This window comes from the organism of the source record quoted next, unplaced genomic scaffold, assembly GCF_019419815.1.
Source record: "Pyrus x bretschneideri cultivar Hongxiangsu unplaced genomic scaffold, Pyrus_bretschneideri_v1 Contig64, whole genome shotgun sequence".
Taxonomy (NCBI): Eukaryota; Viridiplantae; Streptophyta; class Magnoliopsida; order Rosales; family Rosaceae; genus Pyrus; species Pyrus x bretschneideri.
Genome location: NW_025999803.1, coordinates 235,109 through 379,287, shown reverse-complemented (window position 1 = coordinate 379,287; position 144,179 = coordinate 235,109). Strand labels below are relative to the sequence as shown.

The following is a 144,179-nucleotide window of genomic DNA, read 5'->3' as shown; positions in this document are numbered from 1 at the left end:
GAAAAAATTGAGTATTTCGAAAGGCTTTGCTGGGAGTGCGCCCTCAAAAGTGAGGAAGAGTTGGGCATTTTCTTCAGGTTTGCCTTGCCATAAAAGATGAAGGTCGACATATATAGGGATTTCCCAATAGTAAGTGGTGGTATTGTTCTTTTACCCTTGTCGACAAACGTTTTGATCCCGCAAATCCGGCTTTTTGAAATAGTGACGCCTCTTCGATTTCTGAACGACGCCTCTTCGATTTCTGAGCAGGCGCCCCTTCGATTTCTGAGCGACGCCCCTTCGCTTTCTGAACGACACGTAGTAGTGCGGATGCGGCTCTTTTGACAAAGCTGCATGCGTTTTCTGAAAAGTAGAGAAAGCGTCGTCGAACTTTGCGTTTGTCGGCTAAAGATGTGTAGTTGCGATGATGGCCTCCACGTGTTTTCACTTTGTCAGAGATCTTTTGACAAAGTGAACGCGTTTTCTGAAAAGCCGAGAGATCGTCGCCGAACTTTGCGCAGGAAATTCCGGCTTTTTGAATTGGTGGACGCGTCGCCTTGGCTTTTTATAGAGCTACTAATCACCTCAAACATACACACTCTGAAGACTGCCCATTTTTGAAAATTGTCTCCGGCCCTTTGAAATTTAACTCCATCCACCCCTTCTCTTGAACACCTTTGAAAAATGGCAAACCCATCGAACCTTAGCTTGGAATTGAGTCTCAGCAGTGATACGGGCGCGCCGCGTCAAGGTAACGTATGGCGCCCTTCTTTCTTATCTTCTAACGGTCCTCTTACAGGTGAAGACTCCGTGATGCAGGATGCCACAACAGCTACAATAGTAGCTAGGAACCTCCTCACTCCCAAAGATAGTCAGCTGCTTTCAGGACGGTCCGATGAGTTGGCCGTTCAAGAATCCCTCGCACTTAGTGTTCAGTGTGCGAGCTCTGTGTCCAACATGGGCCAACGCCTGCTTGCTCGGTCCCGTCAAGTGGAATCATTAATGGCAGAGGTGGAAAATCTTAAGCAGGAGATCAAACAGCTTAAGTACGAGAATAGAAGTTTGCATGTGCTTGCAAATAACTATTCGTCGGGCATGAAGAGGAAGCTTGATGAGCTGCAAGAATCTCAAGGTCGCGTTCAAAGTGACCGTCAAAGGCTTGCGTCTTTCTTCCAGAGGCACCTCTTTCCTGGGTCATCCAGCGTTCCACCAAGGTTTGGGGCCTTGAATGATCTATCTTCGGTGCCTCCTGCTCCTATGCCTTCTGCTCCGATGCCTCCTGCTCCGATGCCTCCTGCTCCGATGCCTTCCGCTCCGAGAGTTTCGCCACGTAGTGGGTCTTCACGTAAACTACCTTTGTGAAGGCTACATTCTTTTATTTTTCTTTCTTTCTTTTTTTTTTTTTTTTTTTTTTTTTTTTTCTATTTGAATCAAACGGCATGGAATTGATCTTTGAATGGAAGGTGATACTTGAAATGATCCGGTAATGGTTTAAATTCAAGATTGGATGCCTGAATCATTAACAACATGTTAGTATAAAAGAAAATTGAAATTGGAGGAGGTGGCTTACTTATGTGATCCAATAAGAACTCAAGAATAAACACCCCTTCTTTGAACGTTTCAGGGACTTTGCACTTGGTTAGATTTGATGTGAGGATTGGTCCTTGTCTTGTGTCATAAAATTCAACTTCTTTGGGGTTGTTTATCTCAAGAACGTCCTCTTTGATGAATTCATGATATTCCCTACTTTTCACCCTTGGAAGGGCTTCCAAGGTGTCTTTTTCACTTTCTTCTTCCTTGGAATTCATGAACCTGCAAGGAATAGGGATATTAGGTGGAATGGGGTTAGAACTAATTAAATTTGGAACAACCTTACTTGAATTAGATGGCGTAGGAGCAATAGGTGCCTCCGGCAAAGGTGTTTCCACTCTTGCCGTGGGTTGGGTGTATTCCTCTTCCTTGTGATTTGATTTTGATGGTTGAGGGTCCGTTCCAACCTCCTTGCTACTTCTCAAGGCAGTTTCAAATCCTTCCTTCGGATTTGCAATGGTTGAAATAGGGAGTTTGCCTTGGTCTTGAAATTGTCCTACGAACTCCGCGATCTGCCCAATTTGCTTTTCCAAGTAGTCCAACCTTTTGTCTTGATTTTGCCTTGCTTTGTTTAGATCTTCTTGCCCCTGAGACAAATTGGTGAGTAACTTACTAATCGTATCATTATACAAAGACTCACTTGAATTTGTTTGGGCAGGTTGTGGTGGCTGCATAGGTGTTGTGTAGAACTCCTCATATGGTTGCCAATATCCTTCTTGTTGAATATGTTGAGGTTCCCACCACATAGAGTTTGAATGATCACTCCAATCCGAATTGTAAGTATTGGAAAACACGTCGTTCCTTGATTGATTATGATCAAATGTACCAACTCTTTGCGTTTGGTACTCTTCCATAAGCTGTGACAAAAGAGAAGCACTATCAAGTGCCATGTCTTGCTTCTAAAATCAACAAAATAAAACTAAAAATATATACACACAAACGAAAATAAAACAATCCAAGAGATTAGCAAAGTTGCTAATCCCCGGCAACGGCGCCAAAATTTGATGCGAGAATTATACGCACACAAATTAAACCCTCTTTTTGTCAAATTGTAGTATAGAATGTAAGTAGGGATCGTTCTAGACCGGGGATTAGGAGGGCTTGCTAAAACCTCTAAATTGACTCAAAAACATAAAAACAAAGTTAAAAACGTTCACAAAGACTCAAAGGACTCAAAACAGGTTCAAAAGACTCAAAACTGCCTAAAAACACTAACTAGGCAGTTTCTGACCTTAAACACAAATTTGGACGAATTTAAGATTATAGGTTGATTCAAGACACTTTAAAACACAAATTAAGACACTTTAACACTAAACTAGACTCAAAGAATGCAAAACTAAACACTTAAAACACTAAAACAAACCAAAAGACTCAAACAGCACCAAAACACTCAAAACTGCCTTAAAAACACTTTCTGGGCAGTTTTGAGCACTTTGAGTACTTTGGACGAATTTGGGTAATAACTTGAATCAAAACACTTAGAAACACAAACTAAGACACTTTCTAACTATATTGGACACTAAAGTAAAGGGGGATTGAGTTTTTGACGAAATTAACTAAAATGCACAGATTGTAATTAAAAACAGATTGTAAAGATGAATGTGATGGAATTGAATGGATGGGATGGCTAGCTAAGGGGTTCATCTCCACACATGTTACACTTGCATAATAAAACGATTTCCAATTGCTTTTCAATAAACCATGATGCTCAACACCCCGGGTTAATTAGGTCTGCTTAAATTAACCTTCAAATCTTCCTAACGTTATTGAATTGGATGATTGCATACGACAACCTAAAACATTCCCCACAAGTCCCCTACATGATTGCATAATAGAGATACAAGCAAGAATCATTATGCTCTATGAAGATTATAAGTGTTGACGAGGCATTCGTTACTATGATTGCATGAAACTTATGCCAAGAATTCGTTTAACGCGATTGTTTATAAGCAACCTCCACTACTTGTGAATATAAGTTCGTAACTATTAGGTGAAACTCACTTATATTCTAGCGTCATATTCATGCATGAAAATTAAGTGTGCACTCTCAATAAACATACATAAATAAGTTATCAATCAAATAGTTAAACAAATTGAATCCACAACTTATGAAACGCAATTAGAAGTAATCAAATCAAAATGCAAGCATAAACATATATTTCGAATCCCCCCCTAGCTAAGGGGGGGTTTAGTTCCTCATGATACAAAACAAAGAGAATCAAAGAAACACCTAAACATTCCAACAACTCAAACTTGAATTGTATGAACGTTTAGGTCCTCTTCTCTTCCATTCCTCATTCGTACAAAACAAAGATTATTGAAATTAAACATTGAAATCAAAGAAACACCTAAACATTCCAACAACTCAAACTTGAATTGTATGAACGTTTAGGTCCTCTTATCTTCCTCTTCGTTGTAGCACAAGGTCTAAGGATAGGTTTGGAGGGATGGGGAGTTATGGATGGTGTAGAATGATGTGTTTAGGATAGGGATGGATGTAGGGGACCTCAAGGCTTCTTTTTGGGCAGAAAATATGAAGAATGGTGAAGTATGGATGTGTTATAGAGAGGGGATGAATTTCTGGCGTGAATGGTGAATGAATTGTGTATGAATGGGAATGAATTGAATGAATGCAATGCATGGTTTTATAGGGAGAGAAGGGATGGGAGAACATGTGAATGGCAGCTAGGAATGATTAAAGAAGGGAATGCATGTGTAATGACAACTAGATTGGTTGGTGGAAATCTGAAATGGATGGGAGAGGGAACATGACAGCTAGGTAAAGTGAATGTGGCTGCATGTTTGAATGATTAAATGATGCATGTGGGTTGGAAATGCATGTGCAATGATTCTTTGGTGCTGAAAATGCATGTGTAAGCATGTGTTGGCTGAATTAAAGAATGTGAGGGAATGATGAAAGGGGAAACATGACAGCTAGGTTGAATTATGAAAAGTGAATGCATGTGGCTGATTTATGTGAATGATTATGGGTGATTATGATAAGTGATAAGTGGTGATGATAAGTGTATGATATGTGATTATGATAAGTGATAAGTGGTGATGATAAGTAATGATTTATGATAAGTGATAAGTGGTGATGATAAGTAATGATATGTGATTATGATAAGTGATAAGTTGGTGATGATAAGTAATGATATGTGGGAGTGTGGCTGAAATGAAGGAGTGGAATGTTGCAATGTTATGCACGGCTAAGGATATAGGAAAGGTTTAAATGTCCTAAAACTAAAGGGAACAAGGTTCCAACACTTTGGTCTTCAATTAGGTCTTCAATTTCGTCCAACACTTTGGCTCCAAGCATAGGCTATCCATCCTTAGCCCAAAAGTGCTCCAAAAGTCTCCAAAATGCATCTTTTTGCTCCTTTAGCCCTTTGGACCTACAAACACACGAAAATAGCTTAAAGTACTAAAATAACTAAAGAAACATAACGTAAATGCACGAGAACAAGCCATTTAAGTCGCATGAATATGCTCCTATCAGGCACTAAAAAGAAGTGGCGTTCGATGACGACCACTACCCATTGTGATACCTACCAGCAGTTTTATGAGATTCTGCTGAGAATTGAGGATTCAGAAAATATGCCGAGCGAGAGTGAGGAGGAAGAGAAAAACGGTAATCAGATGAAGGATGATAAGGGTAAAGGTCAGGCGTCGCTCGGACCTCGTAGGACACAGAACTTCAAGAGGGGTGGCACTAGTTCTAGCTCTTCTAGCGGTGGTTTTAATGCCACTGGTCAGGGTCGTGGAGGTAGGTTTGCTGGAGGTGCTAGAGGCCAGAGACGGGGTGATGCTGGTAGAGGTAGGGCCCCAGTTTGCCGCAGGTACAATAATCGACATTTTGGTGAGTGTAGGCGAGGCAGCAGTGGTTGCTTTACTTGTGGGCAGGTGGGACATCGGGCTGCAAATTATCCCCAGAGTCAGCATAAGCCTCAACAGACTTTCTTGCCACCACCTGTATCGATTCAGCAGATTCTTGGCCTCGGTAGTTATGGGCAGACAGGTCGAGGTGGTGCCTATTACTATCAGGGCGATGCTGTTCCTTATGCCCCGGGACAGTATCAATATCCCCAGGACCCATATTCTCAGGGTGGTTATCCTCAGCATTCTGGCGGCTATATGCTGTATCCTCCAGTTCCAGCAGGCGGGTCTCAGTGGTTTCAGGGAGGACAGACTCAAGAGGGAGAGATTGCTAAAAGTAGTGTGGGGTCTTCGAGGCAGTCTGGTCAGCCTAGTCAGGGGCGTGGCACTCAGAGTCGTGGTGGCCAGACAAGTAGAGGTCGAGGTGGACAACAGCAAACCTAGGGGCGTATTCATAACATTTCTCTGTAAGACGCTCAAAACAATCCAGATTTGATCATAGGTACGTTAAATATCCTTGGTTATTTTGCTAGAGTATTAATTGATTATGGTGCTACACATTCTGTGATTTCTCATACATTTGCTCAAGTGACGCAACCTCGCCCCACACCTCTAGGGTATGATTTAGAGTTCGCTATGCCTAGAGGGGAGAGATGTATTGTAGATCGTGTGTACCCAGGATGTCCAGTGAAAGTGGAGGATGTGGTTATGCTAGCTGATCTTATCCCGTTGGATATTGTTGACTTTGATGTGATTCTGGGCACAGATTGGTTGCATTTCTATCGTGCCAATATTGATTGTTACGAGAAAATAGTTACGTTCCATCGTCCTGGATTACCTGTGGTTACTTTTGTGGGTGAGCAGAGTGGGGTGAGACATGGCGTTATTTCGGCCGCACGAGCGAAAAGGTTGTTATCTAAAGGTTGCCAGGGGTACTTAGCTCATGTGGTGTTGGATGAGGCTACTCCTAGTAGAGTAGAGGATGTGAGGGTAGTCAGACTTTTTCCTGATGTTTTTCCTGAGGATTTACCTGGTTTGCCGCCAGATCGAGACATGGAGTTCATTATTGAGTTGCTTCCAGGTACTAATCCTATTTCCTTGACTCCTTATCGTATGGCTCCCGCTGAGTTAAGGGAATTGAAAGTTCAGTTGCAGGAGTTAGTGGATAAAGGTTTTATTCAGCCTAGTACTTCACCTTGGGGAGCTCCAGTGTTGTTTGTGAGAAAGAAAGATGAGACTTTAAGGCTGTGTATTTATTACAGGCAATTGAATCGGGTGACGATTAAAAACCGTTATCCATTGCCGCGTATTGATGATTTGTTTGATCAGCTTCGAGGTGCTTGTGTATTCTCCAAGATTGACTTGAGGTCTGGATATTATTAGCTGAAGATTAGTAGGGATGACGTTCCTAAGACGGCGTTCAGGACTCGTTATGGTTATTACGAGTTTCTGGTTATGTCATTTGGTTTGAAGAATGCACCAGCTGCTTTTATGGATTTGACGAACCGGGTGTTCTAGCCATATTTGGATAGATTTGTTATTGTTTTCATCGACGACATTCTGGTGTACTCTAAGTCTAAAGCGGAACACGTTCGAAATCTCACTTTGGTGTTGAAAAGGTTGAGGGAACACCAATTGTATGCTAAGTTTAGCAAGTGCCAGTTTTGGTTAGACCAAGTTGCGTTTTTGGGGCACGTCATTTCAGCTCAAGGTATCTTGGTGGATCCTCAAAAGGTGGCAGCTGTGGATAAATGGGCGCAACCGCGAACCGTCACGGAGGTGAGGAGTTTCCTTGGTTTAGCAGGGTATTATCGACGGTTTGTTAAAGATTTTTCTGTGATTGCTTTACCACTGACGAGATTAATGAGGAAAGACGTTAAATTTGAGTGGGATGATAAGTGTGAGCAGAGTTTCCAGCAGTTGAAGTATTGTCTCACTCATGCACCTGTTTTGGCACTCCCGGATGATAGTGGTGACTTCGAGGTTTATAGTGATGCTTCTTTGAATGGTTTGGGATGCGTGTTGATGCAGCATGGTAGGGTGATTGCTTATGCTTCACGACAATTGAAACCTCATGAGTTGAATTACCTTACACATGATTTAGCGTTAGCCGCTATTATTTTTGCATTGAAGTTGTGGAGACACTACCTTTATGGAAAGAAATGTAAGATCTTTACAGATCACAAGAGTCTTTAGTAACTTTTTACGCAGAAGGATCTTAATCTTCGTCAGCGGAGGTGGATGGAGCTATTCAGTGATTATGACTGCACGATTGATTATCACCCCGGTCGTGTAAACATTGTGGCTGATGCACTTAACAGGAAGTCTCAGGGTCGTATCAATGCATTGTACGCTAGTCGCATTCCTCTTCTGGCAGATTTGAGATCTACGGGAGTGAGTTTAGAGGCAAAAGATCGAAAGGTGGCTTCACTTGCTAATTTTCAAGTTAGGCCAATTTTAGTTGATCGAGTGCTTGAAGCTCAGGTAGCTGATAAGGAAACTCAGAGTTCGTGATTCGGATGGCATGCTGATGCAGGAAGGTAAGATGTTTGTGCCTAATAATTTGGATTTAAAGAAAGCAATTCTCCATGAAGCACATATCTCGGCTTATGCTATGTGATGCGAACTGATGCGAACATTATATGCATACAAATTAAACCCTATTTGTGACAATTGTAGTAATGATGTAAGTAGGGATCGTTTTATCCGGGGATTAACTAGGGGTGCTAAACACTTGACTCAAATAAATAAAACTAATCTTTAAACACTTAATTCACTTAACGAAAACTCAAACTAAGTCCACAAGACTCCAAATACTTAAAAACACAAAATAAGATAGATTAAGACTAAACAAAATATGGGGGGGATTGAGGTTTTGACGAAATTAAACTAAAATGCACAGATTGTAATTAAGGGCAGAATGTAAATATGAATGTGATGAAAATATGGATGAATGCTAGCTAGAAGGTTCTTCTCCACACATGTTACACTTGCATACAAGATGATTTTCGGTTGGTCTTTCGATGAATTATGAAACTCAACACCCCGGGTTAATTAGGTCCGCTTAAATTAACCGTCAAGTTTTCCTTAAGTTAATGAATTGGATGATTGCATACGTGATGCGAGAATTATACGCGCACAAATTAAACCCTCTTTTTGACAATTGTAGTATAAGTATAAGTAGGGATCGTTCTGGACCGGGGATTAGGAGGGATTGTTAATCTCTTGGAAACTGACTGAAAAACGTAAAAACAATATAAAACACTAAACTAGACTCAAAGAATGTGAAACTAAACGTTAAAACACTAAGACAAACCAAAAACTCAAAATGCTTTAAGAACACAAACTAAATTGATTTCTAACTAAATTGAACAATAAAGTAAAGGGGGAATGAGTTTTGGACGGAATTAAACTAAATGGACAAATTGTAATTAAAGGCAAAACGTAAATATGAATGAGATGAAAATATGGATGATGGAATAGCCAAGGGGTTCTTCTCCACACATGTTACACTTGCATACAAGATTGATTCTCAGTTGGTCTTTCGATAAATTATGATTTCTCAACACCCCGGGTTAATTAGGTCCGCTTAAATTAACCGTCAAGTTTTCCTTAAGTTAATGAATTGGATGACATCATACGACAACCCAAAGCATTCTTCAAAAGTTCCTTACATGACATCATAATAAAGATACAATCAAAGATCATTACGTTCAATGAAAACTATAAGTGTTGACGAGGCATTCGTTACTATGATTGCATGAAACTTATGCCAAGAATTTATTTAACGCGATTGTTTATAAGCAACCTCCACTACTTGTGAATATAAGTTCATAACGATTAGGTGAAACTCACTTATATTCTAGCGTCATATTCATGCATGAAAATTAAGCGCGCATTCTCAATAAACATACATAAATAAGTTATCAATCAAACGGTTAAACAAATTGAATCCACAACTTATGAAATTCCAACGAAAGTTAATCAATTCATATTGCAAACATAAACATAGTTTCGAATCACCCCCTAGCTAAAGGGGGTTTAGTTCCTCATAACTTTGAAATCAAAGAAACACCTAAACATTCCAACAACTCAACTTGAATTGTATGAACGTTTAGGCACTCTTTTCTTCCGTACAAAACAAAGAGAATTGAATTTAAACATTGAAATCAAAGAAACACCTAAACATTCCAACAACTCAAACTTGAATTGTATGAACGTTTAGGCCCTCTTATCTTCCTCTTTATTGTAGCATAAGGTCTAGGGATAGTTGGTTGGGGGGATGGAAGTGTGGAATGGAGTGGGGAGTGATGGAAATGGAAGATGGTTTTTGGATTCTAAGGGAGAGAAACTCATGGCTAGAGAGAAAGAATGGATGTGTTTGTGTATGAAATGAGATGCTCCTTGAATGAATGAATGCAAGGGTATTTATAGGAGGAGTGGAGATGTATATGGCTATTTGTTTAAGGTGTTTGTGGTTGCAATGATGAAGAATTGCATGTGGAAATAAAAGGGAAAATGTGGTGAAATGATGAAGGAGGAAGGTGGAAATGCATGTGAGATGTTGGAAGGGAAATGGGAATATGAGTAGGCCATGGCATGGGAGTTGTTTTGTTGGTGTAAATGTGCCATGGTTGCAATGATGAAGAATAAAGGGTGCATGTGGGGTGGAATTGAATGAATGCAAAGTGAATGAATAATGAAATGAGTTAAAGAGGGAGAATGTGGTGAAATGATGAAGTAGGAAGGTGGAAATGCATGTGACTTGTTTGTGGAATAAAGAATGAATGGTGGAATGATGAAGAGTTGCATAAAGAATGCATGTAGGGTTAGCTAGGTTGGCTTTGTTTGGGTGCATGTGTGTTAATGGTGGTTTTGCATGTGAATTGATGGATTGTTTTTGATGGAATGGATGGTTCTTTGCATGGCTTTTGAAGTGATTGTGGGCTTTGGAATTGGAAGGAAATGCATGGCCTTGGGGTTGGTTTAAGAGAGAATGGGCTAGGCCCTTTGTTTTATGTCCAAAATGAATACAAGGCCTTCAAATTCGTCCAACACTTTGGCTCCAATCATATGCTATCCATTCCAAGCCCAATTTTGCTCCAAAATGCTCCAAAATGCATCTTTTTGCTTCCTTAGCCATATGAACCTAAAAACACACGAAAATGGCTTAAACTACTAAAACAACTATGAATTAACAACATAGATGCACGAAAACAAGCTAAGTAAGTCGCCTAAATATGCTCCTATCAATACGACAACCCAAAGCATTCCCCACAAGTTCCCTAAATGAATTGCATAATAGAGATACAAGCAAGAATCATTAAGTTCTTTGAAAACCATAAGTGTTGACGAGGCATTCGTTACTATGATGAGCATGAAACTAGTGCCAAGAATTCATTTAACGCGATTGTTTATAAGCAACCTCCACTACTTGTGAATATAAGTTCATAACAATTAGGTGAAACTCACTTATATTTTAGCGTCATATTCATGCATGAAAATTAAGCGTGCACTCTCAATAAACATACATAAATAAGTTATTAATCAAACAGTTAAACAAATTGAATCCACAACTCATGAAATTCCTACCAAAGGTAATCAATTCATATTGCAAGCATAAACATGGTTTCGAATCACCCCCTAGCTAATGGGGGGTTTAGTTCCTCATACGTACAAAACAAAGATAAGTAAATTTAATCATTGAAATCAAGGAAAAGAAAACACCTAAAAATTCCAACAACTCAAACTTGAATTGTATGAACGTTTAGGCCCTTCTCCTCCTATTTGTTGCGGCACAAGGTCTAAGGATAGGTTTGGGGATGTGTTTGTATGTGGAATGGATTGGGGAATGGTTGGGTATTGTTTTGGAGGGATGGGGAGTGGTGGAAATGGAAGAGAAGATGCTGGAAATGGAAGTGGGGTGCACGGCAATGAAGTTTCAGGATGTGTTTTTGTTGTTGTTGTTGTTGTGGTAATGAGAATGATCCTTTGTGGCTGCAATGGATGTTTATTTATAGGTGGATGAATGATTAAAAGAGGGAATATGACAGCTAGGGAGAGAATGTGGCTGCCATCATGAAGAGTGAATGGATGTGCTGGAATTGAGTGGATGTGTTGCTGCCAGGATGGGGGAAAATATGGAAAATGGAAGTGTGATGCACGGCAAAGCTGGAAGTGTTTGTGTTTGGGGAGAGAATGGGAATGCATGTGAGAGAATGTGAGAGAATGTGAGAGAATGATTAAGGAGGGAATGCATGTGGATTAAAGAGTGAATGGTGGCTGCAATAATGAAATGGAATGCTGGAAAGGCTATGAAATGCACGGCAATGAATTTGTGTTAGGTGATGGGTGCATGTGTTGGCTGAATTATTTGTTGGGAAAGCATGTGAGGGAATGATTATGGTGAATGATGATGAATGCATGTGGAAGCGTGGCTGAAATGAAGGAGTGGAATGCTGGAATGTTATGCACGGCAATGGTGGAAATGGAGGTGCTGGAATTGATGGAATGCACGGCTAAGGATTGAACATGGCTTGGGTGATTAATCAAAGGGAGAGACAGCTAGGGGGGTGGGAATATATGCATGATGGTGGCTGAATTATATAATGAAAAGTGAATGATTAATGCTCTAGTGTTAGGACAAAGGTGCGGCTAGGATATAGGAAAGGTTTAAATGTCCTAAAACTAAAGGGAACAAGGTTCCAACACTTTGGTCTTCAATTAGGTCTTCAATTTCGTCCAACACTTTGGCTCCAAGCATAAGCTATCCATCCTTAGCCCAAAAGTGCTCCAAAAGGCTCCAAAATGCACTTCTTTGCTCCTTTAGCCCTTAGAACCTGAAAACATACGAAAATAACTTAAAAGACTTAAAGAACTAAGAAATAGCAACGTAAATGCACAAGAACAAGCCAACTAAGTTGCCTAAATATGCTCCTATCAAATTCCCCCACACTTAGCTTTTGCTAGTCCTCGAGCAAAACAAAAAAACAAAACAAAACCTATACCTTCCAACAATGGTCTCAGGGATTTTTAATGCACATGACATGTTAAAAATTTATTATCTCCACAGATTTTAGTCATCTTCACACTTAAGTACATTCTTAATCATAGTCACCACATACTAGTTCACAATTAAGCATTTAAAACCATGTTTTGAATGTAGTAACATGCCTTAGAGAATTTGCTCAATTCCTTATAAGATATGCACTCAATTTTCACTCAGATTTTCTAACTACACACCCTAATCTAGTCATATGTGAGAAGATTGATGTAAACATGAAAACGAACACTCACATATATGTATCGCAAAGAAAGCAATTTCTGGAGTTAATAAGCATGTTTAGATATGATCTCATGAATGGAATGCTACTACTTAGACGCGAGAACCAGTGACACCATAAGCTCATACCAAATTCAAACTCTACAAATTGAAATGCACAACACTCAAGATAGAAGTCAAGGGTTGTAATGGGGCTTGGGGTGTTTGGCTAACAAAGAAGGGATATGGAAAACAAAGGTTCTTTAAAGAAATAGTGAGCAAAGCATTCTAATCAACTTAGAATTTACCTTTGAATGAAAACTCAACTTTTGAACAAAAAGGGAAAATTTAGACAATTTAGGGCCAGATTTGGTGTTTTGGACCCCTTCTTCAACATTCAACACTTAATCACTCATTCTTACATCTTTTCAAGCTTTTTTTTCTTTCTTTCTTTTCTTTTCTCTTTTTTTTTTTCTTTTCTTTTGAATCTCAAAACATACATTTAAACTTAAGAACAAACATTCCTTCCCCCACACTCATTTTCTTGCATAATGTAACTCAAAAGGAATTCATTTAAGTCATGCTCACTATCTTTTAAGAACAAGGGTGTGGACTGTCCTAAACTAGGCTAGGTGAGGATAATGTGGGTTATCAAGGAATAAAGGCTTAACAAGGCTCAACGGGTTAACTTAAACAAATAATGAAGTAGGATACACGGCAATTTGGCTTTGGTGGTGGTCACTACACAACTTCTTCTTGAATATGTATTATGCAAGTCAATAACATGCTTTGAATGAAATGGGCATGATTTCTAGCATTTGGAACTATATGATGAAACGCCTTCTAAGTAGTAACCAAGCAAAGAATAATGAGATCATGCAACGACTTTAGAAAACAATAATGCACAGATTTGAACTCTCCAAATAAACGTTTAGGCTCAAGTCTCACAAGGTTGTAGCGTTTGTTTGAGTTCCTTCCTTCAAGTATGTTACAAAAACTAATTTTTCTGCATGTGAAGTCATACATTATAACCATAACCAAGCATATACCAAGAGTATATCAAACTTTTCTCCATGTTTATAACTCTTTCTTAACAGTCATGCAATTAAAAACCAAATCCTCATCATTGTGTTGGAAGGTACCCTAAGACACAAACACACAAAAACGACTCAAAACACTCTTTTTAGGCTTTTCAAAACATGTTTTTCAAATTTTTATGTGATTTTCGGAGTTATAAAACAAAACACACTAAAACACTCCAAATCAGCTTAAAAACATTTTAAAACAGCAAGGAACAACACTTGAAGTTATGGGTGATAAAATCCAACGAATTTGCATCAACAACTTAGTTACCCCCCCACACTTCAATCAAACATTGTCCTCAATGTTTTAAGCCTAAATTCACACCAAACAAAAGTAAACACATAAACAGCAACTAAACATACTAAACATGGCAGAATGTATCTAACAAAGAGGAGTTTAGGGACGCAAATCTGGTTATGGAGTGTAAATTCCTTCTTCTCCTTGGTGATTGCATTGAGGCTTGATCGTGAGTTTTTCCACAGGCTAATCTTGAACTGGGCTGGAGGATTCTGACACATGGCAGGCAAGCACGAGGTGGAGGTGATGACCTGTTTCTTTGTTCAATCTTTCTAATTCTTACTGAAGAGTACGAATTAGTAAGATTGATTTTTCATTGTCACTCGTCTTTCTCCAAGCAGATGTGGTCCCTTCTCTGGAAGTGTATCAACCTTTGAAGATGACTACTCGAGAGCAGCGCTAGGTAAGCAAACAGGGAATAGATTCCAGGTAGTCGGTTCCAGATCGGAAGACTGACTCCAAGTGCCGGCTGATTGCTCACTTCACTTTGCCATGCGAGTAATAACAAGGACAAAGGAAAAGACAGGGAAAGATCATGATATGAGATACCTTTGCTTTCGCCCTTGATGATATGAGATACTTTTGCTTTTGAAGAAGCAGCGAATGAATCAGCACATATATTTGTTGCGCTTGTCTCCACATGCTTCGATCCACCGTTTCCTCTTGCCTCATCTGTACTCCAGGCATCTGGTATCTTCTTTGGGGGATACATCAATGGTTGAATATGTGTTCTCAAGGGAAGAAGAAAACTGAGCATGTTTGAGAGGTTTGATTGCAGCTACATTCTCGGCCGAGAAGGAAAGTCATGCGTTTTTGGGTGTATGCCTTGCCATGAATGTTGATGTATATAGGAATTGTAATGGCAAGTAGTAGTGCGGATGCGGCAATGACCTCCACGCGTCTTCAACTTTGTCAGAGATCTTTTGACAAAGTTGCACGTGTTATCTGAAAAGCCGAGATTGCGGCTTTGTCACCCACGCTTGTCGGCAAAAGTGTGTAGCTGGGATGATGACCTCCACGTGTTTTCAACTTTGTTAGAGAGCTTTTGACAAAGTTGCACGCGTTATTTGAAAAGCCGAGATTGTGTCTGAAGAGTTGGCGAACTTTACGTAGGAAAATCCGGCTTTGAAGAGTGGTGTCTCTTCAATTCTGAATCGGTGATTGTGTCGCCTCTCCTTTTATAGAGGTGATCGATCACCTCTAACATGCACACTTTGAAGATTGCCCATTCGTGAAAATCGTCTCTGGCCCTTTGAGATTTTACTCCATCCAACCCTTCTCTTTTAACTTTTTGAAAATGGCTAACACATCTAACCCATCTAACATTTGCTTAGATTTGAGTCTCAGCAGTGATCCGGTCGCGCCGCGTCAGGGTAAGGTATGGTGCCCGTCTTTCTTATCTTCTAATGGCCCTCTTATAGGTGAAGACTCCGTGATGACGGATGCAACAACAGCTACGATAGTAGCTCGGAACCTCCTAACTCCTAAAGATAGTCAGCTGCTTTCAGGACGGTCCGATGAGTTGGTCGTTCAAGAGTCCCTAGCTCTCAGTGTTCAGTGTGCAGGCTCTGTGTCCAACATGGGTCAACGCCTACTTGCTCGATCCCGTCAAGTTAAATCATTGATGGCAGAGGTGGAAAATCTCAAGCAAGAGATCAAACAGCTTAAGCACGAGAATAGAAGTTTGCACGTGCTTGCAAATAATTATTCGACAGGCATGAAGAGGAAGCTTGATGAGATGCAAGAATCTCAAGGTCGAATTCAAAGTGACCGTCAAAGGCTTGCGGCTTTCTTCTAGAGGTACCTTTTTCCTACGTCATCTAGCGTTCCACCAAGTATTGAGGCCTCGAATGATCTATCTTTGATGCCTCCCGCTCCGATGCCTCTTGCTCCGATGCCTCCTGCTCCGATGCCTCCTGCTCTGATGCCTCCCGCTCCGATGCCTCTTGCTCTGATGCCTCCCAGTCCGATGCCTCTTGCTCCTAGAGTTTTGCCACGTAGTGGGGCTTCACGTAAACAACCTTTGTGAAGGCTCCATCTTTTCATTGTTAGATACATTTTTTTTTTCGCACTTGTAATTTCTCGGAAATCAATGAACATGCTTTGTTTTATTCAGCGTATTGGGTTGCCTCCCAAGTAGCGCTTTCTTTTACGTCTTGCAGCCGGACGAGACCTTCTTTTCTCACTTAGGACCCACAGCATGCAATGGGATCTCCTCCACAACATGCTCAATCAAGTTCTCGTAGTACGACTCAATGAATGGGAGGGGATAGTGATCATCCCTGATTCTGGCATTTGGATTCCTCAAGTCCCTGTAACTGCTCCCACCACCTTGAAATTGATTGGGTACCTGCACCAAAGAAGGTAACAACCTATTAGTTGAAATGGGAATCGGAATTGGGATTGGAGACTTACTAGGATGTTGTGGTACTGCCCCAAGGGCAGCCACCTTCTCGCCAATTTTAGCACACGGCACGGCCATATTGGATGTTTTTCGGGTAGTGGCATGCTCGTTGTGCTCCAATCCAATTCCTTCCTCGGTGGTGATTCTAGATGCTTCCTTCTTGATTTGTGCGGATCCTTTCGGCCCTATGTCCTTATGCACATTTATGACAAAACAAGAATGAACATCATTAGTATTCTTAATAGATTCAGAAACTTTGAAGTTAATCGTATCACCACCAAACTCCATAGTTAAGGCTCCCTTGGCCACATCAATCTTGGTGTGGGCTGTTTTCATGAAAGGTCGTCCAAGTAAGAGTGGCGATGGTGGAGAGTGGGTTGAATCGTCCATGTCAAGCACATAGAAATCTGCAGGAAAAATCAAGTGATCTACCTGCACCAAGACATCTTCCAAAACTCCTCTCGGGTATGCATTAGATCGATCGGCTAATTGTATAATAACCCCATCGTTTTTAAGCTCTCCTAGATTCATAGATGCATAAACAGAGTATGGCATGACATTAATTGATGCACCTAAATCTAGCATAGCATGTTCGAACTTTGTATTACCAATTACACAAGGGATAGTGAAACTACCTGGATCTTTGCATTTAGGTGGCAGCTTTCTTTGCAATATGGCAGAGACATTCTCACTTACATGTACCACCTCTTTTTCCCGAATCCGTTTCCTTGTTGTACAAATCTTCTTCAAAAACTTCGCATACTTCGGAATTTGCTTTATTGCATCAAGGAGCGGGATATTGACATGCACCTTCCTAAATGTCTCCAGAATGTCTTTTTCATCCTCCTCTTTCTTGGCTTGCATAAACCTGCTAGGAAAGGGCACATTTGATGGAATCACATTAGAAACATTTGAGTTTGGACCTACCTTACATTTGTTGGACGGCCTAGGAGCTTGAAGTGGTTGCGGTAAGGGTTACTCCACCCTTGCCGTGGCCTTGCCCTTCCTCTCTTCCTCTTGCAACAGCTTTTCCTCCTCGTCTTGGCTTGATTTTGGTGGTTGTGAGGTGGTTCCAACTTCCTTGCCACTTCTTAAGGTGATTGCATTGGCGGTTTCAAAGCCACCCTTTGGATTTACCATCGTAGTGCTTGGTAACTTGCCATTTTCACGAAATTGTCCCAAAAATTCGGCCATTTGTCCCATTTGCTTCTTTAGCTCATTAACCTCTTTTACTTGGTTCTACATTCCCTGTACCATTGTGGTTAATAATTGATATGTTTTATCATCATTCATAGACGTACCTGAGTTGGTTTGGGATGATTGTGCTTCAGGGGGTGGTTGTGGTGCCATTGGCCTTGGAAAGAAACCCAGGGGTTGTCGGAATCCACTTTGTTGGGCAGGTTGTTGTACATCTCTCCATCTGAAATTTGGGTGGTCACGCCATCCTGGATTGTAAGTATTGGAAAACGGATCACTAGGTGATTGGTATTGGTTGCCATATCCCACGGCATTGAGTGTCTCCCACCCTCCATTCTCGATCAATTGTGGGCACGTGTCCGTAGGGTGTCCTTGCATGGAGCATACGCCACAAGAAGCTACGGTTTTGACTTTTAGACCTTCCACCACCTGAGAAAGCAACGTAGTAAGGTTAGCCATTTGATTTTGAAGTTCGGTTATGGCACTTACCTCATTGACTTGGTGTTGCCGTGGGGTACTCCTCTGTCCAACGCCTTCGTATTGTTGAGCGTTCAATGCTCGATTAGCAATCAAGACCTTTGCAGCCATGGGTGTCTTGTCCACCAATGCTCCACCCGTCGAGGCGTCGAGCATTTGACGTTCCATTGGTAGGAGCCCCTCATAGAAGTATTGCAGAAGCAACTCCTTCTTCATCTGATGCTGTGGACAAGAAGCAACAAGAGATTTAAAACGTTCATAATACGTAGGAAAAGACTCACCTTCATCTTGTTGAATTCCACTTATCCTTTTACGTAAAAGGATGATTCGAGAAGTTTGGAAAAACTTCTCCAGAAATGCCCTCTTCATGCTCTCCCATGATGTGACGGTTTCGGGAGCTAAGTCGTACAACCAATCCTTGGCTTTGTCCATTAAAGAGAATGGAAAAGCCTTCATCTTCAAAATACTTCCGTCGACGTTGACGGGAGTCATGCTCAAACACACTACCTCGAATTCCTTTAAATGCTTATTGGGGTCCTCCATTGATAACCCATGGAACTTGGGTATATGATGTAGCAAATTGGACTTCAACTCAAACTCATCGGTCTTCTCAGGGGCTGCATTGGGGTATTGGATGCAAAGAGGGGCTGCATTGGCCAAACCCGAGGCAGAAAGCTCCTTGATGGTTCGATTGTCCGCTGCCATGGTTGGTACTTGATGCGAGAATTATACGCGCACAAATTAAACCCTCTTTTTGACAATTGTAGTATGGATGTAAGTAGGGATCGTTCTGGACCGGGGATTAGGAGGGATTGTTAACCACTTGGATTTGACTTCAAAAACGTAAAAACAAGATAAAACACTAAACTAGACTCAAAGAATGTGAAACTAAACGTTAAAACACTAAGACAAACCAAAAGACTCAAAATGCTTTAAAAACACAAACTAAATTGATTTCTAACTAAATTGAACAATAAAGTAAAGGGGGATTGGATTTGGACGACTTTAAACTAAAAATGGAAACTTGGAAACAAAACAAATTGTAAATATGGATTTGACGGAAATGAATGGATGGGAAGCTAGCTAAGGGGTTCATCTCCACATATGTTATACTTGCATACAAAACGATGTCTAATTGCTTTTCAATAAACCATGAATTCTCAACGCCCCGGGTTAATTAGGTCCGCTTAAATTAACCGTCAAGTTTTCCTTAAGTTAATGAATTGGATGATTGCATACGACAATCCAAAGCATTCCTCACAAGTTCCCTACATGAATTGCATAATAGAGATACAAGCAAGAATCATTAAGCATCATGAAAACTATAAGTGTTGACGAGGCATTCGTTACTATGATTGCATGAAACTTATGCCAAGAATATGTTTAACACGATTGTTTATAAGCAACCTCCACTACTTGTGAATATAAGTTCATAACTATTACGTGAAACTCACTTATATTCTAGCGTCAAATTCATGCATGAAAATTAAGCGTTCATTCTTAATAAACATACATAAATAGGTTATCAATCAAACAGTTAAACAAATTGAATTCACAACTTATGAAATGTAATTAAAAGTAATCAAATCATATTACAAACATAAACATAGTTTCGAATTACCCCCTAGCTAAAGGGGGTTTAGTTCCTCATAACTTTGAAATCAAAGAAACACCTAAACATTCCAACAACTCAAAACTTTGAATTGTATGAACGTTTAAGCACTCTTTTCTTCCATTTCTCATACGTACAAAACAAAGAGAATTAAAATGAAACTTTGAAATCAAAGAAACACCTAAACATTCCAACAACTCAAAACTTGAATTGTATGAACGTTTAGGCACTCTTCTCTTCCTCGTTGTTGTAGCACAAGGTTTAAGGATAGGTTGGTTGGGGGGATGGAAGTGTTGGGGAATTATGGAAATGGATGAGGATTGGTGGAAATGGAAGATGGTTTTTGGATTCTAAGGGAGAAAGGAATGTGTTTGTGGTGTGTTGTTGTGTTGTGAATGAGATGATTTTTGAATGAATGAATGCAAGGGTATTTATAGGAGGAGTGGAGATGTATATGGCTATTTGTTTAAGGTGTTTGTGGTTGCAATGATGAAGAATTGCATGTGGAAATAAAAGGGAAAATGTGGTGAAATGATGAAGTAGGAAGGTGGAAATGCATGTGAGATGTTGGAAAGGGAATGGGAATATGAGTAGGCCATGGCATGGGAGTTGTTTTGTTGGTGTAAATGTGCCATGGTTGCAATGATGAAGAATAAAGGGTGCATGTGGGGTGGAATTGAATGAATGCAAAGTGAATGAATAATGAAATGAGTTAAAGAGGGAGAATGTGGTGAAATGATGAAGTAGGAAGGTGGAAATGCATGTGACTTGTTTGTGGAATAAAGAATGAATGGTGGAAATGTGAGTGAATGATGTGCATGTGTGTGAATGCATGTGTTGATTTAAAGAATAGGTATGCATGTGAATTAGTTTGGAAAGAGGTGGGTGTGCATGTGAGATGAAATGCATATGTTTGAAATGTGTAGATGATTATGAGTATGATAAGTGATAAATGAATGATATGTGGTGAGTGATAAGTGAATGGAAATGATAAGTGATAAGTGAATGGAAGTGATAAGTGAAAGGTTTGATAAGTGATAAATGAATGATATGTGGTGATAAATGAATGATATGTGGTGAGTGATAAGTGAATGGAAGTGATAAGTGATAAATGGACTAGTTTAAAGGGCTAGGGTTTAAGTACATAGAATGGGCCTAAAATAGGTTGGTTTGCATGGCATAATATGTTTGATTGGGCTAGAGGTTTTCCATGGCTCAAAGGATTTGTTTGATTGGGCTAGGCCCTTTGTTTGATGTCCCCAAAGAGCATACAAGGCTTCAATTTCGTCCATCCTCTTTGCTCCATGATTAAGCTATCCAATCCATGCCCAAAAGTGCCCCAAATAGCCTCAAAATGCACTTTCTTGCTCCCTAAGCCCTTAGAACCTGAAAACACACAAAAGAAGCATAAATGACTAAAATAACTATGAATTACCAACATAGATGCACGAAAACAAGCTAAGTAAGTCGCCTAAATATGCTCCTATCAAACTCCCCCACACTTAACTTTTGCTAGTCCTCGAGCAAAACAGAATAAAAACAAATAAACAAAACGACACTAAACACTTAAAACACAACCTAAACCTTCCAACACCCGTCTTAGGGATTTCCAATGCACATGACATGTTAGAAATCATCATTCTCACAGATTTTAGTCATCTTCACACTTAAGTACATTCTTAATCATAGTCACCATATACTAGTTCACATTTAAGCATTTAAAACCATGTTTTGAATGTAGTAACATGCCTTAGAGAATTTGCTCAATTCCTTACAAGATATGCACTCGATTTTCACTCAGAATTTCTAACTACACACCCTAATCTAGTCATATGTGAGAAGATTGATGTAAACATGAAAACGAACACTCGCATATATGTATCACAAAGAACGCAATTTCTGGAGTTAATAAGCATGTTTAGATATGATCTCATGAATGGAATGCTACTACTTAGACGCGAGAACCAGTGACACCATATGCTCATACCAAATTCAAACTCCACAATTGAAATACATAACACTCAAGATTGAAGTCACGGGTTGTAATGGGGCTTGGGGTGTGTGGATAACAAAGAAGGGATATGGAAAACAAAGGTTCTTAAAGAAATAGTGAGCAAGGCAATTGAATCAACTTAGAATTCACTTTTGAATGAAAACTCAACTTTGGAACAAAAAGGGAGACAATTTAGGGCCAGAATTGGTGTTTTGAGCCCTTACTTCAATCACTCATTCTTTCATTTTTTCAAGCTCTTTTTTCTTTCTTTCTTTTCTTTTCTGTTTTTCTTTTCTTTTGAAACTCAAAACATACTTAAGAACAAGCATTCTTTCTCCCACACTCATTTTCTTGCATAATGTAACTCAAAAGGAATTCATTTAAGTCATGCTCACTATCTTCTAAGAACAAAGGTGTGGATTGTCCTAAACTAGGCTAGGTGAGGATAATGTGGGTTGACAAAGAATAAAGGCTAAGCAAAGCTCAACGGGGGTAAAACTTACAACATATACGAAATATGGGAAGTGAGGTTATTTGGCTATGGTGGCAATTACACAACTTCATCTTGAATATGTTATGTAAATCAATAACATGCTTTGAATGAAATGGGCATGAGTTCTAGCATTTGGAACTATATGATGAAACGCCTTCTAAGTAGTAACCAAGCAAAGAATAATGAGATCATGCAACAACTTTGGAAAACAAGAAATCACAGATTATACTCTCCAAAGAACGTTATAGGCTCAAGTCTCTCAGGGTTGTAGCGTTTGTTTGAGTTCCTTCCTTCAAGCATGTTACAAAAACGAAAATTTTTTATGATTGCATGTGAAGTCATACATTATAACCATAACCAAGCATATACCAAGAGTAAATCAAACTTTTCTCTCTGTTTATAACTCTTTTTAACAGTCATGCAATTAGAAACCAAATCCTTATCATTGTGTTGGAAGGTGACCTACGACACAAAAACGACTCAAAACACTCTTTTTAGGCTTTTCAAAACATGTTTTTCAAATTTTTATGTGATTTTCGAATTTTTAAGTCAAAACACACTAAACACACTTAAAAACAGCAAGAAACAACATTTGAAGTTTATGGTGGATAAAACCCTACGAATTTGCATCAAAACACTTTAGTAACTCCCCCACACTTAAATCAAACATTGTCCTCAATGTTAAAAACCACACTAAACATAAACAAACATATAAACAACAATTAAACATACTAAACATGGCATAATGTATCTAACAAAGAGAAGAGTTTAGAGATGCAAATCTGATTATGGAGTGTTCGTTCCATCTTCTCCTTGGTGATTGCAGTGAGGCTTGGATCTTTGTGATTCCACAGGCTTACTCTTGAACTGCGCTGCTCCCATCGTTGATTTTCCTTTGTGCTACTCTTGAACTGGGCAGCAGGCTTCCTTTGGTCTCCCCCGAAGGTCTGAGCTTCCTCCTCTTATCTGTTTCTTTGTTCAATCTCTCCAATTCGTATTGAAGAGGGTTAGAGGATAGCTCAGCAAAGCTAGGTAAGCAACCAGGGAATAGAGTCCAGATAGACTCCAAGTGCCGGCTGATTGCTTCTTTCACTTTGCCATGCAAGTAATATCAAGGACAAAGGAAAAGACAGGGAAAGAGCATGATATGAGATACCTTTGCTTTTGCCCTTGATGATATGAGATACCTTTGCTTTTGAAGAAGCGGTGAATGAATCAGCACATGTATTTGTGGTGCTGTTTCCTCCTGGGTCATCTGTACTCCAGGCATCTGGTATCATCTTTGGGGAAGAAGAAAGAATGGAGTATTTCGAAAGGCTTTGCTGGGAGTGCGCCCTCAGAGGTGAGGAAGAGTTGGTCATTTTCTTCAGTTCTGTCTTGCCATAAAAGATGAAGGTCGACATATATAGGGAATTCAATAGCAAGTGGTGATACTGTTCTTTTACCTTGTCGACAAACATTTCGATCCCGCAAATCCGGCTTTTTGGAATAGTGACGACTCTTCGATCTTTGAAGACGCCTCTTCGATAAAGCTGCACACGTTTTCTGAAAAGCAGATAAAGCGTCGCCAAACTTTGCGCTTGTCGGCTAAAGACGTGTAGTTGCGATGATGGCCTCCACGTGTTGAACGCGTTTTCTGAAAAGCAGATAAAGCGTCGCCGAACTTTGCGCTTGTCGGCTTTTTGAATCGGTGGACGCGTTGCCTTGGCTTTTTATAGAGCTATCGATCACCGCCAACTTACACACTCTGAAGATTTTCCATTCTTGAAACTTGTCTCCGGCCCTTTGAAAATCTACTCCGTCCACCCCTTCTCTTTTAACTTCGTGAACAATGGCTAGCTCATCCAACCCATCGAACCTTTGCTTAGATTTGAGTCTAAGCAGTGATCCGGTCGCGTCTCGTCAGGGTAAGGTATGGTGCCCGTCTTTCTTATCTTCCCATGGCCCTCTTACAGATGAGGACTCTGTGATGACGGATCCCACAACGGCTACGATAGTGGCTCGGAACCTCCTCACTCCCAAAGACAGTCAGCTACTTTCAGGACGGTCCGATGAGTTGGCCGTTCAAGAATCCCTGGCTCTGAGTGTTCAGTGCGCTGGCTCTGTGTCTAACATGGGCCAACGCCTTCTTGCTCGCTCCCGTCAGGTTGAATCCTTGATGGCGGAGGTGGAGAGTCTTAAGCAGGAGATCAAACAGCTTAAGTACGAGAACCGAAGTTTGCACGTGCTTGCCAACAATTATTCGTCAGGCATGAAGAGGAAACTTGACGAGCTTGATGACCGTCAAAGGCTTGCAGCTTTCTTCCAGAGGCACCTCTTTCCTGGGTCATCCAGCGTTCCACCAAGGTTTGGGGCCTTGAATGATCTATCTTTGGTGCCTCCCGCTCCTATGCCTTCCGCTCCGATGCCTCTTGCTCCAATGCCTTCTGCTCCGAGACCTCCTGTTCCGATGCCTCCTGCTCCGATGCCTCTTGCTCCGAGAGTGTTGCCACGTAGTGGGGCCTCACGTACTCAACCTTTGTAAAGGCTCCATCTTTCTGCCATGTTTAGATACAATTGTAATTTATCGAAAAAAATCAATAAACAAGCAAAAGTTTTATTTACTGTATTGGGTTGCCTCCCAAGTAGCGCTTTCTTTTACGTCTTGCAGCCGGACGAAGAACCCAATCACTCCAGGATATGTTCACGAATCGGATGAGAACTCCGAGTCATGAACTAGTACCTAAAACAAGAAACAAAACAAATTTAAGAATCTGGAAAAATAAAAACAAACGAAAATAAAACAATCCAAGGGATTAGCAAAGTTGCTAATCCCCGGCAACGGCGCCAAAATTTGATGCGAGAATTATACGCGCACAAATTAAACCCTCTTTTTGACAATTGTAGTATGGATGTAAGTAGGGATCGTTCTGGACCGGGGATTAGGAGGGATTGTTAACCACTTGGATTTGACTTCAAAAACGTAAAAACAAGATAAAACACTAAACTAGACTCAAAGAATGTGAAACTAAACGTTAAAACACTAAGACAAACCAAAAGACTCAAAATGCTTTAAAAACACAAACTAAATTGATTTCTAACTAAATTGAACAATAAAGTAAAGGGGGATTGGATTTGGACGACTTTAAACTAAAAATGGAAACTTGGAAACAAAACAAATTGTAAATATGGATTTGACGGAAATGAATGGATGGGAAGCTAGCTAAGGGGTTCATCTCCACATATGTTATACTTGCATACAAAACGATGTCTAATTGCTTTTCAATAAACCATGAATTCTCAACGCCCCGGGTTAATTAGGTCCGCTTAAATTAACCGTCAAGTTTTCCTTAAGTTAATGAATTGGATGATTGCATACGACAATCCAAAGCATTCCTCACAAGTTCCCTACATGAATTGCATAATAGAGATACAAGCAAGAATCATTAAGCATCATGAAAACTATAAGTGTTGACGAGGCATTCGTTACTATGATTGCATGAAACTTATGCCAAGAATATGTTTAACACGATTGTTTATAAGCAACCTCCACTACTTGTGAATATAAGTTCATAACTATTACGTGAAACTCACTTATATTCTAGCGTCAAATTCATGCATGAAAATTAAGCGTTCATTCTTAATAAACATACATAAATAGGTTATCAATCAAACAGTTAAACAAATTGAATTCACAACTTATGAAATGTAATTAAAAGTAATCAAATCATATTACAAACATAAACATAGTTTCGAATTACCCCCTAGCTAAAGGGGGTTTAGTTCCTCATAACTTTGAAATCAAAGAAACACCTAAACATTCCAACAACTCAAAACTTTGAATTGTATGAACGTTTAAGCACTCTTTTCTTCCATTTCTCATACGTACAAAACAAAGAGAATTAAAATGAAACTTTGAAATCAAAGAAACACCTAAACATTCCAACAACTCAAAACTTGAATTGTATGAACGTTTAGGCACTCTTCTCTTCCTCGTTGTTGTAGCACAAGGTTTAAGGATAGGTTGGTTGGGGGGATGGAAGTGTTGGGGAATTATGGAAATGGATGAGGATTGGTGGAAATGGAAGATGGTTTTTGGATTCTAAGGGAGAAAGGAATGTGTTTGTGGTGTGTTGTTGTGTTGTGAATGAGATGATTTTTGAATGAATGAATGCAAGGGTATTTATAGGAGGAGTGGAGATGTATATGGCTATTTGTTTAAGGTGTTTGTGGTTGCAATGATGAAGAATTGCATGTGGAAATAAAAGGGAAAATGTGGTGAAATGATGAAGTAGGAAGGTGGAAATGCATGTGAGATGTTGGAAAGGGAATGGGAATATGAGTAGGCCATGGCATGGGAGTTGTTTTGTTGGTGTAAATGTGCCATGGTTGCAATGATGAAGAATAAAGGGTGCATGTGGGGTGGAATTGAATGAATGCAAAGTGAATGAATAATGAAATGAGTTAAAGAGGGAGAATGTGGTGAAATGATGAAGTAGGAAGGTGGAAATGCATGTGACTTGTTTGTGGAATAAAGAATGAATGGTGGAAATGTGAGTGAATGATGTGCATGTGTGTGAATGCATGTGTTGATTTAAAGAATAGGTATGCATGTGAATTAGTTTGGAAAGAGGTGGGTGTGCATGTGAGATGAAATGCATATGTTTGAAATGTGTAGATGATTATGAGTATGATAAGTGATAAATGAATGATATGTGGTGAGTGATAAGTGAATGGAAATGATAAGTGATAAGTGAATGGAAGTGATAAGTGAAAGGTTTGATAAGTGATAAATGAATGATATGTGGTGATAAATGAATGATATGTGGTGAGTGATAAGTGAATGGAAGTGATAAGTGATAAATGGACTAGTTTAAAGGGCTAGGGTTTAAGTACATAGAATGGGCCTAAAATAGGTTGGTTTGCATGGCATAATATGTTTGATTGGGCTAGAGGTTTTCCATGGCTCAAAGGATTTGTTTGATTGGGCTAGGCCCTTTGTTTGATGTCCCCAAAGAGCATACAAGGCTTCAATTTCGTCCATCCTCTTTGCTCCATGATTAAGCTATCCAATCCATGCCCAAAAGTGCCCCAAATAGCCTCAAAATGCACTTTCTTGCTCCCTAAGCCCTTAGAACCTGAAAACACACAAAAGAAGCATAAAGGACTAAAATAACTATGAATTACCAACATAGATGCACGAAAACAAGCTAAGTAAGTCGCCTAAATATGCTCCTATCAGTACTTTCTCTTCAAACCTTGCCTTGGCCTCCTCTTCAACCTCAACTTCTTGCTCTTCTACTTCAGGTTCGGGACTAGGAGGATTAGACTCTTGGTGCTTCTTCCTTCGTCTCAAAGTCCTCTCAAAATCACTGTCAAAGTCAGAGATATGCCCACGAACAGGTTGTGAGCTACGGGTCATAAACAAAACACATACACACGGTGCAAAAAAATTAAAACAAAATAGAAACCAAACAATTTAAACAAGACTCAAAACAAGGGATTAGCAACTTTGCTAATCCCCGGCAACGGCGCCAAAATTTGATGCGAACATTATATGCACACAAATTAAACCCTATTTGTGACAATTGTAGTAATGATGTAAGTAGGGATCGTTCTATCCGGGGATTAACTAGGGGTGCTAAACACTTGACTCAAATAAATAAAACTAATCTTTAAACACTTAATTCACTTAACGAAAACTCAAAATAAGTCCACAAGACTCCAAATACTTAAAAACACAAAATAAGATAGATTAAGACTAAACAAAATATGGGGGGGATTGAGGTTTTGACGAAATTAAACTAAAATGCACAGATTGTAATTAAGGGTAGAATGTAAATATGAATGTGATGAAAATATGGATGAATGCTAGCTAGAAGGTTCTTCTCCACACATGTTACACTTGCATACAAGATGATTTTCGGTTGGTCTTTCGATGAATTATGAAACTCAACACCCCGGGTTAATTAGGTCCGCTTAAATTAACCGTCAAGTTTTCCTTAAGTTAATGAATTGGATGATTGCATACGACAACCCAAAGCATTCCCCACAAGTTCCTTACATGAATTGCATAATAGAGATACAAGCAAGAATCATTAAGTTCTTTGAAAACCATAAGTGTTGACGAGGCATTCGTTACTATGATGAGCATGAAACTAGTGCCAAGAATTCATTTAACGCGATTGTTTATAAGCAACCTCCACTACTTGTGAATATAAGTTCATAACAATTAGGTGAAACTCACTTATATTTTAGCGTCATATTCATGCATGAAAATTAAGCGTGCACTCTCAATAAACATACATAAATAAGTTATTAATCAAACAGTTAAACAAATTGAATCCACAACTCATGAAATTCCTACCAAAGGTAATCAATTCATATTGCAAGCATAAACATGGTTTCGAATCACCCCCTAGCTAATGGGGGGTTTAGTTCCTCATACGTACAAAACAAAGATAAGTAAATTTAATCATTGAAATCAAGGAAAAGAAAACACCTAAAAATTCCAACAACTCAAACTTGAATTGTATGAACGTTTAGGCCCTTCTCCTCCTCTTTGTTGCGGCACAAGGTCTAAGGATAGGTTTTGGGATGTGTTTGTATGTGGAATGGATTGGGGAATGGTTGGGTATTGTTTTGGAGGGATGGGGAGTGGTGGAAATGGAAGAGAAGATGCTGGAAATGGAAGTGGGGTGCACGGCAATGAAGTTTCAGGATGTGTTTTTGTTGTTGTTGTTGTTGTGGTAATGAGAATGATCCTTTGTGGCTGCAATGGATGTTTATTTATAGGTGGATGAATGATTAAAAGAGGGAATATGACAGCTAGGGAGAGAATGTGGCTGCCATCATGAAGAGTGAATGGATGTGCTGGAATTGAGTGGATGTGTTGCTGCCAGGATGGGGGAAAATATGGAAAATGGAAGTGTGATGCACGGCAAAGCTGGAAGTGTTTGTGTTTGGGGAGAGAATGGGAATGCATGTGAGAGAATGTGAGAGAATGATTAAGGAGGGAATGCATGTGGATTAAAGAGTGAATAGTGGCTGCAATAATGAAATGGAATGCTGGAAAGGCTATGAAATGCACGGCAATGAATTTGTGTTAGGTGATGGGTGCATGTGTTGGCTGAATTATTTGTTGGGAAAGCATGTGAGGGAATGATTATGGTGAATGATGATGAATGCATGTGGAAGCGTGGCTGAAATGAAGGAGTGGAATGCTGGAATGTTATGCACGGCAATGGTGGAAATGGAGGTGCTGGAATTGATGGAATGCACGGCTAAGGATTGAACATGGCTTAGGTGATTAATCAAAGGGAGAGACAGCTAGGGGGGTGGGAATATATGCATGATGGTGGCTGAATTATATAATGAAAAGTGAATGATTAATGCTCTAGTGTTAGGACAAAGGTGCGGCTAGGATATAGGAAAGGTTTAAATGTCCTAAAACTAAAGGGAACAAGGTTCCAACACTTTGGTCTTCAATTAAGTCTTCAATTTCGTCCAACACTTTGGCTCCAAGCATAAGCTATCCATCCTTAGCCCAAAAGTGCTCCAAAAGGCTCCAAAATGCACGTCTTTGCTCCTTTAGCCCTTAGAACCTGAAAACATACGAAAATAACTTAAAAAACTTAAAGAACTAAGAAATAGCAACGTAAATGCACAAGAACAAGCCAACTAAGTTGCCTAAATATGCTCCAATCATGAACTTAGTAAGCACACAAATTAAAACCCTCTTGTGACAGTTGTAGTATATGTATAAGTAGGGATCGTTCTTAACCGGGGATTAGGAGGGATTGCAAAATCACTTGGAAACTGACTCAAAAACGTAAAATAAAGTTTAAAACACTAAACTAGACTCAAAGAATGCAAAACTAAACAATAAAAACACTAAAACAAACGAAAAGACTCAAACAGCACCCAAAACACTCAAAACTGCCTTAAAAACACATTTTGGGCAGTTTTGAGCACGTTGACTACTTTGGACGAATTTGGGTAATAAAATGAATCAAAACACTTAGAAACACAAACTAAGACACTTTCTAACTAAATTGGACACTAAAGTAAAGGGGGATTGAGGTTTTTAAGAAATTAAACTAAATGCACAGATTGTAATTAAGGGCAGAATGTAAATATGAATGTGATGAAAATATGGATGAAATGGTAACTAGAAGGTTCTTCTCCACACATGTTACACTTGCATACAAGATGATTTTCAGTTGGTCTTTCGATAAATTATGAAACTCAACACCCCGGGTTAATTAGGTCCGCTTAAATTAACCGTCAAGTTCTCCTTAAGTTAACGAATTGGATGGGACAGCGCGTACGCAATTCAAAACATTCTCCAAAAGTCCTTTACGTGAAAAGCACAATAAAGATATAATCAAAGATCATTAAGCATCATGAAAACTATAAGTGTTGACGAGGCATTCGTTACTATGATGAGCATGAAACTAGTGCCAAGAATTCATTTAACGCGATTGTTTATAAGCAACCTCCACTACTTGTGAATATAAGTTCATAACTATTAGGTGAAACTCACTTATATTCTAGCGTCATATTCATGCATGAAAATTAAGCGTGCACTCTCAATAAACATACACAAATAAGTTATCAATCAAGTAGCTAAACAAATTGAATCCACAATTCACGAAATTCCAACCAAAGGTAATCAATTCATATTGCAAGCATAAACATGGTTTCGAATCACCCCCTAGCTAACTAGGGATTTAGCCTCTCATGTTCACAGAAAGAGAAATAAAATCGAATTTAAACATAGAGAACAAAGGTTTGATTACACCTAGAACGCCCAACGAATCCACTTGATTTCAGCGCGTCTAAGCTCCTCTTTCTTCTTCTCCTTGCTGCGGTAGAGAGGTTGTATGGATGATTTGGATGTTATTTTGGGTTGGGGATAGATTTAGGGAGGTTTGGTGGTGCGGCAATGTGATGGGAAGGTGTATGGAGGTGTGGATGGTGGCTGCGGCAAGGATGGGGGAAGACTGGAATGGAGGGGGAATGCACGGATTGAATGGTGGGGGAATGCACGGATTGAATGGTTTTGGGTGATGGTGGCTGCGGCAAAAGGGAGAGAATGGGAGAGAATGTGGCTGATGGTAGTGACGGCTTAGGGTGAATGGCTGAAAAATAGAATATATATGAATGAATGAAAAGGCTCTAGGGTTCAATTAAAGGGTACGGCTGAGATTAGAACTAGAAGGCTTAGGGTTTATGGATGATGGATGGGAGATGCGGCTGATATGTTGGTGAATGAATGAAAAGTGTGAATGAATAGAATAGGGTGCGGCTAGAGGTTTAAAACATACATGATTTCAGAAATAAAACCCTAGCTTGTTTTTATTAACTAAAATAAATTCAAAGGCTTCTAGAATTTAGGAAATAAAATCAGAAATTAAAGAGGGAATGATTAAAGGGTGCGGCTAGGGTTAGGTTAGGAGAAAGAAATAGGTTTTAAGTGCACAACATTGGACAAAAGTGCCCCCCCTTGCACGGCAAGGGAAAGGAACTAGGGTTAAGGCACGGCAAGGTTGTGTAATTGGGCTACGGCCTTGGTTTTGTGTCCTAAAGTGCCTACAAGGCCTTCAAAGTGGCTAGAAAATACGGACGTTTAAGTTTAGGAAAGGTTACCAAAACGGGAAACTTAGGGTTAACTTTCCTACTTCAAGTAGGAATCCTTGTTTGAGTAGGAATCCTCGTTTTGGTAGGAATTCATCGTTGGAGTAGGAATTCATCGTTTCTTCAAGTCTTCAACTCATTCATTCCTCTTTCGCTCCAAAAGACTCCAATTTGCATCTTCTTGCACACTTTGGCCTTATAATCTGAAAATACACAAAAGTGGCCTTAAACACTAAAATAACTACGTAAACACAACATAAATGCACGAGAACAAGCTAAGTAAGTCGCATGAATATGCTCCTATCAAATTCCCCCACACTTAGCTTTTGCTAGTCCTCGAGCAAAACAAAACAACTAAAGTAAACAAGACGAAACAAAACAAACAAAACATAACCTAAACCTTCCAACGTTTGCCTCAGGGATTTCCAATGAAACATGACATGTCAAAGATCATTACTCACATAGCTTTTAGTCTTCCTTCCCCTCAAGCACATACTTAATCATAGTCACCATTCACTAGTTCGCATTTAATCAATTAAAACACATTTTGAATGTAGTAACATGCCCTTGAGAATTCCCTCAATTCCTCACTAGTTATGCACTCAATTTTCACTCAGATTATCTGACTACACACCCTACACTAGTACTCACATACGTTATAACAAAGAACGCAATTTTTGGAGTAATTAAACGTGTTTAGATATGATCTCATGAATGGAATGCTACTACTTAGATGCGAGAACCAGTGACACCATATGCTCATACCAAATTCAAACTCCACAATTGAAATGCACAACACTCAAGATAGAAGTCAAGGGTTGTAACGGGGATTGGGGTATTGGCTAACAAGGAAAGGTCGGGATAAACAACAGTTCTTTAAGCAATAGCAAGCAAAGTAATGAAATTGAGACTTAGAATTCACTTAGAATGCAGAAATCAACTTTTAGACAAACAGGGAAGATTCAAACAACTCTTAGGGCCTAATTCATTGTTTTGGGCCCTTTCTTCAACAAACAATACTTTGGAACTTTTTTTTTTCAACTCTTTTTAACTTTTTTTTCACTTTTTTTCTTTTTTTTCTTTTTTTTCTCTTTTTTTTTTCTTTTTTTTTTCTAACCGTGCCTATGGCACATAAACTCACATCAATACTCCTTCCCCCACACTTATTTTCTACAACACATTGATAAAAGGGAAGTCACTTTTAGTCATGCTTACTATGCTTCAAGAACAAGGGTAAGGATGGTCCTATTCTAGGCTAGGTGAGGATGATATGGGTTAACAAAGAACATGGCTAACACGGCTCAATGGGGTTAAACTTAAACACAAAATGAGTTAAGGGCACATGGCTATTTGGCTTTGATGGTGGTCACTACACAACTTCATCTTGAATATGTGATATGCAAATCAATAACATGCGAATGAAATGGGCATGAGTTCTAGCATTTGGAACTAAGTGATGAAACGCCTTCTAAGTAGTAACCAAGCAAAGAATAATGAGATCATGCAACGACTTTAGAAAACAATGATGCACAGATTATTACTCTCTAAATAAACGTTTAGGCTCAAGTCTCATCGGGATGTAGCGTTAGTTTGAGTTCATTCCTTCAAGCATGTTACAAAAACTAATTTTTTCTTTATGATTACATGTGAATTCGTAAACTATAACTACAACTAAACATAAACCAAAGAGTAAATCAAACGTCCATCCATGTTTGTAACTTTCTTTAACCATCATGCAATTAAAAACCAAATCCTCATCATTGTGTTGGAAGGTGACCTACGACACAAACAAACACACAAAAACAACTCTTTTTGGGTTTTTCACAACAATTTTTCAAATTTTTATGGGATTTTCAGATTTTTAAGTCAACACACACTAAAACACTCTAAAATAGTTTAAAAACACTTAAAAACAGCAAGGAACAACATTGGAAGTTATGGGTGATAAAATCCCACGAATTTGCATCAACACATTTAGTTACCCCCCCCACACTTAAATCAAACATTGTCCTCAATGTTTCAAGCTTAAAATCACACTAAACACAAGCAAACACACAAACATGGCAGAATGTAAATAACAAAGAGAAGAGGTTAGGGACGCAAATCTGGTTATGGAGTGTAAATTCCATCTTCTCCTTGTTGAATGCATGGGTTGCCTCCCAAGAAGTGCTTGCTTTAACATCTTGCAGCCAGACGACGTTATGCTCATTCCCCATTGGAGCCCACGGCATGCAATGGGATCTCCTCCACAACATGCTCAACAAAGTTCTCGTAGTAGGGTTTCAACCTATGGCCATTCACCTTGAATTCTTGTCCAGTTTTCAAACTTTGTATTTGGACTGTACCATGCACAAAAACATTAGTGATAACAAATGGACCAACCCACTTAGAACGTAACTTACCGAGGAATAATCGAAGACGGGAATTGAATAACAACACTTTCTGCCCGATTGAGAAGGTTTTGCCTCTAATCATCTTGTCATGGACGGCCTTGGTCTTCTCCTTGTAAATCCGGGCATTCTCATACGCCTCATGCCTAATCTCTTCAAGCTCGCTCAATTGTAGCTTCCTATGGTTTCCAGCCGTGTCCACATCCATATTGAAAGTCTTGACCGCCCAATGTGCCTTATGCTCAAGCTCTACGGGTAGATGGCACGGCTTGCCATAGACTAGCCGAAATGGGGACATACCAATGGGCGTTTTGTAAGCCGTTCGATAGGCCCACAGTGCATCCTCCAAACGCAAGCTCCAATCTTTTCTATTCGGCCCAACGGTCTTTTCCAGGATTTGCTTGATTTCTCGATTTGAAACTTCGGCTTGGCCACTGGTTTGGGGGTGATAAGGTGTGGAAACCTTATGCAACACGTTGTACTTCTTGAGCAACACCGCAATGGTGCGGTTGCAAAAATGTGACCCACCATCGCTTATGAGCACTCGCGGCATCCCAAATCTAGAGAAAATGTTAGATTTTACAAAATCTGCAACAACTCTAGAATCGTTAATTCGGGTGGCTTTAGCTTCCACCCACTTTGACACATAATCAACAGCAATTAAAATGTACGTAAAACCAAAAGACATAGGGAACGGACCCATAAAATCAATACCCCAAACATCAAAGATTTCAACAACAAGGATTGGGGTTTGCGGTATTTGGTCTCTTTGGCCTAAACTTCCGGTCTTTTGACATCTATCACATGTTAAGCAAAAAGCCCTAGCATCTCTAAACAATGTAGGCCAATAAAAACCACTTTCAAGAACCTTAAACGCTGTGCGTTGTGTGCCAAAGTGTCCACCACATGCATATGTATGGCAAAAACTCAAAATGGAATTAAATTCAGATTCATGAACACAACGACGCACAATCTGATCCGGGCATATTTTCCACAAATAAGGGTCGTCCCAAACATAAAAACGTGCATCCTTTTTTAACTTATCACGTTGAGCCTTGCTTAAGGTGTTAGGAACTTGCTTAGACACCAAAAAATTAACCAAATCGGCATACCAAGGAGTACTTACCTCAACGGACAGAAGTTGTTCATCCGGAAACGTTTCTAAAATGGGAAGGTCCTCTTCTTCACGCACCATTCGACTTAGGTGGTCAGCCACCACGTTTTCACATCCCTTCTTGTCCCTAATTTCAATGTCGAATTCTTGAAGTAGGAGCATCCAACGAATGAGCCTTGGTTTGGCCTCCTTTTTGGTGAGAAGATACTTCAAGGCTGCATGGTCAGTGAAAACAATTACTTTAGTACCTATGAGATATGATCTAAACTTATCTAATGCAAATACAACCGCCAAAAGTTCTTTTTCGGTTGTAGAATAATTCAATTGAGCATCATTTAACGTGCGTGAAGCATAATAAATAACATGTGGCTGTTTGTTTTTCCTTTGGCCCAAAACAGCTCCAAGGGCGTAATCCGATGCATCACACATCAACTCAAAGGGAATGGACCAATCCGGCGGAGTGATAATTGGTGCCGTGGTGAGGAGTTCTTTGAGGTGGTTGAATGCTTTCTCACACGCCTCGTTGAACTCGAAAACCACCTCTTTTTGAAGCAATCGGCATAGTGGTTGCGCAATCTTGGAGAAATCCTTTATGAACCGCCTATAAAGACCTGCATGACCAAGAAACGAACGAACCTCTCTAACCGAAGTTGGAGAGGGTAAATGACGAACAAGGTCTACCTTAGATTTATCTACTTCAATTCCTTTTTCAGAAATAATATGTCCTAGAACAATACCTTGCTTAACCATGAAGTGACATTTTTCCCAATTTAACACAAGGTTTGTTTCAACATAACGGTTCAAAATCAAACTAAGATTATTCAGACAACCATCAAATGAATTACCAAAAACACTGAAATCATCCATAAAAACCTCAATAATTTTCTCAACATAATCTGAAAATATGCTCATCATGCATCTTTCAAATGTGGCAGGTGCATTACATAAACCAAATGGCATGCGACGATAAGCAAATGTACCAAAGAGGCATGTAAAAGTAGTCTTTTCTTGATCATCCGGGGCAATAACAATTTGATTATAACCAGAATATCCATCAAGAAAACAATAAAATGAATGACCCGCTAACCTCTCAAGCATTTGATCTAGGAACGGCAATGGGAAGTGGTCCTTCCTCGTGGTGGCGTTTATCTTCCTATAATCAGTGCATATGCGCCAACCGGTTTGGATTCTAGTGGGCACAAGCTCATTCTCCGCATTTTCCACCACCATCACTCCAGATTTCTTGGGAACACATTGGATAGGTGAAACCCAACGGCTATCGGAGATGGGGTAAATCACTCCACAATCAAGGAGCTTGATTATCTCCTTCTTCACTACTTCCATCATCGGAGGGTTAAGACGGCGTTGAGCCTCTCTAGTTGGTTTGGCCCCCTCCTCAAGAAATATGTGATGCATGTATGTGGCAGGACTAATACCTTTGATATCGGCCAAAGTCCAACCTAGGGCAGATTTGAACTCCTTCAAAACACGCACTAGTTTCTCCTCTTCTTGTGCCATGAGTGATGAAAAAATAATGGCCGGTAATGTCTCCTCTTCCCCCAAGAAAATGTACTTCAAATGGCTTGGTAGTGGTTTGAGATCAAGGAGAGGTGCCTGAACTATGGATGGAAGCAACTTATTAGTCGAAATGGGAATTAACTCAAAGTTAGAAAACTTACCCTCATGCCTAGGCAGTGACTCTAGGGCAGCAACCAACTCAAGGCATTCCTCAATAGGAGGCACGGCATGCAATGGAGTGTGTGTGCCGTGGGTTATCAAAAGCTCTCCTCCCTTGGTTTTGAGTTCCATGCTTCGTGTAATGACATTTCCAAGTGCATCGGCGTTCAAATCTTCAAGATATCCCTGCGCTAAAGAGTCAATTATATCAATGGAAGAACATGAATGATCCTCAATAGGATACTTAATAGAATCAGAAAGACTAAAATTAACAACTTCCCCATCAAATTCCATGGACAACGTTCCATTAAACACATCAATCTTTGTCCGAGCCGTCTTCATGAATGGCCGGCCAAGTAGGATTGGCAACGAAGGGGCATGGTCAGATTCATCCATCTCGAGCACATAGAAGTCCGCCGGAAAGATTAAATGATTTACCTGCACTAACACATCTTCCAAAACTCCCTTTGGATAGGCATTAGATCTATCGGCCAATTGTATGATTACACCATCATTTTTCAATACTCCTAGGTTCATAGATGCATAAATTGAATATGGCATAACATTTATAGAAGCACCTAGGTCTAGCATGGCAGATTCAAAACGAGTATTACCTATCACACAAGGAATGGTAAAACTACCCGGATCTTTGCATTTGGGGGGTAGTTTGCGTTGCAAGATGGCGGAGACATTTTCACCTACCTTTACCACTTCCTTGGTCGACATCCTCTTCCTCGTGCTGCAAAGCTCCTTTAAGAACTTGGCGTACCTCGGGACTTGCTTGATTGCATCCAAAAGGGGTATGTTTACTTGAACTTTCCGAAATGTCTCAAGGATGTCCTTCTCAGCTTCTTCTTTCTTCGTTTGCATGAACCTACTAGGAAAAGGCACATTCGAAGGAACAACATTAGTATAAACTGAATTTGACACATTCTTACCCTTTTTGGCCGAATTAGACAATTTGGAGTCATTTGAAGCTTGCGGCAAAGGTGTTTCCACCTTTGCCGTGGGTTGTCTTGAGTCCTCCTCTTCGATCCTTAGTTTTTCGTCCTCGTTAAGACCTGATGTTGATGGTGTAGGACATGCCCCGACTTCTTTTCCACTTCTCAAGAGTATGGCCTTTGCACTTTCGAAGCCTCCCTTGGGGTTTGGAATGGTAGAACTAGGAAGTTGGCCTTGCTCACGAAACTTCCCTACAAAATCTGCAATCTGCCCAATTTGTTTCTCCAATTGCTCCACCCACTTATCTTGGTTTTGCATGGCTTTGGCTTGATTTTCTTGCCCCTGAGACAAATTCGTTAGTAACTTAAGAAGTGTATCATTGTCTAAAGTGTTACCTGAACTTGTTTGGGCAGATTGTGGAGGTGCTTGTGTGGGTGCGTATGGCTTGTTGTAGAAGCCCGGGGGTTGTTGCCTAAAGCCTCCTTGTTGTGGTGGTTGTTGAGGCTCCCTCCACTTGAAGTTCGGGTGGTCTCTCCAACCTGGATTATAAGTGTTAGAATACAAATCGTTCCTTGGTTGGTTTTGGCCCTGAAATTCAATTGCATTTGCGCTTTCCCATCCACCATTCTCTATGAGTTGTGGGCACTTCTCAGAAGCATGCCCTTGGATAGAACACACCCCGCATACAATTGGTCCTTGCATCCTCATGCCTTCGGCCATCTGAGACACAATGGAAGTAAGATTAGCTAATTGTGAATGAATGTCGGGTGTGGAACTTACCTCATGAACTTGCTGCCGCGGGGGTCCTCTTTGGCCTACTCCTTCGTATTGTTGAGCGTTCAACGCTCGGTTAGCGATCAAGACCTTGGCAGCCATGGGCGTCTTGTCCACCAATGCTCCACCTGCCAAGGCATCGAGCATTTGACGTTCAATTGGTAGGAGCCCCTCGTAGAAGTATTGCAGAAGCAACTCCTCCTTCATCTGATGTTGTGGACAAGAAGCAACAAGAGATTTAAAATGTTCATAATACGTAGGAAAAGACTCACCTTCATCTTGCTGAATTCCACTTATCCTTTTACGTAAAAGGATGATTCGAGAAGTTGGGAAAAACTTCTCCAGAAATGCCCTCTTCATACTCTCCCATGATGTGACGATTCCGGGAGCTAAGTCGTACAACCAATCCTTGGCTTTGTCCATTAAAGAGAATGGAAAAGCCTTCATCTTCAAAATGCTTCCGTCGACGTTGACGGGAGTCATGCTTGAACACACCACCTCGAATTCCTTCAAATGCTTGTTCGGATCCTCCATGGACAACCCATGGTATTTCAGAATGTGGTGAAGCAAACTTGACTTCAACTCGAACTCCTCGGTCTTGCCTTCGGCCGGTGGGGGATATTGGATACACAAGGGTGCGGCATTATCCAATCCCGAAGCGGAAAGCTCCTTGAGTGTCCGGGTGTCCACGGCCATGCCTTGTGGTTCTTTAAATACACTTGCCGTGGCTTCTTCAAAGATCCCTGCCGTGGCCTCTTCTTCCTCTTCTAGGCCTTGTTCTTCAAGGTCAGGTTCCGGGCTTGGCGGATTTGATTCGTGTTGCTTCTTCCTTCGTCTCAAAGTCCTCTCAAAATCGTTGTCAAAGTCCAAGATATCCTCACGAATCGGTTGAGAACTCCGAGTCATACACTAGTACCTAAAACAAGAAAAACAAAACAAGGTCAGAAACTTTAACAAAATTAACAAACAGAAAATAACAATCCAAGGGATTAGCAAAGTTGCTAATCCCCGGCAACGGCGGCAAAAATTTGATGCGAACTTAGTAAGCACACAAATTAAAACCCTCCTGTGACAGTTGTAGTATATGTATAAGTAGGGATCGTTCTTAACCGGGGATTATGAGGGATTGCAAAATCACTTGGAAACTGACTCAAAAACGTAAAATAAAGTTTAAAACACTAAACTAGACTCAAAGAATGCAAAACTAAAATATAAAAACACTAAAACAAACCAAAAGACTCAAACAGCACCCAAAACACTTAAAACTGCCTTAAAAACACATTCTGGGCAGTTTTGAGCACGTTGACTACTTTGGACGAATTTGGGTAATAAAATGAATCAAAACACTTAGAAACACAAACTAAGACACTTTCTAACTAAATTGGACACTAAAGTAAAGGGGGATTGAGGTTTTGACGAAATTAAACTAAATGCACAGATTGTAATTAAGGGCAGAATGTAAATATGAATGTGATGAAAATATGAATGAAATACTAACTAGAAGGTTCTTCTCCACACATGTTACACTTGCATACAAGATGATTTTCAGTTGGTCTTTCGATAAATTATGAAACTCAACACCCCGGGTTAATTAGGTCCGCTTAAATTAACCGTCAAGTTCTCCTTAAGTTAACGAATTGGATGGGACAGCGCATACGCAATTCAAAACATTCTCCAAAAGTCCTTTACGTGGAAAGCACAATAAAGATACAATCAAAGATCATTAAGCATCATGAAAACTATAAGTGTTGACGAGGCATTCGTTAGTATGATGAGCACGAAACTAGTGCCAAGAATTCATTTAACGCGATTGTTTATAAGCAACCTCCACTACTTGTGAATATAAGTTCATAACTATTAGGTGAAACTCACTTATATTCTAGCGTCATATTCATGCATGAAAATTAAGCGTGCACTTTCAATAAACATACACAAATAAGTTATCAATCAAGCAGTTAAACAAATTGAATCCACAATTCACGAAATTCCAACCAAAGGTAATCAATTCATATTGCAAGCATAAACATGGTTTCGAATCACCCCCTAGCTAACTAGGGATTTAGCCTCTCATGTTCACAGAAAGAGAAATAAAATCGAATTTAAACATAAAGAACAAAGGTTTGATTACACCTAGAACGCCCAACGAATCCACTTGAATTTCAGCGCGTCTAAGCTCCTCTTTCTTCTTCTCCTTGCTGCGGTAGAGAGGTTGTATGGATGATTTGGATGTTATTTTGGGTTGGGGATAGATTTAGGGAGGTTTGGTGGTGCGGCAATGTGATGGGAAGGTGTATGGAGGTGTGGATGGTGGCTGGAAGGGTTATGGTGGCTGCGGCAAGGATGGGGGAAGGCTGGAATGGAGGGGGAATGTATGGATTGAATGGTTTTGGGTGATGGTGGCTGCGGCAAAAGGGAGAGAATGGGAGAGAATGTGGCTGATGGTAGTGACGGCTTAGGGTGAATGGCTGAAAAATAGAATATATATGAATGAATGAAAAGGCTCTAGGGTTCAATTAAAGGGTATGGCTGAGATTAGAACTAGAAGGCTTAGGGTTTATGGATGATGGATGGGAGATGCGGCTGATATGTTGGTGAATGAATGAAAAGTGTGAATGAATAGAATAGGGTGCGGCTAGAGGTTTAAAACATATATGATTTCAGAAATAAAACCCTAGCTTGTTTTTATTAACTAAAATAAATTCAAAGGCTTCTAGAATTTAGGAAATAAAATCAGAAATTAAAGAGGGAATGATTAAAGGGTGCAGCTAGGGTTAGGTTAGGAGAAAGAAATAGGTTTTAAGTGCACAACATTGGACAAAAGTGCCCCCCCCTTTCACGGCAAGGGAAGGGAACTAGGGTTAAGGCACGGCAAGGTTGTGTAATTGGGCTAGGGCCTTGGTTTTGTGTCCTAAAGTGCCTACAAGGCCTTCAAAGTGGCTAGAAAATACGGACGTTTAAGTTTAGGAAAGGTTACCAAAACGGGAAACTTAGGGTTAACTTTCCTACTTCAAGTAGGAATCCTTGTTTGAGTAGGAATCCTCGTTTTGGTAGGAATTCATCGTTGGAGTAGGAATTTGCATCTTGCGCTCCAAAAGACTCCAATTTGCATCTTCTTGCACACTTTGGCCTTATAATCTGAAAATACACAAAAGTGGCCTTAAAAACTAAAATAACTACGTAAACACAACATAAATGCACAAGAACAAGCTAAGTAAGTCGCATGAATATGCTCCTATCACTATGCATCCAGGAGCTACTAAAATGTATCCTACCATTCGACCGTTTTATCATTGGCCGGGTATGAAGAGGGAGATAGCTGAGTATGTCAGTTGGTGTGTTGTTTGTCAGCAAGTCAAGGCGGAAAGGAAGAAACCGTTTGGGTTGTTGCAGCCGTTTCCCGTTCCAGAGTGGAAATGGGAAAATATTACTATGGATTTTGTGTACAAGCTTCCGCGTACACATAATGGTTTTGACGGCATTTGGGTGTGTTGGAAATGTGCCCTAAAACCAATCATATGATGATACTTTACGGACATTTCAAACTAATGTAGTTTAAATGTAAAGGGCAAAGATTATTGTTTGAGCCGTCTCATATAAATGTTATATGCTTAAACGATAAGTCCAAGGAATATGTGATTGGAAGAATGCGATCTAAAGAAGTTAGATTCATGAGACCATTCTTTCGTTGACACATCCTAAACGTTCCTGATCATAGGATTGTCAATTGGGCATTGACAGTCCGTTAAGATCAGTACGTGCTATGTCTTCTCTCAGGGAGAGTGACTAGTCTCGAGTCATTGGTGTGTGTGACATCAAGACAAGTACGTAGGTGCTCAATAGAGAATGAGTTCACTGAACACGATCAACGAAGAGTTCTCATATTCATGTCACATGAGAACTCATGGTTGGGATAATGCAAATTAGTCTTTTGACCTGAGGCATCACAGTTGTCTTGTGGTTAGGTCCTTAATCTTTGATTATGTCAAAGTCACTCCATCAGGAGGGTGTCCACGGCATCGTTGGGGTTAAGCCACTTAGCCATGGAGGCAAGTGAATGCGCAACAAGGGATCTCTAACCTTCAAACTGTTTGAGGGAGAATACTCTATGATATGATTAAGAATCTTTGGCCAAAGTATGAATGAGATTTAGGAATGTGTTCCAAATCACATTCAAGGTAATCATATAAGCACAAGACTCACATTGGATAGTAGACATGAATAAACTATCAAACCAAACAATGTGGTCAAGAGTATTGTATTAGAGAAAGACCGTATTGCATTTGTAATCCTAAAACTGAATAGGTTCTCCACCTCTTCTGATTAGCTTGGGTAACCATGACATGCTGCTAGGCGTCAACCATGGTTTGTGGAAGCCCTAAAAGTGTATTATCACTAACGGGAGAATTGAAAGTAAGTTTCAATTCACAATCGATTTGAAAGAGTTTGAATCGCCCACTGCCTCGCTAAAAGGAACCTAATGGATCGTACACCGTGTAAGGTAGAGATTGAAGATTCAACGGAGATGAGTAAGACTAATTAAATGGTTTAATTATTTATGGCAAGGATTAATTAATATGATTATTAATCAAACGAATAAGTTCGTTAAAAGACCTCGGGATAGTTTTGGACCTTAAGGCCCAATGGGCTTCGAACGTCAAGTCCATTGACTTAAGTTGTGTGACAACTTAATGAATAATGATTCACAAAGGCCCAAATAGCCCAATGAATACCCTAAGGCCGGCCATTTAGAGAAAGAGTGGGTTTTGGACTTATTTACAAGTTTGCCACTCAAATGAATTAAGGTATAAGTGTGACTTTATAGCCAAAATTCATTTAGGGTTTTTTTTGGGGAAATTGGAGAAACACAAACTCTCCTTTCTCTCTAGAAATGGCCGGCCACCCTTGAGGAAAACATCTAGCAATCTTACTTCCTCAAGGTCACTCATTTCTTCTACAATATGCCTTGGTGTGGAGACTTAGAGGTTCTCAATTTTGGGAACTTGGAGAAACCTTTTCATCCATCCAAATCCATGGATCTAAGATGCAAGGAATGAAGACCCTCTCTTTGGGTGATTAGCCTTTGCTTATGCAAAGAGGAATCTACAAAGGTATTGATTTCTCAACTCACTTTGTTTTGAGTTGAGTCTTGGTTCACCTATCTACTAGGCTTTGAAGTTCATGGGTTAAGTTTTGTTTTTGAGTGCATATAAACATGATTCCGCCTTTTAATTGTTAATTGCATGTTGTTGATGTTGCTCAAATGAACTTGTTTTTCACAAATCTTCCTTCAAGTGGTATCAAGAGCCTAAGTCTAGTAGTTGGTGAATCCTTTTGGGTTTTGTAGTTCATAGTTTGTGATTTGAATGTTGTAATTGTTACAAGCTTTATTCTTGCTTCTTTGAATGTAAATTTTGTTAGAAAATTTGCCATCTCAAATGTTGTAGATGTAGTTCATATGAGCATGAATTTTGGAGCTAAAATTTGGTGCCATGTTTTTGGGGAAATTCGGCCAAATCCAAAGGGTGGATTTTTGGGTTCTTGTTTGACTTGTTAAAAGTGTTTTAAAGTGACTTTTGGAACCCCTATGTACCCTAGTATGGTTGTATGTTATTTCCCTTAAGTTTGAGTGGTTTTGGTATGTTTTTGGGTGAAGAATGTTCATAGAGCTCTTATGGGTTTTCATGGATGTTCTTCATTGTTCTTGATATGTTCTTGCCAAGAACAAAAGGTTTGGTGTTTTGATTCAAAGTTTTGATTTATTTCATAAAGTTTTTGTTTTGAAATATTTCTTATGTTTAAATATCTTAGATATTTGTTTTGAAAAATTAAAGAAATTTTAGTGGGTAGGTGTGTAATGATTTATTCCATTTCACACACCCCACTTACAAAACTTTGAAATTTTTTTATATACTTTGCTTCAATGGCCGGCCACCCTACTCAATTAGGGTCCTTGTGGGGCTTTTATGCAATTACATAAAATTTTGATACTTTTGTGTATTTGTACTTTGACCCAAAAGTTTACGTTTTTACGTAAAGGTCCAAAATCACTAAAAGGACAAATTGTTTTGCTCCTTTAATGAAGTTTTAGCTTTTGTAGAAATTTTTTGGGTTCTAGTTGTAATTACATGAAGTAGTGGACTTTTGTGTTTTTACAAAGTGACCCCAAAAGTTTAAGTTTTGCAAAATGGCCCAAAAGTTGAGGTCATAGCATTTTGGCCCAAATTAGGTAGAACAAAAATTGTTTTGTCTCTTTAAATGAGAATTGGATTTTCATTTCATTTAGCTCCATTTAAATCAATTCTATGGATACAAAAACCAAATGAAAATGTTGCATTCAAGTTTAATTAGTTAAAGCGTTAATTAATTAAAGAAAGGGTGATTATGAACCTTAGCCTACGATAATTGAGCTATGTGAATGGCCGTTTCAAATTTGTTTGAACCATGGGAATGTGTAGATTAAATTTTGGTTGTAATTTGATATGATCAATTGTTGTAAAAGAGCATAGGCTCTTCTTTACTTTAAAGTAATTTGATTTGATCAATTGTTGTAAAAGAGCATAAGCTCTTATTTACTTTGAAGTACTCCTTTCTTGTTTTATTCGATATGCATGAAATTGGAGTAGTTGGGTCCAACGCCCAATAAGACAACACACCTTAATGTGATTAAACGTGTAACTAAAATCAATCACCATCCCTAGACCGAGATTCAACACAAGGCTCGTGTTGGATCTAATCAAAGGTTCATAGTCATCCTAAGGCCCTAAGGCAACTATATAGTCCATCAATGAATGCAAATCTTATGTTAGTAGTAGCATATAGTCTTGCTTTAAAAACCGTTTTAAAAGCATAGTGGGAGTATTATATACTACTAAATCAATTATATGGACCAATAGTTGTAATAGGACCAAAATGTTTTAATTGGATTAAAATGTATGTTTATATGTGATGAGACCTAAAACCCTCAACAAACCATTATTAAGTTGATAAGCGAGAGATGCTTTGAATATCTCTTCGTAGGCCTTCCACCATGGTGGGCTCCAATCGTTTGTGACTCATGCACCGGCTTCACCCTATAATGGGGAAGTACAAAGTATGTGCTTACATCCAGGAGGAGTCCATAAACATATGATGAGGTGAGTGTAGACAACGAGTATGACCAACATGATATAATTCTGAGGTTGTGCTTGAACCTCTACATAAACTAAGCATGGTGGGAATAACTTAACTAAGTGCAATGGTGCCAACATGATATAATTCTGAGGCATTCATTCTCTAGAGGCCAAACTAGATGGGTAATTACAAGAGTTGTAAATGACTAAAGTGTTATTCTCTCATCATTATTTTTGCTAACCAAAATGATATAATTCTGAGGTGGGCTTGGTAATGGTGAGTCTCCCATACCCTGCTAAGAGTTCAACAAAACTCTCGAATTCCGATGAGGGATATGGAATTTGCCAAAAATAGTGGGTGGTGCTATTTGATTTAAAGACCCGAATCAAATGGCTTAAAATCAATCAATTTATATTCGTTATGTATTTGTTTACCAATATATTTGCAAACGCTATCCAAAACTTGACAAAGAAAAACCGAACGCTTTAGTTTCCGAACTTGGTACCACAATCCCATAGATTGTCTTGAATGGATTGTAAAAGTACCTAAGTAGTCTCATCCTCACAATCTTCCTATTGATAATGTATCAATGGAAGAACATGTTAGATAAGTCTACCATGAAGAGGACAATGCAAACTCTAGTGCTTGTCTCTTTGTTACACGAACAAGGAACTTGAGAAGTAAGCACAAGGGCATGGACACTTTATGTGCCATGATTCTTCACTTACAAATTGTTGTATGAAGAAATGAGAGTTGCCTTGAACAACTCTTGAAAGTTTGTTATTATGTTTAGAACATAATGGTTGGTTGACAAAAATAGTCCATTTATATGGACTTATGATGATTTTGAATCATTGAGTGTTGAAGTGTTAAACCACTTAACGAGACGGAAACTAGGCAAGGACTTCACCTTTGTGTCCCTATCCTAATGGTTCACTAAGTTTATTGTAAACTATATAGTGAACAATAACCGCACGCTCTCCAAATCGTTTGATGTGTATAACACATTTGAAATAAGTTTCAAGAGAGATAGTGGGAGTTTAGGGACCATGACTATTGTAGTCAAAAGGGAAGTCAAATGAAGAAGGCAAAATAACTCCAAGGGAGCAAACTTTCTTTATGAAAGGATGGACATTGGAAGGGGTATTTGCAAGAAATGTCTTGCAAGTGTCAAAGAACACACCTTTCGAAGGTGTTGTAAAATGTTCTTGAATAATTCAAAACAGTTGGTTCTTCAACTTGAATACATGATTCTGTATTAGCAACTATGTTTTACAATTGTTGTAAAAGTGTGCTAATAAAAAGTAGAAGATTAATGAGAGAAGAGAAAGTACTTCACATTCGGAAAGTGAATAAAATATAGATCTCTGCAAAAGCGGATTGTACTTACTTCCTCATATGAACTACCAAAGAAATTGGAAAATACTAAAGATTGTCTTTACATTCCAATTTTAAGGAACTTAAATCCGTCACTATAGTAGAGATGGATGAATGTTTTGTTTGACAAAACATTGTTCTTTATTAATCAATAATTAGATTATTGTAATTTAATTGGTTGTCTCTATAGTAGAGATGATGTGGTAGTTTTACTGTTTAAAATACGATGATGCTTAAAACCCAAAAGGTTGCAAGGTAGTGACTAATCCCAACTGAGTTGTGATACCTCTAAAACATAAGTTACGAGTTGGTCATAGATGGATGCTTTGGATCGTTAGATCCGGATCCAATACCTTCTTGTTAAAATTGTATAGAGGCGAAATGTTCGAATCTTTATTCTTTTGGAAAGAAGAAAGAATCACAAAGTTGTTGAGGTTAATTCACTTAGATGTTAGTGGCACTTGTCCACAACATAATACTACTCATGTTGTATGACATTCACCGAAGATCACTCTCGGTTGGACTATAGTTTATTTTGAATAAACACAAGTCCGAATACTTTGCAAAAGGTTTCAAAGAATTCAAGAAATGTAAGTAGATGAGTAAGATGTCTAAAGTATTTACCTCCTTAGATTTGATCCAAGAAAAAAGTAACACTTTAGATTAATTTCCTTGAAAAATATCAAGGAAAGTAGCATCGTAAGATAATGAATTTCTCCATTAGGAGAAGAATGAACATAAATAAGATTTAGTTCGTTGGACATTATCAATTACCCATATATATATGATATATACTTCTAAGACATGTTAGTTGTAGAGATCCATCCATCATGGATCTTAGCAAGCTAGTGGGAGCTATAAGTGTCTTATGAGAAAAGATCAATTGTTTGATTTCTCATAAAGATGTAAATGAATCTTTTGTTTACTAGGTTTACAAAAGATTAGTGGGAGTTGATCATATTCCTAAATTTGAATATATATACATGATATATATTAATTTTGAAAATGAAAGGAATTCTTCATCGTTAAAGTTATGACTTTAAACATTCTATAATGATAGAATGTATATGGGAGACATAGTCTATATACATGGGATGGAAATCTATAATGATAGATTTCAAGATATAATTGGATTATATCAATCCCTAAAATAGACAAGAGATGCTAGGAAGTTTCTCATATGATGATAAACTTCAATTAGAATGACAATTCTAGTGAGACTAGGAAGTTGTTCTTCTCAAAGGGAATGTACCCTTTGACTCCCAAAGAAATAATGCGTGATGCGAACTAAGTAAGCACACAAATTAAAACCCTCTTGTGACAATTGTAGTAAAGATGCAAGTAGGGATCGTTCTAAACCGGGGATTAGGAGGGATTACTAAATCACTTGGACACTGACTCAAAAACGTAAAACAAACGTTAAAAACACTAAACTAGACTCAAAGAATGCAAAACTAAACAATAAAACACTAAAACAAATCAAAAGACTCAAAGAATACAAAACACTTAAAAACACAAATTAAGACACTTTCTAACTAAATTAGACACTAAGGTAAAGGGGGATTGTGGTTTTGACGAAAATAAATTAAATGCATAGATTGTAAATTTAAGGCAGAATGTAAATATGAATGTGATGAAAATATGGATGAATGCTAGCTAGAAGGTTCTTCTCCACACATGTCACACTTGCATACACTTTGATTTTCAGTTGGTCTTTCGATAAATTATGAAACTCAACGCCCCAAATTAACCGTGAATTGCACTAATTAACCCTCAGTTTTTCCACAAGTTATTAAGTTGGATGATTGCACACGACAACCCAAAACATTCCCTACAAGTTCCCTACATGAATTGCATAATAGAGATACAAGCAAGAATCATTAAGTTCTATGAAAAACATAAGCATTGACGAAGCATTCGTTACTATGAATTGCATGAAACTTATGCTAAGAATTCATTCAACGCGATCGTTTTCAAGCGACCTTCACTACTTGTGATTATAAGATTGTAACTATTAGGTGAAACTCCCTCATAATCTAGCATCATATTCATGCATGAAAACTAAGCGTGCACTCTCAATCAACATACACAAATACGTTATCAATCAAATAGATGAACGAATTGAATCCACAACTTATGAAATTCCAACCAAAAGTAATCAATTCATATTGCAAGCATAAACATGGTTTCGAATCACCCCCTAGCTAACTAGGGGGATTTAGCCTCTCATGTTCACAAAAAGAGAAATACAATTGAATTTAAACATAAAGCATAAAGGGTTGATTACACCTAGAACGCCCAACGAATCCACTTGAATTTCTGCGCGTCGAAGCTCCTCTTTCCTCTTCTCCTTGCTGCGACAGTGAGGTTAAATGGTGTTTTTGGTTGATTTTCTGGTTTGGGAATGGGTTTAGGGTAGTGTGGTGGTGCGGCAAGGTGGTGGAGTGATGGAGGAAGGTTGGTATGGTGGCTGGAAGGGTGGAGGAAGGCTGCGGGCAGATTGGAAGTGTGTGGAAGTGGCTGCACTGGCTGGGGACAAGCACGGCAGAGAAGGAATTCAAATATATGGTGCTGCGGCTGTTGTTGTTTTGTGGGAGAATTTGGGAGGTTAGTCACGGCTGATGGTAATTATTAGGTTTGAATAATGGGAGTATATGGTTGTGGTGGCTGCGTGAATTAGAGGGGGTGAGAAGAATGGCCTTTTGCGGATGGAATGGAATAAAAGGGTGAAAGGGATTTGCGGCTTATGGTTACAATAATGGGATAATGGGCTGCATAATCAATGGCATGAATTGAAAACCCACGGCTGGAATAAATATGGGATGGTTTTAGGTTACGGTTTTAAAATTGAATGGGAGGAAAAAAAGGGTGACGGCTTAAATGGAAATTATTTTATGGTGGCTAGATAAAAAAAATGCATGAATTGGGAACCTACGGATGGAATAGAATATGGAATGGTCACGGCTTAAATGGAATGTTGAATGAATTCAAAGTTGCGGCTGATTAGAATATGGAGGAATTAGGGTGTGAAATAATGGGAATGAATGGATACGGTTTATGGAATAATAATTAAAATGAGATGGTGGCTGCATGATGTGAGAAAAAGGATGGGGTTTTGCGTCTAGGGTTAGAAAAATGTATGATTTCAGAAAACTAACCCTAGCTTATTTAAAATTAAATCAAAGGCTTACGACAATAGGAAATTAAAACATAAATATAAAGGTGCGGCTAGGAAGGGAAATAGGGCTAGGGCCTTGGTTTTCTGTCCTAAAGTGCCTATAAGGCCGTCAAAGTGGCTAGAAGATATGGACGTTTAAGTTTAGGAAAGGTTACCAAAACGGGAAACTTAGGGTTAACTTTCCTAAAATAGGAAACCTTGTTTGAGTAGGATTCCTCGTTTTGGTAAGAATTCATCGTTGGAGTAGGATTTCGTCGTTTCTTCAAGTCTTCAACTCATTCGTTCCTCTTTCGCTCCAAAAGACTCCAATTTGCATCTTCTTGCACACTTTGGCCTTATAATCTGAAAATACACAAAAGTGGCCTTAAACACTAAAACAACTAAGTAAACACAACATAAATGCACGAGAACAAGCTAATTAAGTCGCATGAATATGCTCCTATCAAATTCCCTCACACTTAACTTTTGCTAGTCCTCGAGCAAAACAAAACAACTAAAATAAACAAAATGAAACAAAACAAACAAAACATAACCTAAACCTTCCAACGTTTGCCTCAGGGATTTCCAATGCAACATGACATGTCAAAGATCATTACTCACATAGCTTTTAGTCTTCCTTCCCCTCAAGCACATACTTAATCATAGTCACCATTCACTAGTTCGCATTTAATCAAATAAAACACATTTTGAATGTAGTAACATGCCTTAGAGAATTCCCTCAATTCCTCACTAGTTATGCACTCAATTTTCACTCAGATTTTCTGACTACACACCCTACACTAGTTATATGTGAGCAGATTGATGTAAACATGAAAGACTAGTACTCACATAGGTTATAACAAAGAACGCACTTTCTGGAGTAATTAAACGTGTTTAGATATGATCTCATGAATGGAATGCTACTACTTAGATGCGAGAACCAGTGACACCATATGCTCATACCAAATTCAAACTCCACAATTGAAATGCACAACACTCAAGATAGAAGTCAAGGGTTGTAACGGGGCTTGGGGTGTTGGCTAACAAGGAAAGGTAGGGATAAACAAAAGTTCTTTAAGCATTAGCAAGTAAAGTAATGAAATTAAGACTTAGAATTCCCTTAGAATGCAGAAATCAACTTTTAGACAAACAGGGGAGATTCAAACAACTCTTAGGGCCTAATTCATTGTTTTGGACCCTTACTTCAACAACCAATACTTTTCAATTTTTTTCTTTCATTTTTTTTTTTTCTTTTCTTTTCAACTCTTTTTCATTTTTTCTTTTCTCTTCTTTTCTTTTCTTTTTTTTTTTTTTTTTTTTTTTTTTTTTTTTTTTTTTTTTTCTTTCTAACCGTGCCTATGGCACATCAACTCACATCAATAATCCTTCCCCCACACTTATTTTCTGCCACACATTAATCAAAGGGAATTCATTCATGCTTACTATGCTTCAAGAACAAGGGTAAGGATGGTCCTAATCTAGGCTAGGCGAGGATAATGTGGGTTAACAAAGAAAGTAGGCTACACAAGGCTCAACGGGGTTAAATCCTACAAAACAAATGAAAATGGAAATATGGCAATTTGGCTATGGTGTTCACTACACAACTTCATCTTGAATATGTGTTATGCAAATCAATGGCATGCTTTGAATGAAATGGGCATGAGTTCTAGCATTTGGAACTAAGTGATGAAACGCCTTCTAAGTAGTAACCAAGCAAAGAATAATGAGATCATGCAACGACTTAGAAAACAATGATGCAAAGATTATAACTCTCCAAATAACGTTTAGGCTCAAGTCTCACAGGGATGTAGCGTTTGTTTAAGTTCTTTCCTTCAAGCATGTTACAAAAACTGATTTTTTCTTTTGTGATTACGTGTGAATTCGTAAACTATAACTACAACCAAGCATAAACCAAAGAGTATATCAAACGTCCAACCATGTTTGTAACTTTCTTTAACCATCATGCAATTAAAAACCAAATCCTCATCATTGTGTTGGAAGGTGACCTACGACACAAACAAACACACAAAAACAACTCTTTTTGGGTTTTTCAAAACAATTTTTCAAATTTTTATGGTATTTTCCGATTTTTAAGTCAACACACACTAAAACACTCTAAAATAGATTAAAAACACTTAAAAACAGCAAAGAACAAGTTTAAACATGTTAGGTGGTAATACCCTACGAATTTCATGCACAAAGTCTCAAAACAGAATGTTACCCCCCCCCCCACACTTAAACTAAACATTGTCCTCAATGTTTTAGACACAATTAAAAACACAATACACATAACATAAAGTAAGCAACAAAGGAAAGGGTTTAGGGACGCAAATCTGAGTGTGGAGCGATTCCCAAGTTCTTCCTTTGTTGATTGCATGGGTTGCCTCCCACGAAGCGCTTGCTTTAACGTCTTCCAGCCGGACGAAACCTTCTTCACTCCTTACTAGGGCCCACGGCTTCCAAGGGTATGTCATCCACGGCATGCTCCACAAAGGTGTCATAATAGGGCTTCAAACGATGCCCATTCACCTTGAATTCATGTCCCGTTTTCAAGCTTTGGATTTGGACTGCACCATGAACAAAAACATTAGTAATAACAAATGGTCCAATCCACTTAGAACGTAACTTACCAGGAAACAAACGTAAACGGGAATTGAACAATAGCACTTTCTGCCCAATTGAGAATGATTTCCCACGGATCATGTTGTCATGGAAAGCTTTGGTCTTTTGCTTGTAAATGCTTGCATTATCATACGCCTCGTGCCTTATCTCATCAAGCTCATTTAATTGCCATCTCCTTTGACTTCCTGCTTCATCGAGGTTCATGTTAAACTTCTTGATGGCCCAAAGTGCTTTGTGCTCTAATTCAACGGGAAGATGGCACGCCTTGCCATAGACAAGTCGAAAGGGTGACATCCCAATGGGAGTTTTGTACGCCGTGCGATACGCCCAAAGTGCATCATCTAACCGTAAGCTCCAATCCTTCCTTGTTGGCCCAACAGTCTTCTCAAGTATTTGCTTGATCTCTCGGTTGGAAACCTCGGCTTGGCCATTCGTTTGAGGATGGTAAGGTGTAGAAACCTTATGGGTGACATGGTATTTCCTTAATAACGCTTCAATGGTCCGATTGCAAAAATGTGACCCTCCATCACTAATGATCACTCGTGGCATTCCAAACCTTGCAAAAATGTTAGTTCTAATAAACTCTGCAACCACTTTAGAATCATTAGTCCGGGTGGCCTTGGCTTCCACCCATTTTGACACATAATCAACCGCAAGCAAAATATACATGAAACCATACGATGAAGGGAAGGGACCCATAAAATCAATACCCCAGACATCAAAAATTTCAACATTTAGGATAGAAACCTGCGGCATTTGGTCCTTTGCACTAATGCCACCCATTCTTTGGCATTTATCACATGTTAAGCAAAACGTTCTAGCATCCTTAAAAATACTAGGCCAATAAAATCCACATTGTAACACTTTGAGGGCCGTGCGTTGTGTGCCAAAGTGCCCTCCACATGCATATGTATGACAAAAACTCAAGATTGAATGACATTCAGAATCATGCACACAACGACGTATAATCTGATCGGGACAAAATTTCCATAAGTATGGATCATCCCACACATAAAACCGTGCATCATGCCTAAGTTTGTCACGTTGATGCCTATTGAACTCACTTGGAATACGTTTTGCCACCAAAAAATTAACTATATCGGCATACCAAGGTGTACTAACCTTTATGGACATCAATTGTTCATCGGGGAATGTCTCTGCAATGGGTAGGGGCTCCTCATTATGCACCATTCGGCTTAGGTGGTCAGCCACCACATTCTCCACGCCCTTCTTATCCCGAATCTCAATGTCAAACTCTTGTAAGAGCAAAAGCCATCGAATTAGTCTAGGCTTGGCCTCCTTCTTTGTGAGCAAATACTTGAGAGCTGCATGATCAGTAAAAATAATAACTTTAGTCCCAAGTAAGTATGACCGAAACTTATCTAATGCAAATACCACAGCAAGTAATTCTTTTTCAGTGGTTGAGTAATTTAATTGAGCATCATTTAATGTTCTAGACGCATAATAAATAACATGAGGTTGTTTGTCCTTTCGCTGCCCCAAAACAGCACCAATCGCATAGTCCGAAGCATCGCACATCAACTCGAATGGAATGCTCCAATCTGGAGGTGTGATAATGGGAGCCGAAGTGAGAGCCTCCTTGAGGTGCTTGAAAGCCGTGGAGCATGCATCATCAAACTCAAACGCCACCTCCTTTTGCAGCAGTCGGCAGAGTGGCTGTGCAATCTTTGAGAAATCCTTAATGAACCGCCTATAAAAACCTGCATGACCAAGAAACGAACGAACCTCTCTAACCGAAGTTGGAGCGGGTAAGTGACGAACAAGGTCTACCTTAGATTTATCTACTTCAATGCCTTTTTCAGAAATAATATGTCCTAAAACAATACCTTGTTTAACCATGAAGTGACATTTTTCCCAATTAAGCACAAGATTTGTTTCAACACAACGGTTCAAAATCAAACTAAGATTACTCAAACAACCATCAAATGAATTACCAAACACACTGAAATCATCCATAAAAACCTCAATGATTTTCTCGACATAATCAGAAAATATGCTCATCATGCATCTTTGAAATGTAGCAGGTGCATTACATAAACCAAATGGCATGCGACGATAAGCAAATGTACCAAAGGGGCATGTAAAAGTAGTCTTTTCTTGATCATCCGGGGCAATAACAATTTGATTATAACCAGAATATCCATCAAGAAAACAATAAAATGAATGACCCGCTAACCTTTCCAACATTTGATCTAGGAACGGCAATGGGAAATGGTCTTTCCTCGTGGTGGCGTTTATCTTCCTATAGTCTGTGCATACACGCCAACCGGTTTGGACTCGAGTGGGCACTAGCTCATTCTCCGCGTTCTCCACAACCGTCACTCCAGATTTCTTCGGCACACATTGGATCGGTGACACCCACTTACTATCCGAGATTGGATAGATAACTCCACAATCTAACAGCTTGATTATCTCCTTCTTCACAACTTCCATCATCGGAGGGTTAAGACGGCGTTGAGCCTCTCTAGTTGGTTTGGCCCCCTCCTCAAGAAATATGTGATGCATGCATGTAGCGGGACTAATACCTTTGATATCGGCCAACGTCCAACGTCCAACCTAGGGCAGATTTGAACTCCTTCAAAACACGCACTAGTTTCTCCTCTTCTTGTGCCGTGAGTGATGAAGAAATGATGGCCGGTAATGTCTCCTCTTCCCCCAAGAAAATGTACTTCAAATGGCCCGGTAATGGTTTGAGTTCAAGGATAGGTGCCTGAATTATAGATGGAAGCAATTTGTTAGTCGAAATGGGAATGGACTCACGGTTAGTATACTTACCATCAAGCTTAGGTGAGGACTCAAGGGTAGCCACAACTTTAAGTAATTCCTCACTAGGGGGCACGGCATGGAGTAGAGAATGTATGCCGTGGCCATGCATGCAATCTGCCCCCTTTGTTTTGAGTTCCATGCCTCGTGTAATGACTTTTTCAAGCGCATCGTCATTCAAATCGTCGAGATATCCCTGCGCCAAAGAGTCAATTATATCAATAGAAAAGCATGAATGGTCCTCACTAGGGTATTTAATGGAATCAGAAAGATTAAAATTAACAACTTCCCCATCGAATTCCATGGACAAAGTTCCACTATACACGTCAATCTTCGTCCGGGCCATCTTCATGAATGGCCTTCCAAGTAGAATGGGCAGCGAAGGAGCATGGTCCGATTCATCCATTTCAAGGACATAGAAATCCGCCGGGAAGACCAAATGATTAACCTGTACAAGAACATCTTCCAAAACTCCCTTTGGATAGGCGTTAGATCTATCGGCCAATTGTATTATTACCCCATCATTTTTCAATGCTCCTAAGTTCATAGATGCATAAATGGAATATGGCATAACATTTATAGAAGCACCTAAATCAAGCATGGCAGATTCAAATCTAGTATTCCCAATGACACAAGGAATGGTAAAGCTACCTGGATCCTTGCATTTGGGCGGTAGTTTGCGTTGCAAGATGGCGGACACATTCTCACCTACCTTTACCACTTCCTTGGTCGACATCCTCTTCCTCGTGTTGCAAAGCTCCTTTAAGAACTTGGCATACCTCGGGACTTGCTTTATTGCATCCAACAGGGGTATGTTCACTTGAACTTTACGAAACGTCTCAAGGATGTCCTTTTCAGCTTCTTCTTTCTTCGTTTGCCTGAACCTACTAGGAAAAGGAACATTCGAAGGGAAAACATTAGTAGGAACTGAATTTAACACATTTTTACCTTTATTGGCCGAATTGGGCATATTTGGGACCATAGGGACTTGCGGCAAAGGTGGAATCACCTTTGCCGTGGGCAACCTTGTTTCTTCCTCTTCGATTCTTAGTTTTTCATCCTCTTCGGGGCTTGATGGTGATGGTGTAGGACCTGCCCCGACTTCTTTTCCACTTCTCAATAATATGGCCTTTGCGCTTTCGAAGCCTCCCTTCGGATTTGGAATGGTGGAACTAGGGAGTTGTCCGGGATCTCGAAACTTACCTACAAATTCGGCAATCTGCCCAATTTGTTTCTCAAGTTGATCCACCCTCTTATCTTGGTTTTGCATAGCCTTCGCTTGATCTTCCTGCCCATTAGACAACTTAGTTAGTATCTTAAGGAGTGCATCATTGTCAAGAGACGTACCTGAGGCACTTGGGCCGGATTGGGCTTGATTTTGGGGTGGGCCGTAGGGTTTGGGAAAGAACCCCGGGGGTTGTTGCCTAAAGCCTCCTTGATTCTGAGGTTGCTGGGAATCCCTCCACCTGAAATTTGGGTGGTCTCGCCACCCCGGATTATACGTGTTGGAATATGGATCATGTCTTGACTGATTTTGACTTTGAAACCCAATGGCATTCGCACTCTCCCATCCGCCATTCTCGATGAGTTGAGGACAATTTTCGGAGGCATGTCCTTGGATAGAACATACGCCACATACCACAGGTCCTTGTATCTTCATTCCCTCGGCCATCTGTGAAACAATAGAAGTAAGATTAGCCAATTGTGAATGAAGATCAGACGTTGAACTTACCTCATGTACTTGGTGCCGTGGAGGTCCTCTTTGGCCTACTCCCTCGTACTGTTGAGCATTCAATGCTCGGTTAGCGATCAAGACCTTGGCATCCCTGGGCGTTTTGTCCACCAATGCTCCACCCGCCGATGCGTCGAGCATTTGACGTTCTAGAGGTAGGAGACCCTCGTAGAAATATTGCAAGAGCAACTCCTCCTTCATCTGATGCTGTGGACAAGAAGCAACCAGTGATTTAAATCGTTCATAATACGAAGGAAAAGACTCACCTTCTTCTTGCTGGATTCCGCTTATCTTTTTGCGTAGGAGGATGATGCGAGAAGTTGGAAAGAACTTCTCCAAGTACGCTCTCTTCATACTCTCCCAAGAAGTGACAGTGCCGGGAGCTAACTCATATAACCAATCTTTGGCTTTATCCATCAAAGAGAATGGAAAAGCCTTCATCTTCAAGATATTTCCGTCAACAGTAACGGGAGTCATACTAGAGCAAACTACTTCAAATTCTTTCAAATGTTTGTTAGGATCTTCCATGGACAAGCCATGGTATTTAGGAATATGATGAAGCAAACTTGACTTTAATTCAAACTCATCCGTCTTACCTTGGGCAGCCGTGGGGTATTGAATGCACAAGGGTGCGGCATTATCCAAACCTGAGGCGGAAAGCTCCTTGAGTGTTCGGTTGTCCACCGCCATGCCTTGGACTTCTTCAAATATCCCTGCCGTGGATTCTTCTTCCTCTTCTAGGCCTTGTTCGTCAAGCTCAGGTTCCGGGCTTGGCGGATTTGATTCGTGATGCTTCTTCCTTCGCCTCAAAGTCCTCTCAAAGTCACTGTCAAAGTCCGAGATACGCTCACGAATCGGTTGAGAACTCCGAGTCATGCACTAGTACATAAAACAAGAAAAACAAAACAAAATCAGAAACTTCAACAAAATAAATAAATAATCAGAAAGTAAACAATCCAAGGGATTAGCAAAGTTACTAATCCCCGGCAACGGCGCCAAAAATTTGATGCGAACTAAGTAAGCACACAAATTAAAACCCTCTTGTGACAATTGTAGTAAAGATGCAAGTAGGGATCGTTCTAAACCGGGGATTAGGAGGGATTACTAAATCACTTGGACACTGACTCAAAAACGTAAAACAAACGTTAAAAACACTAAACTAGACTCAAAGAATGCAAAACTAAACAATAAAACACTAAAACAAATCAAAAGACTCAAAGAATACAAAACACTTAAAAACACAAATTAAGACACTTTCTAACTAAATTAGACACTAAGGTAAAGGGGGATTGTGGTTTTGACGAAAATAAATTAAATGCATAGATTGTAAATTTAAGGCAGAATGTAAATATGAATGTGATGAAAATATGGATGAATGCTAGCTAGAAGGTTCTTCTCCACACATGTCACACTTGCATACACTTTGATTTTCAGTTGGTCTTTCGATAAATTATGAAACTCAACGCCCCAAATTAACCGTGAATTGCACTAATTAACCCTCAGTTTTTCCACAAGTTATTAAGTTGGATGATTGCACACGACAACCCAAAACATTCCCTACAAGTTCCCTACATGAATTGCATAATAGAGATACAAGCAAGAATCATTAAGTTCTATGAAAAACATAAGCATTGACGAAGCATTCGTTACTATGAATTGCATGAAACTTATGCTAAGAATTCATTCAACGCGATCGTTTTCAAGCGACCTTCACTACTTGTGATTATAAGATTGTAACTATTAGGTGAAACTCCCTCATAATCTAGCATCATATTCATGCATGAAAACTAAGCGTGCACTCTCAATCAACATACACAAATACGTTATCAATCAAATAGATGAACGAATTGAATCCACAACTTATGAAATTCCAACCAAAAGTAATCAATTCATATTGCAAGCATAAACATGGTTTCGAATCACCCCCTAGCTAACTAGGGGGATTTAGCCTCTCATGTTCACAAAAAGAGAAATACAATTGAATTTAAACATAAAGCATAAAGGGTTGATTACACCTAGAACGCCCAACGAATCCACTTGAATTTCTGCGCGTCGAAGCTCCTCTTTCCTCTTCTCCTTGCTGCGACAGTGAGGTTAAATGGTGTTTTTGGTTGATTTTCTGGTTTGGGAATGGGTTTAGGGTAGTGTGGTGGTGCGGCAAGGTGGTGGAGTGATGGAGGAAGGTTGGTATGGTGGCTGGAAGGGTGGAGGAAGGCTGCGGGCAGATTGGAAGTGTGTGGAAGTGGCTGCACTGGCTGGGGACAAGCACGGCAGAGAAGGAATTCAAATATATGGTGCTGCGGCTGTTGTTGTTTTGTGGGAGAATTTGGGAGGTTAGTCACGGCTGATGGTAATTATTAGGTTTGAATAATGGGAGTATATGGTTGTGGTGGCTGCGTGAATTAGAGGGGGTGAGAAGAATGGCCTTTTGCGGATGGAATGGAATAAAAGGGTGAAAGGGATTTGCGGCTTATGGTTACAATAATGGGATAATGGGCTGCATAATCAATGGCATGAATTGAAAACCCACGGCTGGAATAAATATGGGATGGTTTTAGGTTACGGTTTTAAAATTGAATGGGAGGAAAAAAAGGGTGACGGCTTAAATGGAAATTATTTTATGGTGGCTAGATAAAAAAAATGCATGAATTGGGAACCTACGGATGGAATAGAATATGGAATGGTCACGGCTTAAATGGAATGTTGAATGAATTCAAAGTTGCGGCTGATTAGAATATGGAGGAATTAGGGTGTGAAATAATGGGAATGAATGGATACGGTTTATGGAATAATAATTAAAATGAGATGGTGGCTGCATGATGTGAGAAAAAGGATGGGGTTTTGCGTCTAGGGTTAGAAAAATGTATGATTTCAGAAAACTAACCCTAGCTTATTTAAAATTAAATCAAAGGCTTACGACAATAGGAAATTAAAACATAAATATAAAGGTGCGGCTAGGAAGGGAAATAGGGCTAGGGCCTTGGTTTTCTGTCCTAAAGTGCCTATAAGGCCGTCAAAGTGGCTAGAAGATATGGACGTTTAAGTTTAGGAAAGGTTACCAAAACGGGAAACTTAGGGTTAACTTTCCTAAAATAGGAAACCTTGTTTGAGTAGGATTCCTCGTTTTGGTAAGAATTCATCGTTGGAGTAGGATTTCGTCGTTTCTTCAAGTCTTCAACTCATTCGTTCCTCTTTCGCTCCAAAAGACTCCAATTTGCATCTTCTTGCACACTTTGGCCTTATAATCTGAAAATACACAAAAGTGGCCTTAAACACTAAAACAACTAAGTAAACACAACATAAATGCACGAGAACAAGCTAATTAAGTCGCATGAATATGCTCCTATCAATGCGTAAATAGAATCCTTTATGCATACGCAGAAAGGTGATTTATGTATTACATATTGTATGAAAACATTGATATAAGTTGTACCTAGAACGGTACAAGATGATATCAGTGCAAGCCTAGGATCAGAACCATGGCAACTGTCAAGTGAATCCTTAGGTATTTAAGAAATACTAAGGATGGATTCCTCAAGAATGAGGAAGAATTAGAGTAACGTAATGGAAGCGTAAATGTATTAGATTATGAATCTAATCCATCATAGAATATCTCTTCATTATGAATGAAGTGATAATGAGATATCTCTTTATTATGACTAAAGAGATATTTGGGTGGAAACGTTAAAAGTAAATGACTTTAATGTGTTCCATCATGTATGCAAAATATATTGCCATATAGAAGCTTACAACATTGTTGTTTGGATGGGAAAGGCATGAACTCTCCATTCGGTTCCAACCAGAAAGTGTATAACACTAATGGGGCGATAGCTCAAGCCAGGGAATCAAGGTCTCATCAAGGTCCGAACTCAAATGAGAGACTGAACCACATGATTGAGAATCATGTATAATGGTGACGTCGTTATTCTCAAGGTTGCTTCTATGGATAACATATAGATATCCATTGTTTAGGCCTACTACTCAGCCATTTATGAAATGAATTACAGAAGAGGTATCATCAATGATGACTAAGCTGATTGGCTCTAGTGCAAGTGGGAGATTGTTGGAAATGTGCCCTAAAACCAATCATATGATGATCTTTACGGACATTTCAAACTAATGTAGTTTAAATGTAAAGGGCAAAGATTATTGTTTGAGCCGTCTCATATAAATGTTATATGCTTAAACGATAAGTCCAAGGAATATGTGATTGGAAGAATGCGATCTAAAGAAGTTAGATTCATGAGACCATTCTTTCGTTGACACATCCTAAACGTTCCTGATCATAGGATTGTCAATTGGGCATTGACAGTCCGTTAAGATCAGTACATGCTATGTCTTCTCTCAGGGAGAGTGACTAGTCTCGAGTCATTGGTGTGTGTGACATCAAGACAAGTACGTAGGTGCTCAATAGAGAATGAGTTCACTGAACACGATCAACGAAGAGTTCTCATATTCATGTCACATGAGAACTCATGGTTGGGATAATGCAAATTAGTCTTTTGACCTGAGGCATCACAGTTGTCTTGTGGTTAGGTCCTTAATCTTTGATTATGTCAAAGTCACTCCATCAGGAGGGTGTCCACGGCATCGTTGGGGTTAAGCCACTTAGCCATGGAGGCAAGTGAATGCGCAACAAGGGATCTCTAACCTTCAAACTGTTTGAGGGAGAATACTCTATGATATGATTAAGAATCTTTGGCCAAAGTATGAATGAGATTTAGGAATGTGTTCCAAATCACATTCAAGGTAATCATATAAGCACAAGACTCACATTGGATAGTAGACATGAATAAACTATCAAACCAAACAATGTGGTCAAGAGTATTGTATTAGAGAAAGACCGTATTGCATTTGTAATCCTAAAACTGAATAGGTTCTCCACCTCTTCTGATTAGCTTGGGTAACCATGACATGCTGCTAGGCGTCAACCATGGTTTGTGGAAGCCCTAAAAGTGTATTATCACTAACGGGAGAATTGAAAGTAAGTTTCAATTCACAATCGATTTGAAAGAGTTTGAATCGCCCACTGCCTCGCTAAAAGGAACCTAATGGATCGTACACCGTGTAAGGTAGAGATTGAAGATTCAACGGAGATGAGTAAGACTAATTAAATGGTTTAATTATTTATGGCAAGGATTAATTAATATGATTATTAATCAAACGAATAAGTTCGTTAAAAGACCTCGGGATAGTTTTGGACCTTAAGGCCCAATGGGCTTCGAACGTCAAGTCCATTGACTTAAGTTGTGTGACAACTTAATGAATAATGATTCACAAAGGCCCAAATAGCCCAATGAATACCCTAAGGCCGGCCATTTAGAGAAAGAGTGGGTTTTGGACTTATTTACAAGTTTGCCACTCAAATGAATTAAGGTATAAGTGTGACTTTATAGCCAAAATTCATTTAGGGTTTTTTTTGGGGAAATTGGAGAAACACAAACTCTCCTTTCTCTCTAGAAATGGCCGGCCACCCTTGAGGAAAACATCTAGCAATCTTACTTCCTCAAGGTCACTCATTTCTTCTACAATATGCCTTGGTGTGGAGACTTAGAGGTTCTCAATTTTGGGAACTTGGAGAAACCTTTTCATCCATCCAAATCCATGGATCTAAGATGCAAGGAATGAAGACCCTCTCTTTGGGTGATTAGCCTTTGCTTATGCAAAGAGGAATCTACAAAGGTATTGATTTCTCAACTCACTTTGTTTTGAGTTGAGTCTTGGTTCACCTATCTACTAGGCTTTGAAGTTCATGGGTTAAGTTTTGTTTTTGAGTGCATATAAACATGATTCCGCCTTTTAATTGTTAATTGCATGTTGTTGATGTTGCTCAAATGAACTTGTTTTTCACAAATCTTCCTTCAGGGTGATTGTTGATCAGCTTACTAAGTCAACACATTTCATTCCAGCGAGGGAGAAGTATTCTTTGGGCCGATTAGCCGAGTTGTTCATCTCGAAGATCGTGAAGTACCATGGTGTCCCTGTGAGTATTGTCTCGGATCGTGGTCCAAGATTTACGTCTAAGTTTTGGGTGGCGTTTCAGGAAGCTTTGGGTATGAGGCTACTTTATAGTATGGCGTATCATCCTCAGATGGACAAACAGTCAGAAAGAACCATTCAGACTTTGGAGGATATGTTGTGAGCTTCGGTGTTACAGTTTGGTGATGCTTGGTTACCACACATGCAAACGGGTTAAAAACTCCTATATTACTTGCAAGAATGTCAAGGTTGTTGTAGTATAAACGGTTCTCGCAAGGTCGTTCTCCACAGGGATTATTAAATAATTCAAAACAAACCTAATTCCAATTAATTATTGTAAAGCAGAAAGTTGAGATGATTGGTTTTATAACCTACTTAAATTAAAACGAATTTAATTAATAAAAATGAACTAATTTGCAATATTAAAGATGAAGGGAAAGGAAAACTGTTTTGGATAAATCAAATTAAGAAAACACTAGGGTTCCACCATCACCTAGCAATCCTATGTATTTTTACCAATTAATTATGATCTATACATGCCACTTTGAAGGTTAGGTTTTCCTAATTTATATTCTACTTGGAACCTCCAACATAGAACGTATATCTAACATGCAACCCGTCCGGACGTTCGGATCAAATCTGAACATGAGAGACTCATTATGCTTTATGAAAACCCTTTGAAAAACCATGCAACCCTTAAGATGTGGTGTTCATCTTAAGTGAAATTACAATTATTAATCACAAGAAGCCAGCATCAATCTCAGGGAACCTTCCGACCAAAATTGCATCAAATTACTTTTCTAAAGATCCTAATGGTGATCAGGCATTAAGACAATTAGATAGTTTTAATCACGGTGATCAATAATTCAAAGTATGCATGCAATCAATCATAAGCAATTAAATAAAAATCACATATTCATGCTAAGGCTTACGGCTTCACCCTAGCAATGGAATTAGTTACGCATATTCATAATTGAAATCATAGAAAATATTATTAAGAATAAAAGGAATGAAAACACCTTAAAGTAGAAATTCTCCAAGAACCCTAGCCAAGTTCTCTGTATCCCCAAAATTGCATAAAAGAAAGCCTTCACAAAAAATTCAGAACGGCCAAGCCTTTTAATATCTCCCTTAAAAGCCAACACACAAACCCTAACCCTCCAGTATTTTATTCCCACTAAGAAACTAAATAATAATAACATAAAATAGAAAATAAATTCCTAATTAACCTAGGAAAAACTGCACAGAAACTGTTCAGCCACGTTTCAGCCTCAAATCTCCTTCAAATCCGGCCCAAAATAGCTTTTTTTTAAAGATAAGAACATTCTGAACACATCTCCAGAAGGCCACAAACCCATCCGAGGTCATCTTGGGCTCCAAAAACGCAATTTAAGCCCAACACGTCACTATTCCAGCACTGCGCATGACTCCTTTATTTTATTGCCAGAAAATCATCGTTTGGTAGAAAAAACTGATATTTTGACAGGATCAAGCTAAGTGACTCACGAACGTCCTCCAATTGGAATTACTCCAAAATTCGTCCATTTGACCATGTTTTGCTCCAGAGGAAGTCGAAAATCCTATATTGGAAATATAATTCAAAGTATCAAAATTCTTCCAAATTATTAACCAAAATATACTAAGAATAGGGTTAAATATATAATATAAAATATACCCATCAAAATACCCCCAAACTTAGCTTTTTGCTTGTCCTCAAGCAAAACAAAACTAGAAAACAACAATAAACACTAACAAACTAGAACTTAACTAAAACTAACTGACAAAAATTTTCACCTTCAAAGTTGCAATCCATAGAACATGTTAAAAATCAGAACATCTTTTCAAAAGTTCCAACCAATCCCACCACAGAGTCTAAGCCATTTAGAATCAATTAGAAAAGAATTCACGAACTTCCTTTGGTGTAAAGTGAATCAACATAGCTGAGGAGACTCGACTAAAACCCTTACCTCTTATCCTTCTTTATTTCACACATACAAACTTTAAATATAACTATTTTTCTTTTTCTTCTTGATTTTTTTTTCTTTCATATATCTATATATATATTTTTTTTCAGTAACAGTAGTGGTCGTGCAATGTCGGTTCACTTAAGCTTTCAATCCAACCCATGTAGCGAGCTTTAGGTCAATGACTCCCAAACCACTAGGGCTTTAGGGCACTAGGTGTAGAACACCCCTAAGGACTTATTAACCCGAGCTGAAAAGGCTACGAAACCAACTAACCACTCTGCCCCATGCCAAAACTCTACTGTTTGACGCGAGAATCACTGCTGATTAGGCAGGACTGGCCCGGTTACTAGGCAAAGTCTCGGGTGAGACAATTATTAATTTATAACACAAACTAACTTTACTTTATGTAGAACAAAAATTAAAAATGAAACTTAGACTAAAAGTAAGTGTTTCAATCTCACTCCCCACAAACCATGTTGATGTGAATGTGCAAGTTGTCAAAGTATAATTCATGAATTAGTGTCTAAGCAACGATAAGTAGAAAAGACTCTAATGTGGGATTAATCTTCACCATGTCCATTTGTTATAACGTTTAAAATAATCTATGGATATTAACTTACAAAGAATGAAAATTTTAACTTGACACAAAAATTAAAAACCTAAAATGTTATTTCCCACCCCCAAACTTATTTCACACTTTGTCCTCAAGGTGTGGAAAATAAATAGAAGAGACAAGAACAGAAACAAAACTACTAAATCCTAGAAAATGTAAAACAAATATCAAAAATAAAGAAAATACCCTAAGCAAACAAAATAGGAAAGAGAAACAGGAAAATAAAATAAAACAGAAAACAAGAAAGAAAAGAAAAGGAAAAAGAAACTAACACACCAGAGATTTGAATAGGGAAACTGTGAATTGGCCAAGGTGTGCTGACCAAAAATGTGGAGAACAAAAACACTGCTGGACACTTTGGGGATTCGAAAGCAGGACCTAGTAGTTGGGAACTTGCGAAGGCGCGCTGACCAACACGTACAAGTCCACACTTGTGTCAAAACCTAGCAACAGCTTCAATATAAGCTGGTGTAGCAGCTGCATCTGTCATTTGAAAAAAAAAACCCTAGCTATTCTTGAACACGCTTTGGATTACCTTTCACTAGCCTCGAGCCCAAAGCCAAACGGCTCTCTTCTGTCCATTCCCATCCCCTGTGCAAAAGGATAATAATATTATTTGTTGTAAAGCCCGAAGCCCCTTGTTCTCTCTAGAAAAATGAGAGACATCTCTCACTACTCTCATTTCAAACCTATTCCTCTTAGCCCTATCTCTCTCTAGAAAATCTGGAAAGGCTTTCTTTTCTCCATTTCCTCTCAAGTCCAGCGCCCATTTGTACAAACCTCCTATATGCAGCAGTTTCTTCACTCGTTCTGCAACCAAAAACCAAGGAGCATACACACTTCCGTGTCTCTCTAACCCATCCATGGTGGAGTAAGCAAGAAAATGAGATGCCTGAAAGTAAATCCCTCCTCCATGTGTGTCTGTATTTTTTTTCTTTTTTCTTCTTTTCAGATTTATGTGGTAAACTAACACATGCATGTTTTTTCATCTGTGTGAGGACCCCCAGTCGTTGCAAATCTGAGCTAATCCACACCACTCGCTTGTCTCTGCTAAAACCTGAAATCAACCAGCTACGACATTGTAGATCCGGGTTTTGCAAAGGTGAAAATGTTGTTGTCCACCAGTGAGGAAACCCCATTTCTGAATGTGCTTCCTCATCTACCCCCAAACTTAAATACTGGCATCCGTGGCATTTTCAAATGTAAAAGTGATAAATCCCAAAAGTACCCACATTTGTTGATATATGAACATTTCCACAGTAACTCATACACTTGATTGCTGTGTTACAGGGATGACCCCAGATTGGCAAAGACACATTTGGCTGACCAAACTACCAGCCTTCAAGGAAGAATAGTCGCGTAGCAAAATAGAGAGGTATAACATCCCGTCCCTGCTTGTGTATTACAGATGTGGTTGATGATTGATGTGGATCTACTACTGGATGCATGATTCCGTCTGAAATAATCTCTCTGTGCATTAATTCTTGTTTTTCTTGTGTGCTGGCTGCATAAAAAAAAAATCAAGTGATGTAAGTTTTCAGAGATAACATGTAGAAGATGCTATCAGTAACTGAAATAAAACAAGTAAATGCAAATAATTTTTGTTTTCTTTCTTTTTTAATTTTTTGTTTATTTATTTATTTATTTTTTTGATACCCTAAGAAATAAAATGCAGCTTGAAACTGAAAGTAATGAAATAAAAATGGAAGATAATAAAGAAAAAGTTAGAGAATTGGGTTGCCTCCCAATAAGCGCTTTATTTTAAGTCTGTAGCTAGACGTCGCAGAAGCCTGGTGGTTAGATCACTGGTTCCTTCAGAGTCAAAGACTCGCTTGCACCAAATTTCCCTATGCATGGCTTTAGTAAATACTTCTTGACCTTGAGCACACAACCCCTGCCCCCTTTTTCAATGTCCACGTTACCGTTATGAAAAACCTGCTTAACCATATAAGTGCCCTTCCACCGAGACTCTTGTCTCCCTGGAATTGACTTGAAATCTGAACTTAACAACCATACTTTGTTTCCAGGCTGTATTTTTTGATAACTTGGACTACCATGCAACTTTTTATTCTTGCTCTTGACATTTTGGTGTTTTTGGTCCATCTGGTTGCTCGGATCTGTTTTTGATTTTTGCAATTCAAGCAATTGAACTTTGTGTTGCTGTGCTTTACTATCACACTCGAGAATCACATTTTGAGTCTTTATGGGCAGATTGTCAATTGATGATCTGGTCACAAATTTGGCACAAGGCAAACCATCTAATGCATCAACACGCATGCATTCTTGCTTATCACATGGATGTGTGGTAGCTTCAAACAACCTAAAAACAACCGTTTTATCTTCAACCCGGAATGTTAGAGTTCTGGCTTCAACATCAATAAGAGTCCGGGCTGTTGCCAGGAATGGGCGGCCCAAAATGATGGGTGTTGTCAAATCCTCATCCATGTCCAACACCATAAAATCAGCTGGTAAATAAAGATTGTCAACCTTAACAATAACATCTTCAATGACTCCTCTAGGGTAGGTAATTGAACGGTCAGCCAATTGAATAATGCTGGAGGTTGGCTTCAGCTCTCCTTCACCTAAACGTTTAAAAATAGAATAAGGCATTAAGTTTACACTAGCACCTAAGTCAATTAAAGCACTATTAAAATCACAATTTCCAATGGTGCAAGAGATAGTAAAACTCCCTGGATCTTTCTTCTTTGGAGGCAATTTATGTAATAAGACTGCACTGCACTGTTGATAGGAGCATATTTATACGACTTAGTTAGCTTGTTTTCTTGCATTTAATTAGCTAAACTATGTTAATTATAGTGTTTAAAGTTATTTTCGTGCAATTTCAGGTTTTAGTGTCAAAGTATGCAAAAAGAAGCAATTTGGAGCATTCTAGAGCATTTTTGGGCCAAGATTGGATAGTGCAAGCATGGAGGCATGAGGATGGACGAATTTGAAAGGCTTGAATTCAGTTAGGGAGTTGCAAGGGGGCCTAAAAACCTGATTTCTAGAAGGCTACATTAGAGCCACATGCACTTCCATCCTTTAATCCATTGCAGCCACATGCACTCCCATCCTTTAATCCATTGCAGCCACATGCAATTCCAACCTAATCCACATGCATTCATCATCATAACCTAGCTGTCATTCCACTTCATTGCACATGCATCTTCAAATAAATCAGCCATTCCACATGCTATTTCAGCCACATGCATTCCCCTTTTTCATTTCTAGCTTTCCAACAAGTTCCTAGCTGTCATATTCCCTCTTTTTCACCTATAAATAAACATCCATTGCAGCCACAAGGGGGGGGAGTCATTCATTCAGAAATTCATTCATTCAAACACACATCCACACAAGCCTTGGCCGTGCCTTATTCCACCATTCCATCCATTGCAGAAATTCAACCATCACACCATCCTTCCATTTCAACCACTCCCCAAACCATTCACACCATCACACAACCATTCCTTAAACCTTGTGCAGCAACAAAGAGGAAGAGAAGAGGGCCTAAACGTTCATACAATTCAAGTTTGAGTTGTTGGAATGTTTAGGTGTTTCTTTTCCTTTGATTTCAATGTTTAATTTCAATTCTCTTTGTTTTGTACGTATGAGGAACTAAACCCCCCCTTGGCTAGGTGGGGATTCGAACTACATGTTTATGCTTGCAATATGATTTGATTACTTCTAATTACGTTTCATAAGTTGTGAATTCAATTTGTTTAACTGTTTGATTGATAACTTATTTATGTATGTTTATTGAGAGTGCACGCTTAATTTTCATGCATGAATATGACGCTAGAATATAAGTGAGTATCACGTAATAGTTATGAACTTATATTCACAAGTAGTGGAGGTTGCTTATAAACAATCGCGTTAAGTAAATTCTTGGCATAAGTTTCATGCAATTCATAGTAACGAATGCCTCGTCAACACTTATGGTTTTCAAAGAACTTAATGATTCTTGCTTGTATCTCTATTATGCAATTCATGTAGGGAACTTGTGGGGAATGCTTTGGGTTGTCGTATGCAATCATCCAATTCATTAACGTAAGGAAAACTTGACGGTTAATTTAAACGGACCTAATTAACCCGGGGTGTTGAGAAATCATGGTTTATTGAAAATCAATTAGAAATCATTTTGTATGCAAGTATAACATGTGTGGAGATGAACCCCTTAGCTAGCTTCCCATCCATTCATTTCCGTCAAATCCGTACTTAAAATTTGTTTTCTTTACAATCTATCCATTTTAGTTTAAATTCGTCCAAACTCAATCCCCCCCCCCCCATACTTTGTTTAGTCTTAGTCTTAATCTATCTTATTTTGAGATTTGCATTCTTTGAGTCTAGTATAGTGTTTTAAATTTGTTTTTACGTTTTTGAGTCAGTTTCCAAGTGATTTGCAATCCCTCCTAATCCCTGGTCCAGAACGATCCCTACTTACATACTTACTACAATCAACAAAAAGAGGGTTTAATTTGTCATTCATTCAGAAATTCATTCATTCAAACACACATCCACACAAGCCTTGGCCGTGCCTTATTCCACCATTCCATCCATTGCAGAAATTCAACCATCACACCATCCTTCCATTTCCACCACTCCCCAAACCATTCACACCATCACACAACCATTCCTTAAACCTTGTGCAGCAACAAAGAGGAAGAGAAGAGGGCCTAAACGTTCATACAATTCAAGTTTGAGTTGTTGGAATGTTTAGGTGTTTCTTTTCCTTTGATTTCAATGTTTAATTTCAATTCTCTTTGTTTTGTACATATGAGGAACTAAACCCCCCCTTTGGCTAGGGGGGGATTCGAAATATATGTTTATGCTTGCAATATGATTTGATTACTTCTAATTACGTTTCATAAGTTGTGAATTCAATTTGTTTAACTGTTTGATTGATAACTTATTTATGTATGTTTATTGAGAGTGCACGCTTAATTTTCATGCATGAATATGACGCTAGAATATAAGTGAGTTTCACCTAATAGTTATGAACTTATATTCACAAGTAGTGGAGGTTGCTTATAAACAATCGCGTTAAATGAATTCTTGGCAAGAGTATCATGCATTCATAGTTACAATTGCCTCGTCAACACTTATAATTTTCATAGAGCATAATGATCTCTCATTGTATCTCTTCTATGCATTCATGTTGAGAACCATTGGAGAATGATTTGAATTGTCGCATGCATCATCCAATTCAATAACATAAGGAAAATTTGAGAGTTAATTAGTGCATCACGGTTAACTTGGGGTGTTGAGCATCATGGTTTATTGAAAAGCAATTGGAAATCGTTTTATATGCAAGTGTAACATGTGTGGAGATGAACCCCTTAGCTAGCCATCCCATCCATTCTATTCCATCAAATTCGTTTTACAATCTGTTTTGTTTCCAAGTTTCTGTTTTAATTTCAAATTCATCCAAAACTAATCCCCCTTTTACTTTCTTGTTCTTTAGTGCTTAGAATCTGTTTAGTTTATGTTTTAAAATGTTTTGAATCAAGCCATAATCTTAAGTTCGTCCAAAATTGGGTTTAAGGTCAGAAACTGCCTAGTTAGTGTTTTTAGGCAGTTTTGAGTCTTTTGAACTTGTTTTGAGTCCTTTGAGTCTTTGCAAATTAGTTAGAAAGTGTCTTAGTTTGTGTTTATAAGTGTTTTGATTCAATTTGTTGCACAAATTCGTCCAAATTCACCAAGGTGCTCAAAACTGCCCAGAAAGTGTTTTTAAGGCAGTTTTGAGTGTTTTGGGCGATGTTTGAGTCTTTTGGTTTGTTTTAGTATTTTAAGCGTTTAGTTTCGCATTCTTTGAGTCTAGTTTAGTGTTTTAAACTTTATTTTACGTTTTTGAGTCAGTTTCCAAGTGATTTGCAATCCCTCCTAATCCCCGGTTAAGAACGATCCCTACTTACATACTTACTACAATTGACAAAAATAGGGTTTAATTTGTGTGCGTATAATTCTCACATCAACTGTTCTGTTAGAATCACTTTTTCGGAATCCAGAAGCTTTTTTTCTTTGTGCAAACGTCTTTCAAAAACTTGGCATAAGATGGAATGTTCTTGATTGCATCCATTAATGGTAGATTAATCTGAACTTTAGCCAAAGTCTTCATAAAATCTGTCAACTGTTGATCTTTAGCTTTAGGCCTTAACCTTTCAGGATAAGGCATTGGAGGCACATAAACACGTTCTGCAGTTTTTGTGGTAGCTTCTGCAGTATTTTCAGATCTGTCTTGTGGCTGCCCAGAATTTGCAGAATCTGCAAAAACATTAGATTTTTCAACATTTCCCGAATCTATTTGTGGTTGTGGTGTTGCCTGTGAATTTCCAGCACAATTTTCATGTCTGTTTTCATAACTTTTGCCAGACCGTAAAGTCCGTATAGCGTTGCATTCTTCTCGTCCTCTTGGATTAGGTACTGTTTGACTAGGAAATGTACCCGGTGCTCTTTCTGAAACCTGCAATGCAATCTGCCCAATTTGTTGTTCCAAATTTTTCATTGTTGCATGCATATTTTGGATTTCTTGATTGGTCTGTTCAAATCTTGCATTTGTAGTAATTGCTAATTTTTCAATTGCAATCTCCCAAGTAGCTTTAGGTGCAGCAGGTTGCTGTACCTGTTGTTGAAATTGTGGCTTTGCATGTTGATCTCTATCCCACTTCAAATTAGGATGATCTCTCCAACCAGGGTTGTAGAAATTTGAATATGGGTCATTTCGGGGACGCTGAAAATTATTAAATGCATTAACTTGTTCTGCTGCAAACTCTGGATAAGCAGCTTTATGTGGACAGCTCAAAAAATCATGGGTTGTCATGCTGCAAATACTGCAGGCAGCTTGTAAGGGCTGCTGTACAGCAACCTGTGAACCTGGAATTCTTTGTAATAACATGTCAAATTTTGCATCAAATCTTTCAAGCTTTTTCTCCATTTTTTCAATTTGTGATGACACATATGGAGAACCATTAGACATCTCAAAAACTGACCTAGATTGTGGCTGCTCAATTGCCCATTGTTGTGTATCTGTTACCATTTTCTCAAACAACAAACATGCCTCTTGTGCATTTTTATCCTTGTACGAACCTCCGCATGAAGCATTGACAAGAGTTTTTGTAGTCATATTTAGTCCTCGGAAAAATATATGCATTTGATCAGTACTGTTAATACTAGAATGTGGACATTTTCTAATCAACTCTTTGAACCGTTCCCACGCTTCATGAAACTCTTCATTTGGTTTTTGTGCAAAAGATAAAATCTAAGTTCTCATGTCAAGAGTCTTTGAAGCTGGATAATACTTGCTTAAGAATTTTTCACTGAGTTGGTTCCAAGTGCTAATGCTTCCGGATGGAAGTGTGAGGAGCCATCTCCTTGCTTGATCTTTCAGAGTGTATGGAAATAAACAGAGCTTAATAGATTCGGCTGAAAATCCTCTCACCAAAATATTCTTGCATCCCATTAAAAATTCTGCAATGTGCATGTTAGGATCATCGGTTGATAACCCATGAAATGTAGGTAGAATATTCAACATGTGTTGCTTTATTTCGAATGCAGACCCTTCCTCCACTTTCGGATAAGTAATGCAACTTGGTATGTTAGTGGCATGAGCTGTTAATGAATCCCCTAATGGTTGACCACCCTCTGGAATAACAAATGCCATTGTATTTTCACTGTGCAGATCCTCAGAAAACAAATATTGTAGAAAAGTCCCCTGCAGGGACTGAACCCACTGTAGATTTTGTTTCCTGCGTCTCCTCCTTGAAGATTGCTCAGGTTCTGGATCAAATGGAATCAATTTTTGTGGTGCTAATCTAGTTCTGACCATGCACAGATTGTTGTAATCTGCAGTACTGCTGTAATCTGTAAAAATAAAATAAAAATGAAATGTAATTTTTTTTTTTTTTTATGTGTAGAGACAGCAATAACTAACTGTAAATTTGATTAGAATGAATTATTTTAAATAATCCCCGGCAACGGCGCCAGTTTCTTGATAGTGATTTTACCACACATGCAAACGGGTTAAAAACTCCTATATTACTTGCAAGAATGTCAAGGTTGTTGTAGTATAAACGGTTCTCGCAAGGTCGTTCTCCACAGGGATTATTAAATAATTCAAAACAAACCTAATTCCAATTAATTATTGTAAAGCAGAAAGTTGAGATGATTGGTTTTATAACCTACTTAAATTAAAACGAATTTAATTAATAAAAATAAACTAATTTGCAATATTAAAGATGAAGGGAAAGGAAAACTGTTTTGGATAAATCAAATTAAGAAAACACTAGGGTTCCACCATCACCTAGCAATCCTATGTATTTTTACCAATTAATTATGATCTATACATGCCACTTTGAAGGTTAGGTTTTCCTAATTTATATTCTACTTGGAACCTCCAACATAGAACGTATATCTAACATGCAACCCGTCCGGACGTTCGGATCAAATCTGAACATGAGAGACTCATTATGCTTTATGAAAACCCTTTGAAAAACCATGCAACCCTTAAGATGTGGTGTTCATCTTAAGTGAAATTACAATTATTAATCACAAGAAGCCAGCATCAATTTCAGGGAACCTTCCGACCAAAATTGCATCAAATTACTTTTCTAAAGATCCTAATGGTGATCAGGCATTAAGACAATTAGATAGTTTTAATCACGGTGATCAATAATTCAAAGTATGCATGCAATCAATCATAAGCAATTAAATAAAAATCACATATTCATGCTAAGGCTTACGGCTTCACCCTAGCAATGGAATTAGTTACGCATATTCATAATTGAAATCATAGAAAATATTATTAAGAATAAAAGGAATGAAAACACCTTAAAGTAGAAATTCTCCAAGAACCCTAGCCAAGTTCTCTGTATCCCCAAAATTGCACAAAAGAAAGCCTTCACAAAAAATTCAGAACGGCCAAGCCTTTTAATATCTCCCTTAAAAGCCAACACACAAACCCTAACCCTCCAGTATTTTATTCCCACTAAGAAACTAAATAATAATAACATAAAATAGAAAATAAATTCCTAATTAACCTAGGAAAAACTGCACAGAAACTGTTCAGCCACGTTTTAGCCTCAAATATCCTCCAAATCCGGCCCAAAATAGCTTTTTTTTAAAGATAAGAACATTCTGAACACATCTCCAGAAGGCCACAAACCCATCCGAGGTCATCTTGGGCTCCAAAAACGTAATTTAAGCCCAACACGTCACTATTCCAGCACTGCGCATGACTCCTTTATTTTATTGCCAGAAAATCATCGTTTGGTAGAAAAAACTGATATTTTGACAGGATCAAGCTAAGTGACTCACGAACGTCCTCCAATTGGAATTACTCCAAAATTCGTCCATTTGACCATGTTTTGCTCCAGAGGAAGTCGAAAATCATATATTGGAAATATAATTCAAAGTATCAAAATTCTTCCAAATTATTAACCAAAATATACTAAGAATAGGGTTAAATATATAATATAAAATATACCCATCACTTGGCACAAGCGGTTGGATTTAATGGCATTTACCTACAACAACAGCTTTCATTCGAGTATCGGTATGGCACCATTTGAGGCATTATATGGTAGATCTTGTCGCACACCGTTGTGTTCGTCAGAGGTCGGAGAAAGAGTTTTGGTGGGCCAGGAAATTGTGGAGGAGACTACTCAAAATGTTCAGGTGATTAAGTCTAACTTGAAGGCGGCCCAGGATAGGTAGAAGAGTTTAGCGGATCGGCATGCTACTGATAGAGTGTATGAGGTTGGCGATTGGGTATTTCTGAAGCTTTCACCATGGAGAGGCGTTATACGGTTTGGAAAGAAAGGTAAGTTGAGTCCCAGGTACATCGGACCATACATGGTCACTGAGCGAGTTGGTGAGGTAGCTTACAGGCTGGAGTTGCCTCCGGAGTTGGCTAGAGTACATAACGTTTTTCACGTGTCCATGCTTCGACATTATGTTGCTGATCCATCTCATGTGATACCTCCTCAATCCTTGGAAATCAATCTGGATTTGACTTATGATGAGGAACCAGTGACGATTCTAGATTGGAAGGAAAAGGTTCTGAGGAACAAGACAGTGAACTTGGTGAAAGTTTTGTGGAGGAATCATTCCGTGGAGGAAGCTACGTGGGAAACTGAAGATCGGATGAGAGATTTGTACCCTCGGTTATTCTTTGATCACTAGGGGTTTGTTGTATGGTTGTTTTGAATTTCGGGACGAAATTTTTATAAGGTGGGTAGGTTGTGACAGCCCGTCCCGAAAATTTTTAAAACATACGCGTGAAAAGATGATTTTGCCCCTAGTGTGATTTTTTACGTTGTATGGTTGTTTTGAGCTTGGTGTGGCTGGTTGTGGACCATAGACATTCCCCCACACATTTCCTTCACCCTTTCCTTGCCCTGCATCCTGTCCCGTGCCATTTCCCTTCCCATTTTCCCCTCCATTTGTACGGACATACCTAGAAACCACCCAAATCTTCACAGATCGAAGAAACAAAGTACATATCCATGCTCGTGAGGTCCGTAGAGGTTCAACCATACCCATTTCAGGTAAGGATACCTTCGTTTTCACGTTGAACTCAGGATACCCGATTTTTGTCACTGTTCATGCACACGTAAATTCTTATGTTTTTGGGAATTTCAAGCTTGTAGGAAGCTTGGTGAGGTCCTTAGGAGGCTCGGGGTGGTTTGTTTGAAGGTTTTGGACGTCGGGATCGTGAGTTTCAAGGTTGGCCGAAGTTGGTGGTGTTTTCCCGATCAGATTTCTTGGATTTTAGCACTTGAAAGTGGTATGAACTTGTTCCTCTCGTTGTAAGCTTCAATTTGGTACCAATTTTGTGAAATTTGGTTGAAAAACGAAGAAGTTACAAAGGTTTGAAGTTTTCCCGATTTTCCGGCGCCGGAGCCTCGCCGAAGAAGACGACGGAATATTCCTAACGGCGTTAGTTAACGCCGTCAGCGTGCCAGGCACGTGTGGCCGTGCCTTGGCCGGCGCGTGGGGGCGCGTGCGGCAGTGAAAATTTTTTCTAAAAATATGGGGATGTTCCTGAGGTTAAGTAGATCACGTTGGTGTATTCATACACCCCATTTGAGCATTGTATGAGAAGTTATTTCTTAAGGTTGGTTATGTGCTTTAAAATTAACGTTTTTATAGTTGTTTCACATATAGGTGATACCTATCCCGAGGACGAGCGTGGTCACTCGAGGCAAGGGGGTTACGACCCTTCTACATACCAGTGAGTGGGCTTTTGGTTTTCCGTATATACCTATATACTTATACTTTTCCCAGAAATTGATTTGAAACGTTTATTCGTTTATATGCCATGCACTATATTGCCGTTTGTTATGCATTGTTAGTTGCATATATATATATATATGTATGTTGGTGCTGTGGACACACAGGTAAGTGCCAGGTGAGTTGTGATTTATGTTTATGTTTAGTAGTGATTTGAGATGCATAGAGAGCTCATAACCTGCACCCCCAGTGTTAGTGCTCCCGCCCAGAGTTTGGCACAGTCCTTCACGTGATGTTCACCTCCCGCACCACATGCTTATCTTGGATCCAAGTTAGGTGCACAATCCTGTCATACAGACCACTTTAGGTCGTTCCGACTAGTAGGTGACCCGCGATTATTCGCCCAGCCTTCACGTGATCGTAGCACTTGAGCGTACTTATATTACACCCAGGCTTGTCGTATAGACCACTTTAGGTGGTTCCAACTTGTGTGGAGCTATAGTTAGTGAGATGGAGATTTGAGCTCTAGATTCAGCCGTACAGGTCACGTTAGGTGACTCCGGCTGACAGATTACATGGCGTTAATTTGTTATTACCTGAGCACTTGCATTTTACTTCGAGGTTTTGGCGTAGTATATGTTCTGAGCATGATTTATATATATGTACATTATTTTCTGGGAAGTATACAGGTTTTACGGCGAGGGGTTAGAACTTGTTTATGAAATGGTTTTTGAAAAGCTTTGTTTTTGCCCACTCACGCTTTTGTTTTGCGCCCCTCCAGGTTCTAGTTGGCTAGCACGTTTGGTGGCTTCCCCGAGGATTTCCCGGCATATCTGACAGACTATCACCGGTGTAGGATCACCTTCGGGTGTGCTTCTGTAGTGTCGTTTTCTCCCGGAATGCATTAGGTCTTCGTGCTCTGAACTTTGTTTTCACACTTACGCTTGCACATGTATGTTATTACCTTGTGTTAAGCTGGATTTTATTTATTCGTACTACTTTTATTATTATTATTTTATTAGCTTCCGCACTGTGCACATGGCTACGTCACTTCCACGTGACGGCCAGCATGCCCTGATCTCGATCGGGGTTGTTGGAAATATGCCCTGAAAGTCAATCTTTGGAAGAAACCTTTCAGGACAATGTAATGATGTATATATGACTCTTATACATCGGAAGGCAAAGATACTAATTAGGACTATCTCAATGAACGAAATATGTCCTAAATGATGAATCCATGGACAATGGATTGATGGAAGAAGTAATCTAATGATGATTAGACTATAGAGACCTTCTTCGCATAACCATTATGTCCAAAAAGGTTCCTGGTCATAGGATTGTCGGAGGGATACTGACAATGCATAGACCGGTACATACTATGTCTGCTTCAAATGGAAGGATGGAAAGTCTCATCCCATTCGTGTAGTGACACTAAGACAAGTATGTAGGTGCTCATTAAGGGAATGAGTTCACTGAACACAATCGAACGAGAGTACTTGCATGGAGGTCTACTCACATGTCAAGCAAGTAACTCTGAAGGTTGGAATAATGTAAGTAATCCTTTGACCTAAGACATCATAGATGTCTAATGATTAGGTCCTTGATCTTTGATAATGTCAAACGACATTCCATTGGAGTGTCCACGGCATTGTTGGGGTTAAGGTATCTAAACATGTAGGCATGTGAATGATCAACAAGGAATCTCTGATCCTCGTTATGAGAGGAAGAATACTCTGAGATATGATTCGGGAATCTTCGGCCGAAGTCTTGAGCGTAATGAAGGAAAACGTTCCTATGCGACTCAATTGAATCATATAAGAAAGCATAATCACATTAGGGGTTTGACATAGTATATCCATACCCTAGTGATGTGATTGAGAGTATTGTTTTAGAGAAGGATCGAATTACATTGTAATTCCAACTGAATAGGTTCTCCGAATAAACTTCTACATTAGCTTGGGTAGCCATGATATATGTTTAGATGTCACTCATGGCTTGTGAGTTCTTCTAGATGATTAAATGTAGTCATCAAAGAAGAAGGTGAATTAAAAGTAAGTTTTAATTCACTAAGTGGATGGATTAAATATAATCAATTGGATTGGTGCCAATCACCTCACTGCCTTGCTAATTAGAACCTAAAAGATTGTTCACCAATACACTCTTGTAGTGAGTAACTAATGGATGATGTAAATAATTAATTGGATTAATTAAGTGTTGTGATTAATTTAGAAAGTCTAAAGAAATCATAAAAGCGATAAAAGATCGTTTTGGGCTTAAAGAAATGTTCGGGTTTAATTGGCCCATTGGGCCTAAACCCATTGGGCTTTTATTCAAGCATTGGATGACTTGAAATAATAAAAGCCCAAGGCCCAAACAACACTAAGAAGGCCGGCCAAAGAGAGGGAGAGAGAAGGTCAATTGTTGACTTGTTTCTTTATGTTATAAAAGGAACTTTATAATGAAAGTTTAATGGGGGTTGTTTTTGTGTTCAAAACAACAAAAAGAGAAAAGAAAATAACTCTCTCTAACACTCAAAGGGCCGGCCACCATAAGGGGATTTTAGCTAATCATTTTATCACCCCTTTGGTTTTTCCTTCATCCTTCTCACTACACTAGTGGGTGAGGATCTTTAGAGGTTTTCAATTTTGGAAACTTGAAGAGGACCTAGGAGCACTCATTCTCAACAAAGTGGAGGAGGCAAGGAGGGAGGCTAGGCTCAAGGAGTTCAAGGAGCAAAGAGCTTGGAGGTGGTCCATCCTTAGTCTAAGATCTACATCAAGAGGTATAAAACTACTCCTAAATTTTGTTCTTCAATAAATTATTTTTGATGCATCATAAATAAACCTATGAATCTTGAAGGGGATTTTCATGACTAGAGCTTTGATATTAATTGATGACATGCTTCCGTTGTTTTTGTATATAAATTTTGAATTGTATATGCATGCTAGTCAATAGAAATCCCACATAAATCTCATATTTTCCCTTCAGGGGTGTGTCACGTTCATCTCAAAATTCTCACCATCATCGCTTCCTGCTTGTTAAGAGACCTCTTTTCGGCAAAGATGGTCTCAAAGAAGTTCAAGGAAATAGCCGAAGACCCTCGCATTTACCAATACATCAATATTGCAGACTTTGAGACCGTCAACTTGCTTGGATCATGGGGCGCGTCTAACAAAGTCCCAACCTTCATCAATCGCTGCATCCAGTGCCCCAACCCCGATGCCTTCTACATGGTGGGGATACAATACTTCTTCTAAGACAACAAGGAAAAAGCTGAAATTTAGTGACTTAAAAGTGCAATCTCGGAGGGCCATCAAGTAGCAACGTACGTGTACGGTACAATCTTGGTGTGCCACATGTGGGATTCAAAGCACGAATGGCTCAAACTTCTTTATTCTCTCAACCGTCATAACTAGAGACGGTTGAGTGTAATGGTATGCCGAGACAGGTTTCGACTGTTTGTCGGGTTTTTGAGTGCATAAGAAGTAAGGCCCGAATCCTAATGATGTCCCATGACAACGCTGCCATCAAACTTTGTAGCGATTGTGGAAGTCCACAGGGTGGTCCGGTCACACTTCGAATGCATTGGGATGCATGTGACCATGAAAAATTCACTACCTGTAATGCATGTAGACGGCATTAGGAAGTGAATATATTATGTGGTAGAGATAGGTACTAAGTTTGTTTTTTTGTTCATTTAATTTTTTTGTAATCTCATCGTTTAAATTACAACGTTTAATTTTGTTGTCTCTCATGTACTACTGTATTTGTAATTCTATGGACTTTGTACTTTTGACTTATTCTTTGTATAGATACACAAACAAGAAGCTTTAAAATCTAGGCATAATTACAAAAAACTAGCCCAAGGTGTCATCATTACCATGTCATCGGTCTAACTTGCCGCCACTTTTTCCCACTCATCAATGCTTATTTATCTTTTTATTATTTTCTTTGGATATTGTGGATGAATGACTGACATGCAAAGAAAATGCACATGCCATGCACAGAAAATGCACAGAGTACATTCATAGTAAATGCTCATATAATGTACATGAAATGCTACGGTGCAATGTTGGTGGCATTAGGAAATGAACATTTTTGGTGATATGTTAAATGGCTTTAGTAGGGACTTGATTTGTTTATTTTCCTTTACTTTTCTTCAAATTTAGTTGTCATGTACTTTTTGTTAGTAAACGGAAAAGAGAGAAGTTTTTGGTATCATTAACAATGTTTGCTTTCTTAAATGAAAAGATGCACATAACAAAGCATGTTTAAATCCCCAAAATCCGATGTTGTAGGTTCAAATAGTATATGGCGTGATTCTGTGTCGTTAATTGCATTATGTCAAAATATGAATACAATAATCGAGCTCAAACCCAAATTTGACCTCTTTTAATTCGCAGAACATGATCGAGACTTGCACGTAATATGCACATAGCATTTACACACCATGCTCATTGGATGATCACAATATTAGATTTGAAATGTACAGAAAAAAAAAAAAACTTTGAAATATCACTAATCCTGGCAGCATTCCTCATTGGTAAATCAGTCATAAGAGCGACAAAAGAGACACAAGAAATTGAAATGGACAGGAACACCATATAAAAGAATCGAGTAAAGAATTTATAAATGATATAAGAAAGTAAACGAAAACATTCATTTGGATACATATTGTACCAAGTTTCTTCGGTTTGTTTTTCACAAGAGCCTTCAACATAGACTAAAACATTCAAATTCTCAACAATGTTTCCATAAAATTGTCAAAAATTGTCAACAAAACCTAAATAACAAATTCATCTTGTAAGTACAATAATAAATGTGATTCCTCAAGCTCAAAAGCCTTACAGAGTCCATTACTAAGAGCATTGAAGCTTACAACAGTAGCCACTGGAACCAAAACTTTCTTGCTCATCGTTCTCAAGAAGTTGAAAGCTTCATTAACTCTGACAACATATGATAGTCCATTGAACCCAAGAACATAACCATCCCTCTGAAATGACATGAGACCGTATAAGAGAAAGTATAGAAAAAGTTTTAAAAAAAAACTTGTACAACTATATTGTATATCTTTCAAAACCATTCTCATATCAAGAGCTTTGAATATTTTTATAATCCAATATGAATCTCAAGATTAAAGAAGCTATATATATGCTGCAAAGAATCATCCCAACTATCCACCAATACCAAGATGTAATTTTGGAAAATGGAAATCATAACAAACTGTATAAACAAGTTTCAATTCACACAACTCCACCAAAGGTACCAAAATTATTCCCAAATTCTAATGACCCAAAATTCAATTCCCCATATCAACTAAAATCAACTTTCCTCTAACAAAATCACTTCTTCAAAAGTTCAACCAAACAACAAATCACAATAAACTCAAGCCCATTTCTACAAATCAAAGCATCAAATTTCGTTACAAAAATACAATAATTTGCATAATTTAAGCCAAACATAAAAAGAAGATGAAGAAAAAAAATGTGACGATCCGTCCCTAATTTTTTATGTAATTTCCTCTCCGAGTGTGTAAATTGACTGGTGTTTTTGCAAGGCTCGATTTGCAATTAAGATCTTTGCATCAAGGCTTGATTTGCAATTAAGATCTTCGTATTGTTGTGCATTCAAGGCTCGATTTGCAGTTAAGGCATCAACTGGTGTTTTGTCAACCAAAGCACCTCTTGCTGAGGCATCTAGCATTTATCTCTCAATTAGAAGAAGTTCTTCGTAGAAATATTGAATTAGAAGCTCTTCTTTCATTTGATGTTGAGGGCACAATGCAACGAGAGTCTTGAAATGCTCATAATACGCTGGAAAGGATTCTCCTTGGCCTTGTTAAATTCCACTAATCTTCTTCCTCAAAAGAACAACTCTCGAAGTTGGGAAGAATTTCTCTAAGAACGCTCTCTTCATGCTTTCCCAAGAAGTGACGGTTCCAGGTGCCAATTCAAAGAGCCAATCCTTAGCCTTTTCCAAAAGAGAGAATGGAAAGGCTTTCATTTTCAGAATATTGCCATCCACGTTGATTGGTGTCATACTCGAGCATACTACTTCAAATTCCTTAAGATGCTTGTTTGGATCTTCCATGGACAGCCTATGGTATTTGGGAATGTGATGTAGCAAACTAGACTTCAATTAGAACTTATCGGTCTTGCCTTGAGCTGCCCTAGGATATTGAATGTAGATAGGCATGACATTGTCCAATCCCGAGGCTGAAAGTTCCTTGATTGTTTGATTGTCCACAGCCATGTCTTGTTCCTCTTCCAATTCCTCTTCAATTTCAACTTCAAATTCAGATTTGGAACTAGAACTAGGTGAATTAAATTCTGGTTGCTTCCTCTTCCTTCTCAAAGTTCATTCGAAAATGTCGTCAAACTCCAATATATGCTCACGAACAAGTTGAGAACTTCGAGTGATAAACTAATACCTAAAACAAAGAAAACAAAGCAAAACAAAATAAAAAACACAGGAAACACAAAAACAGAAACAAATGGGAAGATTAGCAATTTTGCTAATCCCCGGCAATGGGGCCAAAATTTGATGTGGTAAAAACTAACACACAAATTAAACCCTTTTTAGACAATTGTAGTATACGCAAGTTGGGGTGAATGAAGGGGCTGAAAGGCTAGCTAGAGGATTCTTCTCCACACATGACACATATGCAGCACAAATCAATCTCCAATTACTATTCCTATAAACCATGAATGACAATGCCCCAAGTTAACCGTGAACTGCACAAATTAACCATTAGATTTTCCTAAATTTATTCAATTGGACTCAGCGACGCAATCAAATTATTCTTATCAAGTTCCCTATATGAACAACATGATAGACATACATATCAAAGATCATTAAGTTCTATGAAAATCATAAGCATTGACAAAACATTCGTAACTATAAACTGCATGATACTCCTGCTAGGAATTTACTTAACACAATCATGACTAGTGATTTCCACTACTTATAAATATAAGTTCATAACTATTATGTGACATTCCCTTATATTTTAGCATCAAATTCATGCATGCAAACTAAGTACATCTCGTTAATCAACATACAAGAATAAGTTATCAATCAAAGGGATAAGTAAATTGCATTCACGATTTATGAAACAATAACTGGATGTAATCAATTCATATCACACATATGTTCATGGCTTTGAATTCACCTCTAGCTAAAATGAAATTAGTTCCACATGTCTATCATAACTGAAAATCAAATTAAAACAAACATTGAACTAAAAACTAAAGATAAAATACACCTAGAAACGCTCCAGCAATCCAAAGGCCTTGGACGGCAGACACGGCTCAAAGCTCTCTTTCCTTGCAAGTTGTGGCACTATGTGTGTATATATAGGGTAGGGTTCACAGCACCAATCCTTGGAGGACAAGGATAGGGCACGGCACAATTATAGGAGAAAAGGAATTAAATTGTTTGCATGATTTCAGGACTTCTATAATCAGATATGCATTGTTAAAACATGATAAAGACTCCTAAATTCAGATGGGAAGGATTTAGAATAGGGTAAGGACTTCTTTTGCAGCTGGAGATAAGTTTAGATAATGTTGGATTAAATAGGATAATATTCGGATAATATGGGATAAGATAAGATAAGACTGGATCAGATAAGATAAGGTTAGTTTGGATAAGATCTCCTTGTTTCAGCTGATTCCTTGTCTTCCAAGCCTTAATTTAATTCTTCCAGATTTGTGGCACATTTTTAGCATCATTTGTCACAAAAAAACGTCCATCCATTATGCTTCATACATATGCTATCCAATCCAAGTTCAAATCCAAATTGCTCCATTTTGCCTTTTTTTGTCACCTTTGCCAATTAAACCTACAATAATACGAAAATAACCTAAATCACCATAATAAATTGAAATTAACTAAGTAAATGCAAAGAAAGAAGATAATAAAGTCGCATAAATATGCTCCTATCAAATTTCCCCATACAAAACAAAGAAAACAAAACAAACCTAAACCTTCCAACAATTGCCTCAGGGATTTCCAATGAAACATGACATGTTAAGAATCACTACTCCTATAGATTTTAGCCATCCTTATCCTCGAGCTTATACTTAACCACAGTAACCACTCACTAGCTGATAGGATAGCTTAACTATGGAGCAAAGAGAATGGATGAAATTGAAGTCAAGAGAAGCTAGGAAAGGCTACAAATCTGGAGAAAGAAGTTCAAATACAAAGAAGATAAGGAAAGAGCAAGAAATAAGGAACATTATCCAACCTTATCTTATCCTATCTTAACCAACCTTATCCTTTCCTAAATCTAGCCTTATCCTATCTTATCTTATCCAAATCAGTTTGTGCCTTAATTCTAGTTATTTAAAAGGGATTAGTTATACATTTAAACACATAACTCATATTCTAGAAGTCTAATCCCTTATGTGCCGCATATATGCCATTCCTTGGAGGTTTAAGAGTTGTAATCCCTCTCTTACACCTATGCCGTGTGTTCTTATCCCTTTAGGTCTTGAAATCTACCCTAAAACATCCTTTCTAGAAGCCCTATCTTCCTCCTAAAAAGGTGCCGCACCTATCCCTCTAGAAACCCCAAATCCTTGCCGTGTATTACCTATCCCTTTCCCCCTTGGTTTATGAAAGCATTAAGCCTTTCCTCCTAGGATTGTGTAATCCTTTTCCCTTCAAAAATTGTGTATTCCCTAGCTCTATAAATACAAGTGTTTGCCGCACCATTCATACCATCCATTCACTCATTCATTCATTCATACATTCAGCCATCAAACACCATAATTCACACCATATCACCCTAGTGCCATAAGCAAGGAAGGAGAAGAGGACTTGTGCAATCTGCCATCAAAGGGAGTGCCATGCATGCCATTGGAGTGTGGAGCGTTTCTTGGTTCTTTCTATCCTTAGTTTTAGTTCAATGTTTATGTTAATTTGGTTTTCAATTATGATAAACATGTGGAACTAATTTCTTTATAGTTGGAGGTGAATTCGAAGCCATGATTATATGTTTTATATGAATTGATTACATCCAGTTATGGTTTCTTAAGCCTTGAATTGCTTATTTGAAGTTATCAAAACTTGTTTATGTATGTTGATTGGGGGTCGACACTTAATTTGCATGCATGAATTTGATGCTAGAGTATAAGGGAATTTCACCTAATCGTTACGAACTTATATTCACAAGTGGTGGAAGTCACTAGTCATGATTGTGTTAAGTAAATCCTTGGTATGAGTATCATGCTTTTCATAGTTACGAATGCCTTGTCAATGCTTATGGTTTTCAAAGAACTTAATGACCTTTGATATGATTTTCTATCATGCTTTTCATAGTTAGGGAACTTGATAAGGATAATTTGGCTGTGATACGTATCCCATCCAATTCAATGAATTAAGGAAAATTTGAAAGTTAATTTATGCTTTTCATGGTTAATTTGGGGCATTGTCATTCATAGTCTAAAGGAATAATAACTGGAAATTGGTTTGTATGCATATATCATGTGTGGAGAAGGACCCTTTAACTAGCCTTTCACCCATTTAATTCACCCAAATTCGTTTTTACAAAGTGTTTTATACAAAGTTTCTTTTTTAAGTTTTAAATTTGTCAAAAACAATCCCCCTTTCATTTAGTCTTGTCATTTGAGTCAAAATCTGTTTTCTTTTAGTCTTTCGAGTCAAGTTAAGTTTTATTTTCGTCAAAATCACCTGTTAGGTCAAGAATTGAGTCTTTTTGATTGTTTGTTGTTTTAATTGTTTTAAGTTATTTTTAAGTCTATAGAGTCCAGTTTTGTGTTTTTGAGTCTTAATTATGTTGATTAGCATCCCTAGTTAATCCCCGGTCTAGAATGATCCCTACTTGCATATATACTACAATTTTCATAAATAGGGTTTAATTTGTGTGTCAAGTTAATTTTCACACCAAATTTTGGTGCCGTTGCTGAGGATTAGCAAACTTGCTAATCCCTTTTGTTTGTGTCGTGTCAAAGTGTGTAGTGTGTGTCCATGTGTCTCTTTGTTTGTGGTTGCCATGCCCCTTTAAAGTGGTTGCTGATTTATTTTTGTTCTTTGTTTCAGGTACTAGTTTATGACTCGTCGTTCTTAACCTATTTGTGCAAACATATTGGATTTTGACGACGATTTTGAACGAACTTTGAGAAGAAAGAGGAAGCAACCAGAACCTAATCCACCTAGTTCAAGTTCAGAGCCCGAATCTGAATTTGAAGAAGAAGAAAGCATGGCGGCGGACAATCTAACAATCAAAGAACTTTCGGCCTTGGGATTAGACAATGATGTGCCTTTATGCATTCAATATCCTATGCCAGCTCAAGGCAAAACCGATGTGTTCAAATTGAAGTCTAGCTTGTTGCATCACATTCCCAAATACTATGGGCCGTCCATGGAAGATCCAAACAAGCATATTAAGGAGTTTGAAGTGGTATGTTCAAGCATGACACCCATCAATGTCGATGGGAACATTTTGAAGATGAAAGCCTTTCCATTCTCTCTTTTGGAAAAGGCTAAAGATTGGCTATACAAATTGACACCCGGAACCGTCACTTCTTGGGAAAGCCTGAAGCAGGCATTCTTAGAGAAATTCTTCCCAACTTCAAGAGTGATTCTTTTGAGGAAGAAAATTAGTGGCATTCAACAAAACCAAGGGGAGTCTTTTCCACCATATTATGAACGTTTCAAGACTCTAGTTGCATCATGCCCTCAACATCAAATGAAGGAAGAACTTTTAATTCAATATTCCTACGAAGGACTCCTTCCAATTGAGAGATAAATGCTAGATGCCTCGGTAGGGGGTGCTTTGGTTGACAAAACACCGGTGGCTGCCAATGTCTTAATTGCAATTCGAGCCTTGAATGCACAACAATACGAAGGTGTTGGAAAAAGAGACACCCCACGGCAACAACAAATGAATGAGGTAAGTGCAATTTCTGAAATCCAATCTCAATTAGCTAATCTCACTATGCTTGTGTCTCAGGTTGTTGAATGATCCAAAGTGCAAGGAAGTACACCAAGCGTGTGTGGCGTGTGCTCTATGCAAGGGCACCTCAATGATCAATGTCCTCAATTGATAGAGAAAGGAGGATGGGAAAGCGCCAATGCCATAGGTTATCAAGGCTAAAATCTGCAAAGGAATGATCCATACTCAAATACATACAATCTGGGATGGAGATATCACCTAAATTTCAAATGGAGGGAGCCTCAACAACCTCAAACTCACAACAATGGAGGAGGATTTCATCCACCACCTCCTAGGATATATCAAAAGCCATTCACACAATCTCAACCTCAATCACAACCTACCCAACCAAATTTAGGTTTGTCAATGAATAATGATATTGTTCTTCAATTACTAACTACCTTGTCGCAGGGCTATCAAAATGAAGCCAAGGAGATGGGAGAATTGAAGAAGCAAATGGGGCAAATGACGGAATTCATGGGCCAATTCAGAGAGGAAGGTAAATTGCCTAGTTCAATAATTGTCAATCCGAATGGAGGTTTTGAAATCGCCAAGGCAATCACGTTGAGAAGTGGTAAGGAGGTTGGAACCACCCTAAAACCGTCCAAAACAAGCCAAGAGGAGGAAAAGCTGCTCCAAGATGGGGATGAATTGGACAAAGCCATTGCAAGGGTGGAACAAACCTTGCCGCAGCCCCCTAGTGTCCCAAAACCATCCCACACCACCAAGGTATGTCTGAATTCGAATTTTTCTAGTTCTATTCCACTAAATGTGCCCTTTTCTAGCAGGTTTAGGCAATCAAAGAAAGAAGAGAATGAAAAGGACATTCTGGAAACCTTTAGGAAAGTTCAAGTCAATATCCCACTCCTTGATGCAATCAAGCAAGTTCCTAAATATGCTAAATTCTTGAAAGAGCTTTGCACAACAAGGAAGAAGATTTCGAACAAGGAGGTGGTCTAGGTAAGTGAGAATGTTTCAGCGGTGTTACAAAGAAAACTACCACCTAAATGCAAAGATCCGGGTAGTTTTACAATTCCTTGTGTTATTGGCAATACTAAGTTTGAACATGCTATGCTAGACTTAGGAGCTTCAATTAATGTCATGCCTTACTCAATTTATTCATCTATGAACTTAAGAGAGCTTAAAAATGATGTTGTGATTATTCAATTGGCCGATCGTTCTAATGCCTATCCAAAAGGAGTTTTGGAAGATGTTTTGGTGCAGGTTAACAATTTGATCTTTCTAGCGGACTTTATGTGCATGATATGGAAGATTCAACCCATTCTACACCATTGCCGATCCTACTTGGGAGACCTTTCATGAAAACAGCTTGCACCAAGATCGATGTGTTCAAAGGGACTTTAACGATGGAATTTGATGGGGAAGTTATTGATTTCAACTTTCTGAAACTATTAAATATCCTAAAGATGATCATTCTTGTTTTTCTATTGATATATTTGATTCATTGGCGTAGGACTTTCTTGATTCATTGGATAAAGATCCCCTTGAAACAACAATTGCCGAGGGATTGGGCTTAAAACCTAATCCGGCCATGCATGATGATGAAGTTGGCGAGATGGTGGCTGCACTTGAATCATTACCACAATATCAAAGCAAGCCCCCAATCCCAATTTCAATTCCCGTTTCTACTAACAAGTTGTTACCTTCAGTGATTCAGGCACCCATTCTAGAACTTAAACCATTGCCAAGTCATTTGAAGTATGTCTATTTGGGAAACAAAGAAACGTTGCCCGTCATTGTTTCTTCATCACTCACGGCAATGGAGGAGGAGAAATTGGTTCGAGTGTTGAAAGAGCACAAAACAGCCATAGGATGGACCTTGGCCGACATTAAGGGAATTAGCCCTACAACATGCATGCATCGCATACTTCTAGAGGAGGGGGCTAAACCAACTCGAAAGGCTCAACGTCGACTCAACCCTCCAATGATGGAAGTTGTGAAGAAAGAGATTATCAAATTACTTGATTGTGGAGTAATTTATCCTATCTCGGATAGTCGTTGGGTTTCACCAGTTCAAGTTGTGCCAAAGAAATCCGGAGTGATGGTGGTGAAGAATGCCGAGAATGAGCTTGTGCCAACCCGTATCCAAACAGGTTGGAGACTTTATATTGATTATAGGAAGCTCAACGCCACCACAAGGATAAATCATTTCCCTTTGCCGTTCATTGATCAAATGCTTGGAAGGTTAGCCGATCATTCTTTTTATTGTTTTCTTGATGGTTATTTGGGATATAATCAAATTGTCATAGCTCCGGATGACCAAAAAAAAACCACTTTCACGTGTCCCTTTGGTACTTTTGCCTATCGTCGCATGCCATTCGGTTTATGCAATGCACTTGCCACCTTTCAAAGATGCATGGTCAATATATTTTCAGATTTTGTGGAGAAGATTATTGAAGTTTTCATGGATGATTTTAGTGTATTTGGTGATTCGTTTGATGATTGTTTACATAATCTCACTTTAATCTTGGAACGATGTATTGAAACTAACCTTGTTTTAAATTGGGAAAAATGTCATTTCATGGTAAAACAAGGCATAGTTCTAGGGCATATAATTTTGGCCAAGGGTATTGAGGTTGATGAATCAAAAATAGATCTTGTACGCTACTTTCCCTCTCCTACTTCGGTTAGAGAGGTTCGTTCTTTTCTTGGACATGCAGGATTCTATAGGCGATTTCATCAAGGACTTTTCAAAAATTTCCAACCCCCTTTTCCGACTTCTCCAAAACGATGTCCCATTCAAGTTCGATGAGGAATGTGAAAAGGCCTTCAAACACCTCAAGGAGATGCTCACTTTGGCCCCCATCATTGTTCCACCAGATTGGAGCCTTCCTTTTGAGCTTATGAGCTTATGTGCGATGCCTCATATTATGCATTAGGAGCTGTTTTAGGCCAAAGGAAGAACACGCAACCACATGTCATCTATTATGCATCCCGAACCTTGAATGATGCCCAATTGAACTACTCCATAACGGAAAAAGAACTTCTTGTTGTTGTTTTTGCTTTAGATAAGTTTCATTCTTATTTACTTGGCACTAAAGTTATAATTTACACTGATCATGCAGTGTTGAAGTACTTACTCACCAAGAAGAAGGCTAAACCAAGGCTTATTCGATGGATGCTTCTACTTTAAGAGTTTGATATCAAAATCTGGGATAAGAAAGGAGGTGAAAACGTGGTGGCTGACCACTTGAGACATATGGTGCATGAAGAAGATGCCATGCTTATCCCAGAGACATTCCCAGATGAGCAGCTGCTGTCCATTGAGGTAAGTGAGCCATGGTATGCCGATTTAGTGAATTATTTGGTGTCTAAACAAGTTCCAAGCAACCTAAATAAACACCAACGTGATAAACTTAAAAATGAGGCTCGATTTTATGTGTGGGATGATCCTTATTTGTGGAAATATTGCACTAACCAATTCATTCATAGATGTGTGCATGAATCGGAGTTTAATTCAATTTTAACTTTTTGTCACACTTATGCATGTGGAGGTCACTTTGGCACTCAAAGGATAGCACGTAAAGTACTTGAATGTGGTTTTTATTTGCCTACTATCTTTAAGGATGCTAGAACTTTTTGGATATCATATGATTGTTGTCAAAGAACCAGAAACATTGGTTCAAAAGACCAAATGCCGCAAGCCCCCATCTTTGTGGTTGAAATTTTTGATGTTTGGGGTATTGATTTTATGGGTCATTTTCCTTCATCTCATGGTTTTGTTTATATTTTACTTGCAGTTGATTATGTTTCGAAATGGGTGGAAGCAAAAGTCACCCGTACTAATGATTCCAAAGTGGTTGCAAAATTTGTGAAAACTAACATATTTGCAAGATTTGGAATGCCCAGGGTTCTTATAAGTGATGGGGGCTCCCATTTTTGCAGTCGAACCATTAAGGTATTGCTCAAGAAGTATAATGTCACACATAAGGTGGCAACACCTTATCATCCTCAAACAAGTGGGCAAGCCGAAGTTTCTAATCAAGAAGTCAAACAGATTTTGGAGAAGACCGTTGGGCCAAATTGGAAGGATTGGAGCTTGCGTTTGAATGATGCATTGTGGGCATATCGTACGGCCTACAAAACACCAATTGGGATGTCCCGATTTCGGCTCATCTATGGGAAACCATGTCATCTTCCCGTTGAATTGGAGCACAAAGCACATTGGGCTGTCAAAACCTTCAATATGGATATTGATGCTGCTGGAATCCATAGGAAGCTTCAATTGAGTGAGCTTAAGGAAATAAGGAATGAAGCTTATGAGAATGCCCGAATTTACAAGGAGAAAACAAAGGCATTCCATGACAAGATGATTCGTAGCAAGACATTCTCAATTGGGCAGAAAGTGTTACTCTTCAATTCTCACCTTCAATTGTTTCCAGGTAAGTTACGTTCTAAGTGGATTGGTTCTTTTGTTATTACTAATGTCTTTCCTTATGGTGCAATTCAAATTCAAAGTTTAAAGACCAAAAACGAAGTCAAAGTATGAACATCGGTTGAAGCCATACTATGACCACTTTGAGGAGCATGTAGTGGAGGATATACCCCTCCATGCCGTGAGCTCCAATGAAGCCTAAAACGAGGTATTGTCCAGCTGGAAGATGTTAAAGCAAGCGCTTCTTGGGAGGCAACCCACACAAATAAAGAAGAACTAGGAGGCTCCAACACTCCATAACCAGATTTGCGTTCCTAAACCCTACTCTTTATTGCGTTTAATTTGCCATGTTTGTCATGTTTGTTAGTTGTGTTATTTGGTTGTTTGTTTGTGAGTCTATGCTTAAAACAGTGAGGACAATATTTGATTTAAGTGTGGGCGGGTAAACAAGCTATTTTTGCATGATTTTCATGGGATTTTATCACCTATCACTTCTAAAGTTGTTATTCACTGTTTTCAAATGTTTTTAGTGTGTTTTGAAGTGTTTTTATGTGTCTTAAACAGAAAATCCGAAAATTTGAAAACCAATTCGAAAAAGAGTGTTTTAAAAACCCAAAAAGGGTTGTTTTTAGAGTTGTTTTTGTTTTTATGCTTGTTTGTGTCTTAGGGTACCTTCCAACACAATGATGAGGATTTGGTTTTTAATTACATGACTATTAAAGAAAGTTACAAACATGGATGGAAGTTTGATATGCTCTTTGGTTTATGCTTAGTTATAGTTGACATTTACAAATTCACATGTAATCACAAAGGAAAAAAAAATCAGTTTTTGTAACATGCTTGAAAGAAGAAACTCAAACTAACGTTGCAACCCTAAGAGACTTGAGCCTAAACATTCTTTAGACAGTTATTAATCTTGATGTTTTTGTTTTGTAAAGTCGTTGCATGATCTCATTATTCTTTGCTTGGTCGCTACTTAGAATGCTTTTTATCACTATAGTTCCAAATACTAGAACTCATGCCCATTTCATTCAAAGCATAAAATTGATTAGCATAACAAATAATTAGATGAAGTTGTTTAGTTAAACCAGAGCCAAAAGGCCTTACCCTTTGCATATGATTAACCCCTTTAAGCCTTAGCTAGCCTATTTTCTTTGTTAACCACATTATCCTTACCTAGCCTATAATAGGACTATCCATACCCTTATTCTTAAAGGATAGTAAAGCATGACTTAGAGGGAACTCCTTTTGATCTAAAAATTGCAGAAAAAACAAGTGTGGGGGAAGGATTTTCGTAGGAATTCTATGAGGTTGTACATGTAGTGTGCCAAAGAAAAAGAATAGGGCACAGAAAAAAAAAAAAAAAAAAAACGTGAAAAAGAAAGAAAAAGAGTTGAAAATAAGTGAGAATGAACTCACAAGTGTTGATTGTTGAAGAAAGGGTCCAAAATTTTGAATTCGACGCTAAGTTTTCTGTGAATCTTCCTTTGGTGTTCAAAGATGATTTCTGCATCAAAAGTGAATTCTAAGTGTCAATTTCATTACTTTGCTTACTATTGCTTTAAGAACTTTTGTTTATCCTTATCTTTCTTTGTTAGCCAATACCTTAGCCCCGTTACAACCCTTAGACTTCTATCTTGATTGTTATGTGTTTCAATATGTGGAGTTTAAAATTGGTTTGAGCATATGGTATCCTTGGTTCTCGCGTCTAAGTAGTGGCATTCCATTCATGAGATCATATACATGTTGATAATTCCAAAAAGTGCCTTCTTTGATTATACATATGTGAGTATTAGTCTAATATTTACATCAATCTTCTCGCATATACTTAGTGTAGGGAGTGTAGTCAAAAAATCTGTGTGAAAATAGAGTGTATCCAGTGAGGAATTGAGGGAATTCTCTAAGGCATGTTACTACATTCAAAATCATGTTTTATTTGATGAAATGCGAGCTAGTATGTGGTGATTATGGTTAAGTGTATGCTTAAGAGTAGGGATAACTAAAATCTAAGTGAGTGGTGGCCTTTAATATGTCATGTTGCATTGGAAATCCCTGAGGCAATTGTTGGAAGGTTTAGATTGTGTTTTGTTTGTTTTGTTTATTTCATTTTGCTCGAGGACTAGCAAAAGCTAAGTGTGGGGGAATTTGATAGGAGCATATTTATGCATGCCATTGGAGTGTGGAGCGTTTCTTGGTTCTTTCTATCCTTAGTTTTAGTTCAATGTTTATGTTAATTTGGTTTTCAATTATCATAAACATGTGGAACTAATTTCTTTATAGTTGGAGGTGAATTCGAAGCCATGATTATATGTTTTATATGAATTGATTACATCTAGTTATTGTTTCTTAAGCCTTGAATGTGATTTGCTTATCTGAAGTTATCAAAACTTGTTTATGTATGTTGATTGGGGGTCGACACTTAATTTGCATGCATGAATTTGATGCTAGAGTATAAGGGAATTTCACCTAATCGTTATGAACTTATATTCACAAGTAGTGGAAGTCACTAGTCATGATTGTGTTAAGTAAATCCTTGGTATGAGTATCATGCTTTTCATAGTTACAAATGCCTTGTCAATGCTTATGGTTTTCAAAGAACTTAATGACCTTTGATATGATTTTCTATCATGCTTTTCATAGTTAGGGAACTTGATAAGGATAATTTGGTTGTGATGCGTATTCCATCCAATTCAATGAATTAAGGAAAATCTGAAAGTTAATTTATGCTTTTCATGGTTAATTTGGGCCATTGTCATTCACAGTCTAAAGGAATAATAACTGGAAATTGGTTTGTATGCATATATCATGTGTGGAGAAGGACCCTCTAACTAGCCTTTCACCCATTTAATTCACCCAAATTCGTTTTTAAAAATTGTTTTATACAAAGTTTCTGTTTTAAGTTTTAAATTTGTCAAAAACAATCCCCCTTTCATTTAGTCTTGTTATTTGAGTCAAAATCTGTTTTCTTTTAGTTTTTTGAGTCAAGTTAAGTTTTATTTTCATCAAAATCACTTGTTAGGTCTAAAATTGAGTCTTTTTTATTGTTTGTTGCTGTTTTAATTGTTTTAAGTTAGTTTGAGTCTATAGAGTCTAGTTTAGTGTTTTTGAGTCTTAATTGTGTTGATTAGCATCCCTAATTAATCCCTGGTCTACAACGATCCCTACTTGCATATATACTACAATTGTCACAAATTGGGTTTAATTTGTGTGTCAAGTTAATTTTCACACCACTAGCTTGCATTTAATCAATTAAAACAACATTTTGAATATAGTAACATGCCTTAGAGAATTCACTCAATTCCTCACTAGATATACTCTTTATTTTCACACAGATTTTCTGACTACACTCCCTATACTAAGTATATGTGAGAAGATTGATGTAAACATGTAACTAGCACTCACATACGTTATATCAAAGAAGGCACTTTCTGGAATTATTAATACGACATGTATATGATTTCATGGAATGCCACTACTTAGAAGCGAGAACCAGGGATACCATATGCTCATACCAATTTCAAACTCCACATATTGAAACACATAACAATCAAGACAGAAGTCTAAGGGTTGTAATGGGGCTAAGGTATTGGCTAACAAAGAAAGGTAAAGATAAACAAAAGTTCTTAAAGCGATAGTAAGCAAAATAATGAAATCAACACTTAGAATTCAACTTTTAATCGCAGAAATGAACTTTAAATACCCATGGGAGATTCACACAACACTTAGGGCCAGATTCAACTTTTTGGACCCTTTCTTCAACAACCAACACTTGTGAGCTCATTCTCACTTATTTTGAATTCTTTTTCTTTCTTTTCTGCACACTTTTTTTTTTCTTTCTTTTTTGTGCCCTTTCTCTTTGGCACACAAAACGTACAACCTCATAGATTTCCAACGAAAAACCTTCCCCCAAACTTGTTTTTCTGCATATTGTAGATCAAAAGGAATTCCCAACAAGTTATGCTCAACTATTCTTTAAGAAAAAGGGTATGGATAGTAGTATACTAGGCTAGGTAAGGATGGCTCACAAAGAAAATTAGGCTAACTAAGGCTCAAAGGGGTTAAACCTACAATACATATGCAAAGGATAAGGCTTTTTGGCTTGGGTGGTAACTAAACAACTTCATCTTGTTATTTGTTATGCACTCAATTTTATGCTTTGAATGAAACGGGCATGAGTTCTAGTATTTGGAACTAAAATGATGAAAACACATTCTAAGTAACAACCAAGCAAAGAAATAATGAGATCATGCAGCGACTTTAGAAAACAAGCATATCATGATTAATAACTCTCCAAACAAAGAATAGGCTTAAGTCTCTCAAGGTTGTAGCGTTAGTTTGAGTTTCTTCCTTCAAGCATGTTACAAAAACTGATTTTTCCTTTTTGTGATTACATGTGAATTCGTAAATGAAACTATAACTAAGCATAAACCAAAGAGCATATCATACTTCCACCCATGTTTGTAACTTTCTTTAACAGTCATGCAATTAAAAATCAAATCCTCATCATTGTGTTGGAAGGTACCCTAAGACACAAACAAGCAACAAAAACGACTCTTTTTCGTTTTTCTCAAGCTTTTTCTCGATTTTTTTCAAATTTTTGTAATATGACACATACTAAAACACTTTAAAATAGTGAATAACAGCATTAGTAGTGATAGGTGGTGAATTTCGAAAATACGTCATGAAAAGCATCTATTTACCCCCCCCCACACTTAAGCCAAACATTGTCCTCAATGTTGCAAACATAGACGCATACGCAAGAAATCAAACAACTAACACACATGACAATAATGGCAAAGAAAAAGCAATAAAGAGTAAGGTTAAAGAACTCAAATCTAGTTTTGGAGCCAAAGATTCCTAGGTCTTCTTTATTTAAACACATGGGTTGCCTCCCAAGAAGCGATTGCTTTAACATCTTCCAGTCGGACGATACCTCCTATTAAGCTCCACTAGGGTCCACGGCATGGAGGGGTACACTTTCCACGACATGCTCCTTGAAACACTCGTAGTAAGGCTTCAAACGGTGTCCATTCACTTTGAATTCATGTCCTGTCTTTAAACTATGAATTTGGGCTACACCATAAGGAAAGACATTAGTAACAACAAAAGGACCAATCCATTTAGAACGCAACTTACCTGGAAACAATCGAAGGTGGAAGTTGAAAAGTAACACTTTTTACCCTATAGAGAACGTCTTGCTACGAATCATCTTGTCATCAAAAGCCTTCGTTTTCTCCTTGTAAATATGGGTGTTTTCATAAGCCTCATTCCGAATCTCTTCAAGCTCATTCAATTGAAGCTTCTTATGAAGACTAGTCGTATCTATATCTATGCTGAACGTTTTGATTGCCCAATGCGCTCTGTGCTCCAACTCAACCCCAAGATGGCACGGTTTTCCATAGATGAGCCGAAATGGAGACATCCCTGTTGGTGTTTTGTAGGCTGTACGATACACCCACAATGCATCATTCAAGCGCAAGCTCCAATCTTTACGAGTTGGCTAAACTGTCCTCTCCAAAATCCGCTTGATTTCCCGATTAGACACCTCGACTTGCCCACTTGTTGGAGGATGATAGGGTGCCAAGACTCTATGTGTGACTTCATACTTCTTAAACAGCGCCTTTATGGTTCGATTGCAAAAATGGGAACCCCCATCACTTATAAGTACTATTGGCATTCCAAATCTGGTAAATATGTTAATGTTGACAAAATCTACAACCATTTTGGAATCATTAGTACGGATGGTTTTTGCTTCCACCCATTTCGATACATAATTAACCGCAAGTAACATATAATTGAAACCATGAGATGAAGGAAAATGACCCATGAAATCGATGCCCCAAACATCAAAAATTTCGACATAGTAGATTGGGGTCTGCGGCATTTGGTATTTTGGACCTATATTCCCTGTTCTTTGACAACGTTCACAGGTTATGCAAAAAATTCTAGCATCCTTAAATATAGTAGGCCAATAAAATCCACATTATAGAACTTTAAGGGATGTCCTTTGAGTGCCAAAGTGACCCCCACATGCATATGTGTGATAGAAAGTTAAAATTGAATTAAACTCCGAATCATGCACACACCTACAAAGAATCGGATCAGGGCAATATTTCCACAATTATGGGTCATCCCATACATAAAACCATGCATCCTTTTTAAGTTTATCACATTGGTGCTTGTTTAGGGTGCTTGGAATTTGTTTAGACACCAAATAATTCACAATATCAGCATACCATGGCTCTCTTAACTCAATGGACAGCAGCTGCTCGTTTGGGAACGCTTCTGGGATAAGTAATGGCTCCTCATCATGCACCAAATGGCTTAAGTGGTTAGCCACCACGTTCTCACTTCCTTTCTTGCCCCGGATTTTGATGTCAAACTCTTGGAGAATGAGCATCCATCAAATAAGCCTTGGCTTGGCTTGGCTTCTTTATTCGTGAGCAAGTATTTCAATGTTGCATGGTCAGAATAAATTACGACTTTAGTTCCAAGTAAATAAGAACAAAACTTATCTAAAGCAAACACAACAGCAAGAAGTTCTTTTTTAGTGGTGGAGTAGTTCAATTGAGCGTCATTCAAGGTCTGGGAGGCATAGTAGATGACATACGGCTGCTTGTCCTTCCTTCGTCCCAAAACAGCCCCTATTACATAATTTGAGGCATTGCACATAAGTTCAAAAGGAGGACTCTAATCTAGTGGAATATAATAGGGGCCGAAGTTAGCATTTCCTTGAGGTGATTGAATGCCTTCTCACATTCATCATTAAACACAAATGGCACATCCTTCTGTAGGAGTCGGCATAGGGGTGTTGCAATCTTAGAGAAATCTTTGATAAAACATCTATAGAATCCTGCATGTCCAAGGAAAGAACAAACCTCTTTCACCGAAGTGGGAGACGGTAAGTTGCATATAAGATCTATTTTTGATTTATCAACTTTAATTCCCTTATCTAAAACTATATGACCTAAAACTATGCCTTGTTTTACCATAAAGTGACATTTTCCCCAATTTAAAACAAGGTTAGTTTCAATGCATCGTTTCAAGATCAAAGTGAGATTAGCTAAACAAGCATCAAACAAATCACTAAAAACACTAAAATTCTCCATGAAGACTTCAATAATCTTCTCAACATAATCTGAAAAGATACTTAGCATGCATCTTTGAAACGTGGCTGGTGCATTACATAAACCGAATGGCATTTGACGATAAGCAAAGGTACCAAATAGACAAGTAAAAGTGGTATTTTCTTGATCATCCGGAGCTATGACAATCTGATTATATCCCGAATACCCATTAAGAAAGCAATAAAACGAATGACCAGCTAACCTTTCAAGCATTTGATCAATGAACGGCAGAGGAAAGTGATCATTCCTTGTGGTGGCGTTGAGCTTCCTATAATCGATGCAAACTCTCTAACCTGCTTGGATATGGGTAGGCACAAGTTCGTTCTCTTCATTCTTCACCACAATGACTCCTGATTTCTTTGAAACAACTTGAACCGGTGAGGCCCACTGACTGTCCAAAATTGGGTAAATCACTCCACAATCAAGAAGCTTGATGATCTCCTTCTTCACAACTTCCATCATTGGAGGGTTGAGTCAGTGTTGAGCTTCTTGAGATGGTTTAGCCCCATCCTCCAAAAGTATGCAATGCATGCATGTTGTAGGACTTATCCCCTTGATATCGGCCAAGGTCCATCCAATGGCTGTTTTGTATTTCTTCAATACCCTTACCAATTTCTCCTCCTCTTATGCCGTGAGTGTGGAAGAGATTATGACCACCAAAGTCTCTTGGGCTCCCAAGAAAACATACTTCAAATGATTTGGTAACGGTTTAAGCTCGAGGGAGGGTGCCTAAATCACTGAGGGTAACAACTTATTAGAAGAAATAGGAATTGAATTTGGGTTTGGAGACTTACTAACATGTTGTGGCAACGATTCAAAGCCAGCCGTCATCTCGGCCATTTCTTCACAAAGAGGCATGGCAAGGGCATCCTCATTCCTACCGTGTGTATGCACAATTTCTGCCCCTTGGTTTTTGAGTCCCATTCCTTTTGCAATGGTAGTTTCAAGGGCATCCCTATTTAGGTCTTGAAGATATTCCTGCGCCAACGAATTAAGTATATCAATAGAAAAACAAGAATGATCATCAATAGGATACCTTATAGCTTCAGAAATATTGAAATCAATAATGTCGCCATCAAATTCCATTGTCAACATCCCCTTGAACACATCTATCTTGGTGTGGGCTGTTTTCATGAAGGGTCTTCCAAGTAGGATCGGCAATGGAGTAGAATGGGCTGAATCTTCCATCTCAAGCACATAGAAATCGGCTGGGAAGATTAAATGATTAACCTGCACCAAAACATCTTCCAAAACTCCATTCGGATATGCATTAGAACGATCGGCTAATTGAATAATAACTCTATCATTTTTCAGCTCTCCTAAGTTCATAGATGCATATATAGAGTAGGGCATAACATTAATGGATGCACCTAAGTTTAACATGGCATGCTCGAATTTAGTATTGCCAATAACACAAGGGATCGTAAAACTACCTGGATCCTTGCATTTAGGGGGCAGTTTTCTTTGTAAAACTGCTGAAACATTCTCACTTACCCGTACCACTTCCTTGTTCGAGATTTGTTTCCTCGTTGTGCAAAGCTCTTTCAAAAACTTGGCATACTTTGGAACTTGCTTGATTGCATCAAGGAGCGAGATATTGACTTGCATTTTCCTAAATGTCTCTAAAATGTCCTTCTCATTCTCTTCTTTCTTAGATTGCATAAATCTATGAAGGAAAGGCACATTCGGTAGAATATTGTTAGGATTAACTAAATTCGAACCTAACTTACCTGTATTGGACAGCTTAGAAGCTTTAGGGGGTTGTGGCAAGGGTTGTTCTACCCTTGCTGTGGCCTTGTCTTCTTCCTCCTCCTCGAGCAGCAGCTTCTCATCTTCCTTTTGGCTTGATTTGGATGTTTGTGGGTCGGTTCCAACCTCTTTGCCACTTCTTAACGTGATTGCCTTGGCGGTTTCAAATCCTCTCTTTGGATTTATAAAGGTTGAACTAGGTAGTTTGCCTTGTTCTCTAAACTGTCCCATGAATTCCGCCACTTGCCCCATTTGATTCTTCAATTCACCCACCTCTTTGGCTTGATTTTGTAGTCCCTGCATCAACGAAGTTAGTATTTGAAGAATTTTATCGTTATCCATTAACGAACCTAAATTTGGTTAAGCAAATTGTGGTTGAGGTTGTGTTGAAGCGAATGGCCTTTGAAATATCCCGGGTGGGGTGGCTGTCTAAATCCGCCTTGTTGTTGAGTTTGTTGATGCTCCCTCCACTTCATATATTGGGTGATCTCTCCAGGCCGGATTGTAAGTGTTGGAGTATGAATCATACTTTGGCTGATTGTGGCCTTGATACCCAATGACGTTGGCACTTTCCTATCCCCCATTCTCTATCAATTGAGGGCATTGATCAAAGGGGTGTCTTTGCACAGAGCACACGCCACAAGTACTATTTCCTTGCATTTTTTATCCTTCCACAACCTGTGACAAAAGAATAGAGAGGTTAGCTATTTGAGATTGAAGTTCTGGAATTAAACTTACCTCATTAACTTGTTGTTGCCGTGGGGGGTCTCTTTGTCCAATTCCTTCATATTGTTGTGCATTCAAGGCTTGATTTGCAATTAAGATCTTTGCATCAACTGGTATTTTGTCAACCAAAGCACCTCCTGCCGAGGCATCTAGCATTTGTCTCTCAATTGGAAAAAGTCCTTCGTACAAATATTGAATTAGAAGCTCTTCTTTCATTTGATGTTGAGGGCATGATGCAACTAGAGTCTTGAAACGCTTATAATATGTTGGAAAGGATTGGGCCTTGTTGAATTCCACTAATCCTCTTCCTCAAAAGAACAACTCTCGAAGTTGGGAAGAATTTCTCTAAAAACGCTATCTTCATGCTTTCCCAAGAAGTGACGGTTCTAGGTGCCAATTCAAAGGGCCAATCCTTAGCCTTTTCCAAAAGAGATAATGGAAAGGCTTTCATCTTCAGAATATTGCCATCCACGTTGATTGGTATCATACTCGAGCATACTACTTCAAATTCCTTAAGATGCTTGTTTGGATCTTCCATGGACAACCCATGGTATTTGGGAATGTGATGTAGCAAACTAGACTTCAATTAGAACTCATCAGTCTTGCCTTGAGCTTCCCTAGGATATTGAATGCATATAGGCACGACATTGTCCAATCCTGAGGTTGAAAGTTCCTTGATTGTTCGATTGTCCACAGCCATGTCTTGTTCCTCTTCCAATTCCTCTTCAATTTCAACTTCAGATTCAGATTTGGAACTAGAACTAGGTGAATTGAATTCTGGCTGCTTCATTTTCCTTCTCAGAGTTCGTTCGAAATCGTCGTCAAACTCCAATATATGCTCACGAACAGGTTGAGAACTTTGAGTCATAAACTAATACCTAAAACAAAGAAAACAAAACAAAATCAGAAACACAAGAAAACGAAAACATAAACATATGGGAAGATTAGCAATTTTGCTAATCCCTGGCAACGGTGCCAAAATTTGATGTGGTAAAAACTAACACACAAATTAGACCCTTTTTAGACAATTGTAGTATACGGAAGTAAGGATCATTCTAGGCCGGGGATTAGAAGGGATGCCAATCAACAAAAATTAGACTTAAAAACACAAAACTAGACTCTAATGACTCAAAACTAACCAAAACAAACAAATTGACTCAAAATAGGAACTAAAGGGTGATTTGGACGAATTCTAAACTTAACTTGACTAACGAGGAACATGTTTGAATGAATTTTAAAACTAAACTAAGTAACTTGCAGAAAACAAACTAATTGATACTAAATTGGGGTGAATGAAGCAGGTGAAAGGTTAGCTAAAGGACTCTTCTCCACACATGACACATATGCAACACAAATCGATCTCCAATTACTATTCCTATAAACCATGAATGATAATGCCCCAAGTTAACCATAAGCTGCACAAATTAACCATCAGGTTTTCCTAAATTCATTGAATTGGACTTAGCGACGTAATCAAATTATTCTTATCAACTTCCCTATATGAATAGCATGATAGAGATTCATATCAAAGATCATTAAGTTCTGTGAAAATCATAAGCATTGACAAGGCATTCGTAACTATGAACTGCATGATACTCCTGCCAGGAATTTACTTAATACAATCATGACTAGTGATTTCCACTACTTATAAATATAAGTTCATAACTATTAGGTGAAATTCCCTTATATTTTAGCATCAAATTCATGCATGCAAATTAAGTAGGCCTCCTTAATCAACATACAAGAATAAGTTATCAGTCAAATAGATAAGTAAATTGCATTCACGATTTATGAAACAATAACTGGATGTAATCAATTCATATCACACATATGTTCATGGCTTTGAATTCACCTCTAGCTAAAACGAAATTAGTTCCACATGTCTATCATAACTGAAAACCAAATTAAAACAAACATTGAACTAAAAACTAAAGATAGAATACACCTAGAAACGCTCCAGCAATCCAGAGGCCTTGAATGGTAGGTACAGCTCCAAGCTCTCATTCCTTGCAAGCTGTGGCACTATGTGTGTATATATAGGGTAGGGTTCACGGCACCATCCTTTGAGGACAAGGATAGGGCACAACACAATTATAGGAGAAAAGGAATTAATTTGTTTGCATGATTTGAGGACTTCTAGAATCAGATATGCATTGTTAAAACATGATAAGGACTCCTAAATTCAGATGGGAAGCATTTAGAATAGGATAAGGACTCCTTTTGCAGCTAGAGATAAGTTTAGATAATGTTGGATTAAATACAATAATGTTTGGATAATATGGGATAAGATAAGATAAGACTGGATAAGATAGGATAAGGTTGGATATGATAGGGTTAGTTTGGATAAGATCTCCTTGTTTTCAGCTGATTCCTTGTCTTCCAAGCCTTAATTTAATTTTTCCAGATTTGTAGCACATTTTTAGCATCATTTATCACCAAAAACGTCCATCCATTATGCTCTATACACATGTTATCCAATCCAAGTCCAAAAGTACTCCAAATTGCTCCATTTTGTCCTTTTTTGTCACTTTTGCCAATTGAACCTACAATAATACGAAAATAACCTAAATCACCATAATAAATGGAAATTAACTAAGTAAATGCAAAGAAATAAGATAACAAAGTCACATAAATATGCTCCTATCAATGGACGTAGTTATTCGATTCTAAATTATTTTCTCATCATGGTAATTAAATAGTACTCGTTGTTATGAACACGTGAGTGCGAGTTTGGCTCGAAATGGACTTGAAATGAAAAAGTTATGCTTATTTAAAGTACGTTAACAACAGGTAGAACTGTCCACGCGTGTGTTAATTATCCAGTGTTAGAAACATTGTTTTTGATAAGGGGACATATTTCGTGTAATCTGAAATGTGTACCAAACCTTATCATTTTTCTTCCTTTTAAAACCTGTCCCATGCCCTGTCTTCACTCACCACCAATTAGATTTTTCCCCACACTTGCACCCAATCAGATGTTTCTTCTTGCTATCTAATCAAAACTCACATTTTCCCTCTCTCTCTCTCTCTCTCATCTTCTCCTTCTTCTCTCCCTCACAGTAACTCTCTCTTCTCTGCAACAACAAGGAACATACATCAAATCTCACAGATTGAGCTTGCAACCACCATCATACACTCCTCTCATCCTCACGAACCTAACCATACAAACTGATCGTGAAATGGTCGAGTTGGAACACCCAACTCGGAAGCTTGGACTCAGGTGAGTTTTTCCTCGATGTGTTCCCAGCCGAGTTACAAGCTTCAAGTCCATCGAGTTAATAGCCTAAGTTTGAAGTCAAGTTGACGTGGAAACACACGATTTAGAGGCGAAGAAAATAAGTTCGAACTTTTCGAGATTTTTTTTAGGCCATTTTCCATCCATTTTTGTATTTTTGGATGGTACATCTTGTTTTACTCTTCCCCAACTTCGTTTCCATATAAAGCACGTTGAAAATGGTTGAGAAATGAAGAACATATGTGATTTTGAAAAATTTCCTAGTTTCTGGCGAACCAGACGGCGAAGGACCACCGGAGAAGAAGACCGAATATTCTGTCAAAGTTGACGGAATATTCTGATGCCATCAAGTAACACCGTTAACTAGCATCGTCACTGTTCAGCAGAATATTCCGTCAAGTCTTATGGAATATTCCTTAGGTCTGTCAGCACGTGTGGTAGTGGGCTAGGCGGCGCGTCCAGCCTCCGGCCGGCGAGTGCTTGATGTGTACGGGTCCGTGACGTTGAGTAGAATGTTTTGGTATATTTAAACCCTCTGTTTAAGCAAACTATGGGGGTTTTTCCTAGCCTTTAAGTATATGTTTTAATTAATTAATTAGTATAGTTATGTCACATATAGGTGAGAACTATCCCAAGGATGTACGAGGACAAGCACGGTTAGGAGGCTACAATCCATTGACATATCAGTGAGTGGGCATTTTGTTTTTATATATTATATATAGAGTTTTATAGTTTCCATAAATGCTTTTAGATAGATTTTACGCCTATATTCCATGATTTATTTAATTTTGAAAATGTCATGGCATATTCACATACATTATATTTGCTCATCATACATGCTTGCATCGGTGTAGTACTCGCCCCGGGCCAGGACCAGTCTTTCATGCGTATGTGCACATCGCACCGCATGCTCACTTTGGATCCATTGTAGGTGTTAGTCCTGTCCAGTGGTGAAGCTACGTGAGGGCGAGGAGTGGCGGCCGCCACTCCTTTCGCCGAAAAACATGCCTAGGAGCTCTAGTTCAACCCTTCTGCTCTTGTCGAAATCGAGGGTCAGGTGCTGGTTCTCTCTGGATTTGCAGATGAAGGAGTTGGATTTTCAAAGGAAGGGCGATGAGAGAGAAGGTTGGGTGGAGGGAACGAAGGCGTCGAATTTTCAGCGGCTGCAATGTTCTGGCTTTCTACAAACCAGAATGAGAGAAGAAGACGATCAATTTCTATTCAAAAAGCATCCTAAGTCACGTGCTATCTAGTCCATGTGAGTTTTAAAGTAAAACAATAAGCGATGTGTTGTACACCACCTAGGTCACGTGGGAGGCTAATAGCCTTACCATTTTTTATTAAAAAAACAAAAAGGGTCGACTTTCTAAGAAAGTCCACCCCACCCAAATTAACTCCCTAATCCTCCATTTCCTAAATCCCACTCCACCCCACCGAAGTCCACCATCATCAGCACACCACCAATCTCTTCCCCAAACTTCACGTACCTATCGACACTTCAAGATCAACTTAACTAGGCATTTCATGATCAATTTGATATTTATATTTATTCTATGTGTTTGAGAATAACTTTGCTTAATTGCAAGGAATTAATGATCTTATTAAAAAAAATGATGGAAAAGGGTTATGCTAAATTGTTGTTTGTATAAAGATTATGAATAAAAAGTTGTAATTTATCATTTAATATTTCAATGGTATTTTCATCTAATTTTTTTTTAGTTTGAATATTGGGACCACCCGATATAAAATCCTGGATTTGCCACAACTTGGAGGAGAAGGCTAGGATGCGATTGATGAATGATGCGAACTAAGTAAGCACACAAATTAAAACCCTCTTGTGACAATTGTAGTAAAGATGCAAGTAGGGATCGTTCTAGACCGGGGATTAGGAGGGATTACTAAATCACTTGGACACTGACTCAAAAACGTAAAACAAACGTTAAAAACACTAAACTAGACTCAAAGAATGCAAAACTAAACAATAAAACACTAAAACAAACCAAAAGACTCAAAGAATACAAAACACTTATAAACACAAATTAAGACACTTTCTAACTAAATTAGACACTAAGGTAAAGGGGGATTGAGGTTTTGACGAAAATAAATTAAATGCACAGATTGTAAATTTAAGGCAGAATGTAAATATGAATGTGATGAAAATATGGATGAATGCTAGCTAGAAGGTTCTTCTCCACACATGTCACACTTGCATACACTTTGATTTTTAGTTGGTCTTTCGATAAATTATGAAACTCAACACCCCGGGTTAATTAGGTCCGCTTAAATTAACCGTCAAGTTTTCCTTAAGTTAATGAATTGGATGATTGCATGCGACAACCCAAAGCATTCCCCACAAGTTCCCTACATGAATTGCATAATAGAGAAACAAGCAAGAATCATTAAGTATCATGAAAACTATAAGTGTTGACGAGGCATTCGTTACTATGATTGCATGAAACTTATGCCAAGAATTCATTTAACACGATTGTTTATAAGCAACCTCCACTACTTGTGAATATAAGTTCATAACTATTAGGTGAAACTCACTTATATTCTAGCGTCAAATTCATGCATGAACATTAAGCGTGCACTCTCAATAAACATACACAAACAAGTTATCAATCAAACAATAAAATGAATTGAATCCAACATTCATGAAATTCCAACCAAAAGTAATCAATTCATATTGCAAGCATAAACATGGTTTCGAATCACCCCCTAGCTAACTAGGGGGATTTAGCCTCTCATGGTCACAAAAAGAGAATTACAAATGAATTTAAACATAAAGCACAAAGGATTGATTACACCTAGAATGCCCAACGAATCCACGTGAATTGGTGCGCGTCGAAGCTCCTCTTTCCTCTTCTCCTTTCTGCGGCAGATTGGTTAAATGGTGTTGGTGGATGATTTGCGGGTTTAGGGATGGATTTATGGAGGTTGGGTGGTGCGGCAAGGTGGTGTGGTGGTGTAGGAAGGTGTGTAAGGTGATGGAGAGTGGTGGAATGATGGAGGAAGGCTGGTATGGTGGCTGCACTGGAAGGGAAAAGGTGCGGCTAGAAAGAATTCTCCAATATGGTGCTGCGGCTGATTGGGTTTTTTATGGGAAAAAGTGGCTGAATAATTTATGAATGGGAGAATTAGGGTGAATGCTGATTATGGATCGTGATTGGCGACAGAGAAGAAAAAGGGGTGCAGGTGGCTGCGGCAGGATTTTTTTTGTGTGACTTAGGGTGGATACGGCTTAGGGAGAATGCTGGAAATTCATGGGGAAGGCACGGATTGCAGGGCCAAATGGAAGGGTGGCTGCGGCTGTATGATTATGGAATGGGAGTCACGGCTTAGATAGAAATTAGGGTGCATGATAGAATGGCAGCCACGGCCTTGTAAGGCTAATGGGATTTTTGTGGCTGTTTTGTTTTATTATAAAAATGAAAATAAAATGGAAGGCTACGGATTGAATTTGGGAGAGAAATAGGTTTAATTAAAGGGTGCGGCTGCAAGGTTAGAGGGCTAGGGTTTAGAAGCATGGATTTGGGCCTAAATGCCCCCCCTTGCACGGCAAGGATAGGGAATTGGGCTAAAGCCCACGGCATTGGGTGTTAAGGGCCCTAGGGCCTTCGTTTTGTGTCCTAAAGCGCCTACTGATAGGAGCATATTTAGGCGACTTACTTAGCTTGTTTTCGTGCATCTATGTTGTTAATTCATAGTTGTTTTAGTAGTTTAAGCCATTTTCGTATGTTTTTAGGTTCATATGGCTAAGGAAGCAAAAAGATGCATTTTGGAGCATTTTGGAGCAAAATTGGGCTTGGAATGGATAGCATATGATTGGAGCCAAAGTGTTGGACGAATTTGAAGGCCTTGTATTCATTTTGGACATAAAACAAAGGGCCTAGCCCATTCTCTCTTAAACCAACCCCAAGGCCATGCATTTCCTTCTAATTCCAAAGCCCACAATCACTTCAAAAGCCATGCAAAGAACCATCCATTCCATCAAAAACAATCCATCAATTCACATGCAAAACCACCATTAACACACATGCACCCAAACAAAGCCAACCTAGCTAACCCTACATGCATTCTTTATGCAACTCTTCATCATTCCACCATTCATTCTTTATTCCACAAACATCTCACATGCATTTCCACCTTCCTACTTCATCATTTCACCACATTCTCCCTCTTTAACTCATTTCATTATTCATTCACTTTGCATTCATTCAATTCCACCCCACATGCACCCTTTATTCTTCATCATTGCAACCATGGCACATTTACACCAACAAAACAACTCCCATGCCGTGGCCTACTTATATTCCCATTTCCTTTCCAACATCTCACATGCATTTCCACCTTCCTACTTCATCATTTCACCACATTCTCCCTCTTTAACTCACATGCATTCATCATAATACACAAACACATTAAACAAATAGCCATATACACCTCCACTCCTCCTATAAATACCCTTGCATTCATTCATTCAAGCATCATCTCATTTCATACACAACACACCACAAACACTTCCATCTTCTCCCTAGCCGTGAGTTTCTCTCCATTTCCCTTCCATTTCTCCTCCATTTCTTCCATTTCCATAATCCCCCAATCCATTCAACACACCAACAACATCCCTTAGTCCTTGTGCCACAATAAAGAGGAAGATAAGAGGGCCTAAACGTTCATACAATTCACGTTTGAGTTGTTGGAATGTTTACGCGTTTCTTTGATTTCAATGTTTAAATTCAATTCTCTTTGTTTTGTAATATGAGGAATGGAAGAGAAGAGTGCCTAAACGTTCATACAATTCAAGTTTGAGTTGTTGGAATGTTTAGGTGTTTCTTTGATTTCAAAGTTATGAGGAACTAAACCCTTTTTGGCTAGGGGTGATTTCAATACCATGATTATTTATGTAATATGAATTGATGAATTCCGGTTATGAACTCTTGATTCGTGAATGCAATTGGCTTAACTATTTGATGATTAACTTATTTGTGTTTGTTGATTGAGGGTCGACACTTAATTAGCATGCATGAATATGTGGCTAAAGTTTAAGAAGGTTTCACATAATCGTTACTAACTTATACTTGAAAGTAGTGAAGGTCGCTTGTCACGATCGCGTTAAGTTTAATTCTTAGCATGAGTAACATGATGTCATAGTTGCAAATGCTTTGTCAATGCTTATGGTTTTCATTATTCTTAATGATCTTCAATTGTATCTCTATTATGATGACATGTAGGGAACTTTTGAGAATATTTTGGGTTGTCGAATGATGCCATCCAATCCAATAGTATAAGGAAAATCTGAGGGTTAACTAGTGATGTCACGGTTAATTTGGGGCATTGTCATTCATAATTCAATGAAGGAATAACTGGAAATTGATTCATATGCATAAATATCATGTGTGGAGAAAGAACCTCTAGCTAATTCACCAACCATCTTATTTCATCAATTACATTCTGTCTAGTTATTAACTTGTTTCGTTATTTCAATTTTCATCAAACCTCAATCCCCCTTTTGCTTTAATGTTCAATATAGTTAGAAATCAATTTAGTTTGTGTTTTTAAAGCATTTTGATTCTTTTGGTTTGTCTTAGTGTTTTAACGTTTAGTTTCACATTCTTTGAGTCTAGTTTAACGTTTTATATTGTTTTTACGTTTTAGTTTAAATTCGTCCAAATCCAATTCCCCCCTATTTCGTTGAAGTCTTAGTCTTAATCTTTCTTATTTTTAGTTTTGCTTTCTTCAAGCATTAAATAGTGTTTTATATTGTGTTTTTATGTTTTTAAGTCAATTTAGAAGGTTTTAGCAAGCCCTCCTAATCCCCGGTCTAGAACGATCCCTCACTTATCCATTCTACTACAATTGTCAAACGAGGGTTTAATTTGAGTGTCAAGTAATTCTCGCATCAAATTTTGGCGCCGTTGCCGGGGATTAGCAACTTTGCTAGTCCCTTGTCTTTATTTTTATTTTTTTGTTTTTCGTGCATTCTTATTTCAGATTCTTAGTTTGTTTGTTTTCTTGTTTTTCAGGTACTGTGTATGACTCGTAGCTCTCGGCCTATTATAGAAAGCATCTCCGACTTTGACGGTGATTTTGAACGCACTTTGAGGAGAACGAGGAGTCAACAAGAGCCACCACCACCTCCACCACAACCTGGGCTTGAAGAGGACGAAGTAGGTGTAGAAGAAAAACCCACGGATCAGATTTTTGAAGAAGAACAAGCCATGGCAGCAGATAATAGAACCATCAAGGAGCTTTCGGCCTCGGGTTTGGATAATGCATTACCTCTTTGTATCCAATACCCCACGGCTGCAGAAGGGAAGACTGAGGTGTTTGAACTCAAATCCAGTTTGTTACACCATATTCCGAAGTTCCATGGCTTGTCTATGGAAGACCCCAACAAACACTTGAAGGAGTTCGAGGTGGTTTGTTCGAGCATGACCCCCGTCACTGTGGACGAGAGTATATTGAAGATGAAGGCCTTTCCAATTTCACTTATGGACAAGGCCAAAGATTGGCTCTACGAACTAGCCCCGGAAACTGTGACTTCGTGGGAAAGTATGAAGCGTGCTTTCTTGGAGAAATTCTTCCCTACTTCGAGAGTGATTCTCCTACGAAAAAAAATTAGTGGTATTCAACAGAATCATGGTGAGACATTCCCGGCTTATTATGAGCGCTTCAAGGGCCTTGTAGCTTCATGTCCTCAACATCAAATGAAGGAGGAACTTCTCCTTCAATATTTCTATGAGGGCCTCCTTCCTATCGAACGTCAAATGCTTGATGCATCAGCGGGAGGAGCATTGGTAGACAAAACACCAAGGGATGCCAAGACTCTCATAGCCAACCGAGCGCTCAACGCTCAACAATATGAAAGAGTGGGCCAAAGGGAAGCCCCACGGCAACAAAGTGTAAATGAGGTGAGTGTTATTTCTGAAATTCAATCACAACTTGCTAATCTTACTTCTCTTGTTTCTCAGGTTGTGATTGGTCCAAAAGCACAAGAACACGAAGTTTGTGGCGTGTGCTCAATTCAAGGGCATCCATCCGACAAGTGCCCTCAACTAATCGAGAATGGTGGGTGGGAATCTACCAATGCAATTGGTTTCCAAGGACAAAAACAAAACAACCCATACTCGAACACTTACAATGCCGGATGAAGGGACCATCCAAACTTCAAATGGAGGGAGCCACAACAAGCTGCCCAACAAGGAGGATTTAGGCCAAACCCCCCTGGTTTTTATTCCAAGTCGTATGCACCCCAACAACCCCAACAACCTTCGACATCATCTCATTCAGGTACGTCCTTGGAAAGTAATCAAGCTATGCAATTACTAACCTCTATTTCGCAAGGGTTGCAAAATCAAAACAACCGGATAGAAAATAACGAGAAGGAGATGATGGATATGAAGAAACAAATAGGGCAAATTTTTGAGTTCCTTGGACAGATTAGAGAGCAAGGAAAGCTTCCTAGCTCAAAACCACAGTCAATCCAAAGGGAGGATTCGAATCCGCCAAGTCCATCACCCTAAGGGGTGGAAAAGAAGTTGGGACCGAGCCAAACAATCCCAAATCTGCCCAGAAAGTAGATGAAGAGACGACACAAACTGAGGAAGTGTCTAGCTCACCCACGGAAAGAGTGAAAAACCCAATGCCGCAGGCCCCCAATCACCCTAACTCGGCCAAATCAGGTAATTTAAATTCAAATTCATGTACTTCACATCCTAATCTGCCCAATGTACCTTTTCCTCGCAGGTTCATGCAAGAAAAAAAGGAAGAAAGCGAGAAGGACATTCTTGAAACGTTCCGGAAGGTGCAAGTGAACATATCGCTTCTCGATGCAATCAAACAGGTTCCAAAGTATGCTAAATTCCTCAAGGACCTATGCAATACAAAGAGAAGAAGGGCAAACAAAGAGGTAGTGAAGGTAAGCGAGAATGTGTCCGCTGTTTTGCAACGTAAACTGCCTACCAAGTGCAAAGACCCCGGTAGTTTCACGATTCCTTGTGTGATTGGACATAATCGTTTTGAACATGCCATGCTTGATTTAGGTGCATCCATAAATGTCATGCCTTATTCTATTTATGCATCTATGAATTTGGGTGAATTAAAACAAGATGGTGTAATTATACAACTGGCCGATCGTTCTAACGCGTATCCAAAAGGAGTTTTGGAAGATGTGCTTGTGCAGGTGAACCATTTAATTTTTCCGGCTGATTTCTACGTCCTAGACATGGAGGATTCAGCCCATTCTACATCTTTGCCGATTCTCCTTGGTAGGCCATTCATGAAGACGGCCCGAACGAAGATTGATGTATACAAAGGCACCTTGACAATGGAATTCGATGGGGAAGTGATTGATTTTAATATTTCTGAAACTATGAGATATCCCGTTGATGACCATTCTTATTTTTCCATTGATGTTATCGATTCTTTGGCGCAGGTATACCTTGAAGAATTGAACGAGGACGCCCTGGAAACAACCATCACTAAGGCCATAGAGTGCAAAAATGAAGGATTTGGGCCAATGCAAGGCCACGGCAAGGAGGAGGAATTCTTTGCCATGGGTTCTAGTGAAGAAATAATTGAGGTTGTGGCAGCCCTTGAGTCATTGCCACAACAATATGGTAAGGTTTCACTCTCACTTTCAAATTCAGTTTCCACTAAGATGCTACCTTCTGTTGATCAGGCACCATCGCTTGAACTTAAGCCGTTGCCGGACCATTTGAAGTATGTGTTTTTGGGAGAAGGCGAAACATTGCCCGTCATCATTTCATCAAGTCTCACGGCAATGGAGGAGGAGAAGCTTGTGAGGGTGCTGCGAGAACATAAAACGGCCATAGGGTGGACTTTGGCCGACATTAAAGGAATAAGCCCTACCACATGCATGCACCGTATACTTCTTGAGGAGGGGACTAAGCCATCCCGAGAGGCTCAACGCCGTCTCAACCCGCCGATGATGGAAGTGGTGAAGAAAGAAATAATCAAGCTTTTGGATTGCGGAGTGATCTACCCTATCTCCGATAGCCGTTGGGTCTCTCCAGTTCAAGTCGTTCCCAAGAAGTCCGGAGTAACTGTTATCAAGAATGATGAGAATGAGCTCGTGCCTACACGCATTCAGACTGGATGGCGAGTATGTATCGATTACCGGAAGCTAAATGCCATGACTAGGAAAGATCACTTTCCTTTGCCATTCATCGACCAGATGCTCGAAAGGTTAGCCGGTCATGCTTTTTACTGTTTTCTTGATGGATACTCTGGATATAACCAAATTGTGATAGCCCCGGATGATCAAGAGAAGACCACATTCACATGTCCCTTTGGAACATTTGCTTATCGTCGCATGCCATTTGGCTTATGCAACGCACCGGCCACTTTCCAAAGGTGTATGGTAAGTATATTTTCCGATTTTGTTGAAAAGATCATTGAGGTTTTCATGGATGATTTCAGTGTGTTTGGGAGTTCATTTGATAATTGCTTGGATAATCTGACCTTAATTTTAAAACGATGTGTTGAAACTAGCCTTGTCTTGAATTGGGAGAAATGTCACTTTATGGTGAAACAAGGTATAGTTTTAGGACATATTGTTTCAGAAAAAGGAATTGAAGTAGATAAATCGAAAATAGACCTTATATGTCACTTACCCTCTCCTACTTCGGTTAGAGAGGTACGTTCGTTTCTTGGCCATGCAGGGTTCTATAGGCGTTTTATCAAGGACTTCTCCAAGATGTCCAACCCTCTTTGCCGATTGCTTCAAAAAGATGTGCCATTCAAGTTTGATGAAGAGTGTAATTCGGCATTTAACCAACTCAAGGAGAAGCTAGTCTCGGCCCCCATTATTGTACCTCCAGATTGGAGCCTTCCGTTCGAGCTCATGTGCGATGCATCCGACTATGCATTAGGAGCTGTTCTAGGACAAAGAAGAGACAAGCGGCCGCATGTCATATACTATGCCTCTCGGACTCTCGATGATGCCCAATTGAACTACTCCACGACGGAGAAAGAACTTCTAGCTGTGGTTTTTGCTTTAGATAAATTCCGTTCATATTTAATTGGTACTAAAGTAATCGTTTATTCTGATCATGCAGCTTTGAGGTACTTGCTCACGAAAAAGGAATCAAAGCCGAGGCTTATCCGTTGGATTCTTCTTCTTCAAGAATTTGATATTGAAATCCGAGATAAGAAAGGAAGCGAGAATGTAGTGGCTGACCATTTAAGCCGAATGATCCACGAGGAGCATGAACATGCCGTACCTATCCCTGAAACTTTTCCCGATGAGCAGCTGCTATCCATTGAGGTAAGTGAACCATGGTATGCAGATTTAGTGAATTACTTGGTGGTTAAACAGTTTCCAAATGAACTAAACAAGCACCAACGTGATAAGCTTAAAAATGATGCACGTTTCTATGTTTGGGATGACCCTTATTTGTGGAAGTATTGCTCAGATCAAATTGTACGTAGATGTGTGCATGATTCTGAATTTCACTCAATTCTAAGCTTTTGTCACACATATGCATGTGGTGGTCATTTTGGCACACAACGCACTGCCCTCAAGGTTCTAGAGTGTGGTTTTTATTGGCCGACTATATTTAGGGATGCTAGAACCTTTTGTATGTCTTGTGATCGTTGCCAACAAATGGGTAACATAGGTACCAAGGACCAAATGCCACAAACCCCTGTCTTTAATGTTGAAATTTTTGATGTTTGGGGCATTGATTTCATGGGCCCTTTCCCTCCATCTTATGGTTTCACTTATATCTTGCTAGCCGTTGATTATGTTTCTAAATGGGTGGAAGCAAAAGCCACCCGTACTAACGATTCTAAGGTGGTTGCAGATTTCGTGAAAACTAACATTTTTGCTAGGTTTGGAATGCCGAGAGTAATCATAAGTGATGGAGGGTCTCACTTTTGCAATCGGACCATTGAGGCGTTGCTAAGAAAGTACCATGTCAACCATAAGGTCTCCACACCTTACCATCCTCAAACAAATGGCCAAGCCGAGGTGTCTAACCGAGAAATCAAACAAATTTTGGAGAAGACCGTTGGACCAACAAAGAGGGATTGGAGCTTACGTTTAGATGATGCACTGTGGGCATATCGTACGGCGTACAAAACACCCATTGGGATGTCACCTTTTCGGCTCGTCTATGGTAAGCCATGTCATTTGCCCGTAGAGTTAGAGCACAAGGCACATTGGGCCGTGAAGACTTTCAACATGGACATAGATGCAGCGAGAGTTCATAGGAAGCTCCAATTGAATGAACTTGAGGAGATTCGGAATGAAGCCTATGAGAATGCCCGGATGTACAAAGCCAAGACCAAAGCATTCCATGATAAAATGATTCGAACCAAGACCTTCACAGTTGGGCAGAAAGTGTTACTTTTCAACTCTCGCCTACGTTTGTTTCCTGGTAAGTTGCGTTCTAAATGGATTGGCCAGTTGGTTGTTACTAACGTTTTACCTTATGGTGCAGTCCACATAAAAATCTTAAGGAATGGCGTAGAATTCAAGGTGAACGGGCATCGGTTGAAGCCATATTACGAGCATGGTGTGGGGCAAGTGGTGGAAGACATTCCTTTCCATTCCGTGAGCTCAAATGAAGATTGAAGAGAGTACTCGTCCGGCTGTACGACGTTAAAGCAAGCGCTACTTGGGAGGCAACCCAATACAGTAAATAAAACAAAGCTTGTTCATTGATTTTTTTTCGATAAATTACAATTGTATCTAAACATGGCAGAAAGATGGAGTCTTCACAAAGGTTGTGTACGTGAGGCCCCACTACGTGGCAACACTCTCGGAGCAGAAGGCATCGGAACAGGAGGTCTCGGAACAGAAGGCATTGGAGCAAGAGGCATCGGAGCGGGAGGCACCGAAGATAGATCATTCAAAGCCCCAAACCTTGGCGGAACGCTGGATGACCTAGGAAAGAGGTGCCTCTGGAAGAAAGCCGCAAGCTTTTGACGGTCATCAAGCTCATCAAGCTTCCTCTTCATGCCTGACGAATAATTGTTGGCAAGCACGTGCAAACTTCGGTTCTCGTACTTAAGTTGTTTGATCTCCTGCTTAAGACTCTCCACCTCCGCCATCAAGGATTCAACCTGACGGGAGCGAGCAAGAAGGCGTTGGCCCATGTTGGACACAGAGCCAGCGCACTGAACACTCAGAGCTAGGGATTCTTGAACGGCCAACTCGTCGGACCGTCCTGAAAGCAGCTGACTGTCTTTGGGAGTGAGGAGGTTCCGAGCCACTATCGTAGCCGTTGTGGGATCCGTCATCACAGAGTCCTCATCTGTAAGAGGGCCATGGGAAGATAAGAAAGACGGGCACCATACCTTACCCTGACGAGGCGCGACCAGATCACTGCTTAGACTCAAATCTAAGCAAATGTTCGATGGGTTGGATGAGCTAGCCATTGTTCACGAAGTTAAAAAGAGAAGGGTTGGATGGAGTGAAATCTCGACGGGCCGGAGACGATTTCTGGGAAATTTTCAAGTGTGCATGCTAGAGGTGATCGATCACCTCTATTAAAGGAGAGGCGTTCACCGATTCAGAAATGAGGAGACACCACTCTTCAAAAACAGGAATTTCCGGCGTAAAGATCGCCAGCTCGTCAGACGCAATCCCAGCTTTTCAGAAGACGCGTGGAAGGCGAGAAATCAGCTGCACACTTTAGCCGACAAGCGTGGGAGACAAAGCCGAAAGCTCCCGGCTTTCCAGAAAGCATGTGCATCTTTGTCGAAAGCTCCCGGCTTTGCAGAAAACGAGTGCCACTTGTCAAAAGATCTCAGACAGAGCCGCATCCGCACTACTACGTGTCGTACAGAAAGCGAAGGGGCATCGCTCAGAAATCGAAGGGGCGACTGCTCAGAAATTGATAGGAGCATATTCATGCGACTTAATTAGCTTGTTCTTGTGCATTTATGTTGTGTTTACTTAGTTATTTTAGTGTTTAAGGCCACTTTTGTGTATTTTCAGATTATAAGGCCAAAGTGTGCAGGAAGATGCAAATTGGAGTCTTTTGGAGCGAAAGAGGAACGAATGAGTTGAAGACTTGAAGAAACGACGAAATCCTACTCCAACGATGAATTCTTACCAAAACGAGGAATCCTACTCAAACAAGGTTTCCTATTTTAGGAAAGTTAACCCTAAGTTTCCCGTTTTGGTAACCTTTCCTAAACTTAAACGTCCGTATTTTCTAGCCACTTTGACGGCCTTATAGGCACTTTAGGACACAAAACCAAGGCCCTAGCCCTATTTCCCTTCCTAGCCGCACCTTTATATTTATGTTTTAATTTCCTATTTTCGTAAGCCTTTGATTTGATTTTAAATAAGCTAGGGTTAGTTTTCTGAAATCATACATTTTCCTAACCCTAGCCGCAAAACCCCATCCTTTTATTCATATCATTCAACACAAAAACCTAATTACCTTAAAAAAACCGTGGCATCCATCATTCATCATTCTCTCCAATTTTTCTTTGTCCTTTAGCCGTGACTAACCTCCCAAAATAATCCCATTTTCTGGCCTTTAGCCGCATGCACCCACACACCATAATTCCAATTTTTCCCCCCTAAGCCGCAAGTCATTTCCCCTTATAAAAACCATAATCCATGCAAAAACAAAAGCTAGCCGCAAAGCCCATTGATTCCATTTTTTTAATCAGCCATTTTTTCCCTTGAATCCGTCCACATCATCCATACAACCCTAATACACATTCACCCTAATTCTATTGAGCCACCTTGATAACAAAAACAATCTTCCAGCCGCATATTTCCCAAAAAAATCTGTGCATCCATTCCATCACCCTAAAAAACCATTTTTTATTCCATCTTCACGCAGCCATCATTGACTCCATTTTTCCCATTATTCCCCCCAAAACCGAGCCACCATAACCTAATCATTCAGCCATTATCCCATTTTTTTTCAAAAACAGCCGCAGCCATATCACATAATTCCATAACAGCCGTAGCTTCCCATTGCATTTCTTCTTCCATTCCAGCCATATTCCACACACTTCCCACCATTGCCGCACCACCAATCCTCCCTAAATCCATCCCCAACCCAAAATAACATCCAAATCATCCATTTAACCTCACTACCGCAGCAAGGGGAAGAGGAAAGAGGACTTAGACGCGCAGAAATTCAAGTGGATTCATTGGGCGTTCTAGGTGTAATCCATCCTTTGTTCTTTATGTTTAAATTCAATTTTATTTTTCTTGTTGTGAACATGAGAGGCTAAATCCCCCTAGTTAGCTAGGGGGTGATTCGAAACCATGTTTATGCTTGCGATATGAATTGATTACTTTTGGTTGGAATTTCATGAATGTTGGATTCAATTCATTTAACTGTTTGATTGATAACTTATTTATGTATGTTGATTGAGAGTGCACGCTTAATTTTCATGCATGAATATGATGCTAGAATATAAGTGAATTTCACCTAATAGTTATGAACTTATATTCACAAGTAGTGGAGGTTGCTTATAAACAATCGCGTTAAATGAATTCTTGGCACTAGTTTCATGCTCATCATAGTAACGAATGCCTCGTCAACACTTATAGTTTTCATGATGCTTAATGATCTTTGATTGTATCTTTATTGTGCTTTTCACGTAAAGGACTTTTGGAGAATGTTTTGAATTGCGTTGCGCTAACCCATCCAATTCATTAACTTAAGGAGAACTTGACGGTTAATTTAAGCGGACCTAATTAACCCGGAGTGTTGAGTTTCATAATTCATCGAAAGACCAACTGAAAATCAAAGTGTATGCAAGTGTGACATGTGTGGAGAAGAACCTTCTAGCTAGCATTCATCCATATTTTCATCACATTCATATTTACATTCTGCCTTAAATTTACAATCTGTGCATTTAATTTATTTTCGTCAAAACCACAATCCCCCTTTACCTTAGTGTCTAATTTAGTTAGAAAGTGTCGTAATTTGTGTTTTTAAGTGTTTTGTATTCTTTGAGTCTTTTGGTTTGTTTTAGTGTTTTATTGTTTAGTTTTGCATTCTTTGAGTCTAGTTTAGTGTTTTTAACGTTTGTTTTACGTTTTTGAGTCAGTGTCCAAGTGATTTAGTAATCCCTCCTAATCCCCGGTCTAGAACGATCCCTACTTGCATCTTTACTACAATTGTCACAAGAGGGTTTTAATTTGTGTGCTTACTTAGTTCGCATCAAATTTTTGGCGCCGTTGCCGGGGATTAGCAACTTTGCTAATCCCTTGGATTGTTTAATTTCTGTTTATTTATTTATTTTGTTGAAGTTTCTGATTTTGTTTTGTTGTCCTTGTGTTAGGTACTAGAAGAGGAAGAAGAGGCCACGGCAGGGATCTTTGAGGAGCCACAAGACATGGCCGTAGACAACCGGACACTTAAGGAGCTTTCCGCTTCGGGATTGGCTAATGCAGCACCCTTGTGCATCCAATATCCCCCACCGGCCGAAGGGAAGACCGAGGAGTTTGAGTTGAAGTCAAGCTTGCTCCATCATATTCCGAAGTACCATGGGTTGTCCATGGAGGATCCGAACAAGCACCTAAAGGAATTTGAGGTGGTGTGCTCAAGTATGACTCCCGTCAACGTTGACGGAAGTATATTGAAGATGAAGGCTTTTCCATTTTCTTTGATGGACAAAGCCAAGGATTGGTTGTACGATTTAGCTCCCGGAACCGTCACATCGTGGGAGAGCATGAAGAGGGCCTTTCTGGAGAAGTTTTTCCCAACTTCTCGAATCATCCTTTTACGAAAAAGGATAAGTGGTATACAGCAAGAAGATGGTGAGTCTTTTCCTGCGTATTACGAACGTTTTAAATCTCTTGTTGCTTCTTGTCCACAGCACCAGATGAAGGAAGAGTTGCTTCTGCAATACTTCTACGAGGGGCTCCTGCCAATTGAACGACAAATGCTTGACGCATCGGCGGGTGGAGCATTGGTGGACAAGACACCCATGGCGGCCAAGGTCTTGATCGCGAACCGAGCGTTGAACGCTCAACAATATGAGGGAGTAGGCCAAAGAGGACCCCCACGGCAGCAAGTGCATGAGGTAAGTTCCACCCCCGATATTCATTCCCAGTTAGCTAATCTTACGTCCATTGTGTCTCAGATGGCTGAAGGCATGAGGATGCAAGGACCGGTTGTATGCGGGGTGTGTTCGATCCAAGGACATGCTTCTGAGAAGTGCCCGCAACTCATAGAAAATGGTGGATGGGAAAGCGCCAACGTGATTGGATTTCAGGGTCAAAACCAACCAAGGAACGACCCGTACTCGAACACTTACAATCCGGGTTGGAGAGACCACCCAAACTTCAAATGGAGAGAGCCCCAACAACCACCACAACAAGGGGGCTTTAGGCAACAACCTCCGGGCTTCTTCACCAAGCCATTCGCACCCACACAAGCACCTCCACAATCTGCCCAAACAAGTTCAGGTAACTCTTTAGACAATGATACACTTATTAAGATACTAACTAAGTTGTCTAATGGGCAGGAAGATCAAGCGAAGGCTATGCAAAACCAAGATAAGAGGGTGGATCAACTTGAGAAACAAATTGGGCAGATTGCCGAGTTTGTAGGTAAGTTTCGAGATCCCGGACAACTCCCTAGTTCCACCATTCCAAATCCGAAGGGAGGTTTCGAATCAGCTAAAGCAATCACCCTAAGAAGTGGTAAGGAAGTTGGGGCAGGTCCTACATCAAAAACAGGTCATAACGAGGATGAAAAGCTGCAACATGAAGAGGAGGAAACAAGCAAGCCCACGGCAAGGGTACAAACACCCTTGCCGCAACTACCGAGGGACATTAATGCACCCAACTCATCTCATTCGGCCACCAAAGGTAAGTTGGGGTCAAAATTGATTAATTCTAACTTTGTTCCACCCAATGTTCCTTTTCCTAGCAGATTTTTGCAATCCACGAAAGAAGAGGAGGAAAAAGATGTTCTAGAGACATTTAGAAAAGTTCAAGTCAACATACCCCTTTTGGATGCAATCAAGCAAATCCCGAAGTATGCGAAGTTCTTGAAAAAGCTTTGTACAACAAGGAAACGGATTCAAGAAAAAGAGGTGGTTCATGTAAGTGAGAATGTCTCTGCCATTTTGCAACACAAATTACCTCCCAAATGCAAAGATCCAGGTAGTTTCACTATTCCTTGTGTAATTGGAAATACAAAGTTCGAACATGCCATGCTAGATTTAGGTGCCTCAATTAATGTCATGCCATATTCTGTTTATGCATCTATGAATCTAGGAGAGCTTAAAAAGGATGGTGTTATTATTCAATTAGCTGATAGATCTAATGCATACCCGAAAGGAGTTTTGGAGGATGTTTTGGTGCAGGTAGACCATTTGATTTTTCCTGCAGATTTCTATGTGCTTGACATGGAAGATTCGGCACACTCTCCATCATCACCACTCTTACTTGGACGACCTTTCATGAAAACAGCTCAAACCAAGATTGATGTGGCCAAGGGAGCAGTCACTATGGCCTTTGGTGGTGATATGATTAACTTTAAGATTCCTGAATCGATTGAGACTACTAATGATGTTCGTTCTTGTTGTGCCATTAATGTAATTGAACACATAGGGACGGAGTGTTCAACAAAAATCAAGAAGGATGTTTCTCGAACTACCACCGAGAAGGAACTTGGAGTAGAGAACAAGGAGTGCACGGCTCCAATCTTGAAAGGACCACAATTGGCCATGAGCAACCCTTGTGCATCTGTCCATTGTGCTACCACTTCTTTGCCGTACAAAGGTAAGCCACCTATTCCAAATTCGATTCCCATTTCAACTAATAGGTTGTTACCTCGTGTGGTGCAGGTACCGAATCGAATTAAACGTCGTGGGAGAATTCGTGTTGATGTAGAAAAGAAAAACACGACAATAAGAAAGGATCATTATCCCACTCCATTCAAGGACCCAAAGCATGAAGTGGTTCGTCGGACAGATTGTAGTTGCACCCCTCGATGCCGTGGGGTTCCATAAACCTTCAAGGGAGCATCGTCCAGCTGGAAGACGTTAAAGCAAGCGCTTCGTGGGAGGCAACCCATGCAATCAACAAAGGAAGAACTTGGGAATCGCTCCACACTCAGATTTGCGTCCCTAAACCCTTCCCTTTGTTGCTTACTTTATGTTTTGTGTAATGTTTTTTTTTTTATTGTGTCTAAAACATTGAGGACAATGTTTAGTTTAAGTGTGGGGGGTAGCATTCTGTTTTGAGACTTTGTGCATGAAATTCGTAGGGTATTACCACCTAATATGTTTAAACTTGTTCTTTGCTGTTTTTAAGTGTTTTTAAGCTATTTTAGAGTGTTTTAGTGTGTGTTGACTTAAAAATCCGAAAATACCATAAAAATTTGAAAAATTGTTTTTAAAAACCCAAAAAGAGTTGTTTTTGTGTGTTTGTTTGTGTCGTAGGTCACCTTCCAACACAATGATGAGGATTTGGTTTTTAATTGCATGATGGTTAAAGAAAGTTACAAACATGGTTGGACGTTTGATATACTCTTTGGTTTATGCTTAGTTGTAGTTATAGTTTACGAAATCACATGTAATCACAAATGATAAAAATCAGTTTTTGTAACATGCTTGAAGGAAGGATCTTAAACAAACGCTACATCCCTGTGAGACTTGAGCCTAAACGTTATTTGGAGAGTTATAATCTTTGCATCATTGTTTTCTAAGTCGTTGCACGATCTCATTATTCTTTGCTTGGTTACTACTTAGAAGGCGTTTCATCACTTAGTTCCAAATGCTAGAACTCATGCCCATTTCATTCAAAGCATGTCATTGATTTGCATAACACGTATTCAAGATGAAGTTGTGTAGTGAACACCATAGCCAAATTGCCATATTTCCCTTTTCATTTGTTTTGTAGGATTTAACCCCGTTGAGCCTTGTGTAGCCTACTTTCTTTGTTAACCCACATTATCTTCACCTAGCCTAGATTAGGACCATCCGTACCCTTGTTCTTGAAGCATAGTAAGCATGAATGAATTTCCTTTGATTAATGTGTGCAGAAAATAAGTGTGGGGGAAAGAGTATTCATGTGAGTTTTTGTGCCATAGGCACGGTTAGAAAAAAAAAGGAAAAGAGAAAAGAAGAAAGAAAGAAAAGAAAAGAAAAAAAGTGAAAAAAAGAGTTGAAAATAGTTGAAAAGTATTGGTTGTTGAAGAAAGGGCCCAAAACAATGAATTAGGCCCTAAGAGTTGTTTAAATCTCCCCTGTTTGTCTAAAAGTTGATTTCTGCATTCTAAGGGAATTCTAGGTCTTACTTTCATTACTTTACTTACTATTGCTTAAAGAACTTTTGTGTATCCCTACCTTTCCTTGTGAGCCAATACCCCAAGCCCCGTTACAACCCTTGACTTCTATCTTGAGTGTTGTGCATTTCAATTGTGGAGTTTGAATTTGGTATGAGCATATGGTGTCACTGGTTCTCGCATTTAAGTAGTAGCATTCCATTCATGAGATCATATCTAAACACGTTTAATTATTCCAGAAATTGCGTTCTTTGTTATAACATATGTGAGTACTAGTCTTTCATGTTTAAATCAATCTTCTCACATATAACTAGTGTAGGGTGTGTAGTCAGAAAATCTGAGTGAAAATTGAGTGCATAACTAGTGAGGAATTGAGGGAATTCTCTAAGGCATGTTACTACATTCAAAATGTGTTTTAATTGATTAAATGTGAACTAGTGAATGGTGACTATGATTAAGTATGTGCTCGAGGGGAAAGAAGACTAAAAGCTATGTGAGTAATGATCTTTGACATGTCATGTTTCATTGGAAATCCCTGAGGCAAACGTTGGAAGGTTTAGGTTATGTTTTGTTTGTTTTGTTTCGTTTTGTTATTTTAGTTGTTTTGTTTTGCTCGAGGACTAGCAAAAGTTAAGTGTGGGGGAATTTGATAGGAGCATATTCATGCGACTTAATTAGCTTGTTCTTGTGCATTTATGTTGTGTTTACTTAGTTATTTTAGTGTTTAAGGCCACTTTTGTGTATTTTCAGATTATAAGGCCAAAGTGTGCAGGAAGATGCAAATTGGAGTCTTTTGGAGCGAAAGAGGAACGAATGAGTTGAAGACTTGAAGAAACGACGAAATCCTACTCCAACGATGAATTCTTACCAAAACGAGGAATCCTACTCAAACAAGGTTTCCTATTTTAGGAAAGTTAACCCTAAGTTTCCCGTTTTGGTAACCTTTCCTAAACTTAAACGTCCGTATTTTCTAGCCACTTTGACGGCCTTATAGGCACTTTAGGACACAAAACCAAGGCCCTAGCCCTATTTCCCTTCCTAGCCGCACCTTTATATTTATGTTTTAATTTCCTATTTTCGTAAGCCTTTGATTTGATTTTAAATAAGCTAGGGTTAGTTTTCTGAAATCATACATTTTCCTAACCCTAGCCGCAAAACCCCATCCTTTTATTCATATCATTCAACACAAAAACCTAATTACCTTAAAAAAACCGTGGCATCCATCATTCATCATTCTCTCCAATTTTTCTTTGTCCTTTAGCCGTGACTAACCTCCCAAAATAATCCCATTTTCTGGCCTTTAGCCGCATGCACCCACACACCATAATTCCAATTTTTCCCCCCTAAGCCGCAAGTCATTTCCCCTTATAAAAACCATAATCCATGCAAAAACAAAAGCTAGCCGCAAAGCCCATTGATTCCATTTTTTTAATCAGCCATTTTTTCCCTTGAATCCGTCCACATCATCCATACAACCCTAATACACATTCACCCTAATTCTATTGAGCCACCTTGATAACAAAAACAATCTTCCAGCCGCATATTTCCCAAAAAAATCTGTGCATCCATTCCATCACCCTAAAAAACCATTTTTTATTCCATCTTCACGCAGCCATCATTGACTCCATTTTTCCCATTATTCCCCCCAAAACCGAGCCACCATAACCTAATCATTCAGCCATTATCCCATTTTTTTTCAAAAACAGCCGCAGCCATATCACATAATTCCATAACAGCCGTAGCTTCCCATTGCATTTCTTCTTCCATTCCAGCCATATTCCACACACTTCCCACCATTGCCGCACCACCAATCCTCCCTAAATCCATCCCCAACCCAAAATAACATCCAAATCATCCATTTAACCTCACTACCGCAGCAAGGGGAAGAGGAAAGAGGACTTAGACGCGCAGAAATTCAAGTGGATTCATTGGGCGTTCTAGGTGTAATCCATCCTTTGTTCTTTATGTTTAAATTCAATTTTATTTTTCTTGTTGTGAACATGAGAGGCTAAATCCCCCTAGTTAGCTAGGGGGTGATTCGAAACCATGTTTATGCTTGCGATATGAATTGATTACTTTTGGTTGGAATTTCATGAATGTTGGATTCAATTCATTTAACTGTTTGATTGATAACTTATTTATGTATGTTGATTGAGAGTGCACGCTTAATTTTCATGCATGAATATGATGCTAGAATATAAGTGAATTTCACCTAATAGTTATGAACTTATATTCACAAGTAGTGGAGGTTGCTTATAAACAATCGCGTTAAATGAATTCTTGGCACTAGTTTCATGCTCATCATAGTAACGAATGCCTCGTCAACACTTATAGTTTTCATGATGCTTAATGATCTTTGATTGTATCTTTATTGTGCTTTTCACGTAAAGGACTTTTGGAGAATGTTTTGAATTGCGTTGCGCTAACCCATCCAATTCATTAACTTAAGGAGAACTTGACGGTTAATTTAAGCGGACCTAATTAACCCGGAGTGTTGAGTTTCATAATTCATCGAAAGACCAACTGAAAATCAAAGTGTATGCAAGTGTGACATGTGTGGAGAAGAACCTTCTAGCTAGCATTCATCCATATTTTCATCACATTCATATTTACATTCTGCCTTAAATTTACAATCTGTGCATTTAATTTATTTTCGTCAAAACCACAATCCCCCTTTACCTTAGTGTCTAATTTAGTTAGAAAGTGTCGTAATTTGTGTTTTTAAGTGTTTTGTATTCTTTGAGTCTTTTGGTTTGTTTTAGTGTTTTATTGTTTAGTTTTGCATTCTTTGAGTCTAGTTTAGTGTTTTTAACGTTTGTTTTACGTTTTTGAGTCAGTGTCCAAGTGATTTAGTAATCCCTCCTAATCCCCGGTCTAGAACGATCCCTACTTGCATCTTTACTACAATTGTCACAAGAGGGTTTTAATTTGTGTGCTTACTTAGTTCGCATCAGAAATCGAAGAGGCGCATTCAAAGATCGAAGAGTCGTCACTATTTCAAAAAGCCGGATTTGCGGGATCAAAACGTTTGTCGACAACGGTAAAAGAACAGTACCACCACTTGCTATTGAATTCCCTATATATGTCGACCTTCATCTTTTATGGCAAGACAGAACTGAAGAAAAGGCCCAACTCTTCCTCACCTCTGAGGGCGCACTCCCAGCAAAGCTTTTCACAATACTCAATTTTTTCTTCTTCCCCAAAGATGATACCAGATGCCTGGAGTACAGATGACCCAGGAGGAAACGGTAGATGGAAGCATGTGCTGATTCATTCACCGCTTCTTCAAAAGCAAAGGTATCTCATATCATCAAGGTCAAAAGCAAAAGTATCTCATATCATGCTCTTTCCCTGTCCTTTTCTTTGTCCTTGTTCTTACTCGCATGGCAAAGTGAAAGAAGCAATCAGCCGGCACTTGGAGTCAGTCTTCCGATCTGGAACCAACTGCCTGGAATCCCTTCCCTGATTGCTTACCTGGCGTTGCTCTCGAGTAGTCATCTTCAACGGTTGATACACTACCAGAGAAGGGACCACTTCTGCAAAGGGGAGCAAGTAAGGCAAGTGAAAATGATACATTGAAGCATGTGGAGACAAGCTGCAACTGCATATGCTGAGCTATCCTCTAACCCTCTTCAATACGAATTGGAGAGATTGAACAAAGAAACAGATAAAAGGAGGAAGCTCAGACCTGCGGGGGAGACCAAAGGAAGCCTGCTGCCCAGTTCAAGAGTAGCACAAAGGAAAATCAACGATGGGAGCAGCGCAGTTCAAGAGTAAGCCTGTGGAATCACAAAGATCCAAGCCTCAATGCAATTACCAAGGAGAAGATGGAACTTACACTCTATAACCAGATTTGCGTCTCTAAACTCTTCTCTTTGTTAATTACATTCTGCCATGTTTAGTATGTTTAATTGCTGTTTATATGTTTGTTTGTGTTTAGTGTGGTTTTTAACATTGAGGACAATGTTTGTTTTAAGTGTGGGGGAGTTACTAAAGTGTTTTGATGCAATTTCGTAGGGTTTTATCCACCATAACTTCAAATGTTGTTTCTTGCTGTTTTTAAGTGTGTTTAGTGTGTTTTGACTTAAAAATTCGAAAATCACATAAAAATTTGAAAAACATGTTTTGAAAAGCCTAAAAAGAGTGTTTTGAGTCGTTTTTGTGTCGTAGGTCACCTTCCAACACAATGATATGGATTTGGTTTCTAATTGCATGACTGTTGAAAAGAGTTATAAACATGGAGAAAAGTTTGATTTACTCTTGGTATATGCTTGGTTATGGTTATAATGTATGACTTCACATGCAATCATAAAAGAAAAAAATTAGTTATGTAACATGCTTGAAGGAAGGAACTCAAACAAACGCTACAACCCTGAGAGACTTGAGCCTATAACGTTCTTTGGAGAGTATAATCTGTGATTTCTTGTTTTCTAAAGTTGTTGCATGATCTCATTATTCTTTGCTTGGTTACTACTTAGAAGGCGTTTCATCATATAGTTCCAAATGCTAGAACTCATGCCCATTTCATTCAAAGCATGTTATTGATTTACATAACATATTCAAGATGAAGTTGTGTAATTGCCACCATAGCCAAATAACCTCACTTCCCATATTTCGTATATGTTGTAAGTTTTACCCCCGTTGAGCTTTGTTTAGCCTTTATTCTTTGTCAACCCACATTATCCTCACCTAGCCTAGTTTAGGACAATCCACACCTTTGTTCTTAGAAGATAGTGAGCATGACTTAAATGAATTCCTTTTAAGTTACATTATGCAAGAAAATGAGTGTGGGAGAAGGAATGCTTGTTCTTAAGTATGTTTTGAGTTTCAAAAGAAAAGAAAAACAGAAAAGAAAAGAAAGAAAGAAAAAAGAGCTTGAAAAAAATGAAAGAATGAGTGATTGAAGTAAGGGCTCAAAACACCAATTCTGGCCCTAAATTGTCTCCCTTTTTTTTTTTCCAAAGTTGAGTTTTCATTCAAAAGTGAATTCTAAGTTGATTCAATTTCCTTGCTCACTATTTCTTTAAGAACCTTTGTTTTCCATATCCCTTCTTTGTTATCCACACGCCCCAAGCCCCATTACAACCCGTGACTTCAATCTTGAGTGTTATGTGTTTCAATTTGTGGAGTTTGAACTTGGTATGAGCATATGGTGTCACTGGTTCTCGCGTCTAAGTAGTAGCATTCCATTCATGAGATCATAATCTAAACATGCTTATTAACTCCAAAAATTGCGTTCTTTGTGATACATATATGTGAGTGTTCGTTTTCATGTTTACATCAATCTTCTCACATATGACTAGATTAGGGTGTGTAGTTAGAAAATCTGAGTGAAAATTGAGTGCATATCTTGTAAGGAATTGAGCAAATTCTCTAAGGCATGTTACTACATTCAAAACATGGTTTTAAATGCTTAATTATGAACTAGTATGTGGTGATGATAGGAGCATATTTAGGCGACTTACTTAGCTTGTTTTCGTGCATCTATGTTGTTAATTCATAGTTGTTTTAGTAGTTTAAGCCATTTTCGTGTGTTTTTAGGTTCATATGGCTAAGGAAGCAAAAAGATGCATTTTGGAGCATTTTGGAGCAAAATTGGGCTTGGAATGGATAGCATATGATTGGAGCCAAAGTGTTGGACGAATTTGAAGGCCTTGTATTCATTTTGGACATAAAACAAAGGGCCTAGCCCATTCTCTCTTAAACCAACCCCAAGGCCATGCATTTCCTTCCAATTCCAAAGCCCACAATCACTTCAAAAGCCATGCAAAGAACCATCCATTCCATCAAAAACAATCCATCAATTCACATGCAAAACCACCATTAACACACATGCACCCAAACAAAGCCAACCTAGCTAACCCTACATGCATTCTTTATACAACTCTTCATCATTCCACCATTCATTCTTTATTCCACAAACAAGTCACATGCATTTCCACCTTCCTACTTCATCATTTCACCACATTCTCCCTCTTTAACTCATTTCATTATTCATTCACTTTGCATTCATTCAATTCCACCCCACATGCACCCTTTATTCTTCATCATTGCAACCATGGCACATTTACACCAACAAAACAACTCCCATGCCATGGCCTACTCATATTCCCATTTCCTTTCCAACATCTCACATGCATTTCCACCTTCCTACTTCATCATTTCACCACATTTTCCCTTTTATTTCCACATGCAATTCTTCATCATTGCAACCACAAACACCTTAAACAAATAGCCATTTACATCTCCACTCCTCCTATAAATACCCTTGCATTCATTCATTCAAACATCATCTCATTCACAACACAACACTCCTCAAAATCATCCATTCTTCTTCCTAGCCGTGAGTCTCCCTTAGATTCCAAAAACCATTCTTCCATTTCCACCACTCCTCATCCACTTCCATAATTCCACACTTCCATTCCCCCAAACCAACTATCCTTAGACCTTATGCTACAACGAAGAGGAAGATAAGAGGGCCTAAACGTTCATACAATTCAAGTTTGAGTTGTTGGAATGTTTAGGCGTTTCTTTGATTTCAATGTTTAATTTCAATTCTCTTTGTTTTGTACGTATGAGGAACTAAACCCCCCTTTAGCTAGGGGGTGATTCGAAATATATGTTTATGCTTGCAATATGATTTGAGTACTTTTAATTACGTTTCATAAGTTGTGAATTCAATTTGTTTAACTATTTGATTGATAACCTATTTATGTATGTTTATTAAGAATGAACGCTTAATTTTCATGCATGAATTTGACGCTAGAATATAAGTGAGTTTCATGTAATAGTTATGAACTTATATTCACAAGTAGTGGAGGTTGCTTATAAACAATCGCGTTAAACAAATTCTTGGCATAAGTTTCATGCAATCATAGTAACGAATGCCTCGTCAACACTTATAGTTTTCATGTTGCTTAATGATTCTTGCTTGTATCTCTATTATGCAATTCATGTAGGGAACTAGTGAGGAATGCTTTGGGTTGTCGTATGCAATCATCCAATTCATTAACTTAAGGAAAACTTGACGGTTAATTTAAGCGGACCTAATTAACCCGGAGCGTTGAGAATTCATGGTTTATTGAAATGCAATTAGAAATCTTTTTATTATGCAAGTGTAACATGTGTGGAGATGAACCCCTTGGCTAGCATCCATTCATTCCATTTCATCAATTTCATATTTACATTCTATTTTAATTGCAATTTGTTCATTTAGTTTAATTCCGTTCAAAACTCAATCCCCCTTTACTTTATTGTTCAATTTAGTTAGAAATCAATTTAGTTTGTGTTTTTAAAGTATTTTGAGTCTTTTGGTTTGTCTTAGTGTTTTAACGTTTAGTTTCACATTCTTTGAGTCTAGTTTAGTGTTTTATATTGTTTTTACGTTTTTGAGTCAGTTTCCAAGAGATTAACAATCCCTCCTAATCCCCGGTCCAGAACGATCCCTACTTACGTACTTACTACAATTGACAAAAAGAGGGTTTAATTTATGCGCTTATAATTCTCGCATCAAATTTTGGCGCCGTTGCCGGGGATTAGCAACTTTGCTAATCCCTTGGTTTTTTTTTTTTTTTTTTTTTTTTTTTTTTTTTTTTTGGTTTAGTTGTTTCCGTTTTAGTTTCTAACTTAGTGTTGTTTTCTTTGTTTGTTGTTACTTTTGATATTTGATTTAGTTCTCTTTCTTTGATTTTAGGTACTAGAGAAGTAAGATATGGATTTTGCTAGCATTCAAGCTCAATTGGCAAATCTTGCTTCTCAATTGTCGCCGTATGCCGAAAGGACCACAATGCAGAGTGTCCCTACATTTGGTGCTTCATATAGGCAAGGATTTCAAGCCAATCAATGTCCACAAAGAGATTGGAGGGATCATTCAAACTCTATGTGGTGGGAAGCTCAACAAGTTCAATGTGAAGCTTATTGGCAGCCATATGAGGAGTTTTATACGACACCTATGCAGCCACCACAACTTCATATGCAATATGCTCAATTAAATTCAAGTTCGTCAATAGATTATAATCAAATTCTTAATGAATTAAATTCTTTGGTGCAGGGGTCACAAAATCAAGCCAAGGAGGCTCAACAAGAAGGATATTGGCGGCCTTATGAGGAGTTCTATACGACACCTATGCATCCACCACAACCTCATATTCAATATGCCCAACCAAACTCAAGTTCGTCAATAGATTATAATCAAAAGCTTAATGAATTACTTTGTTTGGTGCAGGGCTCACAAAACCAAGTCGAGGAGGCTCAACAAAAGGAATATTGGCAAATATATGATGAGTTCTATACGACACCTATGCAGCCACCACAACCTGCCCAAAGCAATGTAAGTAATTCAAGTGATAATGATACGATTTTTCAATTACTTACTACTTTGACGCAGGAAGTCCAAACTCAAAACAAGGACGAACAAAAGCAAGACAAGAAGTTGGGTAAATTGGAGGAGCAAATTGGGCAGATTATGGAGTTCATGAAACAAATTCAAGAGCAAGAAGTGGATGAGGAGCTGTTAATTGAGGAAGAGGAACACACGCAACCTATGGCAAGGGTGGAAACACCTTTGCCGCAGCCACCTATTGCTTCTACGCCATCCAATTCAGGTAAGGTTGTTCCAAAGTTAATTATTTCTAACCCCGTTCCACTGAATGTCCCTATTCCTTGCAGGATCATGCAATCCAAGGAAGAAGAGGGTGAGAAAGGCATCCTCGAATCCTTTCCAAAGAATCAAGAGCAAGATGTGATAGGGGAATTCATCAAAGATGACATATTTGAAACCACAAAACCTAAAGAAGTTGAATTTGACGACATTGGACAAGTCATAACCATCACATGCAATCTGGCCAAGTCCAATATCCCTGAAACTTTCAAGGGAGTGGTGTTTGTCATTGAGTTCTTGTCGGAGCACACAGGTAAGCCGCCTCCCCGAATTTCAATTTTCTTTTATACTAATATGTTGTTAATGATCCAGGCACCCACTTTAGAATTTGAACCATTACCGGATCATCTCAAGTATCACCCCCCATTCAGAGATAAATTCCATGTCATGGGTCCTAAATGAGCCTAAGAAGGTTTCGTCCGGCTGCAAGACGTTAAAGCAAGCGCTTCGTGGGAGGCAACCCATGCATCCGAATAGAGAAGAACTTGGAAACCCCTTTAAGAGACTTATTTTTATTCCTTTCCTTTTCTTTACTGCCTTTACTTTGCTTTCTTTATCGTATTTGTTTATTTGCTTGCTCTTTTGTGACTTTATGCTTAAAACATTGAGGACAATGTTTGATTTAAGAGTGGGGGGGTAAACAATTTTTTTTTTTTGCATGAATTTCGTGGGATTTATTCACCTATCACTTAGAATGTTGTTTCTTGATGTTTTAAGCGTTTTTAGAGTGTTTTAGTGTGTTTTATAGTGTCTTGGCATAAAACTCCGAAAATTTGATAAAAATTTGAAAAAATTCTTTCGAAAAACCCAAAAAGATGTGTTTTTAGAGTCATTTGAGTCATTTTGGTGTTTGTTTGTGTCTTAGGCAACCCAATACAGTGAATTAAACAAAGTTTGTCATTGATTTTTCGAGAAATTACAGTTGTATCTAAACATGGCAGAAAGATGGAGCCTTCACAAGGGTTGTGTACGTGAGGCCCCACTACGTGGCAACACTCTCGGAGCAGGAGGCATCGGAGCTGAAGGTATCGGAGCAAGAGGCATAGGAGCAGAAGGTATCGGAGCAAGAGGCATAGGAGCGGGAGGCATCGGAGCAAGATCATTCAACCCCCCAATCCTTGGTGGAACGCTGGATGACCCAGGAAAAAGGTGCCTCTGGAAGAAAGCTGCAAGCCTTTGACGGTCATCAAGCTCATCAAGCTTCCTCTTCATGCCTGTCGAATAATTGTTGGCAAGCACGTGCAAACTTCGGTTCTCGTACTTAAGCTGTTTGATCTCCTGCTTAAGACTCTCCACCTCTGCCATCAAGGATTCAACCTGACGGGAGCGAGTAAGAAGGCGTTGGCCCATGTTGGACACAGAGCCAGCGCACTGAACACTCAGAGCCAGGGATTCTTGAACGGCCAACTCATCGGACCGTCCTGAAAGCAGCTGACTGTCTTTGGGAGTGAGGAGGTTCCGAGCCACTATCGTAGCCGTTGTGGGATCCGTCATCACAGAGTCCTCATCTGTAAGAGGGCCATGGGAAGATAAGAAAGACGGGCACCATACCTTACCCTGACGAGGCGCGACCGGATCACTGCTTAGACTCAAATCTAAGCAAAGGTTCGATGGGTTGGATGAGCTAGCCATTGTTCACGAAGTTAAAAGAGAAGGGTTGGATGGAGTGAAATCTCGACGGGCCGGGAACGATTTCTGGGCAATTTTCAAGTGTGCATGCTAGAGGTGATCGATCACCTCTATTAAAGGAGAGGCGTTCACCGATTCAGAAATGAAGAGACACCACTCTTCAAAACCGAAATTTCCGGCGTGAAGATCGCCAGCTCGTCAGACGCAATCCCAGCTTTTCAGAAGATGCGTGAAAGGCGAGAAATCAGCTGCACACTTTAGCCGACAAGCGTGGGAGACAAAGCCGAAAGCTCCCGGCTTTGCAGAAAACGCGTGCCACTTGTCAAAAGATCTCAGAAAGAGCCGCATCCGCACTACTACGTGTCGTTCAGAAAGCGAAGGGGCGCCTGCTCAGAAATCGAAGAGGCGTCATTCAGAAATCGAAGAGGCGTCACTATTTCAAAAAGCCGGATTTGCGGGATCAAAACATTTGTCAACAACGGTAAAAGAACAGTACCACCACTTGCTATTGAATTCCCTATATATGTCGACCTTCATCTTTTATGGCAAGACAGAACTGAAGAAAATGCCCAACTCTTCCTCACCTCTGAGGGCGCACTCCCAGAAAAGCCTTTCAAAATACTCAATTTTTTCTTCTTCCCCAAAGATGATACCAGATGCCTGGAGTACAGATGACCCAGGAGGAAACGGTAGATGGAAGCATGTGCTGATTCATTCACCGCTTCTTCAAAAGCAAAGGTATCTCATATCATCAAGGTCAAAAGCAAAAGTATCTCATATCATGCTCTTTCCCTGTCCTTTTCTTTGTCCTTGTTTTTACTCGCATGGCAAACTGAAAGAAGCAATCAGCCGGCACTTGGAGTCAGTCTTCCGATCTGGAACCAACTGCCTGGAATCCCTTCCCTGATTGCTTACCTAGCGTTGCTCTCGAGTAGTCATCTTCAACGGTCGATACACTTCCAGAGAAGGGACCACTTATGCAAAGGGGAGCAAGTAAGGCAAGTGAAAATGATACATTGAAGCATGTGGAGGACAAGTTGCAACTGCATATGCTGAGCTATCCTCTAACCCTCTTCAATACGAATTGGAGAGATTGAACAAAGAAACAGATAAAAGGAGGAAGCTCAAGACCTTCGGGGGAGACCAAAAGAATCATGTTGCTCAGTTCAAGAGTAGCACAAAGGAAAATCAACGAGTGGAGGAGACCAAAAAGAATCCTCCAGCCCCGTTCAAGAGTAGCACAAAGGAAAATCACCGAGTGGAGGAGACCAAAAAGAATCCTCCAGCCCAGTTCAAGAGTAAGCCTGTGGAATCACAAAGATCCAAGCGTCACTGCAATCACCAAGGAGAAGATGGAACGAACACTCCATAATCAGATTTGCATCTCTAAACTCTTCTCTTTGTTAGATACATTATGCCATGTTTAGTATGTTTAATTGCTGTTTATATGTTTGTTTGTGTTTAGTGTGGTTTTTAACATTGAGGACAATGTTTGATTTAAGTGTGGGGGAGTTACTAAAGTGTTTTGATGCAAATTCGTAGGGTTTTATCCACCATAACTTCAAATGTTGTTTCTTGCTGTTTTTAAGTGTGTTTAGTGTGTTTTGACTTAAAAATTCAAAAATCACATAAAAATTTGAAAAACATGTTTTGAAAAGCCTAAAAAGAGTGTTTTGAGTCGTTTTTGTGTCGTAGGTCACCTTCCAACACAATGATAAGGATTTGGTTTCTAATTGCATGACTGTTGAAAAGAGTTATAAACATGGAGAAAAGTTTGATTTACTCTTGGTATATGCTTGGTTATGGTTATAATGTATGACTTCACATGCAATCATAAAAGAAAAAAAAATTAGTTATGTAACATGCTTGAAGGAAGGAACTCAAACAAACGCTACAACCCTGAGAGACTTGAGCCTATGACGTTCTTTGGAGAGTATAATATGTGATTTCTTGTTTTCTAAAGTTGTTGCATGATCTCATTATTCTTTGCTTGGTTACTACTTAGAAGGCATTTCATCATATAGTTCCAAATGCTAGAACTCATGCCCATTTCATTCAAAGCATGTTATTGATTTACATAACATATTCAAGATGAAGTTGTGTAATTGCCACCATAGCCAAATATATTTCGTTTATGTTGTAAGTTTTACCCCCGTTGAGCTTTGTTAGCCTTTATTCTTTGTCAACCCACATTATCCTCACCTAGCCTAGTTTAGGACAATCCACACCTTTGTTCTTAGAAGATAGTGAGCATGACTTAAATGAATTCCTTTTGAGTTACATTATGCAAGAAAATGAGTGTGGGAGAAGGAATGCTTGTTCTTAAGTATGTTTTGAGTTTCAAAAGAAAAGAAAAGAAAGAAAGAAAGAAAAAAAGAGCTTGAAAAAAATGAAAGAATGAGTGATTGAAGTAAGGCTCAAAACACCAATTCTGGCCCTAAATTGTCTCCCTTTTGTTCCAAAGTTGAGTTTTCATTCAAAAGTGAATTCTAAGTTGATTCAATTGCCTTGCTCACTATTTCTTTAAGAACCTTTGTTTTCCATATCCCTTCTTTGTTATCCACACGCCCCAAGCCCCATTACAACCTGTGACTTCAATCTTGAGTGTTATGTATTTCAATTGTGGAGTTTGAATTTGGTATGAGCATATGGTGTCACTGGTTCTCGCGTCTAAGTAGTAGCATTCCATTCATGAGATCATATCTAAACATGCTTATTAACTCCAGAAATTGCGTTCTTTGTGATACATATATGTGAGTGTTCGTTTTCATGTTTACATCAATCTTCTCACGTATGACTAGATTAGGGTGTGTAGTTAGAAATTCTGAGTGAAAATCGAGTGCATATCTTGTAAGGAATTGAGCAAATTCTCTAAGGCATGTTACTACATTCAAAACATGGTTTTAAATGCTTAATTGTGAACTAGTATGTGGTGACTATGATTAAGAATGTACTTAAGGGTAAAGATGGCTAAATTCTATGGGAATAATAATTTTTAACTTGTCATGTGCATTGGAAATCCCTGAAACGATTGTTGGAAGGTGTAGGTTGTGTTTTACGTGTTTAGTGTCGTTTTGTTTATTTGTTTTTATTCTGTTTTGCTCGAGGACTAGCAAAAGATAAGTGTGGGGAAGTTTGATAGGAGCATATTTAGGCGACTTACTTAGCTTGTTTTCGTGCATCTATGTTGTTAATTCATAGTTGTTTTAGTAGTTTAAGCCATTTTCGTGTGTTTTTAGGTTCATATGGCTAAGGAAGCAAAAAGATGCATTTTGGAGCATTTTGGAGCAAAATTGGGCTTGGAATGGATAGCATATGATTGGAGCCAAAGTGTTGGACGAATTTGAAGGCCTTGTATTCATTTTGGACATAAAACAAAGGGCCTAGCCCATTCTCTCTTAAACCAACCCCAAGGCCATGCATTTCCTTCCAATTCCAAAGCCCACAATCACTTCAAAAGCCATGCAAAGAACCATCCATTCCATCAAAAACAATCCATCAATTCACATGCAAAACCACCATTAACACACATGCACCCAAACAAAGCCAACCTAGCTAACCCTACATGCATTCTTTATACAACTCTTCATCATTCCACCATTCATTCTTTATTCCACAAACAAGTCACATGCATTTCCACCTTCCTACTTCATCATTTCACCACATTCTCCCTCTTTAACTCATTTCATTATTCATTCACTTTGCATTCATTCAATTCCACCCCACATGCACCCTTTATTCTTCATCATTGCAACCATGGCACATTTACACCAACAAAACAACTCCCATGCCATGGCCTACTCATATTCCCATTTCCTTTCCAACATCTCACATGCATTTCCACCTTCCTACTTCATCATTTCACCACATTTTCCCTTTTATTTCCACATGCAATTCTTCATCATTGCAACCACAAACACCTTAAACAAATAGCCATATACATCTCCACTCCTCCTATAAATACCCTTGCATTCATTCATTCAAACATCATCTCATTCACAACACAACACTCCTCAAAATCATCCATTCTTCTTCCTAGCCGTGAGTCTCCCTTAGAATCCAAAAACCATTCTTCCATTTCCACCACTCCTCATCCACTTCCATAATTCCACACTTCCATTCCCCCAAACCAACTATCCTTAGACCTTATGCTACAACGAAGAGGAAGATAAGAGGGCCTAAACGTTCATACAATTCAAGTTTGAGTTGTTGGAATGTTTAGGCGTTTCTTTGATTTCAATGTTTAATTTCAATTCTCTTTGTTTTGTACGTATGAGGAACTAAACCCCCCTTTAGCTAGGGGGTGATTCGAAATATATGTTTATGCTTGCAATATGATTTGAGTACTTTTAATTACGTTTCATAAGTTGTGAATTCAATTTGTTTAACTATTTGATTGATAACCTATTTATGTATGTTTATTAAGAATGAACGCTTAATTTTCATGCATGAATTTGACGCTAGAATATAAGTGAGTTTCATGTAATAGTTATGAACTTATATTCACAAGTAGTGGAGGTTGCTTATAAACAATCGCGTTAAACAAATTCTTGGCATAAGTTTCATGCAATCATAGTAACGAATGCCTCGTCAACACTTATAGTTTTCATGTTGCTTAATGATTCTTGCTTGTATCTCTATTATGCAATTCATGTAGGGAACTAGTGAGGAATGCTTTGGGTTGTCGTATGCAATCATCCAATTCATTAACTTAAGGAAAACTTGACGGTTAATTTAAGCGGACCTAATTAACCCGGAGCGTTGAGAATTCATGGTTTATTGAAATGCAATTAGAAATCTTTTTATTATGCAAGTGTAACATGTGTGGAGATGAACCCCTTGGCTAGCATCCATTCATTCCATTTCATCAATTTCATATTTACATTCTATTTTAATTGCAATTTGTTCATTTAGTTTAATTCCGTTCAAAACTCAATCCCCCTTTACTTTATTGTTCAATTTAGTTAGAAATCAATTTAGTTTGTGTTTTTAAAGTATTTTGAGTCTTTTGGTTTGTCTTAGTGTTTTAACGTTTAGTTTCACATTCTTTGAGTCTAGTTTAGTGTTTTATATTGTTTTTACGTTTTTGAGTCAGTTTCCAAGAGATTAACAATCCCTCCTAATCCCCGGTCCAGAACGATCCCTACTTACGTACTTACTACAATTGACAAAAAGAGGGTTTAATTTATGCGCGTATAATTCTCGCATCAGGTGACTATGATTAAGAATGTACTTAAGGGTAAAGATGGCTAAATTCTGTGGGAATAATGATTTTTAACTTGTCATGTGCATTGGAAATCCCCGAAACGATTGTTGGAAGGTGTAGGTTGTGTTTTACGTGTTTAGTGTCATTTTGTTTATTTGTTTTTATTCTGTTTTGCTCGAGGACTAGCAAAAGATAAGTGTGGGGGAGTTTGATAGGAGCATATTTAGGCGACTTACTTAGCTTGTTTTCGTGCATCTATGTTGTTAATTCATAGTTGTTTTATTAGTTTAAGCCATTTTCGTGTGTTTTTAGGTTCATATGGCTAAGGAAGCAAAAAGATGCATTTTGGAGCATTTTGGAGCAAAATTGGGCTTGGAATGGATAGCATATGATTGGAGCCAAAGTGTTGGACGAATTTGAAGGCCTTGTATTCATTTTGGACATAAAACAAAGGGCCTAGCCCATTCTCTCTTAAACCAACCCCAAGGCCATGCATTTCCTTCTAATTCCAAAGCCCACAATCACTTCAAAAGCCATGCAAAGAACCATCCATTCCATCAAAAACAATCCATCAATTCACATGCAAAACCACCATTAACACACATGCACCCAAACAAAGCCAACCTAGCTAACCCTACATGCATTCTTTATGCAACTCTTCATCATTCCACCATTCATTCTTTATTCCACAAACATCTCACATGCATTTCCACCTTCCTACTTCATCATTTCACCACATTCTCCCTCTTTAACTCATTTCATTATTCATTCACTTTGCATTCATTCAATTCCACCCCACATGCACCCTTTATTCTTCATCATTGCAACCATGGCACATTTACACCAACAAAACAACTCCCATGCCGTGGCCTACTTATATTCCCATTTCCTTTCCAACATCTCACATGCATTTCCACCTTCCTACTTCATCATTTCACCACATTCTCCCTCTTTAACTCACATGCATTCATCATAATACACAAACACATTAAACAAATAGCCATATACACCTCCACTCCTCCTATAAATACCCTTGCATTCATTCATTCAAGCATCATCTCATTTCATACACAACACACCACAAACACTTCCATCTTCTCCCTAGCCGTGAGTTTCTCTCCATTTCCCTTCCATTTCTCCTCCATTTCTTCCATTTCCATAATCCCCCAATCCATTCAACACACCAACAACATCCCTTAGTCCTTGTGCCACAATAAAGAGGAAGATAAGAGGGCCTAAACGTTCATACAATTCACGTTTGAGTTGTTGGAATGTTTACGCGTTTCTTTGATTTCAATGTTTAAATTCAATTCTCTTTGTTTTGTAATATGAGGAATGGAAGAGAAGAGTGCCTAAACGTTCATACAATTCAAGTTTGAGTTGTTGGAATGTTTAGGTGTTTCTTTGATTTCAAAGTTATGAGGAACTAAACCCTTTTTGGCTAGGGGTGATTTCAATACCATGATTATTTATGTAATATGAATTGATGAATTCCGGTTATGAACTCTTGATTCGTGAATGCAATTGGCTTAACTATTTGATGATTAACTTATTTGTGTTTGTTGATTGAGGGTCGACACTTAATTAGCATGCATGAATATGTGGCTAAAGTTTAAGAAGGTTTCACATAATCGTTACTAACTTATACTTGAAAGTAGTGAAGGTCGCTTGTCACGATCGCGTTAAGTTTAATTCTTAGCATGAGTAACATGATGTCATAGTTGCAAATGCTTTGTCAATGCTTATGGTTTTCATTATTCTTAATGATCTTCGATTGTATCTCTATTATGATGACATGTAGGGAACTTTTGAGAATATTTTGGGTTGTCGAATGATGCCATCCAATCCAATAATATAAGGAAAATCTGAGGGTTAACTAGTGATGTCACGGTTAATTTGGGGCATTGTCGTTCATAATTCAATGAAGGAATAACTGGAAATTGATTCATATGCATAAATATCATGTGTGGAGAAAGAACCTCTAGCTAATTCACCAACCATCTTATTTCATCAATTACATTCTGTCTAGTTATTAACTTGTTTCGTTATTTCAATTTTCATCAAACCTCAATCCCCCTTTTGCTTTAATGTTCAATATAGTTAGAAATCAATTTAGTTTGTGTTTTTAAAGCATTTTGATTCTTTTGGTTTGTCTTAGTGTTTTAACGTTTAGTTTCACATTCTTTGAGTCTAGTTTAACGTTTTATATTGTTTTTACGTTTTAGTTTAAATTCGTCCAAATCCAATTCCCCCCTATTTCGTTGAAGTCTTAGTCTTAATCTTTCTTATTTTTAGTTTTGCTTTCTTCAAGCATTAAATAGTGTTTTATATTGTGTTTTTATGTTTTTAAGTCAATTTAGAAGGTTTTAGCAAGCCCTCCTAATCCCCGGTCTAGAACGATCCCTCACTTATCCATTCTACTACAATTGTCAAACGAGGGTTTAATTTGAGTGTCAAGTAATTCTCGCATCACCTACAAGGACTTCAAAGTGGCTAGAAAATGCGGACGTTTAAGATTAGGAAAGGTTACCAAAACGGGAAACTTAGGGTCAACTTTCCTAAAAATAGGAAGCCTTGTTTGAGTAGGATTCTTCGTTTTGGTAAGAATTCATCGTTGGCGTAGGAATTCGTCGTTTCTTCAAGTCTTCAACTCATTCATTCCTCTTTCGCTCCAAAAGACTCCAATTTGCATCTTCTTGCACACTTTGGCCTTATAATCTGAAAATACACAAAAGTGGCCTTAAACACTGAAATAGATAAGTAAACACAACATAAATGCACGAGAACAAGCTAATTAAGTCTCATGAATATGCGCCTATCAAATTCCCCCACACTTAACTTTTGCTAGTCCTCGAGCAAAACAAAACAACTAAAGAAAACAAGACGAAACAACAAACAAAACATAACCTAAACCTTCCAACGTTTGCCTCAGGGATTTCCAATGAAACATGACATGTCAAAAATCATTACTCACATAGCTTTTAGTCTTACTTCCCCTTAAGCACATCCTTAATCATAGTCACCATTCACTAGTTCGCATTTAATCAAATAAAACACATTTTGAATGTAGTAACATGCCTTAGAGAATTCCCTCAATTCCTCACTAGTTATGCACTCAATTTTCACTCAGCTTTTCTGACTACACACCCTACACTAGTTATATGTGAGAAGATTGATGTAAACATGAAAGACTAGTACTCACATATGTATAACAAAGAACGCAATTTCTGGAGTAATTAAACGTGTTTAGATATGATCTCATGAATGGAATGCTACTACTTAGATGCGAGAACCAGTGACACCATATGCTCATACCAAATTCAAACTCCACAATTGAAATGCACAACACTCAAGATAGAAGTCAAGGGTTGTAACGGGGCTTGGGGTATTGGCTAACAAGGAAAGGTAGGGATACACAAAAGTTCTTTAAGCAATAGTAAGTAAAGTAATGAAATTAAGACCTAGAATTCCCTTAGAATGCAGAAATCAACTTTTAGACAAACAGGGGAGATTTAAACAACTCTTAGGGCCTAATTCATTGTTTTGGGCCCTTACTTCAACAACCAATACTTTGGAACTCTTTTTCACTTCTTTTCAACTCTTTTTCATTTTTTCTTTTCTTTTCTTTTTTTTTTTTTTTTTTTTTTTTTTCTTTTTCTAACCGTGCCTATGGCACAAAAAACTCGCATCCATAATCCTTCCCCCACACTTATTTTCTGCAACACATTAATCAAAAAGAATTCATTGCTTACTATGCTTCAAGAACAAGGGTAAGGATGGTCCTAATCTAGGCTAGGTGAGGATAATGTGGGTTAACAAAGGAAGTAGGCTACACAAGGCTCAACGGGGTTAAATCCTACAAAACAAATGAAAAGGGAAATATGGCAATTTGGCT

At 38.8% G+C, this 144,179-nt stretch overlaps 1 non-coding gene and 1 pseudogene across 1 annotated transcript; one reads left to right on the top strand and one right to left on the bottom strand.

Moving 5' to 3' along the window:
• Nucleotides 1-35,561: 35,561 nt before the first annotated feature.
• On the bottom strand, nucleotides 35,562-101,831 carry LOC125472111 (annotated as a pseudogene).
• Nucleotides 73,284-73,388, top strand: LOC125472139. Its single transcript, XR_007254070.1, has one exon. It is a non-coding gene; the product is annotated as a small nucleolar RNA R71 (small nucleolar RNA).
• Nucleotides 101,832-144,179: the final 42,348 nt, after the last annotated feature.